Genomic DNA, 144,179 nt, shown 5'->3' on the forward strand with positions numbered 1-144,179 from the left:
TTCTGGTTACCAACACACACCCTTGGGGATCCAAGGTCCTTTGTGCTTGGCTGTATTCTTCCTTCTTCTTCCTTGAAGAGACTAAGAAAGGTTCCCACATTCTCATATCCAAGGATAAAAGATGATGTATGAAGTTTCCTCTCCCTCCCTTTCATATATGGGGAACCTGAGGCCTAAGCTGAACCACAGAGTAGACCAGATGCAGAATTGGGATTTGAACGCAGAACTCACTTTCAATCCATTTTTAATTCCACTTCTCAGTCCTCTCATTATAATTTAGCTAATAACCCCATCTTCAAGACTCAACCTATTTCTGAGAACCAGCATCAAAGATAGAGAGGGAAAAGCATAGACTGATAGGAATTTCAGAACCATGTGTAGAACAGAGATAGGGTGAACATGATTGATTTATCAAATCCCAGAATACTCCCAGAACATTAGCACTACAATCCAGTCTCTATCATTGTACAGACTTGGTCTGAAGGAGGAAAGAAAGTTAGTTCCAGAGAGGAGCCCAGAAAAGAACAAAGACCAGAATCTCAAGAGTTCTGCTCCTTCTCAGTCCAATATTCTTTTCAATTTATCTCCAAGAATATTTCTCAAACTGTGTTCCACAGACCCTGATATTCCACAAAGAAAAAAGTTTAAATGCCATAAAAGCACATGGCTCCCCAATCACTTGGTTACTATCACTTTTGCTTTCCTCTCCCTTCAGACTTCCCAGTTCCATCAGTCAGGCATAGCTATCTCTATATGCTTCTATATACCTCCTCCTTTGCTGGGTGAAGGTAATTGGTCAGCCTCAATGAGTGTGGGAAAGTAAGAAGATCAAAACCAAATCTATTGTGTGACTAAAAAGAAGAATCTTGACTAAGAAAGAAAGCTATAGATATTTCCAGCTGTGTCTGGGGAAATGGTAGCGTTCTGGGACCAATATACTGTCTGTGTTGATCTCACACAACGCCTATAGCATTCAGCTGATGTGAAAAATCACTGGACATAAACTGAAACTGATGGTGACTGAATAACAAGCTGGCCTAGAATTAGCCATTAAATGTGCCCATTATTGGTTATTTTTTTTAACCATTAATATTTTGGTGCCGATGCCCATTATGGGTAATTGAGTTGAAATAGGATGTTCACAGAGACAAAAAAGTGTTAATAATCAAGATTGACAGTGAAATAAATGCCCATTAACCCAGTTTGAGTAGCAAACCCCAAATGAAGAAGAAATATAATTCAAAGTTATTTCCAACTTGGGTTTGCTTCTGATGCCTTTGATGTGTAAATATGTATGTTACCAAAATTATTAAAAAAAATTCTATGGCCCTAGAAAAATTACAAAGGCATTTGTAAACAAAAATATATTGAACGTAAAAACAAAAAGTCAAGATTTTCATGGGAAAAAGTGATATACTCAATCTCCCTACCTCCCACAGAGATCTATGAGGCATCTCATGAAGTGAATGGGCACATCCAAAGTACCCCCAATTATAAAATAGAAAATGAATGTCTTAATGACAGTGTTGGGTTCAAGGGAAAATCAATGGGAAAATATTTGCTTTTAATCAGCTTTACATTATTTGGTATCAGTAATAGGCATTTTTAAAAAATTGCTATCTTTTCAGTCAACTCCCCTGGCCTTCTGGTAAAACCACCTTTTAATTAGGTTCTTTTTTGGATACTTCTATTACTAACCCAATTTTGGTCCAACAAGTCCAAATAGACCGACTTCCTTTCTTTTAACAAAGATGGAAAGAGTTGCTGTGACCAATCAATTATTCACCAAGTGTTTACTGAATACCTCCTAAATGCCCAGAAAAGTGGTAAGTGCTTAGGGGAACACAAAGGAGCAATAAAACATGGTCCCTGCTCTCACAGAGTTTACACTACAATTAGGGAGACATCACATGACATCTGCGTTAAAGTTAAATACAAAGAGACGTCACAAGGTGGTATAGGTTCCAAGTTAATGATAAAGATAATAAAGTCTATGAGTTCAGAGCAGAGAAAAGATCAATGCAGGGTTAATACCACCCTGTGGCATTCAGGACATTACTCTAGATCTTTATGAAGCGGCCTGAGGATTCTTTAATATTTGATGCTGCTTCCCTGGCATTTCTGGAACAGCAACAGACAATTCACATCCTTCCCGGGCTATCTTCTTGGCATTTAATTTTCCAATCACCCTGTTACTGTTGTTGCCCCAGCTTTGCTGTTGTTCAGTTGTGTCTGCCTCTTCATGACCCCATTTGGGGTTTGCTTGGCAAAGATACTGGAGTGGTTTGCCATTTCCTTCTCCAGCTCATTTGGCGGATAAGGAAACTAAGGGTTATGTGGCTAGTAAGTGTCTGAGGCTGGATTTGAACTCATGACCATGAATCTTTCTGATTACAAGCCCAGTGCTTTACCCACTGTGCCACCTAGCTGCCCCATACAGATGAATGGAATGTTTGGAGAGGACTAGCACCTCTGGTGTGAGGGCTGAGCCCTTTTAAGGGCTACTCATCCTCCCTTGGTTGTCCACTTTATGCTACTCTAACCTGTGGCTCCAAGAAGCAGTAGAGCAGCTCCACTCCAGTAAAGCTGTCTCAACACACTGGATGAACCAGGTTGAGGGTAACTGACAGTGAGGTAGGGGGATGTCTGCCCCAAGCATGTGAAGACTTTCCCCAGCAGAATGGGCTTGTTGCAACAGCCACTAAGGCAGCTGAAGCAGGTGCTGTAGAGTGCTTAGAGCTTGATCAGGCATCAAAGACACCAAGGTCGTCCACTGCATCCCAGGCCATCGCCAATCATCTTGACTTTTGTCCCACCACTAGACTTCAGTGACTCAGGAAGAGAGTGAGGCTGACTTTAGCTCATGAGGAAGTCATGACATCAGCACGTGATGTCACCGGCCCTCTTAAAAAAAAACCACAAAAATGAAAGACAAACTGGCCAGCCGAGCATTGTCAGCCACTAACAGTATAATAACCAATTAAAACTGTTCCAACTCATAGACAGCTCAGCCAGAGCCATTGGTGAAAAGAGGGAGAGGCTTGCTCCCGTTCTCTACCCCTTTTTTATACCTTATATGTATTCATGTGGAATGATTGCCTACTGGCTTGAATTGGATCATCAAAAGAGTTATCATGAAGGAGATGGAACTTGAAGGAAGAATAAGACACAGGGGAAGACAAAGGGGACCAGGCATTCCTGGACAGGAGAATGATGTGAGAGAAGGCTCAGAGGCAGGGACTACACACTGGGATAACAGAAGCTGTGGCTACATCAGAGTTCCTGTCAGAAAAGCATGAAGTAAAGTGAAAGGGGGGGGGGGGGTTGGGGGTTGACTGTGGAAGAGCTACAATATCAGGTTTTTTTGGATTTCATCCTTTAAATAATGGGATTTGGACAAAGGAGAGACATGGTTAAAATTCTGTTTTAAGAAGATTAATCCATCATCAGGATATGGAATGGGCCGGAAAGGGAGGAGACTGAAAGCAGAGACCTTAGTCAGAAGACTATTGTAGTGATATACAAATGTGAGGTGATTTAAAAAAAATATGGCAGTGAAAATGGTAAGGAAGGGAAGAATGCAGAACATGGAGATTAAATCAGTAGGGCTCAATGACTGGTTGGATGCTGGATGTAAGGGATAGGGAAGAGTGCTGAGAATTTCTGTACCTGCGTGACTACAATGAATGGTGTTATACTGTAGTTGGTGAAAACAAGCAGGTAGCAAAGTGAATTAGTAATACCAGGTGGTGGGTGACAGTCTGACAATGGAAAGAGATTGTGAGAAAGAATTTAGATAAAAATCACAGACAATGGAAAATTTCCACAGCAGGAGATTAAGGGGGAAGTTAGGGATTTGAGGAAGAGATATTCATAAACTCTAAGGATACCCTTTTGAAAGAAAACTACCACATTGTCCCACAAAATAATCTGGTTGCTCCTGTCAGGAAGAAATGCTAGGCTGACCCTGACTGGCTTTTCTTATGCCTTACTCCATTGGCCAATCATGGGGTTAATCAGCTGTGTGCCACTGCCCATCTTGCTAAGAAGAATAAGGCTTTTAGCCAAAGCCCCATGCCAACTCAGCCAGTTCCTGGTCTTTCTGGAAATCAAAAACTGACTAGGAGATGGCAGCCATGGAAGTAATAGTTAGAACTTTCATTGACTGTTTCGAGGGGAGTGCAACCTGGTAATGGTGATAAGCTTAGGGCAACACTGTGAAAGTGGGGGATGGGTAGACCCATACCATCACTCAGGAAGCATGAGTCACTCTCCCCTGTCACAGTAAAATTAGTAGGGGCCTCTACAACATGCAATTCCAGGCCCAGGGAAGGAGTAGTTCAGCACCTTTTGGTAAGAGCTAGTTTTACCCATCACTTTAAGACAATCAAACGTACTCACCTACCCAGATCAGGAAAAATGAAGATGAATATCTAAAATTAATCCCCTTACAACACACACACTATTAATTTGTCTTCCAAGTGTAGTATGTATACAGGCATGCCTTTTTAAGAAAGGCCATTCATGATGTCAAAACCATACTAACAGAGACATAAAAAAGATTTACCACAGGGAGGAAAGGAAGGAAGGAAGGAAGGAAAACAGGCCTCTTTAATTGGTCCTTACATAACAGTATCTCTCTGAATGATCATTGGATCACAGATTTCGAGCTAGAAGGAACTCTGGAGGCTATCCGAAACTCAACAGAGGTTAAGCAATCTGCTAGTAAACAGAAGAAGCAGGATTTGAATCCAGTTCTTCCTAACTTGAAAACCAGCATTCAATTCACTATATCATATAATCTCTCCTAGGAAACTTAGGATCTGCTGCAAAGTACTCCTCAGAGAGGGAGATCCATCATCAAGGTAGAATCATAGCATCTTAGCTGGAAGAGATCTTAAAGACCATGTCATCCACACGCTCCATCTCCCCAAATTTTAGGGATGAGGAAACAATTCCAGAGACACTGACAGACTTGCTCTGTCAAGAGACACTATCCCCTATCCCCACCACCCAGCCATCCAAATGGCTGAGAAGGCAGGTCACAGAGCCTGGTATGCGAACAGCGAATTCATCAAAGGACCACAAGCCAAGGAGGGGTTAACAACAGGGCTTGGTTTAGTCACTGAAGAGTAAGGGGCCTTGTGGGGAGGCAGGATGTAGGGACTCCCACACCAGCCTTTGCTGTGGCTCAGAACATGAAGTACTACAAAAGCAGCCTTTACCTTCCCCATTCACCTCCTCTGCTCACATCCTGTTTCCACCACTCTGAAACCTCTCACTCCTAGCCAGACCCATAATGGTTTAATGTCACCTCATTCTGGTTAGTTTGGGGGTATTGTGCTTTTTTATTTTTAGCTTAATGAGGGGGGCAGTAGAAATGTATACCTCCATCTAGGAGAGTCTTGGCATTAGAATTTTTCAAAATGTGGCTCCACAGTCTTCGAGGTTTTTCTGATGGGCTAAAGGTTCCTTTCTGATAGTCAAGGCACATGGAGTGGGGGCAGGGTCACTCTAGACAGTAGTGAAATCAGGACTCACAGAACTAGGGTACAAAGGGGAATCAGGAAACAAGTACTGAACTGTGACTTCAGAAGCCACCTTGTATACCCCCATTTCCATGCTGCCCCTCTCTCCTTCAAAGCTACTGCCTTCCCTCAGTTACACCACCAGTTACAGGACTTATGTGCTAACATAGCCATGTTGGCTTCTTTCTCTCTCTGAAGTATACAATTTCTTTTTTGTTGGGAATATCTTGAGACATCAGCTCACTGGTGACAGTGGTATTAATTTTAAAAAAATTGTCCATCCCATTAATTCTATTCCCAAGGCAGGCGTACTGAACCTGCCATGGAAGCCCCCAACCCTAGCTGACTTCCATTGTCTCTGGTCCCAGTGTATACTACTATAAGGTGTAGAGCTAGGATAACTTAATGCAAATGCAACTAATGCACACTGTCCAATTTCATCTTCCCTCAACACTGTTCAACATTCCTTTTATTTATTTCTCTACTCCTAGGTCACCTCCACATGGCTATTTCAGACCTTAAAACCCCAGCTTCTACCTGAAAATTATCTTCTGCTTCACCTTTCTGCCCCATCTCACTCCCTTTGAAGCAACCTACACACAAAGTTAATCCTACTGAAGGGCTGGTTTCATCATTATCAAAACCTACAATACCTCATCAAGCTTACCTCCTCTGCTCATTTCCCCCCCAACCCGAGGCAGTGAGGGAGAGGGGGGCAGTTAAGTGACTTGCCCAGGGTCACAACTTGTAACTACCTGAGGTCAAATTTGAACTCAGGTCCTCCTGACTCCAGGGCCAGTGCTTTATCCACTGTACCACCCAACTGCCGCCTTTGCCTCTGTCACTTGGCTTTATACTTTTCTACTAGTAAATTCCACAATAACAAGAGAAATCTGATTCATATAGACCAAGGCTGTGTTTACCACCTATCATCCTTTTGCTGGCCTCTACATCATTCAGCCTGATTTTCCAAGCTCATATTTTACATAACCTTCAAGGCTCAGCTCAGGTCCCAACTCCTTTTCTATCAGTGTCTGTTCACATTGATATTTTGTCTATGAGTCCTTGCCCAACAGGATCATAAGAGTTAGAACTGGGACCACAGAAACCTCACACGATCCAAATCTCTTCATTTTATGGTTCCCCCGAGCTAAAAATAAAAACCCAGAGGGCTTAGTGATTTGCCCAAGATCACACAGTGGTGAGTCAGTAAGAGAGTCAGCTTTCAAACCCAGCTCCTCTCACGCGAATTGATGGCTTGCTACAATGAAGCTGATACATAAGGTATAACTAAAATAAGGAGAATGAGTTAATAAACCACACCTGTACTTTCTATATTGTCCTTCACAGCAGTTACCCGGGTGAGCTCAAATAGGGGACTCTCCATTTGGAGTTTTTCTATCCTGTTTCCAGTATTCTCTGGCTCAATCTGTTGTACAGAGCAAAGAGGGATAGGCTGGAAGAGGAATTAATCAATCCTAATTCTATTATTTTATTGCCTGGATCAAACCATTTATTCACAGATGGATCTGAAAGAGGATAGGAAGAGAGAAAAGGATGTACGATGAATGGAAGCCCTTGGAATAATTCCTTAAGTTCTCAGGCTTTTCAAAGGAGCCAGGGGTAGCCCTAAGTAAAGGAAAGGTAGATCTGCAGAGTTGGGGATGAAAGGCAAAAGCCTTTCCTGGCTTACATATGTGAATCTTTACTTGATCAATTTCTCTTCTCCTTCAAAAAAATTCCTTCCTTTCAGTTCTAAATACCTGAAAATAAGCCTTTACATCCACTTTTTGATATTCTCCTAGCCTCACTAATCAGTAAGTACAAAAAGGCACAAACCTAGCCCCTGCGTTTCCCACCAAAGCCACCTAATCCAGCACCCACTCATGTTGTGGTCATCTGACTCACTTCCTTTGCTTGTCACCTTATGCTTTTGGCAAGTTTTTTAACTTTTTGAGAGGTGATAGGGCTCAAATCTACCCCAAGCTACGCAAGAGTCAGGCAATTTGGTTTGTGCAAAATTCTTCCTTCAAAGAGGAAGTACTGAGGAAGGTAGAGAAACTCAGGGCTATTAGATGGGTGGTACAACTCTGCCACCTGCTGTACCCAAGCGGTAGTTACATGGAGGTTTGGTGGCCTAATGGATAGATTTAGAACTGAAAAAGAAGTCATCTGGTCTAAACTGCCTCCCTCATCTTATAGAGAAAACCAAAGCCCAGAGCACATGGTGCGGCAGCGGCAGCGGCGGCGGCGGAGCCCTTAGAGGGAGGACAAGCTCAGTGTAAGTTCTTAGTAGCTTTTGAACTATTCATGTTAAATCCCTGGCTAATTCATTACAGCACTCTCTCTCAAATCACAAATACCATGAGGGTACACGAGAGTTGCGCTACACAGAAAGCTTTCTGAACTTGGAGTTTAAAAGAATGTACAAACAATTTTGAAAGACTTTAAGAATTCTGCTCAACGCAACAATCAACCATGATTCCAGAGGACTGTGAACATTACTCATCTCCTGGGAGAGAGGTGATGGTCTAAAGCAGAGTGAGTTACACTGTTTTGGCCAATAATGGAATTTATCTGAGTTTTTCTTTTCTTTTCCAGAGGGAAAGGAGGAGGTGGGAGGGGAAAAAAATTAATTCTTGACAATTAAGAAAAAATAAAATGTCTAAGAGGCCCAAGTAGTGAATTTTGAAGGTAGCATCCACTTTTGGTCAGATGGGGAGAGACTTTCTTATAATAGAGGACATATGGAAAAATGGTGTATTTCCTAGAAGAGGACATTTTAAAAATGTCAGCATACCTTGTTAGGCATTAGTTCAGGATGGGAAGATTTCTGTGCTATTGTGTTCACAATTATGAGGGGTCTTATTACAAATCAAATTACTAAGGGATACAAGGAAACTCAATATACTTTTATACTTATGTCTTATGATGGAAATAAAGGCTCAGAAGTAAAAAAAAAAACAAGAACACATACAAAAGACTGATGGATGTAAAACCAACAATAAATCTTAAAGAATGGAAGGAACTTGGAAGAATTGCTTCAAGAGGCTCCAAAAAGCCCAGTGGGCTGAGTTTTGCAAAAAAAAAAAAACCACATATATTAAAGACAAGAGTTTCCGAAAAAAGCTGTGCAATTATGATGGCTGTATTTAGCCCCAAGCAGAGCTGAGAAAATGTACCTCCCTCTTTTCTTTACAAAGGTGATAGTTTATGGGTGTGAAATATTACCAGACATAGTTGAAGTTTTTGGATTGTTTTAGCTGGTTTTGCTGAATTAGGTTTCTTTTTCTTCTCTTAGTCTACTAACCCAATGTAGCTATTTTAGACTTTCTTCTCTAGGCCTTGATCCTACTTAGCACTTGTCTCCTAGGTAGGGTAGAGGGAGAAGGGATATAAGTAAATGTGATGTAATGTGAAAACAAAACGCATCAGTAAAAATAGTTTTTAAAGTTATGTTCACAGTAAGAACAAGCAAGGGAAAGGGTACCTGTTTAAGGAAAGAATGTATTAATCAAGAAAGCAGAATAGCCATTGCTTTCATCTTGATCAAAGAAAACGCTCAAAACTGTAAAAAAGCAGATTTAAAAGAGATCAAACACTGTGAAGAAAGAACTGTATACATACGACCAAAAATCATTCTCTGATAAGGATATGAATAATTCTTTAAGAGGACTGTACCCTATTAATAAACAGATGAATGTTACAAATCACTAGTAAGAGAAATAAATGCAAATCAAACAGTTCTGGGGTTTCACTTTCCACATAGCAAACTGGCAAAGATAACAAAAGCTGGGAATAGGAGATATTAGGAGGGGTTGTGGAATCACTGATATTAACAAACATACTGTTGATAGACCTGTGAACTGACAGGACCATTCTGGAAAGCAATTTAGAATCATGCAAATTAAGTGACCACACCCTTTCACCTAGACAAAAATATTTTTAGCAGTACTTTTTGTAGCAACAAAGAACTGGAAACAAAGTAGATTGCAGGATGGCTCTACAAGTTTATGATACATGAACGTAATGGAATACTATGCTGCTGTCAGAAATGCTAAAAATGTATGAAGAGAAATGTAGGAAGACATATATAAGAACTGATGCAAAATAAAGTAAGTAGAACTTAGAAAACAATATAAATGACAACATAAAATGCAAAGTTCAACCATAAAGTAACTGAAACAGAATGGGGTCAAAATATAAAATAATGACCAATTTTGGTGCCAAAGAAATAAAAAGGTACCTCTCCCTTCTCCCCTGCCCCCTTCTTTGCAGAGGTAAGGGACCATAGGTATGGAATACTGCATATGATGTCACTTTTTCAATATTTTGGTTTTGTTGAACTGTTTTTCCTTTTTAAAAGTTATTTGTTATAAGGAATTGCTCTCTGGCAAGATAAATTGGGAAATAAGTGATATTAAAATGCAAAATAAATCAATAAAAATGTAATATACAAAAAAAAGTACTGAAGCCCCAAAAATGAAAACAACACCTAAAATTCAAAATTATTTCAAGTTCCTAGGACTGGAAAAATTATATCCCAGGGAACTGAAAATATTTCAAAATCATCTGCAAGTTTTTCAATAGTCTTTGAAAAATCAATGTGTCAGAAAACCAGAGACGGAGAAATGTCCTAATTTTAAAATGAAAGAAAATGATATATTCCAGTAACTACAGATTAGTGAACAATATCAATCTGTGGCAAAAATCGTTGAAAAGATTATTCAACAGCTTGTTTAAGCATAAGAAAGAGTGATATCAAGGAACCAGCATGGAATTACTAAAAAAAAAGTTGTCAAAGTTCATTTAAAAAATAAAATTATTAAACCAGTGTAGAAAGCGTATTTTGATTTCAGCAAGGAAATGGAGAAATGTGGGCGAGACAATAGTATGGTAGTACATTTAGGTGAATTAGGCTCTGGTTAAACAATTTAGCATTCAAAAAGTGTTGATGGATGGATTAATAGTAACCTCAAGGGAGGTTACAAGCCAAATGCCGCAGAACTTTGTCTTTGTCCTGTTTAACATGTTTAATCAATTACCTGAAAGACAAGTCTTGCTTATCAACTTTATCGATGACACAAAACTAATAACGGTAGATGCCAATTGGTATTTCAAAAAATCTTGACAGTTTAGAATGAGGTAGTACAGTACAGTAGAAAAAGCAAAGACTTTAATCCCAGGGACTAGCGATTCTTATCTAAGGATCCTATTAAATGAAGAGGTTAGACAAGATGGCCTCTGAGGTCCCTTCTAGCTCTATGATCCTATGACCCTAATGATAGAATCAAATCAAATTTTTAAAATTCAATTTGAAATAAATGTAAGGTGCTGAATTTAGAATTTAAAAAAACAAAAAACAACCAATTACATGAAATACAGGAAACAGAGCAATCATCTTAAATTCATGTGAGGAAAACCTGAAGGTTTTAGCTGACCTAATGGATCTAAGTGAAGCATGGTAAGCTACTAAAAAACAAACGAATGTAATCTAAGACTACACTTTTATCTAACTCATAGCATGTCCCTAAGCCACAGAACACCCAGTTCTTCTCCAGGTCTTTAATAGGGACAGGTTGTAATGAGGGTCACAAGTAAAGAACCGAGGGGGAAGAAAAGAGCGAAGAGGCAGAAGGGACCTTGACTTTGAAGTCAGACCTGTGTTCAAATACTAGCTCTGCAATTTATTATATCTGCCCTCAGGCTCGGAACTTAAGCCTCTAGTAGCCACGATATGATAATCTTCAAGGTCCCTTCTGACTACGAACACAAGCATAAATTCTGTGCTTCCTTGAGCCCTTCCCTTAGCCATTCACATCTCCGTTCAAAGGCATGGTAGAGACTGAAGGAGGGCCCTCACATATATGAAGTATACCTAATTTATTAAAAATCAAAGATACAATGCTCTTAATGCTTAATCCATTAAAACGTAAACATTGAGACACAAAGTAGGTGCTTAATGACGATTGTTTTTTTTTTTAAATAAGCATCAAGATTAATGGGATGAAGAGAAGATCCAGAATTCCAACTAAAACAGCAGTTCTAAATTTTATCAATTCCTGTTATAACTTCCCAAACCTACGTCTTTAAAAAAACAAAAGGTGAAGCAACTGCAACCTAATTGGTACATTCTTTCAATTCTTACATCCCATGGCAAAATTCAGTCACATTTCCCTCCATTGTGGGAAAACATTTTCCAGATAAGCTTGCCCTAGCCTACTTTTAGAATTCCTTAGGACTGTTTCTCAACAACCTTAAACCTCCCACTACTTTTGCTCTGAGAACAGTACCTTGTCATTTACATAAATCCAGCATCATTTCTTCCAAAATGACGTATCTTTAACAGAAAAGGTTCACAGCAATTATCAAGACAAGGAAGCAGAGATGGGTGATTTATTTTTGATGGCCATGCTGGGTGACCAAAGGGGAGGGTCATGAGAATTCAGGCATGGGGGTAGCTAGGTGGCACAGTGAGTAGAGCACCGGCCCTGGAGTCAGGAGGACCTGAGTTCAAATCTGGCCTCAGACACTTGACACATGTACTAGCTGTGTGACCTTGGGCAAGTCACTTAACCCCAATTGCCCTGCCTTCCCCCCTGCAAAAATTAAAATTAAAAAAAAAAAAAAGGAGAATTTAGGCATGAAAGTTCAGCTCTAAGTATAAGCCAATAAATATTGAAAAAGAACAAGCTATTTTTGTCCCCACACCCAAACTTAGAAAATAAAGGGGCTATGCCCCTGTATCAAGCAGAAATACTCCTCTTTTCAATTATAACCAGGAAGGAAAAGATAGTTCCAACACTGAAAACAGTTTCCCCACCACCACTCTTCCAAAGACAAACACTCTTTCATACCAATTGGTATATTTATTCACACTTTTGATAAAAATACCAGTTATTAGTGAAATTATTACAATCCCAAAAGTAACTACTACACTGACATAACCCAGTGCCACAAATCAGAACATGGAATCACACAGAACATCCCAAGTACCCTAAGCACCTTTATAATTGCTCTCTTCATACATACAGTTAACTCCTGTACATAATGAATACTAATGGAACCCAATGACTGTCCCCTGATTTCATCACATCCTGAAATGAGAAAAGAAGGATCAATGAAAACGAGCTTGGGCTCTTCAGTGTACCTTTGTGTCATATCATTTGAACAGATGCCAAGAAAGGTGTTGGCAGGATCACTATCTTGGCACAAGGCCAAATAGACAGCCAGGGTACTATAAGGTGATTAAAATTACTTTTAGGGCTAGATCCCTTCTCACATGATAGAAACAGGGCATGGGGGATGGCAAATAGAAGTTTCCCACCTAAATTTTGATGACAAGGGAGACTTCAAAATCACTTACCACCTTACAGACTGCAGTTTTGTCACAGTAACTGAGCCCAGATGAGACCACCCTTACTACTCTATACCCTATAAATCAGAACCTATCTCAATCTGGAGATCACACACTTGCCTTCAGGCAGGATCCCTCCGCAGCCATCATCGTCAATATACTTGTAAAGAGCAAGGCACTCCAGTCATAATCAAAACCAAACAAACCCAGTTAAGATCATTCATCCCACTCTGAAGATACTGTTAGCCTTCAAGCTGCACCTTTCTCCGGCCATACGGGTTAATATACCTGGTCAGAGCCAAGACATTCCAACAAAATTCAAGTCAATCATACAATAAGAGCTAATAGCATTTGAATGCAATGCAATCTCACTGCAATGCAAATGCAAGAGCATTTCAACGTAACAAGTAGAAAGGGAGGTAACAGGAGGTTTTGTCAAACTGCAATGATTGAGGAAAAGTAAAGGAATGAGGCAGTCTCTAGTTTTACTCCTCCCCTGGCTTCAATGCTAGGCAAATGCTCAGATGAACAGGTATCTAAATAGCTCAGCCAGCATTTCTTACCTATTATGGTTATGGCTAGGTTTTTCATTCTAAATATCTTACCTTAGCTTACAATTCTGAAACCTCTATGGGAAGAAAATTATTTTTCCTTCCCTCCGTGTTCTCTTCCCAACAGGGAACTGAGGATAAGTCCCTGGAGAGTATCTCCATGGTGATTTCATGCCTAAGCTTCACCACAGGAAGAGGGTCTACATAAACCTTATGTACATCCAGAAATAATACTGACTTAAGTCAAACCAAGAGGGCTGACAAGTTTGGCATTTTCTTTTCAGTGAGGTTAAGGAGGAATCTTTTGTAGCTAGGCTAAGGAGTAACCCTTAAAGCTAGTAACAACTGGGTGATTCCCTATTCCACTTTCTTGACCAAAACTTAACACAAAATAAAAATGGAAGCTTAATTCAATATTTTTAGTAAGTTGCCTTACCATCATCTTGCCTGATCGTACCTGAATACTGTTAATATATTATTGTCTAAAAGGGCTTCTTTTACTGGTGGCCTTATGTAGGGGAGGACAGGAAAGAGATGATGGGTAAGAAGACACAGTCCAAACCAGAAAGGACAGCAAAGGTATTAAACAGATTTAAAAAGGAATCTCACAAGGAAGAATGACACTTTCTGGGTAGAGGAAGGACATTTCTTGGCACAGCTTTCACGTTGTTCCTAAACAGACAAAGATCAAGAGAAGGCACTTGGGCCACATAGGACTGTTTCATTTATAGTCAGCACATACAAAGACCTACTGCCAAGAGATTTCTCAATACCCCTTTCCCCCCACAAACTGATGAAAAAACCCAAACAGTCTTGTTAGATGCAGTCTTCAGGAAGTAAAAGACAAGTCACTGCAGAATTGATGGCACAAAGTAAAATCCAGGCGTGAGGAAAATGTTCCAACGGGACAAACGGAAGTGTTCTCATCCTTACACAGGTATAAGAAATCTGTCCCAGATTACCTCAGTGAAATAATGAATTTAAAATTCTTGAGCCAGGAACACAACAGCTTCCCAGGAGAGACGCCATCTTCTCAAATGCTCTGACAAAAGGATGGCAAAAGCACTGAAAGAAGTCAGGGCCAGGTGAATGAGACTGCAGTTATCAAACTCTCTGTCTTTGTGAGTCAAGCAGGCCTCTTCCAATACACCTGGCTTTTCCCTGTTCTGCAGCAGGGGGTTAAAGGTCCAAAGCAGGTATGAAACAATTTCTCCCCCCCAACCCTAATCCCCTTTAAGCATATTCAATGCGGGGAGGGCCACAGCTGCCCTCACTCTTTCGATCTGGGGTCTGAGTGGCTGACTTGGCTTCACTGCTGACATCTAAAGGTTTGGCTGAGATGTAGTCCTTCACTTTGATTTCCATGTTCTTGGCTTTCAGGGTGGCCATATGCAGCTTCTCCAGGAAATCTGGCATGCCTATTGGAGAAAGGGAAAATGTATATTAGTGACAGATAAAAGTAAGAAGGCACTCATATCAGTAAGAGCAAGAATTCATTCCTCTCTGAGATCACAACTGTGACAGTTAACTTATGGAATACTGTAGGGATGAAGGTATCTCACAGTTTTGCCCAGAGGAGGGGTGACAAGCAGTCAGGTGGGCAAGGAAGATGAAAAGGGGATAAGATTCCTGCATATATCAATAACTACCTTCCCTGAGCAGCCCCAAAGACACAGTTCTGGTCTTGAAAACCCTTTTCAAGGTAGGGATGCTCAGCCAGGTCACACCTCTGTATTTGGAGATGCACCAATTGGTGAAGATTCATCTCTACCTATATTCCTTTCAACTTCTCTCCCTTACCCAAAAGAGTTTAGAATAATCTATTTGTTAACAGCAGAAAAGAAGAAAGTGAAATGAGAACAATCCTAAATAGAAGAAACTAGAAAGGAGAAACAAGATGAATGCTATGACATGAAGCTTTAGTAGCACCTTTCCAGTGCAACTTTGTCTCCCTGACACGCACATCTTCCCCACCGTATCTTGCTTCCTTCAATACTAAGAAATATAAATGGGGGCAGCTAGGTGGCACAACGGATAGAACAACAGCCCTGGAGTCAGGAGGATCAGAGCTCAAATCAACCCTGATTGCCCCTCCTTATCTCCGCCACCACCCCCCCCACCACATATGTGCGCACACGCACACACACACAAAGTATTATGGGGTCCATGTGCAAGGCCCCTCAAGTAAATGGCAACGATTCTCCTTAAAACACTTCCCTGAACAAGCAAAGATTTCAGGTTTTTTATATGATAATCTCTTCATTACTTAATGGAAACATCACTGGTCTTTCAAGATTCTCCACATTGTTATAGTATTCAAGTTCACTTAAATAAGTCAGTAAAGATTTAATCCTTGCCACATTACCCTTGATGTATTGAGAAATATAATGAGAATATCCCTAATGTTTAGGTACACCACCTACAAGATGCCCAACCCAGGTTACATTCCCAGACATACAAGCGATGAATACTCACCACTGGAGACCATCCAGCTGACACAGTAACGAGGAAACACAGTTTGGGGATTGTCACTATATGTTAGCAAATAGTCAAAGCCATTCTGGAAAAGGATAATAGGGTAGGATAAGGGACTTTGTGTCACTCATCATAACTTCCCCAATCAACTCCAAAAAGTAACTAGCTCCTAATTCTGGAGAGTACATAGACACAACTTATCTCCAGTGGTCAATATTGGCAGCTTAGATGAAGGTCTAAGTTTGTGATGATAATCAATAAGTGAAATGTGGTGGGCGACTATAAGTAAAGTACTGTGTTAGACAAATGTGGTACCAATGCATAAAGGGAAAAAATGAAGGCTTATCATTTAGAATAGCAATTCCCAGAGTGCCCAAGCATCCTGAGCTTTAAGAAAAAACTTCTTTTAAAAAACAGCTTGATACACTGCCAGGCATATATCTCAAGGAAGTCAAAGACAAAGGTCATACATATAGTAAAACATGAATTATAGCACTTTTTTTTAAATGATAGCAAAGAACTAGAAACAAAGTGGATCCCTATCAGTCAGGGAATGGCTAAAATAACAGTGGTACTTGAATGTAACAGACTATTACTGTATTGTAAAAAACAATATGAAGAATTCAGAGAAAAATGGGGAAGCTTTTATTACCTACAATAAGAAGTAAACAGAACCAAGAAAACATTTAACTGTTTTAGAAAAAGTTTTAGAGAAGGATAATTATTTAAGTGATGATGCTTTACTGTGATGCTCTGAAGAAGTGAGGATCATGAGAGTGGATCCTGAATAACACCTCAGACTTTTTTGATAAATTGTTTAGTTTTGCAGAATTTTTCTTTCTTCATATTTTATTACAAGAAATGGCTTTTTTAGAGGGGGTGGGAGAGAATACAGTGGGAAATATAAGTAATGTAAAAACAGGAAATATGAATAAAAATTCTTTTTTAAAAAGGGAGAATTATGGTCCCATGTTTAATGAAATAAAGCCTTTTTTACTATTTTTGTGACAGGGTATAGATCTGGCTTCAAAGTCAGGAAGACGAGGAAGAGTTCAAGTGTTACCTGACACAAGTGTGATTCTGGGCAAGATACTTAACCTCTCACTGCTCTAGACTATTCTAAGTTGCAGAGAAGGGATCAACACACATTGGTAGGTGGAGTTTCCTCACTATTTAGAAGTTAAGGAGATGTAAAAACAAAATATATAAACGATAGTTTAAATCATCTCCCATTTCTAGCATTTATTCCCTCCCCTTCCAGAGATGTTTTCACACATGCTCAGGCCTCTTAAAACAAAACCACAAGAAATTCTACCTCTATTACTCTTTCTAGGTACCATCCACTCTCACTTCCTTTCCCTGTTGAAAATCATGAAGGTGTCTATACCCATTGCTTTTACTTCTTCACTGAGCATTAGCATCTTAATTCCCTGCAATTTTGCCTCTGTATCCACCATTCTACTGAACAAACTCTTTTCTTAGACAGTTACCAGCGACTTCCTTCTCACCAAATGCAGTGGTTCGCAGTTCTATCCATTCTAGGAATTCTCTCCTTCCACTAGTTTCTGTATAATTATGCTTTCCTAGTTCTTTTTTGTGTATTTTGCTGGCCCTCTTCTTTCTTTTCACAACCATTTGTTGACAGTCCCTAAGCTCATATCTTAGCCACCTGTTTATTCTCAATACCTATTTCCTCAGATAAGTGATCTACTCAAGATTTCAACTATCCTTTTTATACAGTTCACTCCCAAATAACACTGGATTTTCTGAATGACTACCTGTAATCTAGGGTTATACTGTCCATGTTCTACAAGGTTAAGTCTACCCGGAACGTCCCATTACCTCAAGTTCAACATGTCTGCAAACAAACTTCCAAGTCTTTCTCCCAAAACTAGTTTCCCTCCTCCAATATTAAGGAGACTCAGTAAAGTCACTATTCTTCTAATTCTACAGACTAGAAACGTTAGGCATCTCTCTATCTTTTCTTTCATCCCTGACACACCACACATCACCACAGCTTACCATTTATGCCAATGAAATGTTTCTGGTATTTATCCCTTTGACTACTACCTAGTTCCTACTAGTACAGTCCAAGCCTCGATCACAATACTACTACAACAGTTACCTACTTTGTCTCTCTTCCCAACTAACTCATCCCGATACAAGCTTAGGCCATTCTTATTATGTCAATCCCTCAATAAAGAGCTTACAGTGGCTTCCTACTGCATCAAATACAAATTTCTCTGCTTGGATTTCAAGCAACCATAATTTGGCTCCACTCTACTTATCTAATTTTATTTCCCATTACTACCCTCTGCTCCAAACAGGTCAGTCATCTTTCTTGATCTCCCTTTCCACGAAATCATTCTTACTTATGTCTTTGCTCATATGGTTCCCTCTACCTGGAATACTCTTCTATTTACCCAAAATACTACCCATCCTTTTAGGCCCTGCTTCTACTTCCTCCATGAAGCTTTTCCCTGCTTCAACAGAGCAAACACAAGAATATTTGCCCCTAAAATAAAAAATAAAACACACTTGAGTCTACTACATCAAAGGACCTTAATCATTTTATATGTACTGGTCTTATCTCCCCAAGGAGAATGTAATATCTTTGTAAGCAAGGACAATTACTTATATCTCTTTTATATCAATACAATATTTTATATATACATAGTAGAAGATAATACTTGCTGTAACTCAAGATATGTAACTCATCCATACTTCAAGTTGCACATTACAACTCCCCTATTTCCTATACTCTGCAGGAAAAAGTCAAACCTTAGATTCTTAAAATGAATTTTAAAACTTTCCCATAAAATTTAAAACTTTATTCCAAGGTAAGAACTGTTAAGAAACATATTGCAAATACAGAACTGAATGTTCATTTTAATAGTTTCCATTCAAGGGGTATAAACACAATACACTGAAATAATACTCCCAAGTTATTCATATACCTTTAAAACCAAGTAGTAAATGGGAGTAATTAGAATCACAGAAAAGATAAATAAAATTCAAGATACTTAGCTAAGTAAATAAAGATGTCCCAAAACAAGTAGAGATGATTATATTACACTTGTAGAGAAGAACGGCAAAACTACATTTGGAAAGTATTCTATGGTGTGATGAGAGAAAGGATGCTACCTAGTCAATGAACCATTTACTTGTCCATTTGGTATGACAATGCCTCACCATTATCCCATGAGTTGGCCCCAGAAAAATGCAGCTGCTAATCATCAACTTATTCTGGGGCCTCTTTCATCAATGCCATCCTGCTGTGCAATAGCAGTTCATCTCCACCCTGAGGTCAAAACCATCCAGACATTCTTGGCTAAAAGAAAGCTCACCTCATCAAATGATTTGTGGGGGCGGATAACCATCTGGGACTCATAAGACCGGACACGAACAAATTCAGGAGATTCTGGCACACTGGGATGTTCCACTGCACTGTGAGAGAGAAGATAAGATGAATGATAACTCTTGAGGATGAAAGGATGATGCCAGATGTCACTTGTCTTGGCAATGGGTACATTAAGTTTCATGAGGCTAATAATGATTCAGGGGGGAAGGGAAGCCTTTTTGGGTTAAAAACGAACAAAAAACAAAAACAGCTATATTAAAGAAAAAAAATTTTTGTAATGGTCCTGTGATTTCATTGGTCTAGGGAACTCCCAGAAAGGAAATCCCCTTACCAATGCAGATCTGCACCTACTCAGCAGATTCAGTCTTCAAAGAGTTTCCTGAAGCATTGTGAGGTTAAGGGACTTGCCCAGGGTCACAAAGTTGACGTGTGAAAGGAGGAAGTCTTCCTGAATCCAAAGTCAGCCCTCTGTACACTATACCATGCTGCCTCTTTGTAAAATATAAACTAATTAATGACACCAAAATGTGCCATGCCACCCCCTAATCCCAATTTCTCTTTTGGTGGTCAACTGGAGGGTGTCATCCTAAAGAAATTTACTTGTCTTTCTAGAATAATTATCGCTGGGAATATTCTTTTCCTTTAAATCATCCTTGACAAAGATAGAACATTTGCTGCATAGACTCCATTAAGGAGAGTGTTAAAACACTCCAAGGACATTTAAATGCATCTATCAGCAAAAGTGAAGGTTTTGCTCAAAATCATTATTTGTCCCACTGCCAACTCTACGCACCGTGACACCAACACCATCACATTGTTCTCCTGATCCACGCTGTACCTCCGTACATACACATAATCCCGTGAGTACATTGGATACTAAAGAAATAGAGAAAGAATTAGTGTCTGCATCAGACACATCTGATTAAAGTAAAAACAGCAATGAAAAGAAAAGTACTCACGGGAAAATGAGTTACCCAGTGAAGAACTTCAGAACCACTTATCACATCCCTCTCAATCACCTCCAGTTTGATGACCAGAGCATCCCACTTCTTCCTATATTCTGTATCCAGCTGTGGAAACAAAGAACATATGGAGACTAAGAAACCTCAAATAAAGGTTTTGGAAAACTATTAAAAAATTTCCCAAATCTTAACTGCTAGAAAGTGGGACGCTGAGTCAACATTGCTTCTGTTTTTATTAGCTAAAAGAGTGGTAAGTTAAAAAAAGATAGGAGAATGTTACAAAGGGGAAGCTACAATGTACTCCATAACAAAAACCATACATTCATTTTTAAAAAAGGAGGAAAATGGGGAGCATAAGAGAACTCACTTTTGTCACATAAATGGTATGAAATGTTTTTGTGGAAAACAGTCACATCTATTAAACCTAACCCAACTGCTAGGACTTAAAATTCTCACAGAATACTACCCTACAAACAGTTTTGCTGCTGTTTAAAGTTGTCTTCATGTCATTTTTTTGATCCACATCTGTGAGTTCATTAGTATAGGAACTCCTCATTTAGAAATTTCCTCTCCTGATGCATACTGACAACTGGCATATAACTTCCCCAGCTGCCTAAGGAACACTGAAAGATTAAGTGACTTGCCCAGGTCATAAAGCCCAATGCCAAAAGCAGATCTTAACACCAGACAGTTTCTCCACTGTATCATACTGCCTCTCATAGCCAGAGGAGGTAAAGTGGGACATAGAGGGGAAAAGGGAAACCACAATTATAAGCTCTGAATGATATGGTGCGTTAAGCAGGTACTTCTAAACAGCATGTTATTCTAATATTTCACATGGCTCTCAGGTCATCTATCAATATTTTGTGAAAATAAGTTACGAAACTAAACTAATAACTAGGGACTAAAGCCAATTAGGAGGAAAACAAAGGTTAGAGAATGACTTAAGCTAACTACTGGCCCTACAAGGAAAAGTCAAGAGTCTCAGTCCATCCAACTTCCCAGGCAGCAAAAAAATCAAAAATCAAAATCTTGCCACAGTTCAGATCCAAATAAAAATGAAGTCCAAACAACTAGCAAAATTCTTTGGCTATACTGAACATATGTTGAAGGCCATAAGCTAGAGCTCAGCAATAATATATTGCAATAATAACGATTATCACAATGCAATACAATTCCGTAATACTTCATACTTTCAAAAATAAACCTTATTACATTCTCTCACTTAATATTTCCAAGAGCCATGTGATCTGAGACAGACAGAAGAAATCATATTATACCCATGAGACAAATGAGAAAAACAAACATGGAGAGATTGTGAATGGCCTAAATTCACACAGAGATACTTTGTTGTAGCAAAAATGGCCAACTCAACATCCTGATATTAGTACTGTTTCTTCAGACAGGAAGTTTTTTCTAGACCATTATTTTTTTCCCTCTCAGCAGTACTGGTTAACTTTAAGCTTTGGGGAAAAAAAAGCTGACCCACCTGAACATTGAAGAATTGTCTAGGTGTCACATCGGTATACGTTCCAAAAACTAAAAGGAAAATAGAAGGTGTGTCACAAGCGTTACTTGACTTGTATTTCAACTGTGATTAGGGTACAAATGTATCACTGAGAATATACATACAAAGACAGATGCAGAAACTAGTAATCACAGTGGAACAGGGGAGAAAGAAACAGATTTCATAAACCTTAAGACTGACAATAATCAAGTCTGGAATATAAGAAAAAGGGACAAGCAGATCTAAACGGAAATCAGTAAGAATAAAAGTAGTGTGAGAAAAAGAAGCAAACAGCACTGCTAGAGTTCTGTATTCCCAACCCACAAAGGCTATGGAGCCATGTTAAGCCAGAAAGGAAACCTGGGACTCACCTCTATATTGGTAAAGGTGAGTCCCACTGATCAGGCGCCTCCAGAGTTTGAAGTGTTTCTTGTCCATTACCATTTCCCATGGCTGCTCTTTGGTGGCTTTATCACTTGCTTCTTCTGTTTGGGGTTTCAGTTCAGGGAGGTGGCACTCTACTCCACTGCTCTGAAACATGCTAGACATTTCCTCCATTCTTTTCATCTCATCAATAGATCTGATAAAAAGGAAAGGTGAGAAACTCTGTAGAACCTTACGATCACTGTCATTATCCAAAAGAAATTGCAGTAAAAACAAACAAACAAAAAACACCAAGAGAATCTAGCAGGGGGAAAAAAATCCTCTTCATTATGAGAAACATAATTTCAAATTCCAGAAAGGGTCAGAGCTTAAACTGGAGTTGATAGCTATTTAGACCTGTGAGGAAGAGAAATAACACTTTCAATAATATTTTCAATGAGCTTAAAAGTTGTCATTAAGAATTGAATAACTAGGGGCAGCTAGGTGGCGCAGTGAGTACACCACAGACACTTCACACATGTATTAGCTGTGTGACCTTGGGAAAGTCACTTAACCCCAATTGCCCTGCCCAAAAAAAAAAAAAAAGAATTGGATAACCAGAAAGAAACCAACAAAGAAGTGGGCAGTGAGACAAAAACAGGTGCTAAATGAAGCAAATAATTTAATCGAACTATGAATCAAAACAGATTACATGTTACTAAAACTCAAGCTCAACCTATTTTTTCCTCCTTTTTTCTGGCACATGAATGAAACCAAAAGTTTAAAACAAACAAACAAAAAGCCACCCAAAAAATCTAGCAAATACAACTCAGAAATAAAAAACTGAAATAAAACCAAAATGTCAAAATGCTCTTTGAAATGAAATTAGTTGGAATTTGAATTCTTGTACTAAATAAAAAGCCAAAGCATATATTTAGTTATCTTAAAAATTCAAGGAAACCAAAGCACTTTAAAATACTCACCCTGAAAAATAATGCAATTACCAAAAATGTGTTCATAAACACCAAGGACTATTAGTATTTATTTATTTAGTTATTTATTTAATGATAACAGTAATAAGAGCTAACATTTAACATTGCTTTAAGATTTACAAAGCACTACACATATTATCTCATTAGATCCTCTCATCAGCCCTTTGAGATACCAATTATTATTATCCTCATCTTACAGACAAGAAAACTAAAGTTAAAAGAAGTTAAGTGACTTGGCCAGGGTCACAAATGTAATAAGCATCTGAGGCAGCATATGAACTCAGGTCTTCCTGATTCCCAAGTCCCAGCACTCTATCCACTATACGCCTAGCCATTTAACACCATAAGGCGTTAAGCAGCCACAAGTAGCCAATCCAGTGTCCAGCCCACACTGGTGCTCTATAAAGGTTAACACATTACTAAGATAGTAGAAACTGGAAATTCTAGAAGTTATCTGTAACACAAAGAAGTTCAGAGTATTAACTCCAAAGCTAATTTCACACAAATGATTATTTCTAGAGCTAGAAGCAACAAGAAAGATTTCTGATGATAAACATCAAATCCTTATTCATGGACATGACAAAGCCTCATTTGTGATGCTAAGTATTCTTAAATAGGCTGCTGACATAAGGACGTAGACAGATTTCCAATTTGTCTGGTAACAACCAGTGTCTTTCCTTGCCTACCCAAACCTCCAAATATTTTAAGTAAATGTTTTCCTTCAACTTCTACAAAAGAATTTTGATGAAAAGCTTTTGGATCAGCCTTTCCTCTTCCACAACAAAGCAGCTAGTGCTCTAGAAAGTGGCCTATATGATCATGGTACAAGTTATTTAATTGAACTAAAAAGCCATCCAAGTCGGTCTACTCAAACGCACAGTTCTATTGTCTCCCTCAAAAAATAAAAGAGGAGATACTTTTCTTTTATTCTATTTTGCCCACTCAATTCCTGGCCAGGACTTTTGGTTACCCAATTGTAAATACAGCAGGTTTCCAAGACACAGTGATAAAGAGTAATTTAGTTTATTTACAATTCAGTGCTCCTCCTTGCCTAGTCCAAGATGAAATCAAGCACAGCTTGAGAGTTACAACAGTGGCACTGAATCTGAATACCTGTATCACAACAAAGAATTGTAATTCATATCCATCATGTTCTATTCTTCAAGCAGAGGATGATTGCTCATCTTTTGAAATTAACTTTTAAAGCAAAAGTATGCTCTCTGGGATGTGGTTTCAAGCATGATACAAAATCCACAAGCTTCAATTCAACTGAATCACACATTTTCTGGGAAAAGTTTAAAAGGCATGAGAGTACCCTTTCAACAGGGTATGTTTAAAATACTTCTCTATTTGATTCAAAGCAGCCATTAGAAAGATCCCATCTAAAGTCACTAGTTAGGAATATTTTATCTAATAACTTTTCTTATAAAAGTATATCTTTATTCTTTGATATTAACTTAATATATACTTAGATGTATGTAGAAGGCCAGCTCTGAGAAAGTCCATTCTGGGATAAGATACAGGCCAGGTTTTCCCTGAAGCCTGTTCTTGCCCTTGGGCTGATAACTCAGCACATGGGCTCTCCAAACCCCACCTAAGCACACAGACATGCTGCTCAGAATGAAGGCTCTCCAAGCCTCCTCGGTATACACGTGCTCTCTCCAAAACCCCCATGGCACCATGTGCTAAACACCACCTGTTTAGCAAAAGAGGAACAAATCACAAGGAAGTCATGCTATATGACAAATGTCTCACACGTGAATTTGTTATCTGCTTGCCTAAAAAAGTATATAAGCCCTGTCCCTCAGTTTAAAACGGAGCTGTCCTTTACTCTCCCACCTGGCCTGTGTAATCTTTTCACTCTCTGCAGCATTTGGCCATCTCCCGTCATTTGGCGCCACAGGGCACTGGCGGCAGATGTAGATTTCATTTTTAGAAAGCACCGTCCAAAAAACCCCCAATAACTACAATCCACCTCATCGCCTAACATTTCTTTAGTGTCTCATCTTTAGTCCTGAAAGATGTTTTAGTTGGTACGAGCATTTACTAAATAGTTCCTCTGTAACAGGCACAGTGCAAGATGCTAGTGGGGGGTGGGGGGGGAGCCAAGATGGCAGCTGGAAAGCAGGGACTTGCTGTGAGCTCCCCCCCCAGGTCCCTCCAAACACCTATAAAAATGGCTCTGAGCAAATTCTAAAGCTGCAGAACCCACGAAATAGCAGAGGGAAGCAGGGCTCCAGCCCTGGACAGCCTGGATGATTGCTGGGTAAGGTCTATCGCACGGAACTGGGAGCAGAGCCCAGCGTGAGCTGCACAGAACAGGCCCTAGAGCCCTGAATCAGTGAGCTGTGGCAGTTACCAGACTTCTCAACCCACAAACACCAAAGACAACAGAGAAGGTTAGTGGGAAAACCTGCTAGGACAGGGTGAAAGGAGTTCAATGCAGCTCTGAGGACAGAGCTACAGCTGCAGTTGCTTCCAAGCCCACCTGGTGGGAGGAAATAAGTGGCGGATCTGAGCTGCAGTGCAGAGCCAGCTCAGATCTGAGTCCAGTCAGGGTTGGCAGTTCTTGGGGGAGGAGGAGCGCTGGTGTGGCAGAGCTTGCTGTGTAGAAATAGCTCTGAAAACAACAGTGCAGCCCCTCAAGCTTGGGACAAAGTACTCTCTACAAGCAGTCATACCCTGACGAAAAACTCAAGGATCAAGTAAGGTGGCTGGGAACGTGGCCAGGCAAAATGGACTCAGATTCAGACTCAAGACTTTGGAATCTTTCTTTGATGACAAAGAAGACCAAAACATACAGCCAGAAGAAGTCAACAAAGTCAAAGAGCCTACATCAAAAGTCTCTAAGAAAAACATGAACTGGTCTCAGGCCATGGAAGAGCTCAAAAAGGATTTGGAAAAGCAAGAGAAGTAGAGGAAAAACTGGGAAGAGAAATGAGAGTGATGAGAGAAAACCATGAATAACAAGTCAATGTCTTGCTAAAGGAGACCCAAAAAAATACCGAAGAAAATAACACCTTAGAAAATAGACTAACTCAAATGGCAAAAGAGCTGCAAAAAGCCAATGAGAAGAATGCCTTGAAAGGCAGAATTAGCCAAATGCAAAAGGAGGTCCAAAAGACCACTGAAGAAAATACTACTTTAAAAATTAGATTGCAACAAGTGCAAGCTAGTAACTTTACAAGAAATCAAGATATTGTAAAACAGAACCAAAGGAATGAAAAAATGGAAGACAATATCTCGTTGGAAAAACCACTGACCTGGAAAATAGATCCAGTAGAGATAATTTAAAAATTATTGGACTACCTGAAAGCCATGATCAAAAAAAGAACCTAGATATCATCTTTCAAGAAATTATCAAGGAGAACTGCCCTGATATTCTAGAGCCAGAGGGCAAAATAGAAATTGAAAGAATCCACCAATTGCCTCCTGAAAAAGATCCCAAAAAGAAAAGGAATATAAATACCAAAGCAAAACAACTCCTTCCTCAAGGCAATTACATTTTAATGGAATACAACATTTTCAAAGAAGCATAAATAAAGAATGTATATAAAATACAAAATGATATGGGTGAAGACTAACAAGTGCAGTAATCAGGAAAAGCCTTATGAAGAGATAGTACCTGAGCTCATTGCTGGGTATCTGTGTCAAAGTTAAGGATAAAGAGTGGTAACAAATACTGACAAGTGCTGAAGGTCAATCACAAGAAGTCAGATACCACTTACGAAACTTTTCTAATAGGAAAGTAGCATCTTAAGAACAAAGGAATTATAAGTTATAATACTATTTCACAACAGAGGAAGCTGGTAACAGTGCTCTGATAGTCTACTATGATGTGACCTTCAGCAAATTCAATAAACTCTGTTTAACCTGCAGTGCTAAAGACTAAGTGAAGTAGTCATTAAAATCTCAGTATAAGGCCAATTTGTAACAAGTGATTTTAAAATCTGAAAAAAAGGGCAGACCTAAAAGTGCTGGAGACTGAACAAAATTCAACTATTAAAAAAGAATAAAGAGTAGTACAGATTGCCTACCTACCTACCATGCGCCCAGTCTTGTACAGTCATCTCAGGGTCAATCTGAGATTGATATAAGATACCAGTAACAACTGTGACAAGTGAGCTTGACTTTAATTCCTTTCAAAACTCCAAAGCAGAATATTAAAGAGATGACTAATGAGCATCTTAAAAAAGGACATTAACAAAGAAACGCAGGTTGGTGTAAGAGAAAAAGTGCTAGACTTGGAGTGGGGAAAGACCTAGGGATGCATCCTACCTCTTCAGTTTACTAGCTGTGAGATCATGGGCAACTCAAGTCAGCACGGCATCATCAAGAACAAGTACTACCAGATTAACTTCATTTCCTTCGCTGACAATGTCAATCAGTCTGTCAATAAGCATGTATTAAGTCCTTATTATGTACCAGACACTGTGCTATGCCTGGAGTTAGACCCAAAAAGAGACAAGACAGCCTAGGCCATGGAGGAGCCCAAAATATGAGAGGAGAGACAACAGTGTGAGACAAGAAACATCTACCAGGTCTCTGCCATGCAAGACAGGCTGTTTTCCCTAAAAGGTAGGAAAGCTGTCCCTAAGACTTGATTTGTCCCGGGAACTATGCATAAGCATCAAGGAGTGAAGCCAAAGACAGTGAAGCCAAAACAAAGAATTTGTGGATCCCTATGGGCCTCATAGTGACTTAGCCATAAATTAACATTGTCTATATTGCATTGTATTTTTATTCTTTATATATACTTTATTTTGTTAAACATTTCCTTATTACATTTTAATATGGACTATACTCTGGGAGTTTTGCCAGCCTGCTTGTGCCAGCTGACCAGCCCCTCTTACAGAGGACATTAAAAAGTCAGCCTATGAGGCTCTGTGGCCCCTCAGACTTGACAGATATCCCACTGCTAAGCAAGTTAATACTGGCCCCTCTGACCAGATGTGTTTCCTTATAGAGAAGGCTGCATGTGGCTGAAGTAGTGCTGTACCCTTACTGAGTATAGTTTCCATGCTACTGTTAAGTAAAACATTTTTCTAAAGTGTTGGGTGGTCTACCAATGCCTCGTTTCATTTTAATCCCAAGCCTTAACTTCTGGAGTTGACCCAAAATAGGATTTACTAGAGTGGTAAATCAGGGGAATATTATGGAAACAGTTCACCTAGATGCTAGTGAAGCATCTGACCAAATTTTCAGACTCCTCTTATGAAAAATATGGATACATTTGCTACGCAATAATACAGGCTCAGTGAATTACGAACTCATTGTTCAGCAAATCTCTAAGAGTAGCAGTAATGTTTCAAAGTCAACTTGAAAGAAGGTCTCTAATATAGTGCCCCAGAAATCTGTGCTCGGCCTTATATTTATGCTGAGTTAACATGTTTATTAGTGACAGAGATGCTACAATTATCACTTAGGTTCAAAACAGCAATTTTGGAAACATAACATCAGCTTTGGAAACCCAGGTAGGAAACAGTGCTTCCTGAAAATCATCTGGGGTGCATCTCCTTGCCTTCATTGGAGTACAAGGCTAAGATGTAGAATACTGTTATATTCAGCTGATATGTATATTAGTTTTACTGAACTGCTTTTTTCCCTTCTTTTTGTCAAAAAGGATGGCTGAGTAGGAGAGGTGAAGGACATACTTGAAAATAAAAGTAATATGGAAACAAAAGATATCAATAATTATTTTTAATGATTTTTGGTGGATTGAAAATTCAGTATCAATCAAAACTATACAACAACAGCTAAGAGAGCTAATCTGATTTTAGGCTTCGATCAGATGTCATGGTACCCAGAACTAGGCAGGTGACAATCTTGCTGTATTTTGCCCTGATCAGACCACAATCTGGGGTACTGTGTTTAATTTTGGGCACCATACTAAAAACAAACACATTGATAAGATGTAGGACAGAAGTTCCCCAGGCATAATCTGGTTCTCAGAGTATGAGGATCCCCAAAACCTTTTCAGAAGATGTGTGAGGTCAAAACTATGTTCAAAACAATACTAAGACATTATTTGCCTATTAGAACATCCTTCCTTTTTTTGAACTATACACCGGAGGCTGGATTTTCTTCCCATATTTACAACAAAACAATCTAACACAACAGATTAAATGCAAAAGCAGATGTGAGATCCAAAAGTCTTCTATTAGGAAGCTATGTAGTACAGTGCAGAAGGCTGGAGATGGAACCAGGAAGACCTAGTTCAAATCCTGTTTCAGACACTTGGTAAACTCTGTGACTCTGGGCAAGTCACTTAGATCTGTCTCAATTTCGTCGTCTGTAAAATGGGGGTAACAATAGACCTACCTTTCAGTATTGTTGAGGATCAAATGAGATAACATAAATGCTATATTATTATTCTGTTAGGCCAGATATTAAAGGGATTTGCAAAAAATATGTAAAAATTAAAAATTTCTTGTTAAATTTGTTTTTGGAAAAGTTATTCATTAAAAACATGTCATTTACATTAACATGAAATTCTTTTTGTTATTTTAAACTAATAAACAGCTAGTTTTAATTTCTAGATAGTAAATATTAATATAACTCATAACACAAACAAATGTTCTGTGGGGGTCCTCAGTAATTTTTAAGAGTGCAATCATTCATTGTACTGTATCCAAAGAACAATGACCAGGCAAGAGGTGTGAGGACTGTCTTAAATATTTGAAATTTGTTCAGCTTGGCCCCAGAGTGCAATAGGACTACTATGAGAGACAGAGGTTACAGAGAGACAAATTTAAGCTGATCTAAGTAAAAACTTCCTAACAGTCAGAACTATCTAAGAATGGAATGGGCTGTCTTGGACATCTGTGGAATACAACTATTGTAGAAATGAGACCTGGCAAGAGCTTCTGTGGATACTAGAGCTCCTGCCTACTAAGCAGCCACAGATACCGAAGACTTGGAAAATAAAGTTCTTGCCACCAAAGTCCTTAGTGTTGTCAAATAGTTCAACATCATAAAAGGATATGATTATCAATAAATATGACATTAAAGAAAATTCATTGACATTTGTTTGTCCAGTGCACCATAAGGACTAGGTCTTTCCACCTGAATTGTAGCTAAAACTTCTCTATCTAATCTCCGCCATTAGAATGTGAGCAGAAAGCAGCATTTTCTAATTGTATTCCCAGCATTTTGCCTGTAGCAAACACTAAATATTTTTTCCTTCTTTGATAGTCAATTCCTTTTCATCAAAGCCTTCAGCTGAAGACTGGAAGCCTATTTCTAAAGAATTCTGTTCATGAGGTTCTTTTTCAAGCACAGTTTGGACAAGATGGTCCTTAAGATATCTTTCAACTCTTGAGATTGTGACTGTCTTTAAAGACTTGTTAACTTGGTTTCACATAATTTCCACCTCAGCTTTCCAAACTATCATCATAGTTGGTAATTTTCAGGTAGTAACCCGAAACACTAAAGACTTACGCTATTATTTTGGGCCAATTCATCTGGTTGCTCTACAGTAGAATGGAGGAAAAAACTCAAAAATCTCGATCAACTTTTACCTAGTTCTGATAATATGGCACAAAGCCATCAGAAATATAATCTGAACTGGTGGCCTTAATGCAGGAGCCTCTTATACAAAAGAAGCTTTAATCTCAATGACAGAAGAAAGTCACTTTCCTCCTCACCAGTAAGCCAAAAGGATTTTATTTAAGTGCACTCTAATAAACATCACACTGAAATATTCAAGTACTCAATTTCCTGGGTTGGGTTTAGAAATGGGTAAGAAAGACAATATTCTCCAATTCCAATCTGTAAATATATTTGTTTCTGGTATGAATTAAAGCAAGAGCCTAACGAAGCATTCATTGTTTCTTCCCATGTCTGTTCAGCACACTGTGTTTATTTCTTAATTTCCTTCCTCTCCTACTGCTGTGTTTTTGTTTTTTATTTTTTCAAAGTTACAAGGAGATAAGTAAAAATGTTTTTTCCCTTAAGAAAGGGCACTAGACTCACAGGTCACTATTTTGAAAGCCTAGACAGCAACAAAAATAATCAAAATTTATTTTAAAAAATACAAAGAGGCTTAGTTCCAGGCTAAGAGTCAAGAGACATGAGCTATAAACTTTTAGCCCCAGCAATGACTCACAAAGTGACCTTGTACAAGTTCCTTCCTCTCTCAGGTTCTCTTGATGCTGCTAAAATTAATGAGATAGTATTAGTAAAGTCCTTTAAGCTCTCTGGAGGTAAGTACTTAGAATAGAAAGTGTCAATGTTCTTCTATTACAGGAATAAGGGGCCTTCATTCTGAGTGGAAAACAAAGAACAGTGATGTAATACAAGACAGTTTAGCATGTATTCAATTTGAAATGCCTGCTGTGTCATCACTGGGATTTAGGAACCACATAAAAATAATGGTTTTATTCCATTACCAGCAAGTACACTGCCCTCTAAGAATAAAAATTCTATAGGAAACACATATAGTTGTATATGCAGTGCTTAATTACCAAAAAAAAAAAAAATCAGTACTTCATTATTTAAGTTAACCCAAAAACATTCTGGGAAATAAAAATCCCTAGTAAGCTGGTTATGATAATCCCTGTAAGTGCTTATTTCAAAGCAGATGCAATCAATCAACATGTATTAAGTGTGAATAATATTCAACACCAAGCAAAGAAAGTCAACCTGTCTTCAGAGTATTTTACTTAACATCAAAATTATAAGTTAACAATTAGAGACCTAGAATACCACTGTACAACCAAATTCTTCACGAAAAAATTTCACTCACATTTATTATTTTATCAGGCTAACAATAATTTTTCTTGTTCTTGAATCTACAGAGCTGTAGCATGAAGACTGCATTTTGGGTGTGTGAAATTTAACGTGATTTTATATAACATGATTTGACATTTAACATGATTTTATAAGAACAATTTCATAAGAAGAAACTCAGTAAAGCAATTCTCCCAGATTTTAGTTCGGGCATTTTTAAAAAGTCCTCTGGGTAGCCTTTGTTATGAGAAACAAATCCCAAAGCCAGTAAAAATAGATTAGGGCCCTAAGTGTATTCAAAACATAGTTTCATGCGGTCCACAGGGGAGGGGTTGATAAAATACTTATCCTGGTCACCAAATGGCCAGATCTCTGCCAAGAAGAGCAATGGTTGCCATTCCACACACATATACCTAGTTAGTTCTGGAAAAAGTATTTGCATTTTAAGCCTTATTCCTAACTGTAGAAATAAAAATTTATCCCTGTTTCAGGAATTTCAAGAATCAGAAAACAAATGAAGGAAACTATGGGAAGCTGGTGCACTTTTTTGTATCCCTAGAATCATAAACAAATCTCAGAACGGTGAGGCACAGAGTGAAAAGAGGACCCTAACAAGGATTCCTGCAGAACTCCTAGGAAAACTAATCATAAAGGACACGCCAGTACTGGAGCTAGCACTGAGATGTTCAACAATCCTAGTTTATTTAGCACAAGTGTGAGGTGATTTTCAGAGCTTGAAATCTCGTCAAATTTGTTGCTAATTCATACTGGAAGGAAATTCCCATTCTGATTCTTAAATTTTTTCCATAAAAGTAGAAAGCTACAGGGCTGCTTTCTGACAAACTCCAGCTTTTTAGCCTGAAGCTTTGTGGGGTTTTTTTTTCCCCTTCATTAGACTGGAAGTTTTAATTAAACTGGTTTTGAAGTGTGTAGATTGAAGACTTAACAATAGCATGAATGTTTCCAACACAAAAAAGAAATCTTATTTCAGGAGTCTTTGCATCCCAGTTCCCCACATAAATTCTTTAGGATAAATATGCTTCCTATTCCTAAAGTACAAGAATGAACTTAAAAATATGGGGGGGGGGGGCTTCTGCCAAACGTGTTTACTGCTACAGAGATTAGCACACTGGTAAAGCACCAACTATGAGGCAACAGACCCACCAATGTTCCATTCAACAACCACCAAGGACTAGAGTTTCCCATCAGAAACCCAGGGGCTCACCTCTGTAGCTCCTCTTCTTTGATCCTCTCCTCTTCCCACACAAAGATTCCAGTTAGAGCAGCCATCACTTTGCAGGCATTCCCGTGGTGGCTGTGGAACTTGCGCCAAAGTCTGCTGAAGAGGCTCCAGCGCGTCCTCTCCGAGTAGATGTTGCTGTAGAGCTGGCCGATCTGCTGGGCACGGCGGACCCTCAAGCTGGTGACATAGCTACACTGGTTAGCTAAAAGCGAGAGCAGGCTCTTACTCTGCCTAGGGCCTCTTTCAATCTCCTTCTGGAACCAACTCAGGACCTGCTGTACCCTGCCCTTGAGGGAGCTCACCCGATGCCCCCAGCCCAGACTCCCATCTGCGAGGCTGGCAAACCGTGCGGAGCTCACACAGTAGGAATAAACACTGGAGGGCGACCTCCTCTGCAGTGAGTGGAACATTCCTGCTAAGTCGGTCCGACCAGTCTGTCCCCCTCGGCACCCTCCCACGAGTAGGATTAGTCAAAGCAAGTCACTCACAAAACTGGGACTCGCCGGGAGCCTCTTTCTCAAACCATCAAGTCCAGGGCTGCCCCTCAGTTTCAGCATTGGATTAACAAACGGAGTGATTGGAATCTTAGCTTCTGGGGGAGAAAAACCTATTCTTTCTCTACGCAATTGGGCCCCAAACCACCCACCCAAATCACTAACGGAGAGGAACAGGAAGATCCCAGGAACAAACGGGTAACTTGGCGGGCTGTTTCTGTGGTTAAGGGTGTCAAAATGGTTGGCCGGCTGCCCGCTACGGAAGAACTGAGGGTGAACTTCTCAGCAGGCCTGAACGATTCCCTGAGGGGCTGGAAGCGTCCTGGGAAACGAGGGAGTCAGCCTAATGGCAGCCGAGACGATTCTAGGGTCGCTGCTGAGAAACCCCGCGGGGTTGCGGGGTGGGAAGAGATGGAAGAAAAGGAGAAAGGCGGGCCCCGAGGGAGGCAGAGAGCGAGAGGGCGCGCACAGGTGGGTGACTGGGAAGCTTCATGCGGCCCAGGCTTGAGGGACAAGAGTGACTTCCCGCCCCTGGAGGCCACCCCGGCCGAGGGGCAGAGCGACCTCGGGCCTGCGGCCCGGACTGGTCGGGCAGGTGGTGGAAGGGGCGTCCCAAAGAGGAGAGGGCTGCTGGGGTGGAGGCTGGACCCCACGGGACGGGTTAGACCGGGCCCCAAGTAACCAGTCCGTTAGGGCCCGTAGGCCCTGGGTTCCCCTCGCTGGGCCCCCGCTGCCTTGGCGTCTCGGCCCCTGGAGTCACAGGCCCGACTCTGCCCCGCCCCCGCGCGCACAGGCCTCCGGCCTCCTTCTCCGCAGCAGCCGCTGGAGCCAGCACCAACAGCTGCGGACCGCCGTGCACAGCGGGCCAGGAGGGGCCTAATGGGGGTCGGGCGCTGGCGGGTTCTCCTGGGGGGCAGTCTGGCGGGGCAGCTGCGGAGATCCCGACCCCTCCTCAGTAGCCACCACACGCTCTTGTCCCTGCAACCTACCTCCCCACCCCCCTCCCCCCAATTGCCTCTACCGCTCTTCTGATTGGCCGTAACCTTTGCCCTCCCGCCACTCACTGGCGCCGAGGAGTGCTTGTCACGCAGCCCGAAGCCAATTCGCCTAACCTCGGCATCCGCTAGCAAGGTAGGTGGAGCCCGCGCGCTGCCTGAACCAGTCAAGGGCGTCTTAGAGACGATCCAGGACCCTTCCTGCCCCGCTCTCCTCACGCAGCTGTCTATGGAGGTGCCTGCCAGACTGACTGTTTTGTTTTCACGTGCTCGTGGAAGGGAAGACTATTCCCGAGCCATGGCAGCTTAGGAAAGACTCCAACGCCTAGACGAAAACCCCTGTTTCACCTGTTCTCTACAATGGCACTGGTGCGACTACTCCAGAACTGGGTGACGTCATCACTTGACGGCTCAAGGGCAGAAGGAACACCAGAAGGGTCCTAAGACCCCGTTGCTGGATGCAAATCATGACCCTTGATCTCATCAACTCTTACAAATTCCACCCTTGTCTCTATGCAGGTGATCCTCAGATTCACCTGTTCAGCCACACGTCGCCCCTGAGCTCCAGTCTCCCAATCTCCACCAGGATGTCTCTAACTTAATGTGCAAAAATTTGAATTCATTATCTCTACCCCAGAACCAATTCCTCCTCCATTCATTTAACAAGCATTTATTAAATTCTGTATCCATTGGCCAGAAACCCTGAGGGCCTTCCCTCCCAGACTGATTTTTTTTTTTGGTCTGGGTAAAAGAGGCCATTCTCTGCCTCATTCCTTACCTAGTCCAAGTCACCGAATGGCTGCTGCTTCAGTCAAAGTGAGACCAGTTAAATACCTACTGCATCCAGGGCCAACTCCAGTTATCCTGATCTATATCTGGACACTGGACCCAGATGGCTGGGGGAGAAAGTGATGCTGGTGACTTTGCACAGCCCCCCCTCACTTAAATCCAGTTCACTTGCACGTCAAGGCATCACCTTCCTGGTGTCATGGTCCTCTTCCATTAAGTGCCTGCTACGTGTAGACCAGCAGCTAGGCCTGGACTCAGGAAGACTAATCCAGTTAAAGTCTGACCTCAGATACTTACTGTGTGGTCCTGGGCAAGTCACTGAACCCTGTTTTCCTCAGCTGCCTCATCTGCCAAATGAGCTGGAGAAGGAAATGGCAAACCACTCCAGTATCCTTCCAAGGAACCGCCAGATGGGGTCACAAAGAATCAGACGTGAATGAAATGACTCAATGACAAATGTGTCAGATACTTCCTTACTCCTGGGGAGGGCATCATCATTATGTTAGGTTCCTGGGAGAGACATCTTCCACTCTCATTCCTCAAATCCTTCAACATGCCTCACATCTGTCTCCTCCCCTCCATTCGCACCAAAACCACAAACAGGGAGCTCAGGCCATCACCACCTCTATCTACATTGGGCTGTTGTAACAGTTGAGTTGCTTTAAGTGTAACCGGGGCTGGTCTAAGAATTCCCGGTTGGGGTAACATGAAGGCGGCCAATTGAGGGATGTTACTCTCACTCATATGGCAGGTAGGGGATGCAGGCCCCAACTTAGGCAAACTTGACAACATGCAGGAAAAGGCCCCTCAATGGGGCCCCCAGGATCTGTGATACCTGAATTAGGCATACCCAGACTAGCCACAGGGTACACAAGCAGGGTGGAAATATGATGGCCCCTAAGAGACATTTGGTTTCCTCCTTTTTCAGCATTAGGAAGTTTATTTTAGATTAAATAAGTGCATTTTTTAGTTGTAATAATCACTACAAGCCCCCATGAGGAAAATTCCTGATATCTAATATTTCTCTCCCTAAACTTGTGTTTGGAAAATGAATCCAAAATATCTAATGTTACAATTATATTTACATGTATTTTATTTTTTTACTCTAAAAAATAATTCTTTGCTGGTTTGATTGGTATGACACTGAATAAGTGAGTTAATTTAGGTAGAATTGTCATTTTTATTACATTGGCTTGGCCTACCCATGAGCAATTAATACTTCTTCAATTGTTTAGACCTGTTTTTGTTTGTCTGAAAAGTGTTTTGTAATAAACATAGTTCATGGCTCATGATGAAAAATGCCATCCACATCCAGAGAAAGGACTATGGAGTCAGAATGCAGAATGAAGCAGACTCTTTTCTCTTTTGTTTCATTTCTTTCTCCCATTTGTCATGGCTAATGTGAAAATGTATGTATGTGTAGAGCCCATATCGGATTGCATGCTGTCTTGGGAAGGGAGGGGAGAGGGAGAGGGAGAAAATTTAAAACTTATGGAAGTGAAAGTTGAAAACCGAAAATAAATAAACTAAATATTAAAAAAAAACATAGTTCCTGCGTTTGTCTTGGCAGGCAGATTCCCAAGTATTTTCTATTGTCTGCAGTTATCTTAAATGAATTTCTCTTTCTATCTCTTTCTGCTGGGGTTTTTTGTAATATATGGAAAGGCTGATGATTTATATGGGTTTATTCTATATCTTGCTACTTTGTGAAAGTTAATTGTTTCAATTAATCTTTTAGTTATCTGAGGTTCTTTATGTACGCTATCATATCATCTGCAAAGGGTGATAGTTTTATTTCCTTATTATTCTTATTCCTCAATTTCTTTTTCTTTTCTTATTGCTATAGCTAACATTTCTAGTACAATATTGAATAATAGTGGTGATAATGGACATTTTTGCTTCACCCCAGGTCTTACTGAGAAGGCTTCTAGTTTATCCCCATTACAGACAATATTTGATTTTAGATAAATGCTACTTATCATTTTAAGAAAGGTGCAATTTATTCCTTTGTTTTCTAGTGTATTTAACAGGAATGGGTGTTATATTTTATCAAAACCTTCTTTTGCTTTTCCCTCCTGCTATAACCATATGATATTTCAAGAAATCTTAAAAGAAAACTGTCCCAACTTCTTAGAGCCAAAAGACAAAGTGGAAATAGAAATGGCTTTCTGAAAGAAACCTCAAAATGAAAACTCCCAGAAACATTATAGCCAAAATCTAGAGCTTGCAGGTCAAAGAAAAAAGCATGGCAAGAAGCCAGAAAGAACAAATTCAAGTTCAGAGGAACCAGAGTCAGAAACCACTTTGAAGAAACGCAAAGCTCAGATATAGTATTCCAGAAGGCAAAGAATATAGTCTTATAACTAAGAAAAACTTATCCAACAAAAGTGAGTATAATCCTACAGGGGAAAAAATAGACCTTTAATGAAATAGTGTTTTAAGGTTTCCTGGTGAAAAGGCTGGAACTATGTAGGAACTTTGAAATGTTAACACTGGAGTCAAGAGAAACATAAAAAAAGTAAACATGAATGAATAATCATAAAGAAAGAAATAAGGAAAAACTGCTTAAACTCTAATATGGGGAAATGACATATGTATCCCTCTGAACCCTATTATCATCGGGGTCATGGAGGGAATCTAACTAGACAGAATGCCTGGGAGTAGTTCTGTTATATCTTGATTATCTTAAAAGAAGAATGGAAAGAGAGGGGAAGAGGAATACATGAGGAGGGGAAAAGGAAAGGAAGATTGGGGGAAAATTATCTCAGAATCAAAATGCAAAAGTCTATAAAATAAAGAGGAAGAGACTTTAAAGCAGGAGACACTTGGACCTCACTCTCAGCTGAACTGGTCAAAGAAGGGAAGAATATATACACAGTGAGTTGGATACAGATACATATTTTAATAAACAGGGAAATAAGAGGGAAATGGAGCACGTGGAAGCTAGTGACTTTATGAGAAATCAAGATATAAAACAGAACCAAAGGAATGAAAAAATGGAAGACAATGTGAAATATCTCATTGGAAAAACCACTGACCTGGAAAATAGATCCAGGAGAGATAGTTTAAAAATTATCGGACTACCTGAAAGCCATGATCAAAAAAAGAGCCTAGATATCATCTTTCAAGAAATTATCAAGGAGAACTGCCCTGATATTCTAGAGCCAGAGGGTAAAATAGAAATTGAAAGAATCCCCCGATTGCCTCTTGAAAAAAGATCCCAAAAAGAAAACACCTAGGAATATTGTCACCAAATTCCAGAGTTCCCAGGTCAAGGAGAAAATACTGCAAGTGGCCAGAAAGAAACAATTTGAATATTGTGGAAACACAATCAGGGTAACACAAGATCTAACAGCTTCTACATTAAGTAATCAAAGGTCAAATCACCTACCCAGCAAAACTGAGTATAGTGCTCCAAGGTAAAATATGGACTTTCAATAAAATAGAGGACTTTCAAGCTTTCTCAATGAAAAGACCAGGGATGAATAGAAAATTTGACTTTCAAACACAAGAATCAAGAGAACCATGAAAAGGTAAACAAGAAAGAGAAATCATAAGGGACTTACTAAAGTTTAACTGTTTTGTTTACATTCCTACATGGAAAGATGATGTGTATAATTCATGAGACTTTTCTCAGTATTAGTGTAGTTGAAGGGAATATACATATATATATATATATATATATAGACAGAAGGCACAAGGTGAGTTGAATATGAAGGGATGATATCTAAAAAATTAAAATAAAATTAAGGGGTGAGAGAGGAATATATTGAGAGAGGGAGAAAGGGAGAGATAGAATGGCGTAAATTATCTCACATAAAAGTGGCAAGAAAAAGCAGGTCTGTTAGAAGGGAAGATGGGGCAGGTGAGGGGGAATGAGTGAATCTTGCTCTCATCAGATTTGACTTGAGGAGGGAATAACGTACATACTCAATTGGGTATCTTACCCCACAGGAAAGTAGGGGGGAGGGGACAAAAAAGGGGGGATGATAGAAGGGAGGGCAGACAGGGGGAGGAGGTAATCAAAAGGAAACACTTTTTAAAAGGGACAGGGTCAAGGGAGAAAATTGAATAAAGAGGGACAGGATAGGATGGAGGAAAATATAGTTAGTCTTTCATAACAAGATTATTGTGGAAGTATTTTGCATAATGATACATGTGTGACCTATGTTGAATTGCTTGCCTTCTTAGGGAGGGCGTGTGGAAAGGGAAGAGGGGAGAGAATTTGGAACTCAAAGTTTTGAAAGCAGATGCTCAAAAAGAAAGTTGTTTTTACATGCAACTGAGAAATAAGATATATAGGGAATGGGGCATAGAAATCCATTCTGCCCTACAAGAAAGTAAGGGGAAAGGGATGGTGGGGAGAGTGGGGTGACAGAAGAGAGGGCTGACTGGGGAATAGGCCAATCAGAGTATATGCCATCTTGGAATGGGGGGAAGGGTAGAAATGGGAAGAAAATTTGTAGCTCAAAATCTTGTGGAAATCAATGTTGAAAACTAAAATATTAAATAATAAAATATGAAAAAGTAATGTGAGCTCCTTGAAGGCAGGGACCATGTTTTTGCTTCTCTTTGTATCTTCAGCATCTAGTGGAGTGCCTAGCACGTAGCAAGTTCAATTCAACTAAATAAACATTTACTAAGCACCTACTATGTGCCAGGTGCTGTGCTAAGCGCTAAGGATACAAAAAAAGGCAAAAGAGAGTCCCTGCCCTCAAGGGGCATACAATTTTAATAAATCTTTGTGGACTGAATATGAGATAAGGGAGAAAGTAAATCTTGTTGGCCCCCTGTTCGTGACTGAGAAAGGATGGCCTATTGAGGGATTTGTTCAGTCATTAGACTAAAGCATAGTAACAACTCAGAATCCCTGACTTCCAGCCTGATGCTTAAGCCACTCCACCTGTTCAATTGGTGGTCCCAAGAGATAAGGTTCTATTTATTTAAAGTCATATAGCCATCTTTCAAGGTCCAGTTCAAGTCACCTCCTACATGAAGCTTGATTTCATTAAGCTCCCTAACTTCTGAATACCCATAGTATTTATAATGTGCATCACAACTTACCATTTTAATAAATTTATCTTTAATTGTTTTCCATTGGCATGTTGCCCTTTCTTCCTTACCTCAACTATGTTATAAGCTCTTAAAGACAAGGATTATAACTTCTTATTTTTATAGATTTAGAGCTCAGAGATCACCTAAGGGGATCAAATATGCATTTTTAAAGTGCCTATTATGCGCCAAACACTGTGCTAAGTGCTTTATAAACATGATTTCATTTATTCCTCACAACAACCTTGTGAGTTAGGTGTTATACCCCATTTCACAGATGAAGAAACTGAGGTTAAGTGATTTGCCCAGGGTTACACATTCCTCCAGCAGAGTAGAAGGAGTCTATAGCTAACAAGTGTCTGAGGATTTGAAATCCAGTCTTCCTGGCTCCAGGCCAAGTACTGAATCCATTGTACCACCTAGCTGCCACTCGGAGACAGAGGAAAGAGAAAAGAGTATTGGATTTCGAAGTGGAGGAACTGGGTTCAAATTCTGCCTCTGTCACTATCTGTCTTTGCAACCTTGGATAGATCACCTCACCTCTCTTAGCCTCAGGTTCTCCATCTTACTATTGAGGGATGTGCACTAGATGGACTTTAAGGTCCCTCCAGGAATGGTGTAATGTTGTCATCCTGGTCTCACCTCCTCTAATCCATTTTAATATAATCCAGAGTTTTCCAAACTTATTTGGCCTACCTTTAAAAAACTACTTAGTACCTCCCCAAGTCTACTTTCTTTAAACCTTTAATTTTTTAAAAAATTTGCATCATTTCAAAAATACAGTTTTGAAATGATGCATCTTAAATTTAATAATTTATGAAAATTTGTAGTTTTTCCGCATTGAAATTTTGACAACACAATATTGTGTCATATAACCATATAGGATCATATTGTAAACAAGTCATCACATGTACATATTCTTGTTGATGCATGCTGGACTTCCCAACAATGGTAGACATGCTCACCTGCCAACATTTGCTTGTTAAAACCCATTGGCGGACATGACCATCGATTTGTTATAACTTGCATTTTGTGTGTTTAATTGAAAAATAATGTAATCACTACAACTTTAACTCTGTTACACAACAGATGAAATGTACAGTTTTTCAAAATTTTCTTCTCTTCTTTCCTTAATGCTTCCACCACCCTCTTATTTTTATTTAATACCCCCCCCAATTGTACCCAAGACTACTATTGCCCCTTGCCCCCCGCATCATTTCATCACTCCGCAGGGGAACCTGTGATCCAACAAGCATTTATTAAATGTCTACTATTTGTAAGGCACTCTGCTTGGTGCTAGAGACACAAAGACAATAATGGTAAACACTGAAGGAGCTTATATTCTAGTAGAGAATACAAATATAAACATAGGCAAATACAAGATAATTTGAGGAAGAAGAAAACACTTACCATTAGGTGGAATCAAGGCAGGCTTGCCCTATGACTTGGCTCCTGAGTTAAATCTTAAAGGAAGCTAAGTGCAAAAGGGAGGCAGACAGCTTGTGCAAGACATGGCAGCAGGAGATGGAATACCAAATTCAGAGATTTATAAATTGGTCAATTTGGCTGGAATGTCTAGTATGTAAATGGTAACTATGTAGGATAAATCTGGAAAAGTAAGCTGGAGCCAGATCAAGAAGGGGCTTTAAATGTGAAGCAATAGAGGACCACAAAAGATTCCTGAACAGCAGAGCCATAACTAACATTTTCAGCACACAGAGCCAACTGTATAAACTAAGAGAAGCAGAATCAAAGGAACACAAGTCAACTTTGTAATTTATTTCATGAAAATAATACAAGTAATTAAGACAAAATCAGCTGAGTGGAATGGAGAATTAGTTACTCTAGTGACTTAGGATGAATCTACAAGTTGAAAGAGACCTTGGAAATTATCTAATCCAGCTCTTGGCTTTGGAAACTCATAGGCTTTCATTATTTTCTTTTAAAATAAGTTTTACTGACATCTTTTGGTTTTCACAACACAGTCACTTTAAGATATATCATGCCTTTCCTCCCCAATTGCTACCTTGAAGCAAAGAAAAACAGTCAAGGAATAGTAGCTAATTAAGTATTCAGCATCCTGCCTCCTAGTCCCCTGCCTCTCGGCTTTGAGGAGGGAAATAGGTCATCATTTATTCCTCAGGGCTTTTATTTATTCCTCAGAGTTGGCTTTATTTTAGTGATCTTTTCATTAACATTGCCATAGTCATTATGTATACATGTTCTGGTTCTGCTTACTTTACATGGTTTCATTGGCTATAAATCTTCCCATGTTTCTCTGAATTCCTCACATTAATTACATTGCATCATATTCATATGCCACAGTTTGTTCTGCTGTTCTCTAACAGTTTTGTTTCCAGTTCTTTACTACCACAAAACAAATGCTACAGATCTTTTTTTCATATATTGGAACTTTCTGTTGTTACTGTTTTTTAAAATTTCTTTGGGTCGTACAGCCAGTAGTCCTATGGACTCTGTTGATAAACATTAATGAACATGAACATTTCAACTTACAAAGAAGAATAAAAAGAGAATTACAAATGAAATTGTGAACCTCTATTAATAATTTATTTAAAAGCATATATTAAATTTAACATGATAGTAACAAAGCTGCCCTATTTATGTGCGCTTCTGAATTTCTTCTCATTTTGTTGTGTGTTTTTTAAATAAATGTTTCATGGACATTTCTTTCCTTTATTCCCATCCTTTTTTGCCTCATCAGAGAGAACATGGCCAGTCTCTCCAATATAGTGCTTAGGAGGGAAGATATCACTAGGATTACTCATCTTACTCAGTTCATGGATAAGTGTCACCGTTTACAGAGGGAGAATGGGAAAGAGGCTGGCCTGCCATCAAAAGACCAAGGGGAGAGAAAGCCCTGAGGAGGAGACAAGGGAATGGAGGAAAAGGAAGAGTATCAACAGTCTGCTCTTGACACTGACACCCCAAACTCCTCTGTCCTACTCCTTAATTATCACCTGAGCTTACATTTCCCTCATCTCCTTCTACTCTGCTAGAGAAGTGCATGTGATAAATTTCTGGATGTTCTAAATTGTTGCCATTTAAATTTTTTGCAGCAAAGCCCCAATTGTTCTGCACTAGTTATATCTCCATTGAATAGGATAGTGACATGTGCTTTGGGAAGATCATTTTGGCAGCTATGTAGAGGATAGATGAGAGAAGGGAGAAACTGGGAGCAGGGAGACTATTTAGGAGGATATCATTGCAGCAGTTCAAGCAAGAGGTGATGAAATCTTGGACTGGGATGATTGTAATGTGGGTAGAGAGAAGGACATGGCTGTGAAATGTTGTGAAGGAAGAAATGGAAAGACATTACAACTGATTAGATGTGGGGGGTGGGGAGTGGTGAAAGGGAGTGCAGAATCTAGGATCAACCTATCAATCAATAAGCATTTAAGCATCTACTGTCTGGCAAGCATGGAGGATACAAAGACAGTTATTCCTGGGTTGTAAACATGCGTGATTGGAAGAATGGTAGTGCCTTTACAGAAATGTGAAAGTTTGGAAGAGGAGTGAGTTAGGGGAGGGGAAGATAACGAATTCAGTTTTGGATGTGTTGAATTTAAGATGTCTATGAGATAGCCATTGGATACGTTCAGCAGATAGTTGGTGGTATTGGAGCTGATCATTGAACTCAAGGGAACTGAGATTATTTTATTGAGAGTGATTATGTAGAGAAAAAAGGGGGTAGACAAATCCTTGGGGTACACCCACAATTAGAGAGTGGCACATGAGTGAGATCAATCAAAAGAAAAGGAGTGCTCAGACATGTAGAAGGAAGACCAGAAGAGAGGAGCAGCATGAAAACTCAGTAAAGGAAAGGATGTGCCGAGGAAGGAATGGTCAACAACTTCAAAGGCTGCAGAGAGTTTGAGACCCATCATATTTAACAATTAAAATATCATTGGTCACCTTGGTGAGAGCAGTTTCTATTGAGTGGTGAAATGAGAATCCAGATTATAAGGGGTGGAGAAGTGAGTAGGAGGTGGGAAAGTAGAGACAAGTCTAACTGGCTTTTTCTATGAGTTTGATAAGGAAAGGGAGGTGGAGGGAGATGTCAGAGTCAAGTGAAGGGCTTTTTGTTTGTTTTTAAAGCTAGAGTAATCCTAGACTTGTTTATAGGCAGCAAGGAAGCAACCAAATTGGGAGAGATTTTTATCATTTCAATCACCTACTGTACACATATAATCAGAAGTGTTCATCTTTCCTGAGTAAAAGCACATCCTTGTACTCAATTGTGTTATCATCTAAGCATTAGTGTGTCTGAAACTTGGCAGTAACAGTGTCCACAAGCTCCTACTTGAAGCATATCCAATAATAGAAAAAACAAAGTAAGAGAAAAGCTGGATATTAATCTGTCAGATATATGGAAGGCTCAAAGGAAATAGGCTATATGTAGTAGCTTCAATGCTACTCTCAAAATTGATTCTCTTTTTAAGATTATGAATTTGAATCAATGTTTATGAGATAATAAGGGAACAGTTATACTTATCAACCTTGCTGGTGGAATTGCAGGCTTGTAGAATTTTTTTGGAGAGTACTTGGTGGTACACAGTAAAAAGTGTGTAAAAAATGAACATACCATTTGACCCAATAATTCTATTGTTGGGAATATGCCATGAAAGTGTTAGTGAGAATGAGAGGAGAGATTTGTACAGAAATTTTCTTAACAATATTACAGATAATTGCAAGAAATTGGAAACAACCTAAATGTCCAACAGTAGGAAATGGTTAAATACATTTTGGTACATTAATGTAACGGAATACTACAATGTAATCGATTCTGACAAGTAGGAAGACTACAAAGAAACTATGGAAGCCATAATAAAATAAGGGAAAGTAAAAAAGGCAGAACCAGAAGAATAGAGTACACATTAACTATAACACAAATCTAGGAAAAGGGACCGAGGATAAATGGACAAACAATTCTCATGAGGACTTAGAGACAGTGACTTGAACCTTAGTTATAATACTTTCTGCACTGAAATTAATTTAAACATAGTTACAAAACAAGTTTGGTTGGTTGTACTAATGTTCAAAGTTAATATTTTAAGAAAGAATTTTTAAAAGATCATGGATATTGTGAATATTATCAGTGATAGGTGCTTGACAGACATGTTTACCAAATATAAAAATAACTAGTGTTTGTATAATGCTTTGCAGCACACATCTATCTCATTTGATCCTGTCAATAACTGTGAGGTATTATTTCCATTTAACAGATGAGGAAACTTCTGGGAGGGTTACTCAAGATCACATAGCTATTAAATGTTTGAGACATTTGATATCTACCGACTATAAATCCACCAGTCTATCCGCAGAGCAGGAACAATCCCAAATGCCATTCTTGAGAATAGAGCAATGGTGGAACGTTTGGGGCATGTAATAACAATGTTAATAATAGAGAGCAATTTTATAGCACTTTACAGTTTTCAAGACACTTTAAAATATCTCATTTTCTCTATTATCATATTTATTTTATGAATGAAGAAATCGAGGCAGAGATTGTGACTTGCCCATGGTCCCGTAGCTATAAAGTGTCTGAGGTCAAGTTTGAACTCAGGTCTTCCTGACTCCGAGTCCAGCATTCTACTCTAGCTGACTCAGAACATTACATTAATCCTATTTGCCCCTTTGTTACAACACAATGTATCATCATCAATAGTCATCTTCAAGTACATGAAGGTCTGTCATTTTCTAAAGGGACAGCTAGGTGGCGCAGTGGATAGAGCACTGGGTCTAGAGTCAAGAAGACCTAAGTTCAGATTCTGCCTCAGACACTAGAGCTGTGTGACCCCAGGCAAGTCACTTAACCCTGTTTGACTCAGTTTCCTCAATTGTAAAATGAGCTGGAGAAGGAAATGGCAAACCACTCCAGTATCTTTGCCAAGAAAATTCCAAAAGAAGTCATGAAGAGTTGGAAACGACTGAAAAATGGTCAAACAACAAAAACAATATTTTCTAAAGTGATATAAATGTGAGTGGTAATTAATTTATTAGACTTATTCTAAAGACCAACTTCTAGGGTTAACCATAGGAGCACTGGATGAAAGATGCAGAAGTAGATTTCAGCTCAATATAAAGAAAAATATTCTAATGATTAGAGCTATCAAAAAGCAGAAAAAGGCTGCCTCAGAGGGTATTGGGTTTCCCGTCACTAGAGATTTTTAAGTGGAAGCTGAAAGACTACTAGTCAGGTGTGTTGAAGAGAGAATTCTTGTTCAGGTAAAAATTAGTCTATGCCTGATTTTGATTTAAGGACCTACCATATGTAAGACACTGTGTTGGAGCTACAAAGGCAGGCTCCACGTTCTCAAGGAGTTTATAGTTAGTTTGGGGATTCAAGATGCCTGTATTTGAAAAGATTTCCAACAATAATATAAGGAAGCATATGATTACCTAATAATTAACAAATGCTATAGGAGCTCAGGTGAAGGTGAGACTTGCTTTGACCTGGGAAGGTTTTTGGAAGGTGGGGTTTGAGCTTGGCCTTAAAGAATGTGTGGGATTTAAACAGATAGAAAGAGAAGAAGATAGCTGGTGAAGGTAGAAGAGGGTGGTACATAAGTACTTTAGTCCAGCTTGGCTGGAGTGAGAGAAAAAGGTTGGAAAAATAGGATAGGGCCAGATGGTGCAAAGATTTGAATGTCAGGCTAAGGTGTTTGGACAGCATGATGTAGTGGAAAGAGGCCTGGAGTTGTAGTCAGATGGCCTGGGTTTCACATCAGCTATCCGTGTGACTACAGGTGAGTCACTTTCCACCTCTCTAGGTCGAAATTCCTCATCTATAAAATACATTTGGGCTAGATGCTCTCAGAGATCCATTCCAGCTCTAAATCTGTGATCTTATGAGGCTAAAACAGGCTAAGTAACTTGTTTATTGCCACATAGTTCTTAAGAAGTATAGCCAGATTCAAACCTAGCCTGGACCCCACAGCCACAGTCCAGGGAAGGAAATCTTGTGGAGAAGAGGCTCATCATCCCTTCCACTACCCCCCACCAACTACCACTACCCCCCACCAACTACCACTACCAAGACAGACGTAGCAGAAGCACCAGGGCACTCCGAAAGAGACGAGGTAACATGTTCCAAGGGAGTCAAACTGCTTTGACTGCCATCTCACCTCAGAGCTTGCTAGAGACAGCCTGAGTCCAAGAGTCCTAGGAAAAGAAATGACTCCATCTTCCACTGGTTCTGCTTCCAACCTGGTCCTTGCAACTATCATCATGGCAGTAGACCTTGTGGAGGAGGGGCCCACCACCACCAATACCAATCACCAACCAACTGCCACTGATGGGCAGATAAACCCAAGAGCTGTGTTTCCCAGACCACCATGCCTGCTTCCAGTCTGGCCCCCTATAGCTATAGTCCAGGGAAGAGTAACTACAGAGTCACCACCTGGCAAATGTTTCTGCACATGCTGTGGGCCCCACTTCCTCAGCAGCTGTGTCTGCTGAAGGCTGGGAAAAAAAATTTCTCACCACTCAAGTCCTTGGCACTGTTAAATGGTTCAATATCAGAAACCTTATGATTTTATTAATGGAAATTATGTTAAAGAAGATGCATTACCACTTACTTTGCTGCTATACCTTCAGAGCTGAATGAATGAAATCTCTATGTGTTTTCCAGTTACCAAAATGTGAGCTTTGTGAGAGCCAGGTCTGTCTTGCTTTTCTCTTTGTATTCCCAGTGCTTTGCTCGCTAAATAAATGTTTTTTCATTCATAAAAACACACTCATTTATTCATTCTGATGTCAAATTCAGTGTTCTTTCCACAACATAACATTGTTTCTCTTAACAAAGTTGACCAACTGGAGTAAGAGGCAGAGTCAGAGTTCATTAGGATCAACAAGGGGCCATAATCAGCACTCAAAAAATATTAATACCTCATTTAATTACATGCTATGTCTACATATCTTATCTATACCCAGGCTAATCATTCAGCAAGAGCAGTGGCTAGCTGATGGATGGCACACATAGTCCACCAGTATGCCCATAAGAGAACTACAAGAAGGCCCTGAGCTCACTGGATGGACCCTCTTTGGTGGTTTTATGAGAAGACTACTACTTATTGAAATGTTACCTATTCTTACCCAAACTCATGATTCAATCATTCAACAAAAATTTGTTAAATGTTCAATCTGTGCTTACCTAAATTCTCAATTGGCAATTACGAACCCCATTTTTTATGTCATCCAAGTCTGAAAGCCCACTGGTATAGGACTCTTCTCATCGATGATCAATGCTCCACACTGGTATGAGGGACAAGGCAGGGTGGAGCTGCTGAGACTGGGACAGAGCTCCAGTCCCTTCGGGTCTCTGCAGTCTCTTCCCTCTGGCACTTTCAGCTTCCTTGGAGAGAGATGTACCTGCCAAATCCCATTTGAGGTTGCTGAAGGAAAAGACTCTGGGAAGACTTCTTCCCAGAGTCTTTTCCTTCAGCAACTTGAAGTGGGGTTTGGCATCATCTATCTGTTTCAGGTTAGTACCAAGAAAGCTTTTCAACCCATGACTGACTCTAGTCCCATCCCCTGGTCTCTATCATTTTCGGAGATCATTTGTTTCAGGGGTAGGGAACCTTCAGCCTCAAGGCCACATGTGGCCCTCTAGGTCCTCAAGCGCAACGCTTTGACTGAATCCAAACTTCATGAAGGAACTGAGGACCTAGAAGGCCACATGTGGCCTCGAGGCCAAAGGTTCCCCACCCTGAATTCATGCTTCTGCCTCCATCCAGGACTATGTCTAATCTTGCCTCCAAAAGATGTTAACTTTTTTTTTCAAATCACCAGATGATTTCAAATCTTCCTTGTAATTTGTCTTATGGAATTTCCAGTGCTCTGAACACCAGCATGAATAAATGTTTTTTGAATTGCTTCAAACATCCCCATCCTCTCTCTAGTGGAAATGGAGATGAGCTTTATGATCATAGAATCATAGACTGTTTGAGCGGCATGGGACCTTAGAGACCTTCTAGTTCAACTCCTTTATTTTACGGATAAGGAATATGAGTCCAGAGAAGTTGTAATTTGCCCAAGGACACACAGATGGCAATTCAGTTCATTCTCCCTTTGTAGACTGAAGGACTTCTATTCCATTCTCATCTCAGTCTTCTGTAAACAAGTACCTTCAAGTAGCTCCTCAAAGATCTGGCCAACCCTTACATCATTTTCTGATGCTCTTTTCTGTGCCTTAAATTCTCTACATATGTATACCTAATGGTGTGGACTACTGCAGTGATACTCTTTTTAGGTAGATTAAATAGTTTCAGTTCCTGAGACAGAAAAAATTACACATTTCGTGGAATAATGTACTGGGTGGGTGACATAAAACAGTATCAAACTTCATTAGATCCAACTGCCTTCTCGGGTATGGCATGTAAGATGGGGCAACTGGAGTTCTGAAATAAATGAGGGCCATTGCCCTATCTTTGGCTTTTGAAGGACCACGTACAAAGACCTGGGCTGGAATCCCTTCTAATTACTAGCTATGTGATTTTGGGAAAGTCACTTCACAGTTCTAGGCTTCCTTTCATCTCTGAAACGGGGTAACTGAACTTGACTTGCCCACCTCAACAGACTGTTATGAGGATCAGGTGGGACAAACTATTATCATTATTAGCCTCATCAAACTCCATTATTATAGAAAGGCGTAGGCTGGGGGACAATCTCCACATCTTTATTTTCAGGACCCCTCCCCTCTAGATCTACAGCTGCCTTTAGGACATCTCTACCTGGATGTACCACCAGCATTCATTTCCCACGAAAGCTGCTCTTCCTCTTAACTATACTATTTCTATACTATACATATACCACCAGTCACCCAGAATCTCCCATCTACAAAATTGGGGTTATTTTTGATTATTCCTTCTCTCTTATCATCGGTATCCAATCAACGATCAAGAACAACTTGCAACATCTCCCATGTTCATCTATATCTCTATTCCCACTGCCAGATCCTTAGTGCAGGCCTTCATTGTACCACTTGCCTAGAATTTTGTTAAGAGCCCTACCATTCTCTATTCTCTTCTGCTTCTTTCTGGAATAATCCTTCTCATGTATATAACTGGTTATGCTACTCCTTTGCTCAAAAATAATTTGTTCTGTTACCCTCACAAACTGCAATTTAACTGGGAAGGGGCTTGCATTCACATGACAGCAGGTTAAAGAGGAAGTGGATGTGTGTCTGGACTTACTGTGGTTGCCAAGAATGCTAGCGGTTGAAAGCTAAAGTGTGAAGCCTATTCCCTGGGGAGGAAGGGGCTGACATGATGAATGACTTGGACTTTAAAAAACAAAAGTACTACCTGATACTACCAAGTTCCAAATGGTTCAGTTCATTTGTTTACTTTTGGTGATAAGATTCCTATCTAACAGCAGTGGGCTTATTGTAAGCATAGAAAAGGAACCTGTTCATTGTTCAAAGAATTTAACTTTCCAGAGGCTACAGCATGTACCATGATGATGTTATACCAAATGAGACAAGACCAGCAAACTTGACTTCCCCAAGTTGTTAGTGAGACCAGCTAGGTGACGTGGGGGAGGCTGGGTTTACAGCCAGAAAACCTGACTTTTAGTCCTGCCTCAGCAAGTCCCTTAACCATCTCTTAGCTTATTTCCTCATCTGAGCAACGAATGTAATCATAGCACTTCCCTCCCAGGGTTGTTGTCAGGATCAAATGAGACAAAACATGTAAAGCAATTTGTAAACCTTAAAGTAAATGCATGCCCTTGCTATTTATGTAGGGTAACAGAATGGATAATTTAGAACTCAAAACGCTGGTGTGAAAAAACTGGTTTGAGAGGTAAGATTCTGGTGCCCATTTCCAGATTAATTCTCTGCCAAAAGTTTTTCTTCCTAATTATAGGCATATATGCAATAATCAGCCATTCCTATGCTCTCCTTCCTCACTTACTGCCAAGTTCCCACACCTCAAATCCAAACTTAAAGCTTATAAGAAGTGGGAAATTGGGGCCATGAAGTTTATATATCATATTCTTAATACCTCATTTCAGAAACTTGCAAAATGCTCTAGACTTACTTCAAGAGTTCATGAATATGCATGCATGTAGGCATGGTCCTGGAGACAGTCGGTCTGTGGGTAGCATTAGCTGAAAACATTACCACCCAACAGTTAGGTACCTTAAGAGAACTGGCCTGCACAGGACTGTATGCCACAAATCTCCAGCCTCTGGGCTGTGGTGATACAGTAGGAAGAGTCAGAAGACCTGGGTTTGAATACTGGCTCTTCTTACCACTGGTCTAATTTTGGCCAAGTCATAAGCATTCACGGCCTCAGTTTCTTCATCTCTAAAATATGGGGCTTGGATATCTGGGGGGTGTCCTGCTTTTAATCCAATGATTTTATGACTCCTCAGGAGAAAAACTGGCACTGAATGGGGCTGCTTCAACAATTCAGAATAGGCTTTCCGGCCTAATGTCAAACAGCAAGTCTTAGCACTCACTCTGAACTCTCTTCCAGCCAAGGACTGCCATGCTAGGCCTGCTTACTGAGATTACATTCAGCTCTGATGTGAACTCAATCCCTCTGCCTCTCCTAGTGGGTGTCCCACCTTGTGCTTTCAAAAGAATATGAGACTTCTCCAACAAACCACAAGCCTCTCTGTCTCATAAGGCTAAAGTGTATTTGTATCCAGCTTCATATGGGACTCTTTCAACTCCTATCAGTGACTTACAGATTTTTTCAGAGGGGGGGAACACACAGACCAAATCTGTAAAACAAACCATGAGAATGTGGGGGTAGCTTTTTACATTCCTGTTGTTTTTTTTTTATTTTTCTTTAGAAAAAAAAAAACACTGGGGAAATTTACATGGTAAACCATCAGTACTGGAAAATTAATAAAAAGTGGACCGCAGGGAAGAGTCCAAGAGGTTCACGCCCAGGGTCCTTAGGCATCCTGATACTATCTATGCCAGGTTTCCCAGACTGTCTTTTCTAAGATGGATGGTCACAGAAAGTTGGCCACGCTCCAGAAATGTGCCAACAATAATGAAAGTACGTGACAGAAATACAACATTTAATACAGTTCCTCTGTTTTATGCACAGGCTATTTATATTTAACTTTTTCTTTCATAAGAAGAAAAAGTCCAATGAAGTGTGAGAGTCACCACTGCAACTACAATTGAACACCAGAGTAAGGAACTCTAGGCAACTGGAAAACCAGGATGTAGGACATGATCTTCATCATCAAAACAAGTTCTGATCAGCCTGACCTCAGTTCATTCCAGGCTGAAGGGATGCCGACGCTGGAACAGGCTGACATTCCTTTTGAAACCAAACACCCAGTAAAGCTAGACGCTCACAAAAATCCTTTGCACTGAACTACCCCAAGCCTTGGGCTATGAAGAGGCAAGCAGGCAGGCAGGCAGGCAGGCAGACAGGCAATTTCAATGTCTCCCTTCTAGGTCAGTATCTGGACACTGATTTCAAAGGCGCCCATACATTAATGATAATAGTTTGGTAATCCACTCTAAAAGCTGCCTTCATTATCTTCCTCACAAGTTGGGCTGTAAAGAAGAAACTCTTGAGTTTTCCCCACTTCATGCTTTGGATTTCTGGATACTAAATTCAGCCAGAGCCAAAGACATTTGTATGACCAGCAGTGGCCAAAGGTAAGGGGCAGGGCTAGAAAGAACCAGTTGTACAATGCAAAACTAGTGGTACATTCAAGAAGGGGTGAAGAGTGGGCATGCAGCAAGCTGTAGCGCCTCCACCCCAAGTTGCAGTTCCAATAACCATGTCTGACCCTGAAGGATTTTAGCTCTCGGCTCCTTCATTGACCTGGTCTCCAACAAGGTAGTTCTGAACACTTGCTTTATGGTCTCCCATTGGTTTCAGTTCCTATGTGTAAAGTGGTGGTGGTGGGGTCTTGTGGCCTTCTGATGTCATTGTTCCTGATGTGAGGCTGAATTAAACCTCACTGAGTCACGAGGAGCACCATGATGGCCAGGTCCCTGCAGCTGCTTAGTCCTTGGCACCCCACGAGGAAGGCAGAGTATCACCTAATGATAACTCAACCTCCTCAAAACAGGTGAAACAATAACAGAGAGGGTAGAAGGATGGGTTTGGATGTGAAAGATTATAGGAAGAAGGGAGGTGGACTTATAAGGGGATCAGGCCTGAAACACTGTTGGGGCCAAAGGGACCAGGATAAAAATCTGAAAAATTACAACTTTCTTGTCCCTACTTAAAAAGACAGTTTCCCCGCTCCCCCCTTAAAAATCACCACATTTTAAAAGGTGACAGGTGGGAGAGACTTGGTCCAACTGGCTCTCAGTCTCATAAGAGGCAGGCTCCCATCAGTCCCTTCACTGGTCCTGTTCTTATCTGCCCAGCTCCTGCCACCTCTGTACCAAGGGGCACAGAAAGAGAGAGACTCCTGTGTTTCCTACTGGTGTCTCACCTTCCCCACCAAATGCAGCCAAAAAGGAGGAGGAAACTCAAAGACTAAAGTGCAAAGATTTCCAACATAGTGTGCATCATAGATTGGGGTGGATCAAAAGAAGGAACAAGTTTGGGTGGGTTGACAGATACAGTTGATCGAAAAGCTATAGGTGTGGGGTGGGAAAAAAAGTATCTGTAACGAGCAAGTCTGTAGAATGCATTCAACTTTGCCCAGGGGCTACTGAACATGTTATCTCTTTTTACAGACATTGCCAACTCTATCCAAGAGGGGCAAATGCTGTGAACCACATGAGGAATATCTCAGTCCTAAAAATGTGACCCAAAAGGAGAGAAAACTGGCATGATCACCCCAGCGGTAGTGGCTATGGTGAGTAGAAAAGACCTGGAGGTGGAGGGGGAGGAGAGACAAAGAGGACAAGATTTTGAATGAATGAGTTTCCTTTTTCAAGAGAAGAGACAGATGAAAAGTCTTAGATGTAGTATCTCTCACATAGAGGAGTTGGTGAAGACTCTTGGGACGTTAAAACTAAGTGCTATAAGAAGGGAGCTCCTCTGCTTATAGGGGGAACAAAGATATGGGTTCAGGGAAATAGGGTGCTGGACAGAGAACCTCAGCCAGCCACATTATGGTGTGTAGGCTGGGGGTGGTTGGAACTGATTGATGACCTCATACTCGGCTGGATATGGCTCATTCTCTTCCATCTCTGATAGCAGCTCCAGTGCCTGTTCTTCTTCTTCAGTGGGATAATGGCGTAGAAGGTTGGCAGCAGTGGCCAGGATAGAGGCCCCTCCTGCTCCTGCCACCAAGTAGAAGCTGACAGCAAAGGTGACGTAGACCTGGGAGCCATGGTACTTCTTGTGCTGCTGCTGCTGAGCCAGGATGAGCTCTGAAGCCCAATAGCAGAAGCCAATCACTGTGGCACACTGAAGGACTAGACAGGAAGAGAAAAGAAAAAAATGAAAGTTAATGCCTATCCTGGAGCTGTTCACCCCCGAGATCTGAGCTGCTGACTAATAATAATACACTGTGAGAAGACATTGTAGTATGGGACTCGGTAGCCAGGACAGGCATTCACTCATTAAGACGAGAGGTAGTAGGTAGGGAAAGCCCTTGATCTCTGCCAGTCAGTCATTCCAGGCACCATTCAGTGTGCAGGAACATGTCTTTGCTCAGCTTTTGTTAGCTCTCTGGTCCTCTCTCCTGTTAGGCAAATAGGGTTACCTGTGAGGATGTGGGCAAAGGCATAGCGGCGGGTGATCTTCAGAGCGGGGTGCTTGGGCCCAAAGACATCAAGTAGAAAGGCAGAGAGGCTACACAGGATCCCCAAGAAGCAAAAGGCAGCAATGACACGAAGTAGTAGCACCGTCTGGGGATTCATGCAGAAATCTGTTTGGGGAGAAAAGTGATTTGAGAACCAGACCCTTATCTCTAGGCTCCCTCCTCAGTGTCTCCGTGAAGGCTTTCTAAATTGTTTTTCTTTATGACATGGTTATTGTGTTTTCTCTGGCTTTTCCCCATGTCTGGCACACTCACCCTCATTTTCTCCACCTCCTGGTTTCCTTCAAGTTCTAGCTAAAATCCCACCTTCTACGGGAATTCTTTTCTGGTCCTTAATTCTTCCCTTTGTTTATTATTTCCAATTTATCTGGTGTACAGCTTGTCTGTACATGGCTGTCTGCATGCTGTCATCCCCCGTTAGATTGTAAGCTCCTCGAGGGCAGGTATTGTCTTTTGCCTCTCTCTGTATTCCCCGTGCTTAGCACAGTGCCTGGCATATAGTGGTTGCTTAATACATCTTTACTGACTCACTGAATCTAAATCATCTTCCTGGTGCTGCTTACTTCACCTGTATCAATTCATACAAGTCTTCCCAGGTTTCTCTGGAACTATCCCTTTTGTTATTTCTGACATCATGATAATTTGACAGGTATGAGGTAGTTTAGATTTCTTAGAGGATCTCCTGTTCATTCTTTGCCCATCAACTCCTCCTTTTACACATGAAGAAACTGAGGCCCAGAGCAAGTCAGGGACTTACCCAAAGTCATGCATATGGGTAGTAAGCAGCAGAGCTGACAGCCATGGCCAAGTATATAATTGTGATGTATATAAAGTTAACTTCAAGAGGAAGAGAGTAAAAAAAGGTGTGAAGCTCCCTCTACCCTGTCCCTGCCTGTGCTCTCCTCCTCTGAGAACCTTCACTTTAAGGATGCCCAGGCTGGCAAGGTCTTCAGTGCTTTCCAGGCTGTACCCCTGCCTCTCTAGGCTTTCTCTACAATGCCTCTGGACTGGTACCTTCATCTTCTCTGAGAGGGCAGGGGCTGTCCTTTCTGCTTATACAGTATTTGTATTCCCAGTGCTCAGTGCCTGGAACATACTAAGTGCTTAATAAATCCTTGTTGACTTAACACACCTGAGCCAGGCTTTGAGTCAGGCATTCTACAGGCAGGAGGTGAACAGGGAATACACTTCAGACACAACATGGGGGACCCCTGTGCAAAGACGGAGGCTGGAGATGGAATGTCATCAACAATGGACAGCTAGGCGGACAGTCTGGATGGAATGGAGAGAATACAGGATAGAGAGCAAAACGACACAAGGCTGAAAAGGTAGAAGGAAGCTTGATTGCAGAGAGTTTTAAATGCCAGCCTGAAGGCTTTTTAATTTGATCCATGACAACAGTGAGTCAGATTGGTTTGGGAATATCAATTTGAATTGTTCTAATTGTCTCTCATCTCTCTCATAGGATAGCCATTCAGAAGTTTGGAGCTATAGTTTTATTGCTCTTAAATTTTCTTTCCTCTAGGCTAAACAGAGAGAACTCTGCCCCTGGGTCTGGTCCAAACAAGAGTCCCTCAGGCTCTACTCAAGCTATATGGAGGACAAAGGTCAACTGACATCAACCAGAAACCAAAGTTTCTAACAACTACTGGCCTTTCTAAAAAGCCTGGTCTAAATATTCCAGTGGAGAATCTTTAAAGTAATAATCAGTCCAAGTCTCCACAACGTGAAATACATGTGATCTTTTCAGATGAGGGGATTCTATTACAAGTGGACACAACCCAGCAGACTCAGCAATCAGGTATCTGAACACCTAGGTCCTCCCCTAAATCAGCAAATCCTTTCACTCCAATTAAAGACTTAAGTGTGACTCTGCTTTCAGGCAACAGATGTATTCTTGAAAAGTTGTGTGAAATTCACACAATACACATTTGTAAATTGAATCCATTTTCCAACTAATTTATCTTGTAATAAAAGAATGGATTTTTTAAAAAATGGCGACAGTCTTTATCAGTGGCTCTTATGCTTTAGTTAAGTTTTATTGTCCATTCTCTGTCAAATAATTAATAATAATTAGAGAGCAGATAGGGATAACATCTAAAAGTAGAAGGAAAGCACCAGAATCTCTGGATAAAATTCTTACCCTTTTTATAATGTGACTAGTTACTTCTGAATAGATCTAGTTTGTAAATTCAAATTTTGAATTAACTTTCCTTAAAGCAGGACACCTCCCATGGACCAAATGTGAGAGTTGGCCAGCTTCCTATGAGCTAAGAATGGCTTTTTGCATTTTAAATACAGTTTTACTGTATTTAAAAATGTAAAAGAAAAACAAAATCCCGAAATCACTGTGTTTCAGCTGTACAAAAATGGGCAGCAAGCGAGACTTGGTTCTCAGGCTGAAGTTTGCTGACCCCCTTTTACAGCATCATTTCCATATTATGGGCTAGTTCTGAGAGGCTGGCTGAACCTGGAGTGGTCACACTTTAATCCAGCTGGAAGCAGAGTGCTGGGCCTGGGGTCAGAAAGACCTGCGTTCAAACCCAGCCTCAGATGCTTCCTAGCTATGTGACCATAAACAGTCATTTAACCTTTGCCTCAGTTTCCTCATCTACAAAATGAGGATAATAACAGCACCTCCCTCCCAGGGTTGTTGTGAGGATCAGATGAGATAATAATTGTAAAGCTCTTAGCATAGTCACATAGGAAGTGCTATAGAAGTGTTAGCTATTATTAATATAATAACATTACTATTATCACCCAGGATGGCAGCATGCAGTTTATTCTGTTCAGGCTGACATGCCCTTCTATCACGGTGACCACATTTCAATTCCAAAGGAGAATGAACCTGAACTTGTTTACAGGGTTGTAGGAACATATTGTGTGGAGCTGACTTCCTTGCTTTAATGACGCTTCCTCAACCAAGTAAATTTGCCAACTGGGTAGCCAAAAAGAAAATCTTTAAGAATACAGAATGAGGAAGACTTGTTTTCAGGAGGGTTTGAGGAAGCTAAATTGTTAGAAGGGCAAATATACGTGACTTCTGTTGCTGTTGAAGAGATAAAATTCATTTCCTAGACTAAATATTTTTAAGAAGAGCACAGAATGTTTTGGTTTGTCAGTCAGCAATCTAGCAAGTATTAAATGCTTACTATGTGCTTAGTGTTGGGGATATAAAGAAAGGCAGAAATGCCCTCCCACCCCCCCAAAAAAACCCCTAAAACTCCTCAGTCTCTGCTCTCAAGGAGCAAACAGTCTAATGGAGGAAACAAAAGTAAACAACTCTGTACCAACCAGCTCCAGACAGGATAAACTAGGAGTGGCCTCAAAGGGAAGACACTAAAATTAAGGAAGACTGAAAAAAGCTTCTTACAGAAGGCTTAGCTTGAACTTGAAGGAAGGCAGGGAAGCTAAGGAGGTGGAAAGGAGAAGGGGACACATCCCAGGCATAAGACAGCCAGAGAAAATGCTCAGAATCAAGAGATGGCAGAGAGCAGCGTCACTGGAGTGCAAAATACATGGAGTGGCATACATGTAAGAAGAGTATACAGGCAGAAAGGGGCCAGATTATGCAGAGGTTTAAAAGCCAAAAAGATTTTATTTTTGATCCTGGAGATGACAGGGAGCCACCGGAGTTTACTGAATAGGGAGATTGTGTGTGAGAGAGTGAGAGTGAGAGTGAGAGTGAGAGAGAGAGAGAGAGAGTCAGACTTGTACTTTGGGAAAATTACTTTGGTAGCTGAGTGGGAGATGGAGTGAAGGGTCAAGAGATCTGAGGCATGGGAGATGAACCAGAAGGTTATAGTACTAGTACAGGCATGACGTGATAAAGGCCTTCACACCAGGGTGGTAGCAGTGTCAGAGGAAAGAAAGGGGTATATACGAGAGATGTTAAGGAGGTAGAAATGACAACTGACAACTGATTGGATTGGGGGGGCGATAGTGAGGGGCTGAGGAAAACACTTAGGTTTTAAGTGCGAGTGACTGGAAAGATAGTGGTTCCCTTGACAGTAATGGGGAAGTTCAGGAGAAGGGAAATAGTTTAGTGGGAAAGATCCTGAGTTCTGTTTTGAACATGTTGGATTTAAGACTCCTATGGGACATCTACTTTGAAATGACTAACAGGCAATTGACGATGCAGGACTGGAGCTCAGGAAAGAGGCTTAGGCTGGATAAATAGACCTGCAGAGAAAACATCATTGAGCCCATGGGAGCTGATAAAGTCATCAAATGAGAGGCTAAGGAGAAGAGAAAAGGACTCAGAACATACCTTGGGAGACACACAAAGTTATTGGGTGCAACATGAATGAAGATCCAGCGAACAAGAATGAGAAGGGGCAGTAAGACCTGTTGGAGAAGAACAAAGTGATACCAGAGCCCCAAAAATTCAGAGAGGAGAGAGCGCTCAGAAGATGCTGATGATACACAGTCAGATGATGCAGAGGTCAAGATGAATAAAGACTGAACAGAGGTGATTAGATTTTGACAATTAAGAAATCGCTGGTAACTTTGAAAAGAGCAGTTTCAGTTGAACAATGAGCCTGGAAGCCAAACTTGCAAAGGATTTCGAAGAGAACGACAAGAGAGGAAGTAGAGGCTCCAATCACATAGTTTTCTCAAGCTTAGCCGCAAAGGGAAAGAGATAAAGAATTATAGCTGGCAGTCATGGTAAGGTCTAGAGAGAATTTTTCAAGGATGGGAGAGACTTGGGCATGTTTCTAGGTAGCAGGGAAGAAGCTAGCAAATAGGGAGAGAATGATGATTAGGGAGAAGAGTGGGGATAATGGTGGGAGCTGAAGAATACAGTAAGGGGTGGAATCAAGGGTACAGGTAGAGGGGTTGGCTTTGGCAAGCAGAAGGGCCACCTCCTCATCAAAGACTGGAGTGAAAGAGGATATAATGGGGAACCATGCCAGAAGGATAAGAGGGAAGGGAGAAGAAGGTGGCCTCAGTGTCCTGATTATTTTGGTGAAGTATAAGGTGAGAATCTCAGCAGAGAGTGGAGAGAAGAGGGAGTGATATGAGAAGTTTGAGGAGGGAAGAAAAGTGTAAAATAACCATTGCGGTGAGGAGAAGAGTGGCTTCCTGTAAGTAGAGGGCCCAGTTGAGATCAGCCAGCATAAATTTATAGTGGAGCCAGTTAGCACAGTTTTTTAATTTCTTCTACCTTGGAGCAGTAGCAAATGAATAGATACAGAAGAGACAGATGGTGGGAGTAAGTAATCCAAGGTTCAGGTCTGGCAGGGAGAGACTGGCAAAAGGACTAGGGAGCCAGGGATGCAAGAGCAGAGGAGAAAGTTAAACTGGTTCATTAAAGGGTCCAGTTTGGGAAGGGAGGACCATGCAGTCAGAGCAGGAGAGGTGACCTGGGATGGAGTGAGAATGGATGTCATGGGAGGAGCAGTGAGGCATAGGGAGAGCTGGAAGAATAAAAGAGGATCAGATTAAGGAAATTTAGAGTTCTTTGACATGGAAGTAGAAGAGTTGTAGACAATATAGCTAAGGTGAAGTGGAACAGGTAACAGGAGCTGAGTAGTCTGACAAACTGGGAAGTTAGGGTATCTATGGAAACATTAACAAGTATGTTGAAATCCCCTAGAATGGGGGAAGGAGTTGGGGTAGAGAGGAAGACAGTGAATCTCGCACTGAACTGATTGAGAAGGGAGGGAAAATGTCCTTGGGACTGGTAGGTAATAGCCACTTGAATATGGATTGGGTTATAAATCTAGACTGAATGACCCTAAAAAGAAGAAAAGTTCTGCTTCTTAAAAGCTGTGTGACCTCAAACAAATCACTTAACCTTTCTAAGGTACACTTTCCTCATGGGATTAATCTCTGACCTACTATTAGTGATACAACAAAATCAATTTAGTTAAATTTTGAAAGAAAATAGTTAAAAATAGTTTAAAAAATAGAAAAAAAATCTTTGCAGCAAGTTTCGCTGATAAAGACCTGATATCAAAGATCCATAAGAAACTAATTCAAATATGTAAGAATGACAGCCATTCCCCAAAACATACATAATCGAAGCATAAGAAGAATCAGTTCTTAAAAAGAAAAAATCCAAACTATCAACATCCATATGAAAAAATGCTACAATTCCCTAATAATTAAAGAAATGCAAATTATGACAACTTTGAGGTTCCAGCTCATACCTATCAGGTGAGCACTGAAGATGGCAAAGGAAAATAACCATTTTAAGAGGGTCTTTAGGGAAATGGATACACTAATGCACAGTTCCTGTAACTGTGGATTGTTCCAACCATTGTGGAAAGTTATTTAGAACTATGCCCCCAAATGCATATTCGTACTATGTACACTCTCTGGCCCAGCTATAACTCTCTTAAGTCCATATCCCAAAGAAATCAAAGAGAAAAAAGACTCATGTATGAAAATATTTATAGCAGCTCTTTTTGTTACAGCAAAGAACTGGAAACAAAGTAGGTGTCTATCAACTGGAGAATGATGGGAAGATTTGTATGAACCAATACAAAATTACTTATACAATAACAACATAATAAAGAAAAACAGCTTCGACCGACCGTGATTCCAAAGATTGGCAAAGAAGCTGCTACCCAACTCCTAACGGAGGGGCGATAGATTTAAGGGTTCAGAATTAGACATGTCACATAGCTAGTACATGTGTCAAGTGTCTGAGGCCGCATTTGAACTCAGGTCCTCCTGACTCCAGGGCCGGTGCTCTACTCACTGGACATATTTTTTGATATGGCCAATTGCATATTTATTTTACTTGTCTATGTTTATTTTACACAAGGATTGTGTTTTCCTTCTTTAATGGATGGGCTACAATGTAATGGAGGAGAAAGGAACTAATTCTAAGAGTGCCAAAAATAATTAAAGGTCACTGAAATATTTTTAAAATCCATAGAAAAGAAATAAAGGAAGTTCAGAAGGAAACAGATAATCAGCATGGCTTTGAAAATAACATGACTTCACCAAATACTTAAAACTTTTTTTAAATTCAATTTTATCTTTAATTCCAAATTTTCTTCTTTATCTTCCTCCACTCAATAAGAAGGCAGTGCATTAGTGTACCTGTTTTCCCACAACCCCTCCAGCATTTGGCATTTTTTTTTGTCTTCCTTGCCAATCTAGCTAAGCCAATCTACAGATAGGTGGTAAAGTGGATAGAGCACCTGGCCTGGAGTCAGGAAGGCCTAAGTTCAAATCCAGCCTCAGACACTTACTAGCTGTGTGACCTTGGGTAAGCCACTTAACCATCTTTACCTCAAGTTTCCTCATTTGTAAATGAGTTGGAGAAGGAAATGCCAAACCACTCCAGTATCTTTGCTAAGAAAACCCCAAATGGGGTCATGACGAGTAGGACAGAACTGAACAACAACAAACAGCCAACATGATGGATGTAAGGTGGTATCTCAGAGTTGTTTTAATTTTCATTTCTGTAATTATTAGTGATTTAGAGCATTTTTTTCATATGGCTACTAATTGCTTTATTTCTCCCTCTGAAAACTACCTGTTCATATCCTTTGACCATTTTACTATATACTTTTAAAAACAAGCTGTATGTATTTGCATTTTTACACATAACTCTCTTTTTCTATTTTGTACATGGAAATATTCTTTTTTGGCATTTGTCAAATTCAGAATAAAAAATTTTAAAGAGCTGTTGTTTAGGATTAAAATGAGCTCATGAATATGAAAATATTATGAAAACTTAAAATGACTATACAAATATAGGATGGCATATTATAAAATCTAGTCCTCTCAAGAAAGGACAAAATTAGAACAAATGATTACTTTGGGGCAGGGGGAAGAAGTGGGGAGAAGAGGAGAGATAAAAATTTTATTTTTAAAAAGTAAAAGGAGAGAAGTAAGGATTGAAGGAGGCTTCTTTATTTCAATTTAAACCAACTGTTCTATTCCACTCTACACTGACATAGAGATAAGTCCCTAGTGGATATCTCAGACTTTGTTCTTGAGTTCTTTAAGTTGGTGGGCATAACTAGACTGCCACCTCTGGCCACACAAAAAGGTCTGTTGTCATCTGTAACAGGATCCTGGGGAATTGACTTTGCCCAAGGTCACTGGTGAGTCACAAATCTGGCCTTGTTTTGAAAGCTCTGGCTCTTCCTGTCTGCCTGCTCATCACTCCAGCCACTGCCTTACTCAGGCTGCAGGCTAAATGCCTAACTTTGCTTCAGAGTAGCTTCCTTTTCTTCTTCCCTCTGTCTTACTGACACCCCTGTCAACTCCACATTCTCCCTGACAGATGGGAAAAACCTCTGATAGACTCAATCTCTCTTAGCACTAGGAAGACCCACCTGCTTTGTCTTTTTTTCCTCTTTTGATTTGACTGAATCCAAGACAGGCAGCTGACACTTGATCCTAACAGGCCTTTGAGGGAGTCTGTCACCATAGTAACCAAAAAGTCAAAGGGAAGTGTATAAACTGGGTCCTAAATGAACTAAAGGCACTTGGAAGGATCTAGCTACGCATATGCCAACTAAACCTCAGATGCAGTCAAATCCCTGGAAGATACTTGAAATTCCAATGGCTGACCATCAACAATGATTCATCAAGCACCAAGTCTTAACCTTCCGCATTCCTAAAAGATGCTACTCCTGAAGCTGCTTTCCTACATGCCACCCTGCATACAGACCTGGAAATTAAAACAGCTTGTTACATTTGAGAGTTATCATCCCTTTAGTCTTTCTTTGAAGGATACCCTAACCCTTTTGGAGCACAGGGAAGCTGAAGATATCCTTTGAGCTGGTCCTAACTTTGATTTCTCTATACAAGGCAGGCCTTAGATTAGGGGATCTGAAGCAATTTAGGATGACCTGAATGAGATCAAGCTAGCCTGCCTTTGCTAAAGTCTCCAAAGCTGCCTGAATCACTGCTTAAAGCTGAATATTTCTCCCTCTAAAACACTAAGCCTCAACATCAAAGTATTCAAGAAGATAAGGAAAACAGCCTTGGCTGGCTTTGGAAGATACTAAACTTGAAAAAGAAAAACCCTGGCCAGCTCTAATTTAATGAAGAAGAATCCCCTTCTAACTCAATTTCGAGGCTAACTGTCCATCTTTTCCCAATCATCTACAAATATTTCCCAGGGCTTCTTCCTCCTTCAGGAACCAATTAAATGAAAATAGATTTTCAATCAGAGGCTTTAATAACCTTGCCTTTTGTTCGTATGTTCAGGGATAGAAGAAATCCTGGATCTCTATGACATACCAGGACAATCTTTCAGGGTCCACAAAAGAGTTGGAACCAAGGCTAGGTTACATGTTCATTAATCTGGTTCTCCTATTGGTTACATAACCTCAGAGGGAAAAGGAAAAGGAAAGCAAGTAATGGGTGGATATACTACCAGATACTAGTCCCTTCTGGCTCTCTCCTAACTGCCTTTTTGTCTAACGTCTACGAGTGGATAGCTGGATGTTGTCCCCAGTGTCAAATTTATTCACCAACACAGGCCTTGCATGATTCTAGCATATAGAGGATAAAGAGGTGGCCATATTTACCAAGTTATCATATAAAGAAACTATAAGAAAGGAAAAGTTCACTGCATTGGTCTTTAATGTTGCTATTCAATCTGAACCAATTTTTAAAATTGATATTCAATACTGAATTTGTCTTCAATAGTTCAATAGAGTTGTAATGTCAACACTGCAGGAAGCAAATGCATCCATACCTTTTATCCTGTGTGACTGGCATTTATGACCTCACGTACACCTTTCATAGAAGATCTACCCAATGTACGAGAGGCCTTTCTCTTAACATTCTGTAAGGATCAGTGAAGCCTTGGGGCTCTCCATTTATGATTTCTCACTATCAGGACATGAGTGGACCACCTCCTTTTTATGAAATCATACTGTATTATTTCTTTTTTGAGAAGACAAATAAACATGTAAACAAGGGAAATCCTGTGCAGCTAATTTATGCAGTAGACCTTCAAAATGTCTGTGATAAGGATCCACAACCAAAGTGAATAAACATGGAATTGTTGGCAATGGGAAAGCTTTGTTTTTGGCAGGGGTCAGTCTTAAAGGGACATGAGAACTAGATTAAGAAATGTAAAAAAGAGGGTATAGGGTACCATACTAGAACAAACGCTGGAGTCAAAAGACACAGGGGCGCTATTCTTGTCCTAATTAGTAGTGTGACCCTGAGGCAAGTTACAACTTCTCTATTCACATCACTGTTACCCAATGCCACTTCCAATTCTAAAATTTTATTCCATGATTCTCCCATGAATGATGGCATACAGGGCACAGAAAGTGAAATTTCCTAATTGACAACCAGATGCTAAGCTCTCCCAATTGATGAAATACAAAACAATAAACTACAGGAAAATATCACAAAGCCAGAAAAATGGCAGATGATTTTTAACGTGGAACAATTATACAAACCATACTTACAAACATACTTATATTACATACTTAGTTTCTGATCTGAGCTATCAGATATGAATCAGGAAAGAGATCTAAGTGCTGCCATAAAACTGTATCCTGAACGGATCAATCCAATGGGCCAATGCAGTGCTGTGTGTCACCAGGAAGAAAAACCCAAACCTGTTATGCAGCATAAGCAGAAAATCATTGTATGTCTACACCTGAACAACTATGTCAGGTCTGGGCTTCCTAAATAAAGATACAATCAAGTTGGGGAAAGGTCTGAAAACAACTAAAACAATCAACAGAACTGAAAGGTGGTGAAAAAGGGAAGATTCTTCAGCTTGATAAGAAAAAAAGGGCAAAGGGTAGGGCAACATACAAAGATATTCGAAGGCCAGCAGAGAAACTCATTTATACATTTCTCAAAATATAGGTAACAACCCTTGAATTTGAAAGAGCCAGATTCCTAAAGTGTTATGGGATAAATATAAATACAAGAAAGTTTAAGACAGGTTTAAAAATTTGTGGACATTATGTCCCTAATGTGTTAAAAGGTGGGGATGCTGGGGATCCCAAATAACTTTTTAATTAAAGTCAAAAGAAGGCTGTCTAGGCTTCCAAACCAAAAAGTCCTTAATGCCATTGTCAGAGACAATGATGGTCAAAACAGACTGCTAGCATAATCCAATAACATTTGTTATATTCTTGAATTCTTTTTATTTTTTTTACATTTGTTACATTCTTACAGTGTATATGGACACTTTTTAAGGGTTAGGGGGACAACTAGCTGTCCTGAAAATTGTAGACTGTTACTGTCAATGAATTATTATTACAGATCTGACTTCTACCATTTGAGTGAAAAGCAGAACGCTGAAATTCCATTCATGACTCGACCACAGGAGCATACAAATCACAGGCATATGTACCACAGACACAAACATCCTCTCATGGGCCTTGGTTTTCTTCTATGAACAAAAAGAGGATGATAATCTCTTTTCTTTTAACTATCTCACAAGAAAGGTAAAAGGGTGAAATGAATCAATTGACTGAGCTTGTTAGACACAATGCAGTATTTCCAATAACAGCAACATCTGACTGAATTTATATAGAAAAGAGAAAAATGACATTTCATTCAGAGAGGCAAATAACTGAAGTACAAGACACCTTAAGCACTACTGAATATTTTTTCAAGTAGCAGGATTAAAACTCCTACCTCACACTATCAGATTACCATCAGGAAGCCTTCCTGTGCCCTGGCAATTTCCTAATTATGCTTAAGAAAGATCCCACTAATTGGATCTCTTTTACTTATTATCCTGCCTTTGTGGAACATAAACACCCTTAGGAAGAATCCCAATCAGTCAGAATCTTGGAGCTGGAAGAGTCCTCAGAGGTCACCTAGTCTAAGTCCTATCTTAACAGGAACCCCTTCTACAGAAGAACGGACAAGTGGTCACCCAGGCTTCTGTGGAGACCTCCAGGGATAGGGTATCCACTGAAGCAGCCCAGTTCACTTTCTGACAGCTATATGACAATTCTGAAATTGTAAGGGTTTCCTTAGATGGAGTCAAAATCCGCATCTTCCAACCTAGCATGGAGTACGCCATAGAGATTAGCTAAACAGAATTAAAATGAACGAATCGGGACGTTTCAGACAGAGCCACCTGGTGGGCATGAGCACTGGAAAAGGACGGCTGAATAGGCTGCCCATCCTCAGACCCCAACCGCTCCGGCTCAGTCCATCTCCGGCCCCCTCCCCCCACTCCCAGGCGCAGGGAGGGAGCACCCGGGGCATCAAGGAGCATCCTTACCTTTGAGCAGGTCAGGGTCCACATAGCCCAGCACGTCGGCCACTCCTAGCTCCTGGCGAGAGCAGGTGCCCCCATGGATGTGCAGCCAGGCCGGCTCGGCCAGCGCGGTGCACAGGGCAGTGATGGAGAGAGCCCCCGGCAGCGCCGAGGCCAGGCTACGCTCCGGCTGCTTGGGTAGGGCGCTGCCCCCTGGGCCTCTCCGCCGGCGCCCACCGGGCAGCCCTGCGCCTCCCGGGGCGTACATGCCGGGGAGCCCGTCGGGCTGGGCCCGTTCCTCTGGGACTGCTCGCTCGCCGCTCGCCCGCTGCCTACCCTCGGCTGACCGAAAGCCTGGATGAGAAGAGAGAAGGAGGGCGCTGTGGGGGGCGGCCCCGCTAGCGCCCCGGCACAGCGGGGGGCGGAGACCCGGAGCTCTGCGGGGAGGGGACCAGAGACCGTCACTCCAGCTGGGGGAGGGGGGTACAACCGGTAATCCCAGGGCAGCCCCCAGCCCATCCATCCATCCCTCCCTCCGCTCACCTCTGACCGGAGGTCGCGCCACGCAGCTCCGGGCCCGTCACCTCCGCTCCCCGCCCCGGGCCCGCCCGCCAGGTTCCCCGGCCGAGCGATCCCGGAGCCCGAGCCCGCAACGCCCGGACTCGGCCAGAGCCCGGTCCACTTCCGGCTTCCTCCCTCCGCTCCCCGCTCCGCCCCCACCCCTCCTTCCCCGGGCCCACTCGTCATGACGCCGCGTGCGTGTTTCGCAAACATCCTCCAGTCTCCTCCCCTCCGTCCCGCCCCGCCCCTGCTGCTCCTGTATTGCATCCAGGGACTGTTCGGGGTCGTCCTGATCGCGTCCTGGGAAGGGTCTCCTTAGCTGCGAACTGGGTACGAACCGGACGCGGCTGGTGAGGTAGCAGAAAAGCCGACCGTGCTTCCGAGACCCCGGGCGACAACTACAACTCCCACAAGGCAGTGCGGCAGCCGGACCCTACGGGCACTACAGTTCCCAGGAGATTTCGGGGCCCGAGAGCGGAAGTGGTGGGGACCAGGGGGTCGCTGCGGGAGTCTGGAGCTGAGTTACTGCTAGAATTCCGGCCCGGACCTTGACTCGGCCTCCCAGGGGGCGGGGGGCCTGGAGTCAGGCAGAGCCGGAGCGCCACCATGAAGGACTCCCTGGTGCTCCTGGCCCGCGTGCCGGCCCACCCAGACTCCCGCTGCTGGTTCCTGGCCTGGAACCCTGCCGGGACCCTGCTGGCCTCGTGCGGCGGCGACCGCAGCATTCGCATCTGGGGCAAGGAGGGTAAGGGTCCGGCCCCCCGCATCCCTCCCTTCGGGGTACTTGGTCCCGGACGCTCTCCCTCCCCGTCCTCCCCTTGCCCCTGCCCCCGCTCTTCTTTAGGTGTCACTGCAAGAAGCCCCCACATCGGGTGCCTTGCATAATTACAGTAACCAGTTGCGTTTCAGAGTTTGCGAAGCGCTGTGCATTCACCATCTAGTTGAATGAATGAATGTCATCTTGTAACTGACAAAATTCCATCCTGGAATAGTTCCCCAGATACCTCCGCTCCCCTTCCTCATCCCGACAGCCAAGTCGCTGGAGAGAAGCTTAATCTTCCCCTTCCACCCCTCTCCCCTCAAAAAAGTAGGGGAGATATTCCTGGTGGTAATTTAGCATCAGCTGATATTTTCTCTAAGATAAGAAATCTGCCCTGGCTTCCTTTTGCCTCCTTCCTCCCCACATCAGGCTCCCAGGCTGGTGCTGTGAACTCCATCATCTTTCTCTCTAGGTGATTGCTGGGTGTGTAAGTCTGTTCTGGCCGAGGGTCACCAGCGCACTGTGAGGAAGGTGGCCTGGTCTCCTTGTGGGAACTACCTGGCATCTGCAAGTTTTGATGCCACCACCTGTATCTGGAAGAAGAACCAGGATGACTTCGAGGTAACTAGGCTGGAGAGTAGGCGTGTAGGATTTCTTGCAGCTTTTCTGGATCAGGATGGTTAAACCCTGAGCCCACCTGTGCTTGGCATTTTCCATTCATTTCAATTAAACATTTTATTATTATCGAACAACTATTTATTATTATTACTATTATTTATTAACTGGGTGATGGGAATTTTGCTTTATGCTGGGGCTATAAGGAAAAAATGGGGCTCTCCTTGAGTTTGGAATGTAAATACAGATAAATGCAAAATATATACAAATAATTATCTAGGATGGGGGAAGGGAAACGACAGTGATTGAGGGGATCAAGAAAGGCCTCACTGGATCCTCCCCTTTTATTGAGTTTCACCCGCTATACTTTGTCCGCAGTGTGTAACCACCCTTGAAGGACATGAAAATGAAGTCAAGTCAGTAGCTTGGGCTCCATCTGGTAGCCTTTTGGCTACCTGCAGCAGGGACAAGAGTGTCTGGGTCTGGGAAGGTGAGTAGAATGGCTTGTGGGGAGAGAATTAAGAAAGGTGGTCGATTGCGTCCTTGTTAAATGTAGCCTTTATAGGTTTGGCTTTTTGGCTCATAGTGTCCTTACCTTTTACAGTCGATGAAGAGGATGAATATGAATGTGTCAGTGTTTTGAATTCACATACACAGGATGTTAAACATGTGATATGGCACCCTAACCAAGAGGTAAGAGTCTGGGGTAGGGGCATCTCTTGGGACAAAAAATACCTGGATATGAGACTGCTGAGAATCTCTGATGTTAAACAGTCTTAATTCTCTCCCTCCTGAGCTGTGTTGTAAATTAAAACCTTGAGGCCACTTTTAGAAGCAGCTGTAATAAAACCCCTCCAGGCTGTAAGAGCCTGTGGGGATAGTGGGAAGAGATAGTGCATATTATTTCATAACTCCTTAACATAGGCTGCTAGGTGGTACAATGGATAGACCTGGAGTCAGAAGACTTGAGTTCAAAGCTGCCTCAGACCTTTACTAGCTATGTGATCTGCCTTAGTTTCCTCCTCTGTAAAACAGGGGTGATGATGCCTGTCAAGACCAAGAGATACGTGTAAATGTGACACCTGTGATGTTTGCAAATCTAAAGCACTATACAAATGCTAGCTATCATTAACATCCCTAGCAGTGTTGATATGTCCTGTGTATTCTCCTTCTAGCTGTTGGCATCAGCCAGCTATGACGACACAGTAAAGCTTTACCGGGAGGAAGAGGATGACTGGGTCTGCTATGCCACCCTGGAGGGCCATGAGTCCACGGTGTGGAGCTTGTCCTTTGACCCCAGTGGCCAACGCCTGGCATCTTGCAGTGATGACCGCACTGTTCGCATTTGGCGCCAGTACCTACCAGGCAATGAGCAAGGTGAGTTGCCAGAAACGAAGGCAGAGAGTGGCTTCTCTAAGACTTGGATCAGAGTCCTCTGGAGAACATCTGCTACAAGAAGCCATTTGGATGTTTTTCAAACTAATCAGAGACTTTTTGTAACAGGAGTGGTCTGCAATGGCTCTGACCCTACCTGGAAGTGTATCTGCACCTTATCTGGCTTCCATTCTAGAACCGTGTATGATGTCTCTTGGTAAGCCACGCTCATTCATAAAGCTGGTACATAAATACCCTGCACTGACTTCTCCTCATTGGGATTGAGCTGGATTGTTGATTTTGCCAGATCTGGCCAGTACTAGCCTCCTGATGTAACAAGTGCATAGTAGCCTCTGGTCTGGGAGTCTTTAGAAAGGAGATGGGGAGGCTGGAGATAGCTTCATTTGGGCTATGATGATAAGAACGATATTTTTCACTTATTATTTAGTAGTCTGGGGTAGGGGCATCTCTCGGGACTATCAAGAAATATTTGCGTGCCTCTGTGTCTGGAGCATATGGAGTTAGTTTCCCCTTATGAAGTATGTGTTAAGAAGACTGGAAAGTAGTTTCAGCACTAATTCTGGCTGAGTACCAGGATTCTGTATGGAAAATAGCTTAGGGGACTTTTCCTTCAATCTCTACCAAGCTAAAGCTACCTCTTAAATTGCAGATAAGCATGTTCATAGTGGTTTAGAAATGTTAGGATTACGTGGCCTGGTCTCTTAGTTCTGCTCAGGGAAGACCTTGAGTAAAACTTGTGTCTGAATCCTAAAGGGAGACAGGACTTTGGGAAAACTAGTACCTCCCACAGCATCATCATTCTCATTCTGCTTAGAATTGATCTGTGTATTGAAAAGCAACACCTTTCTTCCTAGGTGTCACCTGACAGGGGCCCTGGCCACAGCTTGTGGTGATGATGCCATCCGGGTCTTTGAAGAAGACCCTAACTCAGACCCTCAACAGCCATCTTTTTCCCTAACAGCTCACCTACCCCAGGCCCACTCCCAGGATGTGAACTGTGTAGCTTGGAACCCCAAGGAGCCAGGGCTACTGGCCTCTTGCAGTGATGATGGTGAGATGGCCTTCTGGAAATACCAACAACCGGAAGGTCTCTAAGGCCCACACACATCCCCTGAACCTTTTAGCAGAGGGATAATACTGATTTTCCCCAGAGGGGAAAAAAATCATGAAAATCAGTTTTTTCAGTCTACGTAAAAAGTGTAAAGGAGCATTCTCATTCTCTTCATGTCTGAACTTAATCCCCTACTCATTTGTCAGAAGCTGGTTGCAAGAGTCCAGCTCCAGAATCACTAATAATTTTTCCATCCTTCAACTTGGGGGCCCCCTAGTTCAATTGTGTAAAATAAATGTTTTCAAAATCTTATTTTCAGTTTCTGTTTGCATTATGGTGGGTATGGAGTGCTAATTATTAAAATATCTATACCATGGGTTTCATTTTAAGAAACTCCCATCAAGGTGGGTGAATTAAATTGACTATTTAAGAGACAGTGACAGTACTGGATGCTAGAAATATCTTTCAGTACACCTTTAGTCACTTCTCATTTCAGCTCTTTATCTCCGTCTCTCAAGCCATTTTTGCCAGTCTTATGACCACTGTAACTATTAATGACCCACTGAAAAATTTCAAGACCTACAGGGAAACTGGGAGTGGACCACCCAGTAGAGCTGGTCCCGCTCAGATTTAGGAATAAGAGTGGTTCATATTCTTATTAGTACTTTCATGTCCATTTATCTCTATATGAAAACAGGTTATATAAAGGATAAATTTAGGAGATAATCTCAGAGGGAAGGTACTAACATTGAGAACCAGGAAAGCCTTCTTACAGAAGGCAGGCAGACAGAGCCGTAACTGAAGTTTGCATTGCATTCCACAACCTGTTTTAATTGGAACCCAGGAATAACTCGCTACCAAAAAATATTCAAGTCTCCTTCAGATCAAATTTAGCATGGTTTTCCAGCTCCACATGCTTTCAAGCAAGTAGCAGAAGAGAGCAATTCAAGGAAATCCACAGATTTAGCACATGCAACTTTGGCTTCTCAAGCCTGCCTGGATCACCTGCTTAAAAAGATACTGTACATCTGATCTGAAAAGAAGCGAAGAAAGCTGTGTGTAAAGCTCTCTGAAATAACAGCTGACTGTCCTGGTAGGACTCGCTGGGTAGTTTATGCTGCCCCCTGGTGTTTAGAAACTGCAGGACTTCATAATGCTGACCAGCCTACAGGATGGCTGATCCAAGGAAGTTGGGGTACTACTGGCCAACATGTTACCCTAATTTGAATCAGCCACCCTGTCATCCCCTAAACCACAAACCCAGTTTATGACATAAGTAAAAACTTGAACCTTGACCAAAAGCTCTGGAGTGGTTACCTGGGAGTAGCAATTGGCCTCATAAGGAGTTTCATCTGGCCAGTGGGGCAGGACAGAAGACCTATCTTACCCAAGGGGCTATCCATGAACCTTTATTACTAAATACAATCATTTCAAAAAGTAAACATAGTCAAGTCAGGGAATCTTCAAATAATTTTATTAGAATATTCGAAACTCAAAAGACCTGCAAAGTTCCCCATTAAAAAATACTGTACACGTTGTATTCTTCAGCATAGCCAACAAAAACCAGCAGCCATTCACATTACTAAAGGGGGTTTAATAAAGGGGGAAAATGTTGACAGCTAAGCCAACACGAACAATCTGATTCCCTCACATATCGGATCTTTGAAAATTCAGGGTTTCAGACAACTACACATTTCAAATCTCAGTTTAGCATTTTCTGTGAGAGTAAATGAATGCCCTGGGACTCAGTCAGAATCACTATCGCTTTCTGCTTCCTTCACATCCACACTGAATTTGTATTCCTGGTCACAACCCATGTAGGCATCACTCATAAAGTAGAGAGTGTAATTATGGGCACCAGTGGCTGGAGCCACAAAATCAAGCTTCACCTAGAAGAGGAAAGGAAGCAAGAGTGAAGATGAGCAGTTCTAGGATTTAGAAAGCCTAGTCTTGTCTCACCCCACCCTGGTATTCCGACCCCCCTCCTTCCCCACGTAAGGCCTGAACAATTCACTCACCTTGGCCTTCTGCTGCAGTGTCAACCTTTTGATGGAGATAAGGCTATTGGATTTGGAGTCTCCAATCACCACCCACCAGCCCTCCTCACGTTTCTGTGAAAGTGAACAAAGTAAGGACCTTAATAAACAAAGATAATTCAGTATTCACCATTTATTGTAATGGAAAGAAACATGGAGTCTGAATCCCACCTCTTTATATCTACTAACCATAACTAGAAGAGTCACTTCAAGTCTCAGTTTGTCTACAAAAGGTAGACAATACTTGTACTGCTTACCTCACAAGGTTGTTAAAAGGAAAGCACTTACATAGTCTTCCAAGTGCCATATAAATGAGGGTTATTGAATATGTCAGAGAAACAACAGGAAGTTGCCTGAGCTCTTCCCCAATTTCCCTCGAAACAACTTCAGATCATGCCTCAAAACATTCTGGAGCTTCCTGCCTCAGCAGGCCAGCTATAAGGCCTCTAGCCCCAGCAGGTGAGCTGCTAGGCCCTGATTCCCCGCCATACATGGTGAGCTACCAGTCCCAGAGGCTCCCACACAGCAAGCCAGTGACCAGCCACCTGGCTCCCAGCACAAGAAGCTCGGGACAGAGCCTCCTGTAACCCAGAAGCAGAGCTCAATTTTAAAAGTCACAAAATAGGCTGGAAAATGAGCAAAAACCAAAAATCCCTGACTGTAGAAAGCTACTATGGTGACAGTGAAGATCAAAACACAAACTCATAAGAGGACAACAATGTCAAAAGGCAACACCTCATAAAAGAAACATGAATTGTGGTCTCAGGCTCAGAAAGTCCTCCTGAAAATGCTCAAAGAAGATTTTAAAAATCAAGTAAGAGGTAGCAGAAAAATCGGGAAAAGAAATGGGAGTTATGCAAGAGAATCATGAAAAAAAGTAAATAGCTTGATAAAGGAAAGCACAAAAAAAATGGAAAAAGATGTGGAAAATTTCACAGAAGAAAACATCTCCCCTTGAAAAGGAGGTATGAAAGCTAACTGGAGAAAATAATTCCTTAAAAGTTAGAATTGGGCAAGTGGAAGCTAATCAAGAAGATATCAAGAATCAATCAAAATCAAAAGAATGAAAAACTAGAAGAAAACATAAAATACTTCATTGGACAAACAACTGACCTGATCCAAGAGATCCAAAAGAGATAAATTTTAAAATCATTTTACTACCAAGGGGGCGGAGCCAAGATGGCAGCTGGAAAGCAGGGACTAGCATGAGCTCCCCGCCAAGTCCCTCCAAAAACCTATAAACAATGGCTCTGAACCAATTCTAGAACTGCAGAACCCACAAAAAAGGAGAGGGAAGCAGGGCTCCAGCCCAGGACAGCATGGATGGTCTCTGGGTAAGGTCTATCCTGCATGGAGCTGAGAGCAGAGCAGAGCCCAGCATGGGCAGCGCGGACCAACCAGACCAGGAGCCAGGCACAGTGTGCCCTAGCACCCTGAATCTGTGAGCTGTGGCAGTTACCAGACTTCTCAACCCACAAACACCAAAGACAACAGAGAAGGTTAGTGGGAAAAGCTGCTGGGGACAGGGAGTTTGCGGTTGGGCCACCGCCCCGGGGGCAGCAGAGGTGGGGCAGCTACAGAACTAGAGCTGCAGTTGCTTCTGGCTCCAGGCCCACAGGGTGGGAGGAATTAAGTGGCGGATCAGAGCAGGAGTGCACAGCCTGCTGAAGATCTAAGTGCAGTCCGGGTTGCGGGTTCTTGGGGAAGGAGGAGTGCTGCTGTGGCAGAGCTGGCGCACCCCCCCAGGCTTGGAACATAGAACTCTTTAGTCTACAAGCAGTCATACCCCACTGAAAAACTCAAGGGTCAAGTAAGTTGGCTGGGAACATGGCCAGGCAGCAAAAATGCACCCAGATTCAGTCTCAGACTCTGGAATCTTTCTTTGGTGACAAAGAAGAACAAAACATACAGTCAGAAGAAATCAACAAAGTCAAAGAGCCTACAACAAAAGCCTCCAAAAAAACATGAACTGGTCTCAGGCCATGGAAGAGCTCAAAAAGAATTTGGAAAAGCAAGTTAGAGAAGTAGAGGAAAAACTGGGAAGAGAAATGAGAAGGATGCGAGAAAACCATGAAAAACAAGTCAATGACTTGCTAAAGGAGACCCAAAGAAATACTGAAAAATATACTGAAGAAAACAACACCTTAAAAAATAGACTAACTCAAATGGCAAAAGAGCTCCAAAAAGCCAATGAGGAGAAGAATGCCTTGAAAGGCAGAATTAGCCAAATGGAAAAGGAGGTCCAAAAGACCACTGAAGAAAATACTACCTTAAAAATGAGACTGGAGCAAGTGCAAGCTAGTGATTTGATGAGAAATCAAGATATTATAAAACAGAACCAAAGGAATGAAAAAATGGAAGACAATGTGAAATATCTCATTGGAAAAACCACTGACCTGGAAAATAGATCCAAGAGAGATAATTTAAAAATTATTGGACCACCTGAAAGCCATGATCAAAAAAAGAGCCTAGATATCATCTTTCAAGAAATTATCAAGGAGAACTGCCCTGATATTCTAGAGCCACAGGGCAAAATAGAAATTCAAAGAATCCACAGATCACCTCCTCAAATAGATCCCAAAAAGAAATCTCCTAGGAATATTGTCGCCAAATTCCAGAGCTCCCAGGTCAAGGAGAAAATACTGCAAGCAGCCAGAAAGAAACAATTTGAGTATTGTGGAAACAATCAGAATAACCCAAGATCTAGCAGCTTCTACATTAAGAGATCGAAGGGCTTGGAATACAATATTCAGGAGGTCAATGGAGCTAGGATTAAAACCAAGAATCACTTACCCAGCAAAACTGAGTATCATGCTCCAAGGCAAAATATAGACTTTCAATAAAATAGAAGACTTTCAAGCTTTCTCAGTGAAAAGACCAGAGCTGAATAGAAAATTTGACTTTCAAACACAAGAATCAAGAGAAGCATGAAAAGGTAATCAAGAAAAAGAACAAGAAAAAGAAATTGCAAGGGACTTACTAAAGTTGAACTGTTTGGTTACATTCCTACATGGAAAGATGATGTGTATAATTCATGAGACCTCAGTATTAGGGTAGCTGAAGGGAATATGCATATACATATATATGTATATATATGTATATGTGACGGTGTATGCATGTATATATGTATGAGTATATATACATATATATATATATATAGAGAGAGAGAGAGAGAGAGCGGGCACAGGGTGAGTTGAAGGTGAAGGGAAGATATCTAATAGAAATAAAATCAAATCAAGGTATGAGAGAGGAATATATTGAGAGAGGGAGATAGGGAGAGATAGAATGGGGTAAATTATCTCGCATAAAAGTGGCAAGAAAAAGCAGTTCTGTAGGAAGAGAAGAGAAGGCAGGTGAGGGGGAATGAGTGAATCTTGCTCTCATCAGATCTGACCTGAGGAGGGAATACCATACATAGTCAATTGGGTATCTTACCCCACAGGAAAGGAGGAGGAAGAAGATAAAAAAAGGGGGGATAAAAAAAAAGGGAGGGCAGATGGGGGTGGAGGCAAGCAAAAACAAACACTTTTGAAAAGGGACAGGGTCAAGGGAGAAAATTCAATAAAGGGGGAAAGGTTAGGAAGAAGCCAAATATAATCAGTCTTTCACAACATGAGTATTGTGGAAGGGTTATACATAATGATATGCATGTGGCCCATGTTGAATTGCTTGACTTCTTAGGGAGGGTGGGTGGGAAGGGAAGAGGGGAGAGAATTTGGAACTCAAAGTTTTAAAATCAGATGTTCAAAAACAAAAATAAAAAAGTTTTTGCATGCAACTAGAAAATAAGATACACAGGCAATGGGGCATAGAAATTTATCTTGCCCTACAAGAAAGGAAGGGAAAAGGGGATGGGAGGGGAGTGGGGTGACAGAAGGGAGGGCTGACTGGGGAACAGGGCAACCAGAATATACACCATCTTGGAGTGGGCGGGAGGGTAGAAATGGGGAGAAAATTTGTAATTCAAACTCTTGTGAAAATCAATGCTGAAAACTAAATATATTGAATAAAAAAAATTTAAGAATAAAAAAAATTATTTTACTACCTCAAAGTGATGATCAAAAAAGCCTGGATAGCATCTTTCAGGAAATTATCAAAGAAAACAGTCCTGATATCCTAGACCCAAAGGGTAAAATCGTAATTCAAAGAATCCACCAATCACCTTCTGAAAGACATCCCCAAATGAAAACTCCCAAGAATGTTAGAGCCAAATTCCAGCAGGTCAAAGAGAAAATACTGCAAGCAGCAAAAAGAAACAATTCAAATATCAAGAAGTCAGGATTTCACAGGATTTAGCAACATTTAGCTACATTCAAGAATTGGAGGGCTTGGAATATGAAATTCCAGAAGGCAAAGGAGCTTGGATTACAACCAAGAATCAACTACCCAGAAAAACTGAGCATAATCTTTTGGGGAAAAAAATAGAAATTCAACGAAATAGAGGACTTTCAAACATTCCTGAGGAAAAGACCAGAGCCGAAAAGAAAATTTGATTTTCAAATACAAGACTCAAGAGAAGTATAAAAAGGAAAGAAACAACATGAGTTATTCAGTAACATCCCTACGTGGGAATATATATGATACTTGTAACTCTTAAGAACCATATCTCTATTAGGGCAGTTAGAAATATACATTAAAAAAAATTAAGGGGTAAGAGGATTGCACTGGGAGAAGAGGGAAGAGAAGCAGAATGGGGTAAATTGTATCACATGAAGAAGCATGAAAAACCTATTGCAGTGGAGAGAAAGGAGAGTGGGGAAAGCATTGTTTGAAACTTCCTCTCATCAGATTGGGCTTAAACAGAGAATAACAGACACATTCAGTTGAGTACAGAAATCTGAATTAGGGCTACTGTGGTCCTCCACCCAAGTTCTACACCAGTGGCTCAATGGGATAGAGATGACTAGGTTCTTAAAGGTGAAGACAATGGCACCAAAGCTGGAAATGGTTTTAGACAGGGGTACAACAGACTGGGTGTATTGTCTAAGGGCCAGCCTAAGTTCAGAGAGGTTCATCAAGAGTAGTGTGGTTGCCAGATGAGGAGTTGTTTTGGCCACAAAAACTCATGCAGAGTCTTAATAAGGTGTGAAGAGGTTGAGAACCAACATATCTTAATAGCCCCTGAGTGTCCATGTATATTACAGCAAAGTATGATAATATTTATAACTAATTCAATCATCAAGGCAGGAAAAGTGTGCAAACAACCCCCCCCTTTTTTAATCACTTTCGGACTTTCATGAAAAACCATTAAAATAGTTTTTGATTCCTAAAAGAGAGAATTCCAATATTGATCATAGTGCCTTGCAAAAGTTAATGTTTCAATTTATTTAGTTCAGTTATCTAGAAACTGATGAATCCAGAACACTTCAGTTTCTAACACTGTCAGATAATTGAAATATTAGTGAAGAAAACAGGAATCATCTATCTACTTTCCATATCCACTTAGAAAATGAGCCTAAACTACATGAAGATATTAAACCAGTTTCAAGAAAAAGCTTCCTGATGAGGTAAACTATCATGTAGAGCCAGGTATCAAATTCAAACAGAAATAGATTCCCGCATAATGACTTAGAAAACCACACAATGACAGTATCTATGTTGTACTGTAGTTTCATTTTGCTAAATATGTCCCAGTTACATTTTAATCTGGTTCCAGTGACACTCTGTAATTGTACAGCCGTGTATTCGACATCTCTAATAGAGAAGTCCTTCCCAGAAGGAGGTTAGAGGGGAAAAAAGAGGCACTAGGCCTCTGTCTAAAACATTCGTTAAGCAGGGGGATGGCTTCAAGACCCCCACAGCCCTAGGAAAAGGGCTAGTTTACTCATCTATTGTAATACCACAGTCCCACTATACTTTCCATAACTTCCCCCACTCAGAATTTGGTCCTAAAACCAGCTCTAGAAATGTCGCTGAACTGCTTTCTCATTTCTCCCCAGACCAGCCCTAGCTGCAAGAGACAGATAGAATAATGCTACGGGGTGGCTTGCAATGGCCCCATGGGACTTCTAAAACCATAAATCTGTATTTGTCTGGCACTCCTGGTAAAAAAATACCTCTGCCAACACAGATTGGTATTTATTCTCTAACTTACCGTTTTAGAGAAGCTAAGGTTCTATGACTTATTCAAGGTCAAAACAGTTTATCTAAATTCCTCTTCCTCAATGATATGTTTGGACTCTAGCTAGTAAAAAGGGATTCAAACCTGTATGTTAGCAAAACCTGAAAAACTTACCTGTGGGAATAGAGGAGCAATGACAGGGCCTGTGACTTCCTCTTCTCGCTCCAGCTGCACCAGCACAACAACTGGCCCACCACTGCAAGAAAGAAACAGGACATCACCACTTGTGCAGTGGGCTCAGAGCAAACACAAAGGCTGACTCCCACCCACCTGGGATTGTGTATTCCTTCTTAGCACTTCTAAGGTCCGGGGTTGGACCCTTCCAACTCACCTGCGGATGCTCTCTTTCTCCACCACCTCATAAGACAATTCAATATTGGGATAGCGATTACAAAAGCGGGCTACATCAGCAATCTGATTGTCTGACAGTTGAAGCAGTGTGTTGCGTTCTTCATCTTCCATCTCCATAATGTCAAAGACACTCTCCACTCCCTGTAAGGTAACAATGGAGGCTCAGAGAGATCCAGGAAAAAAGAAGGACAAATACCAATGAAAAGGAAAACCTGCTGTAGGAACTCATTAATTTCACTAACAGCACCAGGTTTTACTTCTTAACCAGGGGAAACACTGCCCACAGCTGGGAGGTAGATATGTTACCTCCCCTCGTCTAAGATCTTAATGTGTGGCCCCTTTATTGTCAAATGAGGACCAGAGATTTTCTCAGATTACAGCTGGCTTCCCTCTGCCCTTGGATAAAGCTTAAGTCCAGAAAATTCAGCTAAGATGCTAGATGCTTCCCTCCTCAGGCATCTCCCTAATGCTCCCAGTCTGAGTCTCAGATTACCTTGTCTGTGCACCGTTTGATGTGGTCAGAGGTGAAGTGTGGAAGCTGCTTCAGGTAGGAGTCTTTGGACCACATGGCTTGGGTAACCATCTGAGCGAGTTCCATAGCTGCCAGAGCAGGGCTCAGCCAACCATTGCTAGAGAGCACATCAACACAGGCTTGGATGAGCCGGATTGCCTACAGATGGAGAAAAAAAAGCACATGAGGCACAGGAACTTACTGCCTTGCTTCCCTCTACTCCCCACCCCCTCCAATCACACAGTACCTTACTAAGGATCTCCTCAGTGTCAGATTGCAATTCAGCACTTAGCTGCATACGGGACAAATGGGCCTGAAGCAACAGGTTGGTCTTAACGTGGGGATCATTGAACTTGGGATTGTTCAGCTTATGAGGAACCTTCTGAGCCAACTAGTAAGAAGGAAAAAGAAATATTGTGAGGCTTAAGTGTCACTGCTCCTGAGCCAAAGCAGCCATGTAGAAACATTCAGCCCTATGGTTAAATGTTTAAGCCCCAAATTTATAACTAAGTAATATCTAGAAATAGGATTTTTCTGTGATGGGTTATTATGGACTTCAGGTGCTCAGTCTGAACATGCTCAGAGCTGTGACTAGTGTTCTCTATTTCCTCACCTGCCGTAGCAGGTTGTCCTCATGATGTCGGATGGGAATGTTCTCATACTCTGCTGCATTGGAAATGATCTCGATGAGCCCACGCACCTTGGTCTTGGCATTCAGAGACATACTGAAGAGCTCTGGGGAGAGAAGAGGTTGGCAGAAAGTCAAGGATAGCTGGAGAAAGGAACAGAAGAGACATGCCCAACACCCTGGAACTACAATGATATTTCACATATTCTATCACATCTAAAGGTCTTGGGAAAAGTACCCATGGTCATTCTTTTTCCTTAGACAAGGTTCTCCCTGCACAATTTTCCCTCAGATGACTCTAGGTTCCCTTACCAATGGTGGTATAGTTGATGTAGTAGTAAGCAGCAATCATGCCCAAGTTCAGGGGTGCCACATCCATCTCATCCTCAATACTGATACATTTGGACTGCTCCAGGTCACTTAATGTCTGCTCTACCAGTTCTGACAAGTGATCTGACAAGTGACGATGGGAGATGCCTGCAGATTTAAGAGATCAGTTGAAGTCAATGCTGCAGGGATTGTGTTGGACAACATTACACTAACACACTGTTGGTGGATCTATGAATAGGTAAAGCCATTCTGGAAAGCAATTGGAATTATCCAAATAAAGTGGCAAAAATATTTACACCCTTTGAAAAGAAATTCCACTGCTAGGTATATACCTCAAGATTGCTGATAAATTTTTTAAAAAAGGCACCACAAACACCAAAGTACTTATAGTAGCATTTTTTTTTTGGCAGTAGCAAAGAAGTGGAAACAAATCAGAGGCCCATCAATGGACAATGGCTAAACAAATTGCTGTAAGAATTTCTGCTGTAAGAAATGATGACTACAGAGAAGCACGGAAAGACTTAAAATGAACTGATGTAAAATGAAGTAAGCAGAGACAGAAAAACAATATACACAATGACTACAATAATGTAAATGGAAAAGAATAATTACAAAACAATAGAAACTGAATACCACAGGTTAAGTGGTCAAAGGATATCAATAAACAGTTCTCAAAAGAATTCAAAGTTACTAACAACCACATGAAAGAATGCTCCAAATCACTAATAAAAGAAGATATGTAAATCAAAACAATCTTGAGGTTTCACCTCACACCTTGCAAATTGGCAAAGATGAGAATAATCAATACTGAGAGGAGTTGTGGGAAGCTAGGCATACTGGTACATTGTTGGTGGAGTTGTGAATCGCCATAACCATTTTAGAAAGCAATTTGGGATTATGTATATAAAATGATGAAAATATCCATAATCTTTGACCCAGAGATTCCACTACCAGGCTTATACTCCAAGAAGGTCATATAAACAAAGCCCCCATATAAACCAAAATATTTACAACAGCATTTTTTGTGAAAGCAAAGAATTAGAAACAAAGTATATGTCCATTGATCAGGGTATGGTTAAACAAACTGTGGTCCATGAATGTAATGGAATATTATTGTATTATTTTTCTGAAGTGATGAATACAGAGAAACATGGAAAGATCTACATGAACTGATGCAGAGTGAAACAAGTAGGGCCAAGAAAACAATATACATGCCTACGATGTAAAAGAACAAACACACATACACAAATCAAAAGTAAATGAGGCATAATTTTAAAGAACAAGTGTGGCTCGAAGAGATATAAAGACTCTCCAACATCTCTGAAGAGGTGGGAGATCCACAAGTGTTGATCATTTCACATATTTTCAAACTTTTTTTGATATACTGATAAGTTACACTGATTTTCCTATTCTTTAACCTTTTTTTCTTTTTAAAATATTTGTGATCTGGGATGGCACTCTGGGAGGGGGAACAGGAGGGATACTGGGAGAAATTATGGTGAAGAGGAACAAAAGATATCAATAAAAATTTATTTAAAATGATTATTATAAAATTATAAAGAACAAGCCTGGCCCTAAAGAAGAGGTACGATAAGATACCCTTCCCCTTTGTAGAAACTGTGGTGGGAGGTGATGGGGGTGGGGCGGAGAGAAAAGAATAATACCACAGGTATGGAATATTGCGTATGATGTCAGATTTCTCTCAATGTACTGATCAGTTTTGTTGAATTTCTCTTTTTAAATTCTGTATATAGGATAGGATTTTTTTTGTGGGGGGGGTGGGGGTGGGAACAGGACATGAACCGTTATCAGGGGAAATTTACGTAATGTAAAAACAAAAGACATATCAATTAAAAAAAAAGATGTGTTGAAGGGCTCAGGAGCTAAATGCCCAGAACTAACACTAGAAATGTCACAGTGAAGACGGCTTCAAAACACTGAGCTCACCCTGTAGGTTGTAGTAGTTGGGGTTCTGGGTCATGCGCCGGTACAGGAAGGTCCAGGTGAGGTAATCTACTGCGTCCTGCTTGTTCTCAATGGTCTTGGTGACGATCTCAGCATTGAAGTGGTCATGCATGCAGTGGTCTAGATGAGACTCTACTGGCAGTGGCTCATATAGAAATTTCTTGAAGAAATCCTATGAGGAAAGGCAACAGTAGAATGAAAAATAAGAACCCTACTGGGCAGATCAGTAAGGCATGGACTCTGTGAGACAGTGATAAGACTAGAAGCTAAAATTGCAAGTAGCAATCATTGACTCAATTGCCTCCTTCTTAGGGAAGGAGAAAGCAGCATCACTCAAGACACTGATAAACAGATGACGAGGGTCAGAACCAGCCAGAGGTAAGAGTTACATATGGGGGAGCACTAAATAGCAGCAGAAAACATATGAAAGGCAAAAATACAACATGTTGTTCTGATTTCATGGAACTGAACTCAAAGGAGTTTGGGGAGTAGACAACACCAGATTTATTTGGGATGTGACTGAAGCCATCATCCCGAAGGGAACTTACAATATGACTGGGTGCTCTGAGGCCTAACTCCCCAGATTTATTTATATCCCCAGGACTTACTTTTTTGGAGCCCTGACACATGATGACACATCGTCCTTCATCATCCTGTAGAGGTCGATTGGCATGACCCACCATTTGTAGCACATCATAGATAGGATAATCCACATAACTAACAGGATAGAAGGCAAGAAGCGAAATAAGACAGTGTGTAAATATAGAGATAATGTGAAAAAGAATACATCCTGATCATTCCCCTTTGAATGCCAAGTTGGGTTTAAAATGTTCCCATAGTAGGGTGAGAGTTACAAGTAAAACTGCTGTTATTTGAGTTTTATGTTTACAGTTTCTTTTATCTGCATGCAATTTATGTTAGCAATTTTCAACTTTAGGATAAAATGTTTAAGGGTAAAATTCACATTTTCATGGCGTAGAGCCCCCAGGGAGTTCAACCAAAGCTGCAAAAATTACCCCAAACCAAAAGTTACAAAAGTCCCTTTAAAGGACTCCACAATCAGTCCAGACCTTTGGATAGCCATTTGTAAGTAGACATCATCCTAGCACCCTCTATCCCCCGACCTTTTTCCATTCCCAAGATCCCCATCATCCACTTTCTCCATTTCCATTCCTGGGCTGCTACAGATCTTTGGAACAAGTTACAAAACTGTACTATTTGATCCACTTTATATGCAAATGAAAATGCCCTTAGATTCAGCAATCTCATTAACTCCCTATCTCATTCCTCACAGTAACTATCTGAAATCCTTTCCCCTTAGAGAATACCCCTCACTCCCAAAGCAAGGAACCATGTCTCCTATTTGACTCAAAAGATAGAAGCTATCTACCTAAAAAGAGCTTGCTCTTAATCCAACATTCACAAAAAAATTCTCAGCATCTTCGCCTGTCCTCTCCCCTCGTTTCAAAAGATAAGGTGTTCTTCCTCCTTGCTGAAGTGAATCCTTCTTCTACCCATGCCCTTAAATCCCATCCCCCTCTTGACTCCACTGGGACCTTGGTTAAGCCATCATGCCTTTTTCTGTCTTGCATTATTTTATCAGTTGAAAAGTTATCCATTTTCTCTCTCTCTCTCTCTTTCCCTGGGTCCATATTAGTCTACAAACGTGTTCTGGTTTTCCTGATACTAAAGAAAAAAAAATTGTTCCCTCACATTTTCTGTCTTTTCTCTTTCTCTTTCTAAAGGTTTATATTTTTCCACATCCTCTGTATTTTTTTATGTCTTGATCCCTTGTAATCTTGTCCACAATTTCTCAAAATGCAACCCTTAGGATAAATAAGGACAGATACAATTATCACTGGAACTTGACTAAAATGAGTACTAAATGGGCTGCATTTTCTCTTTACTAAATACATATCTTCCATGATTTTTACGCATTCATAGATTTTGTGTTCTCTTTGCTTTGAAGGGAGGTAAAGCCCAAGTATATGGAGAAGTGCTGTACTCACGCATGGATCTTGCCATTATAGTACTGTGTGTCCATGATGATCACCAGATGGGCAGCCACATTCATGCCCCAGCATAGGCTTCGAGAGGCCACAACCACTTGGATGGCACCTGAGCAGTAGAGGGAAGAAGAGAGATGAGTCCAAGGATTCACTTCAGGCAGGAACTGTGACTTCCATATTAGGTTATGACATTGAGGATCTAGAGGTGCCCAAGCAGACTTGCCACATACTATTCTTTGACAAACTGACAACTGCTTTGGGGCAATGTGCCCAACACCACGGAAATTTAATTCAAAGGCACCCATGCTCTGGTTTGGTGGAGGAGAAGAGGGAAAGAAAAGAAATCTCATAACTTAATAGATTCTAAAGACAAGAAAAAGGAATAGTTGACAGGATGCTTCCCAAAAGCCTGCAAGGACTGTTGAGGAGAAAAAACAGTAAGCGCTATAGATGGAGAAACAAGAAAGGCAAATGATAAACCAAAACCAGCAATGAAGCGCCAAATGAACAGAGACAAGGTTATGGGGAGGCTGATGAAGTCCCAGCATGGTTCCTGTGGTATTCCTTCCTGTTCTATACCTGAGCTGAAGAGCTGCTCCACCAGGCGCCGCTCTGCAGGGCTGAGCCCCTCATGCAGGTAGCCCACGCCGTTCAGGAGTGTCTCCTTGAGGGTGCTGTCACTCAGCTTCTCCAGATATGGGATTAGATCCTTCTCTGTGCAATGCAAAAACCTGCCCATAGGAGCAATGGGAAAAAAGCAAAGGATGTCTCAGGCATGAAGCCCCTGGTGGTGGGTCACTTGTTGTCTTGCCTAACACCATGAAAGGAATGCAAGGAGTGTTTACGCCTTTACAAGGACCTACCTAGGGACACAGAACTTCTCCGGGAATTTGGGAGTTCTATACAACTTGACATCATTGCACCAAGATGTGAATGCAGAGGTGGTCCCAAGCAAGGTGGTGGAAGCAGCTTCCGACCACAAGAGCTCTGCTAATTAAGAAGCGTACCTTTGCCGCTGAATGTCTGCTGCACAGGTGGTGAGGATGTCAATGGCAGTCAGGCGGGTCTGCTTACGTGACGGGACAAAAACGATGACGGGCTTCTTGGGTGAATGCTTTGTAATGGCATGGTACACTGGCTTGGCCATAGATAGTAGACGAGTCTGTGTGTGGCTAATGTTGAAGCCCTAAAAACCAAAAGGAAAAGGGAAAAGATGGATGTCATGAAGTCTGCAGCTCCCTGGATATGTAAAGGCAGGTGGGAATGATGAGAGTAGTTCTCACCTGAATATGCAGTTCCAAGGGGACAGGACGTACATTGGGGTGAAAATTAAACGTGGAAGTGGCACTACAGCCTAACCAATGGGCAACATCCTTAGCGTTAGAAAGGGAGGAACTAAGTGCCACGATGCGGATGGGTCGCTCTATCTGGGAGGAGATGTAGCGCATACGAGAGCAAATCACTTCAAGTACAGGCTGTAAGAGAAATAAGGGAATGAATTCAGGAAAGGGCTATCAACTTACTACTCTAATCAATCTTCTAGAATTTCCAACAGCTTCAAATCCATCCATAATGGGGAAAAAAAAAAAAGCAATGGGCCTGAGAGTAGCAAAGACCTCGGTTTCAGTCCTGCCTCCATCATTCACTAGCTATACAACCTGGAGCAAACTATAACCCAAGCCCCAGTTTCCCACGTGCAAAAGAAATGGACCAGTACCTAAATGATGCTAATCACAGGTTTGAATGACTATGTAAAGTGTTTTATATATTCACAAAGCTTACAAGTAAATATATGCTACAATTACTATTAATCCTTTCTTCAAAGCTAAGGGTCTCATTTCTTCCACTATTTATCCCCCAGATCAACCATTTTTCACTAGGAAAATGTATCTTCCATGACCTCTACAATAAGCATTTAGGTCCTCTCCTCTACTCTGCAGACAACATTCTCCTAAGTGAGACAATCAGATGAGGAAACCGTCCCCATGCCTGTGTGGGTATCCCAAAACCACAATGTCCCTCATTTTTGTTAACAGACCATGTACATACCCCATTCTCACCCCCAATGAGGTGGACCTCATCCACCACAAAGAGGTTGACATTCTGGACATTCTTGCGTTGCTTCCAGCGGCGGGAGAGGATGTCCCACTTTTCAGGAGTGCTGATAATGATATTGCCTTTGCCCAAAAGCTTCAGGTCTGTGCTGGTCTCTCCTGTCAGCAGTACTACCTTCTTGTTAAGTCGCTCCTGGAATTTCTCATACCAATCCATATACACCTAGCAGGGGAAGAGCAGAAGAAATTAGCCTCTTTAAGCCATCACTTCAATCATTCTGAGAGAAAGCTCAAAAGACAAACAGGTCACAAGACTGCTCTTTTAACTACAGGTGTCTATAAATACTTTACAAACCTTCACCAACTCACTGAAGAATCCCTTCTCCCACAATGCACAAATGAAGAAAATGAAGCATAAAGGGGGGAAACTATCAGCTGATGGCTTCAGAAGGAGGAGAACCTCCATGTGGATTAACAAGGGAAAAACCACAGAGTAAGAGGAAGATTGGATTTGGAATCTGAGGACCTGGTTTCATACCCAGTTGTGATACCCATAAGCCAGTCGTATCTGAGCAGCTATCCAAAATGAGGCACAAGGGCTGGTCTCCAGAGTCCTTTTCTGATCCTATGAATAGCTTCTGGGGAGGGTATGACTAGAGAAAGGTTGGCAACACTTTTACCTGTTCTGCTAGCGCCTCCATGGGGGTGATATAGACACAGCGACCTTCCGAGTTCTGCAAGAGCATCCTTAAAATGGCAAATTCAGCACAGATGGTCTTCCCGCTGCCCGTGGGGGCCCCCACAAATACGTTGTCATCGCTATTGTACACGGTATTAAACACTACAAACCAAAAGAATGGCAACGTCAAGGCCAAGAGAGGAGAAGGGAGGACCAGGCAGACTACCATCCATTCAAGTTGTACAAAGATATGCCGTGAGACAAGTTACATCTCTGCCATCACTAGCGCTATAGCAGTTGTTTCATTCATTCAACAAGAAGTTACTAAGTTCTCACTGCACACACAAAACCAGGGGGAGCAAACTGCCAACACCGATAAGCTATTAATCTCAGCGTCAGGTGGTAATGGTATACTAATCTAAAAATAATCAACTCATTTTACTTCATCCTACATTTCTGCCATCTTTTGTCCCTCTCCAGGCAGGTAGGGGACAGAGTACAGATAGTGTTGGACTCAGAAAGACCTGAATTTGAATCATGCCTTAGGCACTTTAGCTGTGTCACATGGGGCAAGTCACATGCCCTCTTCTGGTGCCTCAGTTTCCTTATCTGCAAAATGAGAATAATAATAATAGCAGCTACTTCATAAGGCTGTACAATGCTGGCAAGCCCCTCAAAGAGTCACAGAATTGCCAGCTATTATTTTTTTTTTTTGCTGCTGTTAACGAAAGTGAGAAAAAAACTCAGCTAACGAGAGACCCAGTGGATAAGAATGAGAAATAGCTAAAGATCCAAGGACAGTTTCTGCCATTTTAACAATGAACTTTGCAAGTAAAAAAAAAAACAACCAAACAATTTTCTATCCTCTTTTCTGACAGTCTTTAGCCCAAAGATCACTAACTGAAAATGGGACAGCTGTTTAAAGCTGCATCCCTAGCTCGGTTCATCAGAGATATTTTTAATGGTTCTGGGAACCACTGGATAGGGAGGGAAGGAACCTTCAGTCAAGATAAACCATTCAAGCACTCTGGGCATGTTACGTATATCCTTGGCATTAGCTATGAGAACCAAAGAAATAACAAAGCATTTGAAGCAGGATCCACTGTAATAAATGCCAGAAAGCAACGAAAGTTTGAGGGTTCTATCAGTTACTGAGATGGCAAAGCTTTTGAAACTCTTAAGTTGTGATGCTGGATTCAAATGTTGCCATGAAGGAAAATCTACTGGGTCTTCCCAATAGCTAGCTTTCCTGAACAACAAGTCTCAAGGGAAATGTGCCTTCTATCCTCAGCAAAGATAGGTTTATTTCTGAATTAATCTCAACAGGGTTCAAATGGGGAGATATTGTCTGGTGATTTGATACCCACCTTGAGTCTGGATGGGATTGAAGAATGGGAATTTGTCCTGGTAGAGACTCTCAAAGGCACTGTTCCTCAGGGCAGACACAGGCAATGGCTGTAAGTCTAAAAGTTCTGTGGGAGGCGGGTACTTCTCAGGTAAGATTAAGTGACGGAAAGAGACAGGCAACTGCGTCTCACAAGCTACCGTGTAAGAAATCAGGAGTTAGAATTCCTATCAATCTCTAATACATAACCCCTTCAAACCAGTAGTTAACAGAGGAAACTCTAGGTCCGTAATTCTGCACTATCACAACATGTAATACCACATCCTCCCCAGAACAGTAAAAAAACAAAAACAAAAAACCTCCTGTGAGATCAGTAGCTATAAGGGGACATATTCTTGTTGAAGGACCTGGCTTTTAGGAGAAGGCAGTACTCACATAGCCAGCGGTCTGACACCACACGAATAAAGTATTGTGGAGGAAGTGGCTCAAACACAGGAACAAAGAATGTGATGAGATGCTCATCCTGTGCATACTTGGCCTTGAGTAGGAAATACTCATGGTGCAGGATCACTTCACTGTCAACATCTTCTACCAGAATCCAGAATGCCTCAGATGAACCATGCACCTTCAAACAGAGGGGTACAGAATCAGCAGAAGGTAATGCCCTATGCTCACTGGCTGGCACCTCATCCAGTCACCACTCCAGGAAACTGTAATCTCCTTTTAGATTGTGAGCTGCTTGAAAGCAGACACTGCCTTGACCTTCCTTTGTATCCCCATTGCTTATTATAGTGCCTAGCACATAGTAGGTACTTAATAAATACTTGACTTGACCTGAAACTGTCAAATGCCCTGCCGCTACTTGTACATGCGCTCGCACACATACACATGCACGCACACACACCCTTTTTTCTAGCCTCTTGCACCAAGTATACTAACTGAATCAACAGTAACACTACTACTGGAAAGAGCATGGCAACTGACTGCTCTACAGCTCCATTCATAAACCCTGTGACTCTCCAGATCAAAACTCGGTTCCCTGGTGTTTTCTTCTCCTACAGAATGTAAGCTATAGTCCACAAGGGCAGGGACTGACTCACTTCTGTAGCTACACAAGTCATCCCAAAAATCCTGGTGTAGTTTTAAGCTTTTAGTAGCTGCATTAGAATTTTTGGGACATCCTATATTACTAGAGCCTAGCAAAGTGTCTGGCACACAGTAGGTACTTAACATATGTTTCTGTATTCATTCAATCTCCTCATAATCACTCCAAGAACAAGCACTCATAATAAAGTAAAACCTCACCTTTTCATCCCACTGGAAATCAGGGGTTATGGTCAGCTCTACTTTCAGGGTAGAACGAGTGATAGGCTGCAAATGCACTGAGAGTTCCAATTTGGGGAAAAGGTGGACATATTTGTGGATGGTCTTCCCCATCTTGGGCATGCGGATAAGTTCACCTATAAAAAGGGGCAGTAAGTGGCTCAGAAGCTGAAGGCCTAGTCAACCTGATGCATTACGTAAGTAGGGAGCAAAGGACTACTGTAGATGATCAATAGCTTGTATGTTGGCTTGCTGGGTTCTTTTGATCACAATGCAAATTTGCACTTCAATTACTTAAGAGTTCAAAGACAAAGCCCTAGCAGTCAGGTGAGAGAGGTAGGTAATAAGAGACAGGTCAGAGTATAGGAAATGAGGTCTGAGTTGGGATAGGCTTAAGATATAAGAATGTACTTTCCATTTCAATTCATACTTATTCCAATGTGGCAAAAAAGACCAGGATTTCACAAACCTATCTCATTGTGATTCAGGTCATACAGCCGCTCGAAGGGGAAGTTTTTCTTCTCAATCTTCTTTACCACCTCCTCAGGGAGCTTCCGGAACTGGCGCAAGGGACACATAGACTGCCACCTATCCAGGAAGGAAATGAAAGCCATTAGGTCACATTCCCAAAAGACCAGGCAAGATTATGGAAGACATATACACAAACTAACAAAAAAAAATCTAAGCAATGCCAAATACACTTGCTACCCAATAGGCAATCCTAATTCCACAAGCTCCAATGAATCCAAGAAAGCCTAAAATGGTGTAAATTGTATTGTTTCATATCCATTCCAATCAACAGATACCAGATTCATAGCCTGAAATCACAGCTGGTCCCCTCAGACTCTTTACTGCAACCCATGATGATTAACTTTCTAGCCCAACAGGCTCCTTACATGCGCTTGTCAATCATCTTGCAGAGATTCAGAGTCTTGTCCGTCAGCTGTGCCCAACCTCGATTTAAGACGATTTCAAAAATGGCACGCATTAACCGACCAGCCGACTAGGAAAAGAAAATCATGGTTAGTTCTTACTCGTGCCAGACCTATTTGGTCTTATGTGGGGATGAGCTCATCCTCTGATGCAACCACCCTTATCTGCCCACAAAAAAAATCTCACTTCTCTCCTCTTCCTGTGCTAAAAGATGGTTCTTATTCCTTTTCCATGCTTACTGAGGTGCTTATTGAGAAGGACAGATCTGTGACAGCTGATCTGTAAAAACCTTAAGTAGCTTAATTCAAGGTTCATTGCTCGATATAGCAAAGATGTCTCTTGCCAGAAGCCTGAGGCCACTGAGTGACTTTTAACAGATAGAAACAATAAAACTGGAGAAGGTTTTGTCATCCTTTGATCATTAATAAATGTTGTGACACTAGAAAGAAGGAACTGCCCTCAACTCAAGAGGCAAAGCTATATGACTACCTCCCTGCCTTTCCCCACCACTACCATCCCCTCCAGGAGACTCTCCCTTTCATGATGCACAGGGTCAACAAAGCATAAGAAACTAGGCTATCACAGCAACAATGAACCACAATCAGGAAGTTCTGACAACCTCCACCCGCAGACATAGGAGATTAGGAGATCAGGAAATCAGAAACTGCTTGATTCTACCTGTTACAACCAAATCACAACTCTGAACTCACCTGCGTAACATATACCATGTCTGCCATCAGTGCAAAACCCTCAAGCTTTAGCTGCGAAATAAAGGCCTGGAGAAGCACATTGATCTATAAAAGGGAAAAGTAGAGGAAAGCAGTATAACCCGTGTGGTCTGATGCACAGTATCAAGTTAATTACAGTCATACTCTGGGCATCCTTCCCAATACCAGATCGTAGTTACTTTGCACAAAAGGGACAGCTAGAAGGCATTAGGTTAGAGTTCAGCAGGTTGCCAAAAGAGTTATCCTATATCTTAACAATTCTTTTTGGGAGCTGTGAAAACCATGTGATCCTTATCCCTTGGGCAAGTGCCCTAGTTTAAGCATTAAGAGGCCTACCTTTGCACTGGGCTCCTCAATGCTCTCCTTCACAGGAATAGGAACCCTTTCTAGTAATTTCTGAAGCTCTAGCTTCTCTTCCTGTTATAGGCCAGAAAATGAATCAGAAATAAGACTAATGTTCACAGAAAGTTATCTTCTAGGTCCCAATGCACAGTGTACCAAATCCCAATTATTTTCAGAGTGACTTCAAGACTCACCTCTCTCACAGTGATGTTTTTGAATTCAGAAGAAAGTGAGAACACTCTAAAGAGCTCAATTTCACTCAGAGTTGGTTTCAACAGCTGATTATAGGTCTGCACTGTATCATTGGTGATATAATAGTGACTGGCAATACGGCCAAGCTCCGTCACCTATGAGAGGGAAAGTTCAATTTAACTTTGGTAAATAGTTCAAATCCCTTTTTGTGGCAGGTGCATTTTCAGAAAGGACCACAGGCACAAACAGTGAGTTCACCAGCATGCCTGAGCTAGTTCAATGAAGTGGACACATTTCTAGTGGCCACAGTGAAAAGACAGACAAGCTCTCCATATCAACTCAACTGATACAAAAGGAAAGATTGTTCAGGAGTCATCACAATGGGATAAAGAGGTTCTGAGTTCAATGAATCAACCACAGTACTGAAATGTTCTTCTGTACTTTACCATACTTTCTATATTTTTTATAGGAATTGGGTACAATCCAAGTTAAAGTTCATGTAAAGTAAAATTTTCCTGGGTCTAGGACCCCTTCCTAAGCCATTAGGCCTAAGAACCATCCAACTCACCTGGAAGTTGCCAGTCTTCTTATCATATTTGACCAAATTGTTCTTGTCCAGCATGAGAGCTGCAGTGTGCACCAAATCTAGCCGGCGCTGATCCAGCAGGGGATCCCCCTTAAGGTCATCATGTGAAATGCCATAGAGGGTTGGGGAACGGAGCATTCGGATATATAAGTAGGCATATCCCAGCCAATTTACTGCATCCTGCAAACAGAAGAGCATTGAGCTTAGGAAGAGAAGTAGTCGTCAACCCCCAAGATCTTATTAATGAAGAGAATTGGTAGCCTCAAAATCTTCTAAGTGAGCACTCACCAAAAGAAGAGAGGTGTTAAGGAGAAAGCATCACTGAATGCTCAGTGAGCAGCAAGATCAAGATTAAAGGTTCTAGCTCATTCTTCTGACCACTTTATTTTGGGTTCAGGATAGAAATGAGAAAGTCAAATCCAGGGGGCAGAGCAACTCTTACCTTTGCATTCTGGACATTTCCCAGGACGATCTCAGCATTAAGCATGTCAGGCAGCTTTGATACCATCTGGCTCTCAATAGGTAGCTGCTGATTGAGTAGGGACAAATAGTACTGCAGCTCCCCATGAGATGTAATGAGGATGCCTTCCCCTTTTGTATCATACTGTGGTCGTCCAGCACGACCCAGCATCTAGACCAATCAGAAAAAGAAATTGAGTTGAGGAGTAAAGAAAGCTCATTTGGTTTAAGGGTTTTGAAACTCTAGGCTTTTTACTATCCTGGCATCCTCCTAGCACCCTCCCACAAAGTACTTTTTTCTAACAGAAATATTCCTAAGTTAAAGGCTCAGTACCTGCAGAATGTCCAGTGCTCCCAATTCTGTCCAGCGCCCCTTTTCTGGGCTATACACTTGTGTGCCTTTAATGATGACTGTATGTGCAGGGAGGTTTACACCCCAAGCCAGAGTTGCTGTAGAGACGAGAACCTACAGCGGGAAGACAAGGTTTTAAAGGCAGTCAAAGGCTGTCCTGTTAGTAACAGGCAGCAACATAAGATAGTAAGCAGCTCTGACTTCTCTAGATAGCCGGCCCTAGGAAAGGGATGATCTCATCAAGTTACACATCAGGGTCACATTTACAGAGTGCTTTAAGGTTTACAAAGCACTTTCTCCACAACATTCCTATGAGAGGATACAAGCATTATCACCATTTTACTGATGAGGAAACTGAGGCCCAAAGAAGTTAAGCAACTTGCCTATGTATTGTATATGGCAGGCCAGGTTCCAACATGTGCCTGGATGATGATGCCAGAGAAAAGTATGATGAAATACCTTTTCTGACATCTCACATACCCTACAGGTAATGGATGGCTTCTGCAACCAGAGCAATCAGGCCTCTAGTTAAAATGAGGTTGTGACGTACTTTAGAAAAGTGACTCTCTAATCCTCCCCTTCCCCCCCCCCCCCAACAGGACAGGGTCTTACAAAGTAATTGGTTGGGTCACCACCAAGGTACATGTCAAGCCATATCTTCCCTCACCTGAATGTGTTTGTCAGCAAAAAGATCTTCCACAAGTGTTCGGTCAACTCTGGTCATACCAGCATGATGAATGGCAAAGCCATAAGGTAAGAGATCCTTTAATTCCAAATTCTGTGGCACAAAAAACACACTTAGTAGGTGAAGCCCACCTTCTTGTCCTGGTTCAATTTGAAATCATAACCCTTCCATGTTATCAAATTCTCTCTGCAACCTCCAAACACACACTGCACAGAGATGAAGGCAAAGCTGACTACTGAGTTTTCATGATTCCATCTACACACTAACTCCACATTTGGAAAAAATAATACTCAGGGCAAGATCCCAAGTATGAGTGAGGCAGGGTCACCACTGCAACAGTTTCTTAGGGTACAACATGGAATAGCTGCTGACATGCCTGTCTGAGCCAGGCTCTGGCCCAGCAGTCTACAAGCTATGAGTGGAGCCTGTCTTCTCCTTCTCACCTTGCACTGCTCAGCTTCTGTCCGAAGAACCTCAGTGGAGGCAGAGCCCTCTCGAAGGAACAGGCCCAGCGTATCCTTCTCCAGACACATATCCCGAATGGCCCTGGCTGTCTTTCCCGTCTCCTTTCGAGAGTGGACAAAAACTAGCACCTGCAAGGAGATTACATAATGTCAATGTCAAGAGATGCAGTACCAACAGCCACCTTCACCACCTCCAGACAGCTTATTGAGAAGTACAGTAAGCACAGAGCACCTAATACTGTAGAAGGACAAGAAATCAAGGCGTTCTGAGAAGGACTAGCTAAGGAAAAGCAATAATCTTGGCTGTCTGGGAACAATTACTAAATGTCTGAGGCTTAATTTGAACTCAGGTCTTCCTGAGTCCAGACTTAGCATTCTATCCACTGTGTCTCAGTTGCCTTTTACTATCCTGGCATCTTCCCAGATAAATTCAATTGAAATTCAGTTACCCCTAGAATGCAGCAGGGTCAGAAATCTAGGACTTATGAAGATTATATGCATCTCAGTCCTCTACAATTACTAACAGGCCTGCAGAAAACCCAAAGGACTCAAGATGCTTAAGACACCTGAAATTAAACGAAGGAACATGAAACTGACCTGGTTTTTCCCAGCATGCTCCATGATCTTCTCATAAACTATCTCGTTCATGATCTGGAAACGTTTGATTGCCTTCTTCTCTGTGATCCCCACATATGTCTGTTCAAGAGGTACTGGACGGAAGCTTAAAAACAACAGTGTAGACAGTTTTTCAGATAAAGGTCTTATATCTCAAATATATAGAGAACTTTGTCAAATTTATTAGACTATGAGTCATTCCCCAAGTGAAAAATGGTCAAAGAATATGAACAGGTAGTTTTTCTACGAAGAAATCAAAACTACAGTTGTATGAAAATTGCTCTAAATAATTAATGATTAGAGAAATGCAAATTAAAACAACTTTGAGATATCTTCTTATACCTATTAGATTGGCTAAAAGATAGAAGGGGAAAATGATGTATGTTGGAGAGGATATGGAAAAATTTGATCACTGAAACACTGTGGCTGGAACTTTGAACTGATCCAACCATTTTGGAAAACAATCTGGAATTATGTTCCAAGAATCATAAAACTGTGTATACCCTCTGACCCAGCCAATATCACTATTAGGTCTGTTTCCCAAAGTGATCAGGTAAAAAGAACAAGAACCTATATGTTCTAAAATATTTATGGCAGCTCTCTTTGTGCTGGCAAAGAACTGGACATTGAGGGAATGCCTGTCAATTGGGGAAGGGCTGAACAAGCTGTGGGGTATGACTGTGATGGAACACTACTGTACTGTAAGAAATGATGAGCTGGTTGATTTTAGAAAAACATGGAAAGACTTGCATGAAATAATGAAGGGTGAAATGAGCAGAATAAAGAGAATGTTGTATACAGTAACAGCAATACTGCTCATAGAAACTGTGAATGACCAAGTTATTATGAGTATTATAAATACTCAAATCAACTTTAAAGGACCCATGAAGGAAGATGCCATCCACTCCAGAGGAAGAAATGATAAGCAGAAATATGCATAATATGGTTTTATACATATATATACACATACACATACACACATACATCTGTGTCAGATGGTGGCCTTCTCTAGTGCAGGGTGGGAAGGGAGAGAGGGAGACAGGAACTGAAAACATAACCAAAAAAAAGTAACAGTGAAACAAATGTTTTGTTTTTTGTGTTTTGGGGGGGGAGTGGGGAGAAGGGAAAGTGAAGTCTTTTCCCTCATTCTCAGAAAACAAATGTAAAACTCTATTTCCCAAAATGCCTTCCATATTTACTCCACATAACTCCCCTCAAAGCTTCTCCTCCTCAACACAATCCAAGAGATCTCCAGTTCAAACACCTGATTGTATGGGAAATGGTAGAGGGAAAAATCTTGGCTAACAGCTTCAGGTTCTTTTCCCATCCTATACCTGTTGTCAAAGTAAAAAAGGCCTTTGGCAGGGTCTACACGAAGGAAAGTAGCAACATCCTCATAGTTTGGGAGGGTAGCACTGAGCCCAATGAGCCGAACACGTTCTTGGGTCATCTCAATGTTTCGGATAGCCCTGGCTACCAAAGCTTCTAAGACAGGACCTCTGTCATCGTGGAGAAGATGGATTTCATCCTAGAGATGAGATGCAAACCAGTTAACTTCATTACAAGAGAAATAACCCCCTTGGATTCAATTTTTTCCCTTTTAATAAACATACCTACCAACTGTTTATAATGCCTGTATTAAGGAGAAAGGAGGCATCAATCACGTAATATCAGAGGGAATCCTGCACTTTTATCATGAGGAAAAATGTACATGGCACAATGTTTTGCACATGATGTGTACTTCACATATATTTGTTGAACCAAAGAGAGTAGCAAAAGTTAGAAGAGACACAGATAAAGTTACCACTTATCTATGAGAAAGAAAATTTCTCAACAGGAAAGATAATATCCTTGGCAACAGATTTCTTAGTTTATTTAAAGAAGTAAATTTCTTAATTGGAGATAGGGTATCAAGCAATTTTATGCCAAATTTTGTTCCTCCAAATGTTCCCACTCCTGGAATTAGTATTTCCAAAGGCAAATATACCGACACATCAGAAGCAAAAGGTTTACACGATCTAGAGCAGGGAGGTCCAACATTTTTTATTGAAACAACAGACAATGTATTTTGATTTGTCATTTTAGTGATAGCTTCATTTACTAAAGCATTTATGTAAATTTCTATGCTTGTAGGCACGCCGCATAAATAGCACCATGGTGTGCATGCAGGCTGCATTTTGGACAGCCCTGATCTAGAGGACAACAGGAGGGGGAAGCTAGAGAAAAGCAGTTTTAGTCCTGATGTCCAGAAGAACTCCCTAACAGCTTTCCTCTGCAGGAAGTGGTTTTCTCTACTCTGGAGCTCTCCAAGTAAAGGCTGGAAGGCCACTTGTCAAGAGAAGCTGAAGAAGAGATTCTGGTTGAGGGACAGACTAGGCAAAGGGCTCGCTTCCAATGCAGGCACCCTCATTTTGAGTTCTTTTCCTGATTCTCCCTGTCATTTTCTGAGGTATCCTGAACTTGAACATCTATAGAGCTCTACTTTTAGCTCAAGATTTTCTATCAGCCTCAGTCTCCTACTAATAGCACTAAGCATAAAGCTTGTTGTATCTGCTGCAAAATTAGACCCCCTTATTTTCTCTGACTGAAGATCGCTTCTTATTTCTTCAAAACCAGTAAGTATAGGCCCAGGCAAACAAAGAAGAGGCTCGCTACTCACCAAGATGATGAGGCGTACTAGCTGGGTGTAGGTACGCTCCCCACCCTTTCGGGTAATGATATCCCACTTCTCGGGGGTGCAGACAATGATCTGAGTGGCATTAATTTCTTCTTTGCACAGCTGGTGATCACCTGTCAGCTCAGCCACATTAATACCATATGTTGCAAGGCGCTGAAGACATAAGAATCAAGAAGAATCTCAGAGAGGGAAGTTTAGAGGTGATCTATACTACATACTTCATGATCCAGAGCAAATCTCGGTTCAGGATATAGGCAGCTCAATTAATCCATTGACTAAGCTACCAGCTAAAGCAGATTACTTCTAAATTTTTGGCCCAGAACAGCACAGGTACTCCTAGCATGGAAATCGCCTTCACTAATACAGATTAGCAATTCAAAGTAAAGTCCATGGTCACACAGATAGGGCATGAATTCAGTTTTCCTGACCCTATTTGCACCCTCACACTATTACATCTAAGTATATATATATGGCAAATTTAAAGCTAAGTAGGACCTCTGGAAGCACTATACAGTTCAATCAAAAGGAGAAAAATTGAGGACTTATAAATAGCTTAGATAACATTTATTCCATTGTTATGTGATATGAGCATTTAACAAATATTGTGGTGATGAAAAAAAATTACTAGTTAAGAAAAAAAGGACTGAGAATGTGAAAGTGGAAAAAATCTCAGCAAAAAACAGTCACAAAGCAATTTTCACCATTGACATCCAAAAATTTCCAAGAGAGGATCCATATCACCAGAACACCAAGTTTGCGATGCAGTTGTAAAACCACAAACAAGAATCTAAATGCTCAAAACTAATTTCTATCAGACTTGCTTCATGACCTACCCCATGCACTCCAATGACTCTGAAATAAGGTTAACAATGCCAAGTCACATCTCACTATTACTAGGAAATAAAAAAATTGGAAGGTCACCCTGAAGGTTTAAAATCTGTAATTAAGTCTTAACAATAACGGCCTTGGGAGAGTCCAGAGCATAGTTAACTTTTTATAAGGCTCTATACTATTACCTTTCCAAAGCTGCCCACCATCTCTTGTACCAGCGAACGCATAGGAGCAATGTATATGATCTTGAAGTTATCCACATTGATGGTACCGTCCACATTAATGTGCTTCCCAATCTCCCGGAGCATACACATCAATGCCACGTTAGTTTTGCCAGCACCCTAGGACAAATGGCAAAAAATACAAGGTGAGGTAAGAGGGCGAAGTAAGCTAATTTCATTCCTTGTCCTCGTCTCAGGTGACTATATAACAGTATTCTACTTTCGATTTTGTTGTTTTTCAGTTGTTTCAGTCCTGTCTGGCTCTTTGTGAAGCCATTTGGGGTTTTCTTGGCAAAGGAACTGGAGTGGTTTGCCATTTCTTTCTCCTGATCATTTTATAAATGAGGAAACTGAGGCAAACAGGGTAAAGTGACTCGCACAGGGTCACATAGCCAATAAGCGTCTGAGGTTGGATTTTAACTCAGGTCTTCCTGCCTCCAGGCCTGGGTGCCTTTATTCTTTTTTGGTTCAAAATCTCAAAATAAAGAGGAAGAATCTGTGGGGTTCATACCGTGGGAGCACACAGCAACAGATTCTCATCAGTATCCAAGGCAGCGCGGTAGAGTTTGCTCTGTATCCGATTGAGTGTTTTAAAGCCCTCAAATCCAGCCTGGGCATACTTTTGTAGCTTCTCTACTGGTAGCAATTGCTAAAAAGACAAAATGGCACACACATCATGTTGAAAAAGTCTGAAACACTTAGCAGTGTAGCTTACTAAAGAGAGTCTGACTCTGCAGAACACCAGAATTTCCTTGAACTGCTGGATTCCAGAAAGACGACATTAATTTGTTGAAATGGACAAATATACCAGATATGGCATTTAGCGTCTGAATTTCAAATGACTTTATTACTGTTAAAGCATAAAACATTAATGAGTCTAAACATGTAAAACGCAGCGTCACTATGGATAAGTCCTAATAGTGTCCTCAGCTCAGAGTCTGCTGATCTGAAACCAAGTGAGAGAGGGTCAGAGTTTTCAACTCTGGTACAAAACTAAGAAAAAGCCCCCGGATCCCAGAAAGGGCCCAAACACTCAAAGTGAAAAGTAAATGTGATGGCCAAAGGTAACAGCTATCAACAAAGGAACTCACCTCTTCAGGACCAAAGGGTTTGGGCTTCAGAGCAGGTACATGTACCTCTTCATAGCCCTTGCGCTGGCGGCGGAAGGACCCATCAGGAAGTTGACAGCGTTTATTAGCCATGAAATGGCTCCCCTGGGTGAAAACCAGATCCTCCAAGTCTAGAACCTGCCTTGGGGCCAGTGCCTGGGAGGATCAAAGAAAGCACAACTCAACAAAAAGCTTTTTTCCTCCTCTTAAATTTCAATACTTGCATCATATCAGGTGTTTGAAACAGTCTTGCTGACCTACCTCCCCACTCTGATCTAGATCCATGGTTTCCAGATCTGTGTCCATTCGGGACTGACGTACACGCTCCCTTCGGGACCGCTCCTCCTAGAGTGGATAAAAGACAAATATCACCTTCAAACTTAGGCTCTTTATAATGCACCTATTTAAGCCAAACTTAGCTTCAAAAGGATCGACCCTAATGATTCAAAATAGAAAGGTGCTCATTTCAAACACCTGCCACAGTGTGCCCATAAAAGCATCCGAGCATGTGGACAACCTCTAGCCAGTATGGCAATTTGGAGTAAAAGTAGCCATATAATGCCAGTATGGTCTTTTCACTATGGCTTATTTAAACTTACCAGCTCTAATATGAACCAATTAACATGCACTCAAGTGGCCAAAATAACATTCTACTCCATATTTCAGCTCTTTAGGAACCATTTCATGATCTAATTCTTTCAAAGATGATCACCAAAGTCAGCAGATGAAAAATTACAGCCCAAACCTTACCCGGATCAGATCCTCCTTCTCAGTTTCGTGGAGTTGGTAGAGGAACTTGGAGAGCTCTGGATCAGACTCCATCTTTCCCATGATCCTCTCCTTTTCAGCTTCACTCTGTGCACTTGCCAGCAAAGTACAATATAAGACTGTCAAACAGAAAAGAAAAAAGATGAAACATAAATAAAAGGGGTAGAGAAGGACTAAGAGGATAATGGGGAATCCGAGTTACTTTGTTATGGGAACCATGGAGATGAAAACAATAGTCTCCAACACGCAAACAAAACGAAGAGATAGAACCCCGTGTACACTTACTCATCATCCTGTGTTGTCTCAGCACTTTAATAAAATCGAATGTGTTGAAACCCAGGAGCAGAACCAGCTGATTCTCACACTCTCGATCATCACTGGCTGTCTATACAGACACATGGTATGATTAGAATCGATATAGCAGTTTGCTTCATACCACATTACTTTCCCTATGTTGTTGTTCTGGCCTTTGTCTTTTTGAAGAGGACCAACGACATCATGGGTGATGTCTTGACTTACATGTGAATTGGATTTAAGTGAGACAGAGTTGCACCAAGTTGTCAGCCTCACTCTTTCTTCCGGAATCATCCAAGTCCAGTAGCAGGACAAGTTAATATGATTCGCAATGGCATGGGATGCAGTATCTTCAATGTCTGACCAAGCTTTAAGTGCTCCACAGCACCTGCTTCAGCCACCTTCATGGCCACTGGAACAAACTGTTCTCACCCACCCATTCCACTTAGTGAAGTCTTCACATGCTTGAGATAGACATTCCCCCTAACTCACCAATGGGCTTGCGGTCTGTCAGTTACCCTCAACCTGGTTTAGCCCATTTGCCAAAACTTTCACTGGGGTGTGGCCACTGATCATGTCACACCTTCTTGGAGCCACAGGTTAGACTTGGGTGAATCAGGTGGATGAGCAGCCCTGAAAAGGGCTTGGGGCAAGCACTCACACCAGAGGTGCTGGTCTTCCCTGAACATCCCATACATTTTCCCTATGTAGTCTCACCCCACTGAATAAAAAGCATGATTGACTGGGTAGCCACTTGTTTAAAGGAATGGCACCATCCTTAGACTACCCCAACATACCTTCAAGATCTCTAGCACTTCATCTGCCTTCTTCTGAGATACGATGGCATCGTCGTAGAAACGGCTAAGTTGTCGCTGTAGCCAAAAGGCATCAATGTCCCGAGGATGTAGATCCTTTTTCTTGGAGCTCATTAGCTCACCTGAGGCTACAAGCTATAAAAATAACTTTGATCATTAACTCAACACTTCTTAGTATGTCCCAACTATTTCCCCCAATGTCTGAAATCAAGTCATATTCCCAGCCACAAAGCCAACTTTGCCTTTCATAGCTTTTCAACAGTCATGTAATTTTCCCCATTGGCCAAAGAAGCAGGAGTTCATCAACTCTAGGCTATAAGCGATCATTTTTTTTTCTTTTCCTGAAAACTTATGAGAATCAAGAGATTAGCTGCTCACCTCTGGGTTCACCCTCAAAGAGAGATCACAAATCTACTTCTATAAGCTAGGGGGTGAAAACAGTACGCTACACCACAGCCCTACGTCCAGTTATCTATCCCACAGACTGTGAAAAGGGTAGAGAGGCTGTACTTACATTGGCTGAGAGGGTGCAACGCACAACGGCCTCATCCCCTTCCATATCATCATCAGATGCCTCTTCTCGCACTTCCCCATACACATCCTCATCACCTTCCTGTAGATATATTGAATGAATCAGAGCAGACCTTGGTGGTTCTATAAAAGTATATCAGTCCTAAAGCACTCAAAATTAGCTTCTTACAGCAGAATCTTTAGGATGAAAATACTGAATGAACCAACAAAACTATGTTGAGCACAGAAGACAGAGTCATATGAATTCACTAATCTGATTTTTTATCTCTTTCTTACTCCCACCAAAGACTTAATCCATAGGGTATCATTCCTCAAAGGGGTAATATGAAAAGAGACAAAGTCTCTACAAGTCTGGGCTTCCAACATTAAAATTTTGGACTAATGAAGCTTTCTAGAATAAGCAAGTAAAATGAGATGAAAGTCATACAGTAAGACACTTGGAAGAACAAAACAATCCATGACTGCTAGGTCTATATCCCAAGACATCCAAAAAAGGGGAAAAGGACTTGGAAATCCAAGGGATGCCCATCAACTGGGGAATGACTGAACAAGCCATGGTATATGATTGTGATGGAAAATTATTATGCTGTAAGAAATAATAAGCAAGATGATTTCAGAAAAACCTGGAAGACTTATATAAACTGAAGCACACAAAGTGAACTGAACCAAGAGAACATTGTACACAGTAACAGTGATATTGTTCAATGAAGAACTGTGAATAACTTAGCTAATCTCAGCAATAAAATGATCCAAGACAATTCCAAAGGATTAATGTTGAAGCGCACTATCCACCTCCAGAGAAAGAACTGATAGTCTGAACACAGACCGAAGCATGCTATTTTTCACTTTTTTTTTGTTCTTTTATTCAAGTCTCCTTGTGAAAAATGAATAATATGGAAATCTTTTACATAACTGCACATGTATAACCTATATCTGACTGCTTGCTGTCTCAGGGAGGGGCGAGGAGAGGGATAGAATTTTGAACTCAAAACTTTTAATAACAATGTTAAAATATTAATTTATTTTTAGTTTTTAACATTTACTTCCATAACATTTTGAGTTTTAAATTTTCTCTTCTTCCCTTCCCAAGACAGAGTGCAATCTGATATAGGCTCTACACATACATTCATATTAAACATACTTTCACATTAGTCATGTTGTAAAGAAGAATTAGAACCAATGGGAGGACCCATGAGAAAGAAGAAACAAAACAAAACAAAACAAAGGGAGCAAACAGTATGTTTCCACTTGCATTCAGACTCCATAGTTCTTTCTCTGGATATGAATGGCATTTTCCATCATGTGTCTTTCGGAATTGTCTTAGATCACTGTATTACTGAGAAGAGCTAAGTCTATCAAAGTCAGTCATAGCACAACGTGACTGTTACTGTGTACAATGTTCTCCTGGTTCTGTTCATTTCACTGAGCATCATGATGTTCATATAAGTCTATCCAGGTTTTTCTGAAGTCTGCCTGCTCATCATTTCTTATAGCACAATAGTATTCCATTACATTCATATACCACTTGTTCAGCCATTCCCCAACTGATGGGCATCCCTCAAAAAAAAAAATCAGTGACAGCAATGTGAACTAGAATTCAATGGCATTTCTTGGCCTAATTCATCTAAGAACCATAAAATTTTAAAGTTGAAAGGAACATTGGCGATTATGTACTTCAGTACCTTCACTGTATGGTTAAGGAAACTGAGGCCAAGAGGTCTGGGGGTTGCTACCCCACACAATGTTTGGTGGGAAGCAGGTCCCCAGATTAAAAATTACAGGTTTCTTGAACTACACGATGCAGCACCTCATTTCATGACATGGGGTGCTACATCAAGGAGAGATGTCACAGTCAAGAGTAATACCAGTTTGGAATAAAAGCTTAATCATAAAATATTATAAAGGAGGAAGATTAGAAGTACACTGCCTCATCAAACAGAAAAAAAAAGTGGAGACAAAAGCAAAGCCATGTAAAGCTTGAAGTGAGAACCCCCTAAGCCAGACATCAATCTTGACAGGTTTATCTATGAAACTGGGAAGAACAACTAGACGCAGAACCCAAGCGGTGCGGATAAGTGAACACAACGCTGGAGACTGACTCGGGAAGAGTGGTTAGACCTGACCGAAGAAACAGGGGAAAAGTAACCTGGGCTGGAGACGACACAGGGATCAATTTTCAAGTCTCAAAAAAGATGATTTCAAAAGATGGGATAGGGTTATGCAAAGTATTATTAGCAAACAAAAAAAAACCACCCCGGCAACTATTTTTTTCAGCCAAAGAAAAACAAGTTTAACAAAAATCTGCCACATTGGTCAGACTGTTAAGAAATCTCAGCATTGGCTATACTCTTTAAAGAATCTGAGCCCTAGCAACTATTAATAGACATCTACCTTCTTACTGCTATGAAATTTTATGGAAATGTTTTATGTACACATTGAGGTTAAACTTCATGAAACAATAGGAAAAGGGACCAGCAAGTTTTGAGTGAAGCTTTGCTATAGCAGATGACATTCTTAGTCACACAACGGACTCAAAGGTATAGAGAATAAAGGATACCAATGTTACTGCTTATTACTCAAAAGGCACTACATTGGGTAGAACAAACATTTAGAGCTTTCCTCCAATTCAGTATTTCCTGCATCTATAATACAAAGCCTGAGTACTACCACCAAGCAAAGAGGTAGACATGTTTGTCAATGGTATGTGTGTCATGGAACACTTCAAGTACAAAGTATAAAACAGAAGATTCCCTATAAATGGTGAGGGTCACCTAATATTCTTTTTCGCAGATAACAATATGCTACTTGCATTGAATGCTAGAACACTACAGATATCCTTCAAAGAGATTCATTGTCACTCAAAAGACAATGGTTTAGCAATCCACAGAAGAGTGCATTGTCCAGATAATAATGTGGTGGAATAGGTAGCACAATGAATTATCCTCTTAAAACACCTATCTTGGACAAGAATTCCCAAAGAACAACAAGCTGGATAGGGACAGAAGAAGAGGGAGATGGACTGCATTTGGGAAAGTCAGCCAGTCAACAGCACAATGCTTCAGTGATTTCAAACTGCTCCATTCCACAAAAGCCAATCTTTTTAACAGTAGTATTCTCCTGGCAATACTTATGGCTGTGAACCATGGAGCAACATGATCTCAGGACTGAAAATTTCAGGTGAATCAAAGGGCAACGTTAACATACATGAGTGTGAATATAAGCAGCAAGTCATTACCAATGCAACAGATACTTATTAAGCAGCTACCGAGTGATTACATTGTGCTAAGTACTGGGTATATGAAGAGAGGCAAAAGACAATCCTTGCTCTCATGAAGCTCACAGTCTAATGGGAGATAACATGTGAACTACAATGTACAAAAAAGATATACGCAGGATAAACTGGAGATAATCAACAGAGAGGAAGGCATTAGCACTAAGGGAGGTCAAAAAAGCTCCTGACAGAAAATGAGATTTTAGCTGGGACTTAAAGTAAGCCAGGGAAACAGGAGGCAGAGATGAAGAGTGACAGCATTCCAGGCTTGGGGGACAGCCAGTAAAAATGTATAGAGTTGCAAGATACAGGGTCTTGAGCAAGGAAGAAAAGGCAAGTGTTACAAGACTGCAGAGTACATTGTGGGAGTAAGGTCTAAGAAAACTGGAAACATGGGAGGGGGCCAAATTATAAAGAGCTCTGAATGCCAAACAGATAATTTTGTATCAGATCCCAGAGGGAATAGGGAACCAATGGGATTTAGTGAATGGGGCAGAGTGACATGGTTAGACTGACACCTTCGGAAGATCAATTTGACAGAGGAGTAGAGGATGAACTGGAATGGGGAGACTTGAGACAGGGAAACCAACCAGAAGGTTGTTACAATAATCCAGGCATGAGGTGATAATGGCCTGCACTAGGATGGCAGCAGTATCAGAAGAAAGAAGAGGGTACATATGAAAAATGTAACAGTAAAATTGACAGCGCTTGGCAAAAATTGGTATAAAAATGAGAAAGCAAGAGGTCAAGGATGACACACAGGCTGTGGGCCTGAGTGATGGGAAGATAATGGCAAGGCTGGGGGTGGGGTAAGGAGGGGAAGAAGACAATGAGTTTAGTTTTAGACATGTTGAGCCTAAGTTAAGGTATCTTTGGGACATCCAGTTCATGATGTCTTCTTAGTCAGAAATGTGTCTAGCCGTTAGCAGAAAGGTTAGGGTTGGATATTAAGTGGATTTGAGAATCATTAGCATAAAGATAACTGAATCCATGGGAGCACCTAAGATCACCAAGCAAAATAGAATGTAGAGAGAAAATGAAAAGGGCCCAGGACCAAGCTTGGGGGACAACCAGAGTAGGTAGGCATGATCTGAAGATATAACACAGGAAACTGATGAGTGGTCTGACAGAAGAACTAAGATAATATCACAGAAACCTAGACAAGAAAATATCAAGAAGATGAGGGTGATAGACAGGGTGCAAGGCTGCAGAGAAGACAAGAAAGATGAGAACAGAGAAAAGGCCAGAGGATTTGGCAATTAAGAGATCATCTGTAACTTTGCAGAGAGAAATTTCATTTGAATGATGAGGCTAGAAGTCAGACTATGGAGAGTTAAGAAGAAGGTGAGAGGAGAAAAAGTGGAAACACCTAAGATGGATGGCCTTCTTAAGGAGTATAGACACAAGAGGAGGAGAGATAAAGGATGATACCTAGAAGTGATGGAGAGATCAAGTGAGGGTTTTTTGAGGATGGGTGAAGAAATAGGCATGTTTGTAGGCTGTAAGAAAAGGGCTTGAAATTTTAAAAATAATTCCATGGCAGGAGACTCCCTTAAAACTGGAAGCTAATAATAATATTAATAATGGCAGTGGTAATAACAATAGATAAGATCATACAGCACTTTGAGCTTTGCAAACGAATTTACAAATATAGTCTCACTTTACCCTCATAACAACTCTGGGAGATAGGTGCTAACTTTACCTCCGTTTTGCAGATGAGAAAACTGAGACAGAGGCTGAATTTGAATTCAGGTCTTCCTGCCTCCAGGTGCAGTGCTCTAGCTACTTCACCACCTAACCATCTCACTAGGCCAAAACTATCAAAGACATAAAAGTGTGGAATTATTATTAGTCAGTTTCACAGCTTATCACTTACCTCTTCATCTGACTCAAACTGGACATTCACACCATATGTCTCATCAATGTTATCATCTAAAAAGGAAAATGAAGGAATTAAGAGTGAGTGTAAGGAAAGACAGGGAGTTAAGGCAATAAGTCTCTGCCTTTCCCAGTGCCCCTAATTATCTCCAGTAATTCTAGAACAATGGCTGGGAATTCACCGCTATCTATCACTTCAAGGTAAACACTTCAACCCTGTAGATACCAGAAAGAAAAAAGTCACCAAGCCTCATCAAAGAGCAGAATCACAAAATGTCAGCAATGTTCTTAATAACAATTTTACATACCAGCTTAAAGTTTCTAAAACACCTTACATGCATTATCTCATTTAACCTTCACAAGTACTCTGGGTCAAAAACTACAGGCATACTGTCTCAATTTTGTAGATAAGGAAACAAGCTTCAAGAGGTTAGGGGACTTGCTTTTACTAAGTGGTGAAGGTGGGATTGAACCCAGATCTCATCCAACTCCTTTCCATGCTCCTTCTACTGCACCAGGGGTGGGAAACCTGCAGCCTCAAGGCCATGTGGCCTTCTAGGTCCTTGGGGTGCAGCCTTTTGACTGAGTCCAAGTTTCACAGAACAAATCCTTTTATTAAGAAGATTGGTTCTCTGCAGTTTAGATTCTGTCAAAGGACCACAACTGAGGACCTAGAGGGCCACATGTGGCCTTGAGGCCACAGGTTCCCCACCCCTGCATTACACCATGTTGCCTCTTTAAGAGTTCAAAGCTGGGATTTTTAACCAGCAGTCCAGTAACTGGCCTTTAAAGATATTTTAATAACTGTTCTAATACAATTGATTTCCTTTGTAATGCTAGGTATGTTATTTTATGCCTTCAAAACATTATTCTGAGAAAGCTTCACCTGTCTGCCAAAGGGGGTCCAGGACACAAGAAAGGCTAAGAACTGCTGGTTTAAAGAGACCTAAAAGGTCAGCTAGTCTCACTCAGAACTGAATAAGAACACTCTCTACAACAGACTCAGTAAGAGGTTACACTACCTTTGCCTGAAGATGCCTAATGAAGAACTCATGATCTTTCAGGCAGCCATTCTACTTTTAGGTAGCACTAATTCTTAATGAAGAAATGTTTTTCTTACATCCCGGTGAAATTTGCCTTTTTGCAGTTTCCAACCCAGTGTACCTACTTTTACCTGGGAGAGGCTCCCAAAATGGGTGACACTGCCCCCTGGGGGATGCTGGAACGATCAGGGAGGTGTAGTAGCCTCAGGTGCAATGGTGGGGGAGGGGGAGGCATTGAATGAAAATAAGGGGGCAGTGGAAGCATAAGAAGAAAATTTTGAAAAATTGTACGTGTTTCATCTGTTGTATAACAGAGTTAAAGTCATAGTGATTACATTATTTTCCAAATAAATACACAAAACGCAAGTTATAAACAATCAGTGGTCAAATCCCCTGACAAGTCTTAACATGTATTGATGACAGGCAATCGTGTCACGCATTTTTGAGAAGTTCAGCATGCATGATAGGAGTGTGTGTGTGTAATGACTTGTTTACAATACAATACTATATGAAATATTGTGTCACCAAAAATTTCAATGACAGGAAAACCCCCCACAAACGTATAATAAATTGTTAAATTTAAGATGTTATTTTTTTAAATAAAACATTTTATATTTTTTTGAAAAGATGCAAATTTAAAAAAAAAAATTAAAGGTTTCAAGAAAGATTTCCCGAGGGGTGCTAAGTAATTTTTTTTTTAAAGGGGCAGTATCAAGCAAAATCATATTACAATGCTCCAAATACTTGAAGATAGCTATTGCATTTCACTTAAGCCTTTTTTTATGCCCAAATATTTCTATTCCAACCAGTGGAGTTGCTTTTAAGCTTTGTTTTCCTAACTACCTGGACTGTGTTTGCAGTCTTAATCGTATTAAAACTTCTGGGACAATAAACATGCCAATGATTTTGTAATACAGATGAATCACAAGAACAACCAGACAAAAGAATCATTACTAGATCCCAGGGAAATGTGACCTCAGGAATGTAGTTACCAGGGGTTTGCAAGCAAATCAACCAACAAGATTGGAACAGAGGTTTTAAAGAGTTATGTTACCCATATTCTGGATTTCCTTGTCTCCACCATAATCTGTAATCTTTTTGCCCAAATTCACCAATACATGGTATCGTGTATCATCTGTCTGGCCCAGCAATAAGTCAATCTCTTTTCTTCTTTCCTTGTCACGGAGTTTCTCATTTTTCAAGACAGCTAAGACCTCATCTGCTGCACCACATAGGATATCCCGTGGCTGATGGAAGAAAAGGAAACATGTTGTTTTAGAGTCATGGTATTTAAGTTAGCCATCAAGCCACAACAAGCTTTAACAAGTAACCTATATCCCATCAACACCTTTTAATTTCTCTATTAAACTACACTTTATATGATATAAAGCAGTTGTGGTTCTTTTGGTTAAAGATACACACACACAGTTCCAAAATGAATATCACTCTTTTAAAGAGAAGCACAAACTGCTTTTAGAAGAAAAAAGATAAGTGCCGTGGTAATTTGAACAGAAGCTTCCCCCAACCAATTTATCCCATGTCTTTAGTGGATTAAGTATACTTAGTCCCCAGAAAACTCCAAAGCACTTATTAGCAATTACTTTACCATCTGCTTCAATGAATTGTCTTAAAGACGTATGAGGGCCTCCAACTTAAACAGACAGTTAATTTGGGACAGTCTGATATGGAAGACAGTCACACCAGAAAACACAGAATGTCAGGTGCCCTGACTCTTATCATCAAAAACATGGCATTGTCCCTCAGTTGCTTTGTCTAAACCTTACCTGATCCCCCAGTGCTGCCTGGATAAAGCTGAGTAGCACCTCATAGGTTTCACGGGTCTCCTTGGTTTTGGGTTTATAGATGATACCCACCATCTCATCAATGCCTTCTGACAGCAGTGTATAGCCTTTCATCTTATTGATGTCATGCCTGTCCTCATCACGCTTTCTTCGTCTGAGTGGGGTAAAATAAGAAAGTAGCTGATCAAGACCTATCCCTGCCACTTCTCACCCGCATGATGAAATTAATTAATACACACACCCTTCTCCCTTTCAGCTTCTTTTTGTGGAAACAACACAACAGAATTTGTCTTTCCAAAGTGAATCAAACTGGGCTCATCCTGTTATGTTAATGACAGCCACAAAATTCCCATGCAAGGTTTTCACCAAATGCTTTAAAATTTTAAGGATTTAGAACTTGTTTATGACTTATTATATGTATGCTATAAATAATATATATGTTATATTCTATTATGACTATTTTATTTTCTGGTCCCTTAGCGTATGAAGCAATTTTATTTTGATCACTTTTTTCTACATGTGAGAAACTTAAGAACTTGAGAGCAAAAGAAAATTAAGTAAATGATCTAGTAAGTCTCTCTGGGAAAGAAAAGAGCCTGAAGATGCTGTGCTGGGAAATAAGAACCAGTTCAGCCAAAGAAACATTATTTTTTAAATTTAATGAAAGGTTACTGTTTTCTGTAGGAACATTTGCTATAGGAGGAACTATTTTGTCTTCATTTTCAATAAATCATTTCACTGCCAAATACGAAGCAGCAAAGCATCAGGGATAAACATGTGTAGGTTCTCATATCAGTTCTGTCGCTAATTACTTCCTTTTCTATGAACAAGTCACTATATCAGTTACATCGTCTGAGAGGAAGATGAGCTGAGAGGAAAAGAAGCTTGGGAGGTGACACAGACAAACGGAGTTCATTTATAAATTTATATTATCCAATTCCAACTGGGCCCTCATCACAGCAAGGCAATCTTTCTATTCTTCCTTAACTGGTTCCCCATTTCACTCACCATTAGAAACTATTCCAAATATTCTCTTCTCATAAACCTCCCATATCGCCTCCTTCCCCGCTCCAAGATGACGACCCTCCCATCATTTTATTAAGAAAACTGAGGCCATCAGAAATAAGTTCCTATTTCTGTCCTTTTCAAAGCCCTTTGATATCATCCCCAATTCTCTACTCCTTCCAGTTTGAAAGTAAGATGGTCCTTCTCTTTGGCAAAGCCAAACCCTCTAGATTTGCTCTTGATCCAGTTCCTTCTCATCTTCTCCAATAGACTGTAATCTCAATCATACCCCCGCTCTCTCAAATCTTCAATCTCTTTTTATCTACAGGTTCCTTCCCTATTGCTTTCAAAGAGTCCCAAGTCTCTACCATTCTTAAAAAACCTTTGCTAGACCCTACCATCCCCTCAAGCTATCATTCTCCCTTTTTAGACAAGCTTTTCAATCTCCCTTTTCCTCCCAGTAAATAAAAAAGCTCCACACACTCCCTATACTTCTACTTTCTCTTCTCAATCACTACAATTTGGCTTCTGCTCTAATCACTCAACTGAAACTTGCTCCCTCCAAAGTTACCATCAATCTTTTAATTGCCAAATTCAATAGTCTTTTTCCAGTCTCGATTCTTCTTAACCTCTCTGCTGTGTCTGACACTGTTGCCCACTCTCTGTTCCTGGATACGCTCTCCTCTGGATTTTTGTGACACTACTCTCTCCTGGTTTTCTTACTGTCTGATCACTTGTTCTAAGTCTACTTCACTGGCTCATCATCCACATCACAGCCCCTAACTGTGGGTGTGAAGGCTCTGTCCTGGGCCTTCTTTTCTTTTCTCCTTACATGATCAGAGGCAGTCTTTCCTCTGAGCTTCAGTCTCGCAGTACCTAGTGGATGTTACAAAGTGTATATCCTGGAGATATGTCATATTCAACATGACCAAAACTGAACATATATTCTCCCCAATTCTTTTCTCCAAACTTTCCTATTTCTGTTGAAGGCACCACCATTCTTCCAGTCTCCCAGGTTTATAATAGGTATAATTCTGGACTACTCACTCTCTATCACTCCACATATCCAATCAGTTGTCAAATCTTGACATTTCCAGCTCCATAATATCTTTTGCATCTGAGTCCTTCTCTCTACTCACTCAGCTATCACCTTAATTTGCTCTCATCACCTCACCCAGATTATTGCAACATCCTCCTCAAACCTCTCCCAATTGCAGCCCATCCTCTACACCGCTGGGAGAGTGACTTTCCTTCAGCACCATGTAACTCACCTACTCAACCATCTCCAGTAGTTCCCCACTGCCTCTAGCTTCAAATATAAAAAGTTCTGTTTAGCTTTTAAAGCTCTTCACAAAGTGGCTTGAACTTATCTTTCCAACCTCACTGGACTTTACTCCCTCTTCTGGATTCTGAGATCCAGCCAAACTTGTCTTTTCTGTTCCTCACATGAGACATTGCATTTCCTACCTTGGTACCTGCTGTTCCCCTTCCTAGAATACAGCTCTTCCTGACTTTGCAGAATTTCTCTCTTTCTTCAAAATGTAGTTCAAGTCCCACTTTCTACGTGAAGCCTTTCCTGAACTCCCAACCACCAACATCTTCCCTCCCAAGCTACCTTGTATTTAACTACTTCCTATTTATTATCTTTATATTTATCCCGTATATACTCATATAAGTACTTGTGTCATCCATCAGATTGTAAACTTAAGTAGGGACTGTTTCATTTTTTAAAATTTATATCCCCAGTGAATAAGTGAATTTTAAGAAGCATTTATTAAGGGTTTACTATGTGCAAAGTACTATATAAAGTGCTGGGGATACAAATAGAAAAGACAGTCCCTGCACTTAAAGAACTAATTTTGATATGGGAAACAAGACATAAAAAGTTTCAGCTTCAAGTCAAATAGAAAGGTCCCATAGTCTCTTGGATGCAGCAGCAAAGCACATAAGTAATGTCTCCTCTTTAATATCCTATCTACCAATAAAATTCTAACTATTTCAGCTGTTCAGTCATTTGACAATGCCAAGAACTTTGGTGGCAAGAACTTTCTTCTATGGGTCTTCAGTGGTTGTAGGTATAGCACCTGCACAACAGTACCTGTCACAGAACAGGTAATAAAAGCTTACTGACTGATTCTGTATAATGAAGGGAATAGACATGTTCTCTAATACATCTTTCAGTGCCAGCACTCTATATTTCATTCATTTGTAAAACAACACTTATGAAGTACCCATATGTGACTTAAAGTTTAGAAGGATCCCTGTTGATTTCCAGTCAAGGAGATAGGCTCAAGCTTCAAGCATTTTAACAGAAGTTATCTGAAAACCAGAAGGTGGATGAACTTCAATACCTTCAGTTTCAAGGAAGGGGACAGAATTCTCTATATACTCACTTGGCTCTTCTCTCCTCCTGCATCTGGGGTTTGGTCCTTTGTGCCTTATCACCCATTCGAGTGCCCTCCAGTTTTCCCACCAGTGAAAGTACCTCCCCTGTCGGCTCATCACGCCGGGTTCGGTCAATAAGGGAGCGGTCGGCTTGGAGGACAAGGTTGGAGTTCTAGAATAATCACAACATTAACGGGGCTAGAACAAGAATGGGATCTGATGCAGGCTGACCTAATTCCTGGAAATGTTTCCCTTTACCTAGATGATAATTCTCGACAACATGCGCAGGTTTCACAGGCATAATGAGTATTGTAATGCTTGCCTTTCTCAACGGGTAGGGGAGGGTGGGGAGGAAGAGAATTTGGCAGTCAAAAACCATTTTTTAAAACGAATGTTAAAAATCGATAAATAAAACATTTTTAATGAAAGAATAACTATGCACTTATGCACGGGCACTTCAAGACAATACACAAAGATACGGCATTTACTGGCTTAAACCAGCAAATTACCAATTGTCGCAACTTGCCCCATGAGAGGATTTCCCATTCTCGGGAATGCCTCCTGAAAACAGCAGCTACATTAAGTACACAACTTGGACTCTCAGAACACAGGTGTGTCTGACGGCGAGACACAATATATTAGTAGAGTCCCGTTTCTCGGTCCCATCCTTGGGTCTCCTGCTCCTTCAGGATTTGCGGGTGTCCCTAGTAGTCTCCATGCTCGGACTCCGTTTCAGGGACTCCCCTCCCTGGCTCCTTAGATTGTGGACTGTACTCCCTCCCTCCTCCTTCGGTTCCCCCAGACCCGGAGACATTTCTTCCCGCCCCCTCCCCCCTCTCTCCGCCCCCGGCCGAGCCCGGCCCGACACTCACAGCCTTGTACTCATACTGCAGGCTCCGGGCAGTCACATCCGCCATGGCGGCACCTGCTCAAGTGCCCCAGTGGAGGCCCCGACGATCGAATCTATCTTCTCAAAGCCCCGCTTTCCCTCTACTGTACTCTTCCAGTACTACGAACACACCACAGAAACGCTTGATGAAAGCAGGTAACGGAGGAAGGAAGGAGCCGAAAACTGTTCTCTTCCGGTTCCAGGTTACGCGACCTTGGTGGGGGGGAGGGAGGAGACAGTGCGCATGTGCATAAATCCCCACTTCTCAAGAGTCAAGGGGAAAGCGGGCTTCTTTTAGTTCGCGCGAGAGTCACGTGTTCCGAGTGACGTCACTGTCTGTCGTTAAGTCTTTTGTGGTCGCTGTTTAGACACCTCGTTTGCGCGGTGACGAATAGCGTGCCAGTGCGCATATGCAATGGTACCCGCAAACAGGTCCGAGCAGATTGAAATAGAATGCTTCTCTCTCTTATTCCTTCTTGGAGGCAAATTTAAAATAAACGTTCCAAAAAAACAGATTATTCCTTATACGAGACCGATATCGTAAATTTTTCCATGACCGGGACCACTAAGGGATATATTGTGGTTAAAGGGAGCTGCTCTTGGAATCAGGAAGACCTCAGTTCCAATTCTTAATGTTCTTAAAATTCGAATTCTTAATGTCCTCAAAATTAAAATTCGAATTCCTAAAACACCATAGCTGCCCAAGAACCCAGGGCAAGTGACAACCTCTCTGCGACACAGTTTCCTCTCTAAAGTGGATAGTTGTGTAAATATTGGCTGGTTTGTTTTTTGTTTTGATTATTGAAAAGTGCTCATAAGCTGTGTGCGCTCCCAATTAGTCCACAAACGTTTCAGTGCCTGCTCTGTGTCACGGGGGTGATTACATTGTAGCGATTTTGCGGGGAGTCTCCCTTATTGTATCCGTGTCTGCCTCCAGTGTCCTCACCACACCTTATGAGGATGCTAGAACTTCCCCTGAAGTTTGGGAGTTTTTTCTGTGGCTCTCCCCGGGGTAATCTTAGATGTTGTTTAGTTATTTATTGAGTACTTACTATCTATGTGCTAGGCACTGCACTAAACCCAGGGAATACAAACACAAGCAGAAAGAAAGCTCCTTCCTCAAGGAGTTTATAGTCTAAGGGAGAAAGACAACACAAACGAGGAGGGGAAGGAAGAATGGAGATAGGAGTGAGGTGCTGCTTTGGTAGAGAAAGTCCTGTACAAGTGAATCAGGAGTATATCCTGGAGAGGAATCAAGATTGATAGGCCTGGGCCTCCTCCTTAAAATGGAAGTTGTGGAAGGAAACAGCCAAGTAGAGAGGGAGACTTGCAAGAGCAGGAGGGTACCTCCAATGTGAGAATTAAGCATTTGCTCATCAACCAGCTTGGGCTGGACTTCTCCCAAGTGGGACAAGTCTCTTGTCCTTGCTTTTTTATTTATCAAAGGGGGAGACCAAGTAGAGGGAGCCTGATTAAAATGGCTTTTTTTTTTTAGTCAATCCAAGTGTATGGAATGTTCAGGAAAGAGTAGCACCACTGATTTAAGGGCTTACTGAGCCCTTTTCAGGGCTGTTCCTCCACCCCTGGTGTCCACCTTCACCTATCTTTAACCTGGGTCTCCAAGAAGCTGTGGCATGCACAGCAGTCACACATCAGTAAAATAATCTCAGCAGATGGGCTAAACCAGGTTGACAGGACTCAAACCTATTGGTGCACTAGAAGGATGTCTATCTCAAGCATATGAAGACTTCTCCCAGGGGAATGGGCAGATGAAAATAACTTGTCCCAATGGCCATGAAGGCAGCTGAAGCAGGCATCATGGAGTGCTTAGAGCTTGGTCAGACATCAAAGATGCCAAGTCATTCGCTACATCCCAGGTGTTCACCAGTCTTCTTGACTTTTGTCTTGCCACTGGACTTCTATGACTCTGGAAGAGAGTGAGGTTGGTGACTTTATGCAACTCTGCCTCTGCTGTTATTGGTCCTCTTTGAAAAAATGAAGGACAAACAACAACTCTGCCAGGAATGATTCTGCTGCTGCAGAGGCTATGAAATTCCAGAATCTGGTTATTGAGAAAATGAGATCTCCTCATGTATTACTAACATCCTTTTACAAAGTTTGTGAGATGATTTGTGATGATGAAATTTATGAAGTTACACCTGGAATGATATATATTGAAATTACATCTTGAATCAACCCAGCCTTAACAGACTGTAGTCTTAGGGACTTAATTAAGAGGTCAATATACAATACGTATCCTCAGCATCATGAGAGTAATAATAACTGAGACTAGCCCTAAGCAACGATTAATGAAACTTGCCTATTAAGGTTGAATCTTATGGGACTGTAATTGGTATTCTGAATTTGATTCCAGGTGTAATAATCAGGAAATGTCATTGAGCCAATGTTCCATAATTTCAGCTACCCTGTGGGAGTGACATCTGGGACTTACTACTGGTGGAGTTCTATCTCAGGGAAAAGTCAGGAGAGTCACTTTTGACGTGAGTTGAGGTAGGACTCTCCTGAATGTATGGCATTTCCTCTTGAATAGAAAAATTTCCCACCTGGCTAATTCTGAGCCTGGCTGTGACATTCTGGTAATACAATTGGCTGCCTATATGACTCTTGCATTTAATTTACATCAAGCTAGGGAGAATTTTCCCCTTACTATAGCTATGTCCCTCTTTTTCTTTTTATGAAAAAATTTCTATAATCATGGCAGGTGGTCAGTAGAAGATATGAACACAATATTAAATCTTTATCTAAGAGACTAATACTGGAACACATCTAAGTTACTATAAGAAGATCCAAGTACATAAAATCTACTATTCGGACTGAAGTTATAGTGCTTTCCATATCCTAAAGAACTAAGTAAACGAGGGCTTCGGCTTGTCATCTGCCAGCTAGTAATTATATGTTTGTGTATAATGTTAGGTCCTTGAAATAAACTTGGATATAGAACATGCTCTAAAATGCAAGCAAATTACATGAGTTACCTTAAATGTGTCCTCATCTGTAGAGAGGATTTCAGAGTAGTCTTAATTACTTAGTCTATTTACATACCCTGTTCCACATCTTTCATTATAATTGGAGTAAAATAAGCATCTCTTAAGTAAATCCATTTTTGTGGCCATTAAACTTAGGCATAGAAATCATCTGCTTACAAAAAATGTTGTTACCCACATGTTCCTAGTAAGATTAGATCTTTAGCATCTCATCCTTCTAAGGGGGGAGAGTGGGCAACTAGAGTGAATAACTAGAGTATATAACAGGAGTAAATTTTTTTTTGAGAAAACAGCAAGATTAGATGATTGTATATATCAAATATAAATGATTCTAATGGGGAGGTAGAAATGGTAAGATATAACAACTGACTTGATATGTGAAGTGAGGGAGAGTGAGGAGCCAAGTATAACACCAAAATTATGAACCTGGGAGACAAGAAGAATGGCAGTGTCTTTTAATAGAAATAGGGAAGGCTAGAAGAGGGGAGAAGTTAAATGGGAAGATAGGTTCAGTTTTGGACATATAAAGTTTGAGGTGTCTCTGGAACATCCAGTTTTAATGTCCAAAACGCAATTAGTGCTACAAGACTGGAGCTCAAACCTAAAGCTAGATATTTAGAGCTGTAAGTCATTGGTTACAGCAAATGGAGAAATTTTGAGGGCTGTGGATAAGTTCATTTACCTTGGCAGTTTTTCCAGGAATGTACATATAGATGACAAGGTTGATGCACACATTGCTAGAGCTAGCTCTATATTTGAAAGTCTCTAAAGGAAAATATGGGAGAGAAGACTTCCTACCAAGCTGAAGGTCTATGAAGCTGTTATGTTGACCTCATTGTTGTATGCCTGTGAAATCTGAACTGTCTATTAGTGCCATGCCAGGAAACTAGGAAGATTCTGTAGATTGCCTGGCAAGATAAGGTGCCAGACACTGAGGTCTTTTCTTGAGCTAAACTGGCAAGCATTCAAACTCTTCTTCAGAGAGCCAACTCAGATGGGCTGGCCACATTGTTCAAATACCAAATGTATGTTTGCCAAAAGACTACTTTACAGAGAACTCATGCAAGGCAAGCGCTCACATGAAGGTCAAAAAAAGCTGTACAAGGACACTCTCAAGGTTTCTGAAGAACCTTAAAATTGATTGCATGACATGAGAGACACTGGCAAAGGACCACCCAACATGGCTTGCCCACATCAAAGAAGGCACTGTGCATAATTTATTGAATGAAGCAGAATTGCAGTATCTCAAAAGAAACACAAGATGTGTGAATTAAGAGACATCTCCTTTCCAATTTTAATGTAGCCTATTTGTGTCTGACCTGTGGTAGAGCCTTCCATGCTTATATTGGTCTGATCAGCCACAGCTGGACATACTGTGCCTTGACTCCAACAGTGGTGTCAATTTGGTCCTCTTCAAGAACAAAGGACAACAACCAAGCAACCAACCTAGAGATGATATTTAAACCCATGAAAGTTAATGAAGTTACCAAATGAGAGAGTGTAGAGAATATAGAAAAGAGGGCTTAGGAAAGACCTTTGGAGGATACCTGCAGATGAGGATCATGGTATGGAAGATGGATCAGCAAAGAATTAGGAGTGCTTAGAGGAGAAGCAGGAGAGAGTAGTACCGTGAAAACTCAGAAAGAAGAGAGTATCCAGGAGGAGAGAGTAATTGACACTGTCAAATGAAGCAAATAACTTGAGTAGGATTAAGACTGAGAAATGACTATCAAATTTGGGAACCAAGAGAGCAATAGGTCACTTCTGAGACCATAATTTTAGTTGATTGATAGAGTCAAAAGCTAGAGAGCAAAGGATTGAGGGGTGAGAGAAGTAGAAGCAACAAGTTTAGACAGATCTTTCAGGGACCTGGACCAAGAAAGGGAGGAGAAAGAGAGGATAATATCTTGAGAAAATAGTAGCGTCTTGTGAAGGTTTTTAGGATGGGGAAGACTTGGCTATGTTTGAGTTCATTAAGTAAAAAGTCAGTAACTGGGGAGAGGTTAAAGATTTGAGAGCGAATAAATCTAACCACAAGGTGGAGCTTGTGAGTAGAGATAGGTAGCCTCCTGCCCAAGAGTTAACAGCCAGGTAGAGTTGACCCATATACAACTCCAACTGAGGGTATGGGTTGGATATCCTCACCTTTCCTCCCTGGAACTAGAAATTTTGGCTTTAACTGGGGGTGGGGGAGGAGGCATTGAGGTGTAAGAGAGGAACTAGCCACTCAAAGCCTCTCAGAGTAAAAGCAGTTATTTTTTTCTAATCCATAGACTTTCTGAGTTTATGATTTCTGGTACCTTTATTAGTCTGTGGAACTCCAATATGGTGCGCTCGCTCTCTCTCTCTCTCTCTCTCTCTATTTCTTTCTCTCTCTCTCTCTCTCTCTCCTCTCCCCTCCTCTCCTTCCCTTTCCTTCCCCCATCCCTGCCCAATTTCACTTAACAAAAAAAGTATTTCCCATCTTTAAGAAATGGAATTCTGCCTTTCTTTTGTAATTTATCCAATAACTACAGCACATAGCTTGAGTTTGCTGGCCAAACAAATTTCTCATAACTAAAATGGCTTATAAATCAAAGTAAATATTTAGGGGGAAACACATACACACACACATGCACACACACACACACACACACACACACACACACACACACACAAGCTACTGAAAAAGAGCCTAGAAAGGAACAATGGAAACAGGAAGTGAATGGTCAGGAAGTAAATGGGAAACAGGTTTCCCCCTCTCCCCATATAGATCCTTTGTGAATGAAAAGGGGAAGGGAAGCATTGTGGCTCAGGTTTTATGTGTCTCACCAGCCTGGACCTACCATTTTTACATGCTTGTGCTCATGTTGTCCTTGGCTCATACGTGACCTCCATCAGACCATCTTGGTTTCTCAACCCTGATCCTCCACAAAATATTCAAGATAATTATCTATTTGTAGTTTGGCAAGATGTCTTCAATGGCTTCCCCTTATGTTGACACCTACTATGGCTTTTCTAAGCATTAAGGTTCAAAGTCAGGGGCTTGACTCCAGGAACTTGAGGAAGCTGGGTAAATACCACTACCTGCTATGAGGAAGGTTCCTCACTCTTCAAGTCCTCTATGGCAATGACTCTGTGGGTCCAAAAGGCAGGTTACATTCTTCCTTAGAACCAGAAATTTTGTAGTTCCTTGCAAAATTAGCTGAAGTATGTTGAAATTTATACACACACATATAAATCTCACAAGTATCAAAAGAAATTTGTTATTCACTTGTTCAGTCCTGTCCGACTCTTTGTTTCCCCATGGACCATAGAACCCTTCTGTCCTCCACCATCTCCCAAAGTCTTTTCAAGCTCATGTTCATTGCTTCCACAATACTATCTATCCATCTCATCCTCTGCCTCCCCTTCTCCTTTTGCCTTTAATCTTTCCTGACAGCAGGGTCTTTTCCAATGAGTCCTGTCTTCTCATTATGTGGCCAAAGTATTTTGGCTTCAGCTTCAGTATCCATTCTTCCAAAGAACAGTCTGAATTAATTTCTTTAGGTATTGACCAATTTGATCTTCTTGCTGTCAAAGGGGCTCTCAAAAGTCTTCTCCAGCACCACAATTTGAAAGCATCCATTCTGTGGTACTTAGCTTTTCTTATAATCTGACTCTCACAGCCATACATTACTCCTGGAAAAACCATAACTTTGACTATATGGACCTTTGTTCACAAGGTGATGTCTCTGCTTTTTAGTATGCTGTCCAAATTTGGCATAGCTTTCCTTCCAAGGAGCAAGTGTCTTTTCATTTCATGTCTGCAGTCACTGTCTGCAGTGATCTTTGAGCCCAAGAATATAAAATCTGATATTGCTTCCATTTCTTCTCCCTCTATTTGCCAGAAAGTGATGGGACCAGTTGCCATGATCTTAGTTTTTGTTTATTTGTTTTTTTAATGTTAAGCTTCAAGCCAACTTTTATACTCTTTTCTTTCACCCTCACCAAGAAGCTTCTGAATTCTTCACTTTCTGCCATCAGAGTGGTATCATGGGCATATCTGAGATTATTATTTCTCTGGACAACCTCAATTCTAGCTTTTGATTCATCAAGCCTGATATTTTACATGATGTACTCTACATATAAGTTAAATAAATAAGGTGACAATATACAGCTTTGTTATACTTCTTTCCCAATCTTAAACCAATCAATTCTTCCATGTTCAGTTCTAACTGTTGCTTTTTGACCCATATAAAGGCGCCATATAAAGACAAGTAAGATGAACTGGTATTCCCATCTCTTTGAGTACTTGCCACATTTTATTGTGATCAAAAGAAATACTAATACTTAAAATAACAAAAATAATTATCCCACAGATAGGCCTACCACAGGAAAATCTTTGGAATGGGCACTGTGAGTCTGGTCTCTCACTTTATTTGTTCTGTACTTTCAGTTCTCTCTGATCTTGGGATTCCTGACTCTGCCCAATAATATTTATTTCTTCAAGTTCTGGTCAGCCTGACTAGTCTCTGATCAACTTTCTACCCTCAATAAGGGACTTGATTCTGTCTTGCCTACATCATTCTGATCTTTTGTCTTGATCTGACCTTAGATAGTTGGGCATGTCGCCATTTAAGATGGCTTACTTGGACCTGACTACCTTTACCATGATATTCTAGATCCAGTCTTGGGGTCAGCCCATTTCTATATCTGTACCATCCTTTGTTTTCACTGACATTACTAGCTTCTAATTCTCAATCTCTATAAATATGTATCCTGATGTTCCTTATTGTCATTATGATTGCTGACAGAGAGTTGATAAAAAAAAAGGAGAGAGCAAGACAAAAGGGAAAATAAGCTTGAAACAGAGGGGATGTGAAAATCTAAAGAAATATAGAATGAGAGATGGAAGAGAGAAGAGTAGGAGGGCCAGGCAGAGGGAAGCTTGGCAGATTCTGAAATAAACGTGAAATATCAGAGTCTGAATTAAATAATTCTTGTCACACTTAAGTAGGGTCTTTGGGTGTGGGCACAGAAAAAGCTATTGCTACCCTTGGCAATGCTAATCAGTTCTCCAGATGTTTATAAACAATGCTTCTCCACTGGAAAATAGCTTGCCTCCTTCCCCTTCAAACTTTAAAGTTGTTTTCCCCTGGAATTCTGTGTGGAGTAGCTTTACTTTGAAACTTGAGAGGTATAAGTCAATTCAATTCAACTAAGTCCCTACTTTGGGCCAAGCATTGTGCTAGGTACTTGGGACACAAAGACAAAATGAAATGGCTCCTGGCTTCCAGAAGCTTATATTTGATTGAGGGAAACAGCATGTACACATATAAAAATTACATTGCACCTTGGGGAGTGCCCCTCTCCCACAAGGGACTCCTATTCTGGACTCACATGGACAGGTTTCAATTGTAGGAGAGTCTGATTCCAAAGAGGATTGGCCACTGAGACCCACTTGGTGGTCTTTAAAAGGAGAGTACAAAGTATTCACCTCTCTATCTATAATCCTCTGGCCAGCACTCCTTGTTTCCTTATCCCCATATGTCAACCTCATCCCTCTGATGTCCCATTCAGTTCCTCCCTACCTTTCCATTGTGCCTTCCAGAACACCTGTTCTATTGTTAACAAACTGCCTTCATGTTAAACCAGTTTCCTATTCCCAGAAATTACTTTGTTAATTACTTGCTTGGGATTTATTTAATGGAAGATTGGATTGGAGTGCTTCTTATGAAACGTAGGGGGTTGGGTCCTCTAGCCTGGTCTCTCCCAGTGCACGTATTTCTGGGACCCCTTGCTGAAGGGCTCATGCTTATTGGCTCTTGTGACTGAGAGCTATGTCCAAGAGGATCCTATGTTCATAAGCATTGCCTTCCCTAGACCTTACCAGCCTTTCCCACTTTAGTGCCAATATAAAGTAGTTGTTCCTATGAAGAGAATTCTTATTTCTACAAGTCTTTACAACAACAATTAACAACAACAATAATAATGATAGCAAGACTTTGCAAGACACTTTACATAAATTATGTCATTTGATCCTTCACAACAACCTTATGGGGTAAGTGCTATTACTGTCCCTATTTTATAGACAGGAATTCTTTCCAAGTCTTAAGACTCTTTTTATTATTACAAAGGTTACCTAGTCCAACTTTCTCATTTTACACATGAAGAAACTGAGTCCTGAAGAAGTTAAGCAGGTTGCCTGAAGTCACAAGGGTAGTAAGTAGCAGAGCCATGATTTACATTTTAGTCACTGTGTATACTCTTTTCTTGGCTCAGCTTACTTTACATCTTATCAGTTCATGTAAGTCTTTCCATAGGCTGTATTCACCATATTGTTTGTTTCACATAGCACAGTAATACTTCATTGCGTTCATATACCACAGTTTGTTTAGCTATTCCCCAACTGATGGGCACCTACTTTGTTTCCTATTCTTTGCTATCACAAAAAGTGCTGTTTTAAATATTTTGGTCCATATGGGCACTGTCTTCTTATCTGTGGTCTCCTTTTGGTATAAAGCCACTAGTCATAGAATCTCTGGGTCAAAGGGTATAGACATTACAATCACTGTATTTGCATAATTCCAAATTATATTCCAAAATGGTCAAACTGCTTCATAGCTTCTTTGTGTATCTTTGTGTATACATGAACATGTTGGCTCCCTGATAGACGATAGGCTCTTCAAGGAGCTTACAATGACTTTCATTTTCTTCTTTCTATCCCCAGTACCTAGCACAGTCTCTAGTACCTATTAAGTGCTCAAATGTTTATCTACCAATAACCACCTCTATGACCTTGAGCAAACAATAGATTCCTCTGAGCCTCAGTTTCTTTGCTGGCAAAATGGGAATAGAAATACTTACTCTTCCTATCTCACAGGATTGTTTTAAGAAAAACACTCTGCAAACCTTAAAAGTGAATTGTTTTTGAAGGGACATGCATATAAGGGATGAAAGCAAAGGCAGGTTAACAGTAGAAGAAAATAAAAGAGTGGCAGGGTCCACAAAGATTAGTGTCAGGAAGGCTAAAGGCCAGTGTAATGAGGATTGCAGTAAGCGGTAGGACACCAAAATAGCTTTTTCGGGTTATGTGGGAGACAAGAAGAATAATAAGATCCTTACCTTGTGGTGGATGGCAAGAAAAATGATGAACTGTCTAATTTATATTTCATTTTTTTTTCTTCGATGAGTCTTCTTTACCAGAATAGGAAAGATAGAAGAAACCCAAATAAGTAGATACCCTGATTGAGTTCTTTACTTGGCCTAGATTAATTACATCTCTGCAGATATGGTTGTTGAACTGAAATCTGCGATCTCTGAGGAATTCTCCCGAGCAGCAGAGGTGACTTGAAACTGGGGAAAGAGGCAAATGATATTCTGATCTTCAGAAATGGGAAGGGAAATATTTTAAACTACAGGCCAGTACATTAATTTCAATTCCTGGTAGAAATTTTTAGCAAATTAAAAAAAATTAAGGCCTGGTAGCTAAGATTTTCAATTCATAGGCTAGGAACTAGAGCTATGATTTAATTGGTATAGGGAACTTCCAGATCTCTACCTATGCAGGTAAATTTTCTGTACCTTTTAACCTGAGAGAATTGCCTCTAGAGCATTAAGACATTGAGTGACATGCCTGGAGTTTCATCTACGTAGCCAGTATAAGTCAAAAGTGGAAACTTAAACTCTCATCTTTCTAATCCCAAGGCTAGCTCTATCACATCCATCTATCTACCTATTCATCCATCTATTGATCTATTGGCACACATGTATATACTGTATACATGTACATGCATGTATATATGTAAAAACACATATATTATGTTGCCTCTCCATTTAAAATATGTAGAAAAAGTTAAATATTGACACGATGTAGATCTTTTGAATTTGTGAACGCTCATATTTTAGAGTTTTGTACTATTTCCTATGCTTTAGATACCTTCCTTCTATCGACCTGTGATCAGTACAGATTGAAACCCATTATGCCTTCTTATTTTGTGCTATTCTCATCCATATTCTTCCCTAGAGTCCCCACAGACAACTCACCCAACAAGCAGGAGGCCTGTCCCTACATCTTTTTTAAATTCAGTTATCACCAGAGATCTCAGGCTATTCATTTGCTCTCTGTTGCTTGTACCACTTGACCAGCCTATTTTTTTAAATCCTATATATTTCCTCAGTGATATCCTTTATGCTATCTCTTGAACATAGTTCATCAGTATAGACATGCTGCACCTTACTTGAACTCTCCAATTACTCCAGAGCTATAACTGGGGAGAAGATTGAATTTAGATGATACTCAAGACTTGCAGCCTTTAGCAGTATGGAAACAACAGAGCTTAGTACCTAGTTTGTAAAAATAATTCGTTAAAATAGGAAGCTCAGTTCCTATGGGTTAGTTCTTTCCCTGTGGGTTAGTTCTTTCCCCCCTCCCCAACCCACACTCCCACAACCTCAGAATCAGCCTCACACCAACGTCCCAGAATCTATCTTCATCCAGTAGGAGCAGTGTCCCATATTTGCCTCCTAAATGAGGGTGTGATTCATGTTGCTTTCTTAGTATGGCTCTGTCTTCCTTGTTCTTTAGCTTACTCATACCTTTAATTCTTTTGAAACTAGTGTTCCAAGATACACAACCACAGAACATTGCTAGGATTTGTGTGTAGAACAAGTGGGTCTTTGTACTGGGGAATACCTTGGAATCATTAGAACCACTGCTAAATTTCTATAACATAATCCAGTCTGCTCCCTTCCTTTAACTCATGGGACAAATTCATGGTTCACCTTCAGTGCCTGGTCCCAAATATATTTTTTGATATAGTCATTCAATGAACTAATCATCAAAATACATGTCATAATCTAGAGAAGTCCTAATTTTCATCTGTGGATTAAGCCAATCTCTTCTGAATATTCATAGGTATTACTGAGGAGGTTCTGCAGTTTTCTGGGACTTGATACAGTTAGCACAATATTGTTCTCAAATAGGATCATCTACAAGCCTCACGATCTATGGGAAGTACTCTTCTATCACAGTGCAAGACAGTGGCAAAGAAGCTAGTAATAGATATATTTTCATTTTTTTGTGATTCGTCCTGTTTGGTACCTTCTGATCATATCTGAGGTTGCATTTGTCAAGAAATTAAATATGTTTTTCCATTCTGTATGTGGCTTTATTCTCTAGAAATATTTCTCATCTACAGAAAATTGTTGGATTTTATTTTCTTTTCCAATCTTCTACTCTTTCATTTTATTGTACTGCTTACTTCTTTCATATCTAAGGTTATGTGTTTTCTTTCCCTTTCTTCTTTTAAGTTACTACTTTATCTATTCCTGTTTGATTAGTTTTACTTACACTACTTTGAAGTGAGTCTGTTCTCACATACTTTTCCTTATTATCATTTACCTGCCCTATCTGAAGTTTGTTGAATTTAATTAAGTGATTTTCTCCCTCCCTCCCTCCCTCCCTCCCTCTCTCTCTCTCTCTCTCTCTCTCTCTCTCTCTCTCTCTCTCTCTCTTTGTCCCTCTCTCCCTCTCTCCCTTCCTCCCTTCCTCACTCCCTCTTTTCCTTCTTTCCTTCCTTCCTTTCTTTCTTTCTCTTTCTTTCTTTCTTTTTTCTTTCTCTCTCTCTTTCTCTCTGTCTCTCTTTCTTTTTCTCTCTCTGTTTGTTTCTTCCTTCCTTCCTTTCTTCATTTCTTTGTTTCTTCCTTCCTTCCTTCCTTCCTTCCTTCCTTCCTTCCTTCCTTCCTTCCTTCCTTCCTCCCTCCCTTCTTCCCTCTCTTTCTTTCTTTCTTTCTTTCTTTCCTTATCTGTTTCTCCCTGTCTTTTAACACCACTTTTTCAAGTAAACATGTGGTTCAAAATCTTTTTAACCCTCTCTCTCCAATCTCTTATTTCAAGTAACATTCCTTTGTTATCATTTCTAAGAAGTTTTCCTTTGTTTTGTCTTTCTCCTTGTTCCTTTTTCCTTCTGCTCAATTTTGGGTTATACACTTACTTGTTCCTTCTTTATTTTCTCTGTTGCTTATGAGGGTGGAGTTTCTGGAGTACAACATTCCAACTATCTCCTCTGGCCCATTTATATGTTATTGCATTTGTACATCTTATCCCATCCTCTGTTTTTACTGCTATATTTCATTTTTAGAAATATCAATATTCTATTTTATTAAAGAGAATGTTTGAACACTTAGAAAGGGAAAAAATGATGAGTAACAGCCAGTACAGTCTATCAAGATTATTATGTGCTTCTTTGATATCCTTTGCCACTCATTGTTTTTGACATTTCTAAACTTCCACACAGGAAACACGGATAGAGAAGATATTCAGATATTGACCTTCAGCTCACTGCCGCAATATTCAGCTAATACTTTGAATAGGCTAGGCTAGGTCATAATCAGTGCTGATATTCCAGAAATGTTTCTTGGGTCTGTACAAATCAGAGCCACAGTGTCTACCTTTTTGCTGACCTTCATGATTTTGTTATGAAATTTTGAACTCACTGATTATTACAAACAATGGTAATCCTTCTCATTTAGCCTACAGAAGCCCATGCATATGTAGTTGCATTGGTATCTTTTGCAAGTTTCTTTTATGAAACTTACTAATTGGGATATACTGTCCAATATGCAGGACACTTTATATCTTCAGTTTTCACTGTCACTGTGAGGTTCTGTGATTCCAGGTTGAAAAGGATCCAGGAATGGTCATTGTTAGTGCACTACTTACATTCTTTGGGGTCTGAATCGGTCCTTGCCCCTACACTATGTTGCCATTTCCTGATGCTGGTGTGGTGGTTATCAGAAACTTCTGTCAAATCTTTTGCTTCTTGAATACATTCAGCATGCCTTGTCCCTCTAGACTATGGTTTCAACAGAATATATGTCTGCTTTTCCACCTGTCCTCTGCCTGTGACATCAGGCTCCTGTAACCTCTGGTCCCATGATCCTTTGCATTTCCAGGAGAACAATTTCTCCCAGTCATTCTATTTCTCAGTAGACTTTGCATGAGTTCCTGCCTTAAAGTCTGGGTGATCAAGGGCAGTCATTTACCTTGTTTCTGTGGCCTTTGCATGAAGATATTCTAAAGCCAGTTGAAGTCAGTTTTCCCTGCTACAGACCTCTCTTCTTGTCCTGGGACATTTTTCTTGACTAACTTCTCTGCAGCAATTGACCATATCCCTCCTGCCTTCTATCCCTTTCATGGATGGCCAGATAAACTGATAGATTCTCCTTGCTCTTAAAAAGTTTACAGTCTAATAAGGGATGATAATGCACATGTGTGCGTGCACGTACACACACACGCACACTCACACACACAGGGAGAGGTGACCAGGGAGGCTTGTTTTGGAAAGGGAAGTCACAGGGATAGTGATTGGTGTTTGTAATGCTAATGGAACAGGAAGATCTTTCTCCTGTCCAATACGACCTTCTTTTTAGCTCTGGCCCAGCTCACAGCTGTGATACATCCTGAGTCACATGGAGCCTGAGTCATGTGAAAGCCCATTGTAGGAGGGGTTTGCCCAACAGAAAACAGAGAGGGAAGGGAGAGTGAGACAGAGCCGAGGGAGAGAAGCTGGCATGAGTGGGAAGAGGGAGAAGTTTCCCCGGGGGCCTTGTTTGTGGGGAGGCCTAACAGAAAGAACGCTTGAGATGTTGGTGCTCCCTGGCTTGGTGGTATGTTCAAACTTTTTTTGTTGCCATGGTAAATTTTGCTTTCTGTTATCTGAATAAATATTTTGGTTTTGTCTGGAGGAAGAGAGTTTATTTCAGTGTTATATTTTGTGAATCTACCCTGGAAATACATCTGCATATTCATAGCAGCTGCTGTGGGTATTGCATTGGGGTTACAGTGTTCTAGGGCAGGTATAGGGGTGGGAGGAGGCAGGTAAGAGAGAAGGGTACATAGTATGATAGCATTAAGACAGCAAGAAAATCTTCAGTAGATTCCTGTAGTATGAGGGAAGCTAAAGATAGAGATCTTCATTGAGCCTCCAAAAGGTAGTACATATAGACCCTCATAAATTCTATACTAGGTTTAAGACACTCCGCGGATCAGTACTTTCTCAAAAACATAGCTCCCAAGTATTCATTTACGTGTTTACTTTTACAAGCCAGCCAGTAGACCCATTTGCTCACAGCTAGACGTTTGATCAGCCGGCATATCAAACAAAGTGATAAGAAAAGATCTCCCTCTCACACATGCCCTGCACGTATGGAGAACATTTTCTCACAGATTTTTACACTATCAATGGGTGGACATGAGTACATATGACCAATGTAGAGGAAAAATAATCTACTTTTAGCCAATTCACAGTTTTATTAATACGACTCTTCACTTGGCTGACGGTCACTGATAAACTAAGAGGTATATTCTTTCTCAGCTTAGTTAAAAAAAGATGTTCTTTCCTGGTATGTGGTACACACCTGTAATCCTGGCTCCTGGGGAGCCTGACAGCTGGATCTCTTGAGATTAGGAGTTCTGAGCTGCAGTGGGCTAAGTGGATTGGGTGTCCACACTAAGTTCAACGTTAATATGGAGATCCTCTGGGAACAGATGGTGGCTAGGTTGCCTAAGGAAGGGAGAACCAGCCTAAGTTGGAAAATAGAGAAGTTAAAAAAAAAAGGACATTCCTTTTATTAGTCTAATCACAGGGTCTGACTTTGGGGAATTTCATAAGCACTTAGTCTTGATATAGTCTTGATTCAAGAGAGTCTGGGAAGGTGTGGCTAAGATTCACGTACTGTCGAGGCAACTCACACTTCTGACCCCTCCCCTCCTTCTGGGCCAAGAGTTTTTGATGTGCTTTGCCATGTCATCATCACAGTAACCCAAAGTTACCAGAAGGCCCCAGGCTAAGATGACTTCTCTCCATTGGCCAACATTTTCCTGGTGTTTATTAGTTTCCATTCATAATTCATATATTAAGTGCTACCTACGTTCAAGTCATAAAAACAAAAACAAAATATTTCCTCTCCTCGAGGAGTTTACATCCTCGGGGCAGGTGGGACATGGTATATAAGTACAAAGTAATTTTAAGAGGGAGAACACTCTGCAGAATCAGGAAAGGCCTCAGATGGGAGGTGGTGCCTGAGATGTGCTTTGAAGGAAGATGGGGAGGGATTCTATGAGGAGAATCAAGGAGGAGGAAGGGCCACCCAAACATGGGGAATCACTTGTGGAAAGACCCAGAGGTTGGAGGAGTAATGTTATGAATGGGGGATAGCTAGCAGACTGTATTGATGAAAATAATAGATAGTGAGAAAAGGTAGATAATAAGAAAAAACTGGAAGGAAGATGGGAGCCAGATTATGGAAAGCTTAGAATTCCAGATTGAGATTTTTTTTTTAATTTTAAGTAGTCATTGAAAATTTTTGAGTGAAAAATTTTGCTTTAAGAATTTTAGTTTGGACAAAACAGGAAAATGATAAATGCTGGAGAAGAGGTGGGAAAATTGGAACACTAATGCATTGTTGTGGAGTTGTGAACTGATCCAACCATTCTGGAGAGCAATTTGGAACTAGGCCCAAAAGGCTATAAAAATGTGCATACCCTTTGACCCAGCAATACCACTTCTAGGTCTGTATCCCAAAGAGATCATACAAATGGGAAAAAGACCCACATGTTCAAAAATATTTATAGCAGCTCTTTTTTGTGGTGGCAAAGAATTGGAAATTGAGGGGATGCCCATCAGTTAGGGAATGACTGATCAAGTTGTGGTATATGAATATAATGGAATACTATTGTGCAATAAGAAATGATGAGCAGGCAAACTTCAAAAAAACCTAGAAAGATTTATACGAACTAATGCTGAGTGAAGTGAGCAGAACCAGGAAAACATTGTACACAGTAACAGTCACATTGTGCAATGACTAACTTTGATAGACTTACCTCTTCTTTGCAATGCAAGGATCTAAGACATTTCCAAAAGACTCATGTTGGAAAAGGCTGTCCCCATTCAGTAAAAGAAGTATGGAGTCTGAATGTAGATTGAAGCATATTATTTTCTGTCTCTCTCTTTTTTTTCTTTTTTTGTTTGCTTCTTTTTTCTCATGGTTTTTCCCACTGGTATTAATTTTTCTTTGCAACATAACTAATATGAAACTAGGCTTATGTGACCAGAATGGCCTTTGTTTTCTTTGAATGACTCAGCTTACCTCATTGAGCCTTTTGGGGTGCTGGGGCTTCTCTTCCGGGGCAGGAAGCCCAGAAACCCATGCCTGTGAGCAGAGAACTTCCTGTGTGATGAGTCATGGGGCTGGCTGAGGGGAGGTGTTGACTCCAGAGCCATGCCCTATTGGGTGTTAACCTAGGGGAAGGGGCCAACTCAAGAACCAATTGGCCCTGGTCATTCAGATGGCGCTTGATGATATCAAAAACTCTATAAGAGGGGAGAAGATGGCTTGAAGACTTCTCTTTCCTTTTCCGGTTGGTACGGAAGCAGTGGCAAGCGTGACTCTGGGCCAGCCCTTGCTCTCGGGCCGAGCCCAGATGTTGGTAACTATGAATTGTATTGGGTCTGTCTGTTGATATTTGTAATTTGTTTGTATTTTGGTTTTGAGGTTCGGGGTGCTGGTTCGTTTCCCCCGAACTAAGTGAATGTTCTGAACCTCAGGGTGCTGGCTTTTTCCCCTGAAGTAAGTGAATGAATCTGTGTTTGGTCTGTCTCTTGATGCTTGTCTCTTTGCTCCCCTGAACTAACTGAATGCTGGCATTTTCCCCTGAACTAAATGAATGTTGTCTGTATGCTAACTGAATGCTGGATTAAAGTAAGCTGGTCAACCCCTTCACTGTGCTTTCCTTGTTTAAGCAGATAAAAAGAACCTTTTCCGGCAGCCTCCTGGGTGCTGGCTGTGGGGGGATCTTACGCCCCCACAGGAGCTGCTAGCTGGATTGTTAAAACGGCTTAATATGAATGTATATGTAGAGCCTATATAAAATTGCATTCTGTCTTGGCATTGGGGGAGGGGAGATTTGGGGAGAAAATTTGGAGCTCAAAGTCTTATGGAAGTGAATGTTGAAAACTAAAAATAAATATTTAAAAAAAGAATTTCAGTTTGGCAGCTATGTAGAGGATGAGTTGGAGAAGGGGTAGACTATGTAGGAAGGCCAATTAGGAGGCTACAGTAGTCTAGACTGGAGACACATTGGGGCCTGAACTAGGGTGGTGGCTATGTGAATGGAGACAAGGGGACTGAAACTAGAGAAAATGTGGGGTTAGAATCAACAAAACTTGGCAGCTGACTGAATGTGGAGGTTGAGGGTGAAGGAAGAATCAAGGTTAACTTCCAGGTTGAAAATCTAGATGACTTATACATAACCTATATCAAATGGCTTACCATCTTAGGGAGGGGAGAGTTGAGGGAGGGAGAGAGAAAATTTGGAACTGAATTTTAAAAAAATGAATGTTAAAAGTTGTCTTTACATGTAATTGGAAAAAATAAAATACTATTTAAAAAAAGAAAGTCTGGATGACTAGAATAGTGGTGTCATTGACAGAAATGGGAAAAATTGGAGGAGGGATGGATTGGGGAGAGGAAGAAATGTAATGAGTTTCATTTTGAACATGTTGACTTTGAAACGCACCTCTCGTGTTCAACAGGCAGTTAGTGATACAGGACTAGGGCTCAGGAGATGAGTATGGTCTGGATGTAGATTTTGGAGTTATTTACATAAAGATAATTGAATCCTTGGGATTATGTAATGTAAAATTTTACTTTTTTTTCTCCTAATTAAAAAGTCTCCCAGTCTTTGTTTTATAACAACCTTATTCCAGATTAACATGGAACAATATTAAATACTTACCATGGATTTAGCACTGCATCAGGCACCTTTGAGAGGGCTACCAAAGAAACAGAAGATACAATCCTTGCTCTTATGGAGCTTTTAGTCTAATTTGAATGCACAAGATATAAACACCCAGAAAATCCATTGAATTTGGATTCAGGATTCACAATTTCAAATACCAGATAAGGTGTGGTTAAGTGTTTATGAAATGTGGCGCTGAATAATAGCTCTGTTAGGCCTAGGGTGGAATTACTGCTTCCTTCCGGTTAATGTCTCACCTTCCTCCTACATTCCCACTTGATATTTTATTGCTAGAAGGTTACTTTTTGAGGTGTCAGAAGGCAGGGTGTTGAAGTGAGTCATTATTACTCAGCATCAGGAAGCAGATGGGGAAAATACTTACATTATTGCTGGTCTTGTATAGCAATGTAACTTATAAAATTGTCTGACTTGGAAAAGAGTAGAAAAATAAGCAAAAAGTGTAACCCATTTGCCTTACTCCTGTTTTAGACAATAGAAAGAATGAAGGACTACATTCAAATTACTGATATTTTTAAATGTCTGAATACTTTAGAGGGTTAAGTCCCAAGAGATTTGAGATGCAGAACACAGAGGGGAAGAATTTCCCCAAGTTTCCTTTTGTCTTCTTTACCATTCACTCTCATGATTTTTTCCTCTTGGGTGCCAATAAACATTGGCCAGCCAATTTATTTACATAAAATTGTCTGATTAGATTATTCTATTTCAACCTCAAAAGGAATGTGAGAAAGGTAGAACTCTTGTCAAACTCCTAAATCACTCCTCCCCTTGCCCCCACCAGCCAGTCAACCTCCTCTCTGTTACTAAAAGTGGTGTCAGAACGTACTCATCCCTCTTTCTAATTTTCCTGTTTCTTTTGAAGGCACCACCATCTCTCTCTCTCTCTCTCTCTCTCTCTCTGTCCCCTTTCCTCCCTTTCTCCCTTCCTCCTTTTCTCTCTCTTTCTCTGTGTCTTCCCCCCCATCCCTCCTGTTAAGGCAATCAGACTTTTCCCTGTTCTTCCCTTTTGGGATGCTAAGACTATCAAGTCTCCCCTTCGTTTGAATTGGTGGGAAACCTTTTGCTGTCTTTGTTTTGGAATATTTCTCAGCTATTTCTCAGCACTGAGGCAATCAGGAGTCGTTGACTTGTATATATGATGTGATACCGGGGCTGGGGAACTTTCACACACCCAGCCTGGGTGAGGTCAGAGCCCTCAGGGCTCTGAACAGGTACAATTGAAGGGAGCTTGGTGTTTGACTTTTGGGGCTCACTCATGGAAAGAGTGTTGAGATTCTGGGCAAGCCGTAACTGCCCCCTGGCTTTGATAACCCAAACGAATATTGGTGCTTCTCTGGTAACTGTGAATTGTGATTTGAATCAGACCAGGTCTATCTGTTGATGTTTGTAATTTCTGTTGCATTTGCCTTGAAGTTCAGGGGGTTGATCTTTTCCCCCTGAACTAAGTGAATGACACATGTATGTTCAATTAAATTGAGATTGTTAACCCCTTCAAGTTGCTTTCCTTAGAAAAGCAGATCAAAGAAACTGTATTAGTGGCCTTCTGTGTGCTGGTTGTTGTTGATCCTGCACAGCCATAGTAACAGCTAGCAGATCGTTGCTACACTCCCCTCTCCCACCCTCTTCTCTCCCTCTATCCATCCCAATTGCCAAGTTTTGTCAGTTTTAACATCTCTGGCATCTGTCTTCTCTCCCCTCACACAGCCACTATTCTGTTTGCATCCTTCTCACCTCTCACTTTGATTATTACAATACCTTCCTAATCAGTCTCTCTCTTCTCTAATGTGTTCTCCTCACAGATGCCACATTGATATTCCTAAAGGACAGGTCTTACCATGTGCCATGTCATTTCCCTACTCAAGAAGCTCTAGGGGCTCCTTATGGTCTATAGATAGAATACAAACTCATTTATCATTTAAAGTCCCTTATAATGTGGTCCTATCAGACCTTTCTAGGATTATTGTGCATAATTCCTCTTCATGTTCTTTGTGTTCCAGTCTAGTTGCTGTTCTCATATACGGAATTTCATCTCTTTTTGCTATGCATTTGCTCAGTCGGGAGTGGGGAACCTTTGGCCTCAAGGCTACATGTGGCCCTCTAGGTCCTCAAGTGGGGCTCTTTGACTGAATCTGAACTTCACAGAGCAAATCCCCTTAAGGCAAGGATTTGTTCTGTAAAACTTGGACTCAGTCAAAAGGCCTCACCCAAGGACCTGGAAGGCCACATGTGGCCTTGAAGCCATAGGTTCCCAACCCTGCCCCCCAGGCTGTCTCCCATGTAAGAAATATACTCCCTCTTCATTGCTTTAGAGACCTCAGCTTTTTTCCAGGCTGAGGGGTTTAAGTATCATTCAATCACTTTGCATATATTTTGTATATGCTTATCTGTGTACATATTATCTTATGGCACTCTTCCCTGCCCCTCCCCCCCAACCCTCCTAAATTTAAGCTCCTTTAAGGTATGGACTATTTCCAGTGTTTGTGTTTTTGCTCAGAAGTGCCTAGCTGCTTTAATTAAAATTAAAAGTCCTTCAATGAGCAAATAACATTTTAGTATTATAAAAATAGTTTTGATTTTGCAGAAATCAAAGTGATTTTCCTGAAAGAGAACCAGGGGTCCCTAACAATCTCCAGACCATACCTTGAGAACTCTTTAGTAGGGAATCTATATAAGGCATGCTTGTCAGAGCACACCTAATTTGCCTAAAATGGAGGCACTCTGAGGGGCATGTCCAGATAAAAGATTGTCTAACACGGAGGCTATCATGTCCCACTCAAATGGACAAGTGCAGCTACCTTTGTCTTTAAAAATGGCAAGGCTAAAAAGATTGCTTTTTCAGCTACTCTTTCTACTGTCCTCTTTCTGGCTCAAAAGATGAATGAAGATTACACAGTTCACCCATAGTCTCTCTCTCTCTCTCTCTCTCTCTCTCTCTCTCTCTATCTCTCTCTCTCTCTCTATCTCTCTCTCTCTCTCTCTCTCTCTCTCTCTCTCTCTCTCTCTCTCACTCTCTCCCTCTCTGCCTCCCTCCCTCCCAGGCTTGAGAAATGTATCTGTTTTGGTTCTATTTTATTTGTCCTTCTCACTTTTAGGTGCCTATGGTGATCCCTGGTGAATGGGAAATTGGAGCCATGGTGATCTTTGAGCCAAGATTCTAGGTGGGATGGTGCAGTCAGCCAGCCAGGCTGCCTGGGATTTGAGCCAGAGAGAGATTTTGGACTTGAAACTGGGACTGTGCTCTATAAAGAACTTAACTAAGCAACAAACCATATTCCCTTCTCCTCCCCAGAGCCTGAGGTGATGCAAGAGGGCAGAGATTATGCCTCCCAAATGTTAGGGGAATAAATTTGTATATTTGTGATTATATACCTTTGAGTAAGTATTTCCTCATAAAAGCTAATCCCGACTGTGAGTGGCTAAATAGAATGGGGCACAGGCAACCACCCTCTACCATTAAGGCAACAATAATGATGGGAGCTGGAGTCAATTCCCTTAAGGGTACTGGAGAACGCTAATGGAGAAGGGAAATATAATATACCTGGCCTTCAATGGAGGCCGGTGTGGTCTGTGCTATGTTTGTTAAACGAATGAATGACTACCTGTAGTATTCTGGGAATTGACTTAAACATGGCACACCTGGCAAGAGCTGATAAGGAACTTAGAAAAACACAATTGAAAACAGTGCCTGATCTCAAGGAGTTCACATGCTAATGGTGGGAGACAATGCATGAACAGGAGTGGTGCCCCAAAAAAGGATATTTTGGTTTGAAAAGTTAAAGAGATGGTGACTGGAGCTACTAGCCTGCAGGGCTGGACCTTAAAGGAGGGCCCTTAACAGTCTAATCACCTGCCCTCCTTAATAGAACTCTTTTCAGCCACCGATACTCTCCCTGGACACATTCCTCAATGATTGTTGTCGTTCAGTCATTTCAGTCCTGTCCCACTCTTTGTGACCCCATATGGGGTTTTCTTGGTAATGATACTGGAGTGGTTTGCCGTTTCCTTTCTCAGCTTATTTTACAGATGAGGAAATTGAGGCAAACAGGGTTAAGTGACTTGCCCAGGGTCACACACCTAGTAAGCTTCTGAGCTCAGGTTTGAACTCGAGTCTTCCTGACTCCAGGTCTGGTGCTCTACACACTGCACCACCTAGCTGCCTCCTCAATGGTTAGCATACTCCTATCCTGTTGAACTTTCCCCATCCTGGTAATATGGTACTTCCAGCTATACAAGCCCCACATTCCACCCCTCATTCTGCCCCCTTACTCCGTTCCCCAGCCATCCTACTCGAGATCTACTCACCCCGTACTATATGTTCTCTGGAATGTCTGATCCATAGTTAATAAACTTGCTTTCATTTTAAACCTTTTTCTTTCCCACTCTCTCCATCTTCTGGCTCTCACTGAGACCTTACTCTCATCTGAAGACTCAGCATCCCTGGCCACCCTTTCCAGTACTAGTTGTACTTTCACCGATACCCCTCAATTCACTGATTGGTTGGATTTATCCCAAGTATTACTTACTGTGTTCTGAAGTCAATTCTTTATCCACTCAGAGGCTATTGTGTTCCCCATTGACATTCAACACCGCCACTGAGTAAGGGGTATATTTGGTAAATGTTTAACAATCAGCTCTCAATGCACAAGCAAGCTCACACATGCACATACCCACACACCCACACACATACACACACACACATCACACCACACTTTTAAGTTTAATCTGAATTATTAACATTTTCTTCAATACTTTCTTAAATCTAGACAATCAAAACAATAATCCAAGCTCTGAGCAATTGTCACTTTCAAAGGTAGAAATGCTGAAAATTTAACAATCTCATAAGCCAAGCAGCTAGGAGCTGGCTTCAGCACACCCCTGTAACCTCTCCTCCTTTGAGGTTCATTCAATTACAAATTTACCACCCAGTCAAGATTGTAGCAGCTGTTATGTACTGACCCCCCAAGATACTCACTTTCCTTCCTCAATGAGTTTGTTGCCTGGTTAACAGTCTTTCCACCTAACTCTTGCCGTTGTGGTGGGGAATTCAAATACACATGAACTTGTAAAAATTGTAACTTCCTAGTTCCTCATTCTACTCAGTTCCCATAATCTAGGCCCCTACTTCATCTCAGCTACAATCTGACGCTCATGCTCTTGATCTTACCATCACCCACAAGTGTTCCACATCCATGGTTACAAAATGAAATTGCCTGTTCTGATCATAATCTTTTAAAATTCCATCTTTCCCTCTACCTTATACCCTCTCACCCTGTTCTTTTTTACTCACTGTGACCTACAGTCCTTCCACTTCACAGTTCTTTCCCAGGCCATCATCCCTGTACTGTCTCTACACTGCCTTCTTTCTTGACCCTTTGGTGAATTAGTACAACTCGACATAATCCTTTAAAAATAAATCCCTTGGTCCCTTATCCTATTAAAGATCACACCTTGCCAAGCTCCAACCTTGGATTGCTCCCATCATTTTTTGTCTTCATTCCTTTTCATGTGCTGCTAAACAGATCTGGAGAAAATCAGGAAACTGGCTTGCTTTAGAGTACTACAAGCTTATGTTAATAGGATCTTAATTTAGGCCTCCCTGAAGCAAGCCAGTCCCTTTACATCTGCCTAATCTGATTCACTATCCCACTCACCATAGTAACTATTTCCAAATCTTGTCATTCCTGTTCAGGTGTCCTATGGCACCACTTCCTCTCACTTTGTCAGCTGAAGACCTTGTGGAGAGGCAGCCAGAAGGTGCAGTACCTAGAGTGAGGACACGACTATAATCTGGCCTTGGACACTTATTAATTGTGCTGCCCTGAGCAAATCATTTAACCTCTCTCTGCTTCAACCGTAAAAGGGGAATAGTAATAGCACCCCGGGTTGTTGTGAAGGTCAAATTAAATGATGTTATGAAGTATTTAGGGGCAGCTAGGTGCCTGGCCTGAAGTTAGGAGGACTTATCTCCTTCGATTCCAATCTGGCCTCAGACACTTCCAAGCTGGGTGACCCTGGACAAGTCATTTAACCCTGTTTGCCTCAGTTTCCTCATCTGTAAAACCAGCTGGAGAAAGAAAGGGCAAACCACTCCAGTATCTTTGCTAAGAAAACCCCAAATGGGGTCATGAAGAGTAGGACATGACTGAAAAATGACTCAACATAAAGCATTTATCAGAGTTTCTGGCACACAGTCTGTGCTTAATAAATGCTAGTTCCTTCCTTCCCCTCCCTCATACTTTCATTCCTCTCCAGGCTACATTCCTGACTCTCCTGGTCTTTCTCTACCATCTCCAGGAAACTCTTCCTCCTGGAAGCTTACTCCATCCACTGGACTTCACACTTTGGAAGTACTTTCTATTCCTATGGCCTCTCCCTCTAAGTGGCCGGTTCCTCTCAGAACCACCTTTAAGGAGGAGGCCTAGGCCCACCAGTCATTCCTGTCCAGACTGTACTCCTGACCCTCCTGGACTTTCCTTACAATGTCCTTGTATACCAGGTACCTTCAGCTCCCCCTTCTCCCTATAGTATGTCAGGTTTTTGAGGTCAGGGACTGTTTTTTTTTTCTTTTTTGCTTGCCCTGTTGTTGTAACAATTTGGCAAGCAGCTGCTGTGGGGGTGTAAAACCACCAACAACCAGTACACAGAAGGCTGCAAGCCCAAGTTCTTTTGATCTGCTTTACTAAGGAAAGCAACATTAAGGGGTTAACAATCTTACTTTAATCCAGCATACAAATATCATTCACTTAGTTCAGGAGAAAAATCTAGCACCCTGAACTTCAGAGCAAATACAAACAAATTACAAACATCAACAGACAGGCCAAATACAATTCATAATTACCAACATCTGAGTTCAGCCAGGAGCTCGACAAGGGCTGGCCCAGAGTCACGCAATACTCCTGCTGTGGGTTAGAGCTCTGAAAAAAGAAAGCCAACCTCTGGTTTTATATCTTTTTCAGGGTCAAGGGTGAGTCACACATGTGACTCATCCACGTGACCTAAAATCGTCACAAAAATGAGACTTAAACCCACGTGGTCTAAAAGCCTCTGATGTCACAAACATGTCACTCAAACCCATATAAAGTAGGCTTTCCCTTGAGGCAAGGAGGTCATCAAGGACTCCTAATTTAATCAAGGAAACAAAGGCCAAACTCTTCAAGGGCACTTGGTTGAATAAGTGCTAAGAGCCCATCTTGATTCCCAATACACCTGTGCCTAGCACATGTTTATTCAGTCTTTTCTGCAGTGTCCGATTTTTTGTGACCCTATTTAGGGTTTTCTTGACAAAGATCCTGGAATGGTTTGCCCTTTCTTTCTCCAGCTGGTTTTACAGATGAGGAACTGAAGTAAACAGGATGAAGTGACTTGCTCAGGGTTACATAGCTGGTAAGTGTCTAAGAAAGGATTTGAACTCAGGTCTTCCTGATTCCAGGCCTGACCCTCTATCCGCCGTACCACCTAACTGTCCCTGCCTAACTCATAGTAGGTACTTAATAAATGCTTATTGACTTGATTTGACTCCACTAAGAAAAATGAGCCAATTCTAGAGAGCTCCCTCCATCCCCACCCCGATTTGGTCTCTTTGTCTTAAGTATCTCTATTGTCTCCAAAGACTGTCTGACTGTCACTACCTTACTTAATAAATTCTAGTTCATTTGGAGTTTATTAAATTTCCTATTACCTTCAAGATAACGTATAAAACCTCTTGTTTGATTTTTAAAGTCCTTCATAAACTGGCCCCTTCCTACCTTTCTAGCCTTTACTCTTCTTCATGTACTCTATGATGCAGAGATACTGCCCTTTTTAATGTTCCTTGCACAGGACACTCCATCCTTTCCTGCCCTTCTACTGGCTGTCCCCCTGCCGAGAATGCTCTTCCTCTTCACCTCCACCTCCTAGCTTCCTCCAAGACTCGGCTCAAAGCCCACCTTCTGCAAGAGGTTTTTCACAGTCCCTTCTACTGCTAACACCTTCCCTCTGAGATTGCCTTCCACTTACACTGTGTAACCATAGCTATTTGCGTGTTGTCTCCTTTATTGGATTATGAGCTCCTCAAGGGCAGGGAGCAGGCTTTTGCTCTCCTTTGAATCCCCACTGCACAGTGTCTGGCACATATGCTTAATAAGTGCTTGCTGACTGATGCCGACTTTGCACAGTTCTGCCTCACTTGTATCCAGTTCATGAGCATGTTGAGATATCACTCTGGTGACGTCATTGGTCCTCTTCAAGAACAAAGGACCAACAACAAAGACCCTTTCCAGGAGCAATGATAAAATTGATTTCATTGTTGCTCCGGAACTAGGAAGGGGTGGAATAGAAAGGTCTAAATGTATAGTGGCTTGGCAGCTGGTGAAGAGAACTGATGGTGGGGGAGGAGTTGGAAGGGAGATCAGTGAAGGGACCTGGAGCCAGGAGGCAACCACCAATCATGGTGCAGTGGGGAGGGGAAAAGGCCAGTCCAAGCTACATCATGGCAGCTGATGAGATGCCTGTAGATTGAAGACTAGAACAGTTTTTGAGCCTCAGAAGTGGCCTTGGAGTGCCTTTTCTCCTCTCCTTTTCTCTCTGGTGTTCAGGCCACTGCCGAATGCTGCTGCTTTCTTCTTTATAATATTGTTTCTACCTGACCCATAGTTTCTTTCACCAAGCCTACTTCAGGCCCTGAGCCTTTCCACACTGGGTTGTTATCACTCTCTATCCCTTTGATCAATGTAAAGTGGCGGTATTGGGGAGGGCAATAAGGGATTCCCAATCAGCCCAGATTTCCCAATTTTCCTGGATGTGGGCCATTGTTTGGAGGAAACTGAAGGGCACAGGAAATTACTGAATAACTGACTGGCTCAAGGCTCATGGCACATAAAAACAAAGTGGTCAAATTTTGTTTCATTCTCTGTGATTCCTTTTGCCTTGTTCCTACTACTAGAGTACTCCCACTTTGATTTTCCCCAGAACAGTGATGGTGACCAACAATGGCTTGAGAGAGCCACTAATCTTGTACAAGCTTCTAATATTGAGAGATCAGAAGATTTTGAACTTGGTGTCCATGAACTTGTGTTTTTAAAAAACGTTTTGATAATTATATTTCAATATAAATTCTATATAGATTTTTATTTACTTTGTTAAATATTTCCCAATTTACATGTGAAAAATTTTTTAACAATAATTTTTCCAGGTTTTTCTGAAATCTGCCTGCTCACCATTTCTTAGTAAACAATAATATTTCATTGCATTCATATACCACAACTTGTTTAGCCATTCCCCAATTGATGGGCATCCCCCCAATTTCCAACTCTTTGCCACCACAAAAAGAGTTGTTATGAATATTTTTGTAATGTGGGTCCTTTTTCCATTTGTAGGATCTCTTTGAGATACAGACCTAGTGGTGGTATTGCTGGATCAAAGGGTATGTACAGTTTTATGACCCTTTGGACAAAGTTCCAGATTGTTCCTCACTATGACTTTTTGTTGATTCTGCAACTCTAGAATTTGATTTGATTT

General features: G+C 41.1%; 4 protein-coding genes across 5 annotated transcripts; 1 reads left to right on the forward strand and 3 right to left on the reverse strand.

Annotated features, from left to right (window-relative positions):
* Positions 1-12,377: 12,377 nt before the first annotated feature.
* STARD7 (StAR related lipid transfer domain containing 7) lies at positions 12,378-34,597 on the reverse strand. Of its 2 annotated transcripts, XM_036749217.1 has the most exons (9): positions 33,558-34,592; positions 33,052-33,246; positions 22,113-22,321; positions 21,724-21,773; positions 20,232-20,342; positions 20,066-20,148; positions 19,259-19,358; positions 15,912-15,996; positions 14,006-14,854 (listed from the first exon to the last, which is right to left on the reverse strand). In XM_036749217.1, exons 2-9 carry the CDS (start codon positions 33,114-33,116, stop codon positions 14,670-14,672), a joined length of 888 nt encoding a protein of 295 aa, XP_036605112.1. In that variant the 5' UTR covers positions 33,117-33,246; positions 33,558-34,592; the 3' UTR covers positions 14,006-14,669. The 2 variants fall into 2 exon arrangements, with proteins under 2 accessions (XP_036605111.1, XP_036605112.1); XM_036749216.1 differs by having other exon boundaries at positions 12,378-14,854; positions 33,052-34,597.
* A 17,584-nt stretch (positions 34,598-52,181) lies between these two features.
* On the reverse strand, positions 52,182-67,996 carry TMEM127 (transmembrane protein 127). Its single transcript, XM_036750843.1, has 4 exons — positions 67,833-67,996; positions 67,314-67,643; positions 55,067-55,231; positions 52,182-54,776 (listed from the first exon to the last, which is right to left on the reverse strand). The coding sequence occupies exons 2-4, from the start codon at positions 67,555-67,557 to the stop codon at positions 54,469-54,471; spliced, it is 717 nt and encodes a 238-aa protein (XP_036606738.1). The 5' UTR covers positions 67,558-67,643; positions 67,833-67,996; the 3' UTR covers positions 52,182-54,468.
* Positions 67,997-68,112: 116 nt separating this feature from the next.
* Positions 68,113-71,983, forward strand: CIAO1 (cytosolic iron-sulfur assembly component 1). Its single transcript, XM_036748090.1, has 7 exons — positions 68,113-68,595; positions 69,083-69,231; positions 69,604-69,715; positions 69,830-69,918; positions 70,401-70,602; positions 70,729-70,816; positions 71,475-71,983. The coding sequence occupies exons 1-7, from the start codon at positions 68,457-68,459 to the stop codon at positions 71,713-71,715; spliced, it is 1,020 nt and encodes a 339-aa protein (XP_036603985.1). The 5' UTR covers positions 68,113-68,456; the 3' UTR covers positions 71,716-71,983.
* A 1,145-nt stretch (positions 71,984-73,128) lies between these two features.
* On the reverse strand, positions 73,129-116,183 carry SNRNP200 (small nuclear ribonucleoprotein U5 subunit 200). The gene is made up of 45 exons (XM_036749211.1): positions 115,882-116,183; positions 115,018-115,181; positions 111,602-111,773; positions 110,872-111,064; positions 108,773-108,828; positions 103,609-103,707; positions 103,077-103,229; positions 102,271-102,370; positions 101,968-102,104; positions 101,479-101,562; positions 101,200-101,373; positions 100,620-100,757; positions 100,073-100,228; positions 99,039-99,209; positions 97,714-97,907; positions 96,362-96,485; positions 95,744-95,893; positions 95,283-95,393; positions 94,598-94,729; positions 94,247-94,435; positions 93,787-93,984; positions 93,221-93,373; positions 93,021-93,101; positions 92,667-92,750; positions 91,920-92,026; positions 91,493-91,611; positions 91,006-91,160; positions 90,136-90,325; positions 89,723-89,896; positions 88,357-88,517; positions 87,672-87,899; positions 86,906-87,097; positions 86,630-86,808; positions 86,202-86,353; positions 85,623-85,731; positions 84,222-84,330; positions 83,596-83,785; positions 81,631-81,795; positions 81,304-81,425; positions 80,938-81,081; positions 80,673-80,849; positions 80,160-80,320; positions 79,943-80,024; positions 73,690-73,782; positions 73,129-73,560 (listed from the first exon to the last, which is right to left on the reverse strand). The coding sequence occupies exons 1-45, from the start codon at positions 115,924-115,926 to the stop codon at positions 73,417-73,419; spliced, it is 6,411 nt and encodes a 2,136-aa protein (XP_036605106.1). The 5' UTR covers positions 115,927-116,183; the 3' UTR covers positions 73,129-73,416.
* Positions 116,184-144,179: the final 27,996 nt, after the last annotated feature.

This window comes from Trichosurus vulpecula, chromosome 3 (assembly GCF_011100635.1).
Source record: "Trichosurus vulpecula isolate mTriVul1 chromosome 3, mTriVul1.pri, whole genome shotgun sequence".
Taxonomy (NCBI): domain Eukaryota; kingdom Metazoa; phylum Chordata; class Mammalia; order Diprotodontia; family Phalangeridae; genus Trichosurus; species Trichosurus vulpecula.

Excerpts from the sequence above, each read along its gene's own strand:
- STARD7 (XM_036749216.1), bottom strand. The coding sequence starts at position 33,479 with ATGTTCCACTCACTGCAGAGGAGGTCGCCCTCCAGTGTTTATTCCTAC. Across the intron at positions 20,149-20,231 it reads ACTGGGTAACTCATTTTCCC|TATCCAATGTACTCACGGGA; the intron begins GTGAGTACTTTT and ends CTATTTCTTTAG. Across the intron at positions 14,855-15,911 it reads CAGCTGGATGGTCTCCAGTG|GCATGCCAGATTTCCTGGAG; the intron begins GTGAGTATTCAT and ends TTTCTCCAATAG.
- CIAO1 (XM_036748090.1), top strand. The coding sequence starts at position 68,457 with ATGAAGGACTCCCTGGTGCTCCTGGCCCGCGTGCCGGCCCACCCAGAC. Across the intron at positions 68,596-69,082 it reads TCGCATCTGGGGCAAGGAGG|GTGATTGCTGGGTGTGTAAG; the intron begins GTAAGGGTCCGG and ends CTTTCTCTCTAG. Across the intron at positions 69,716-69,829 it reads GAGTGTCTGGGTCTGGGAAG|TCGATGAAGAGGATGAATAT; the intron begins GTGAGTAGAATG and ends TACCTTTTACAG.
- TMEM127 (XM_036750843.1), bottom strand. The coding sequence starts at position 67,557 with ATGTACGCCCCGGGAGGCGCAGGGCTGCCCGGTGGGCGCCGGCGGAGA. Across the intron at positions 55,232-67,313 it reads GGACCCTGACCTGCTCAAAG|ATTTCTGCATGAATCCCCAG; the intron begins GTAAGGATGCTC and ends CTCCCCAAACAG. Across the intron at positions 54,777-55,066 it reads CTTTGCCCACATCCTCACAG|TCCTTCAGTGTGCCACAGTG; the intron begins GTAACCCTATTT and ends CTTCCTGTCTAG.
- SNRNP200 (XM_036749211.1), bottom strand. The coding sequence starts at position 115,926 with ATGGCGGATGTGACTGCCCGGAGCCTGCAGTATGAGTACAAGGCT. Across the intron at positions 81,796-83,595 it reads CAACTACTACAACCTACAGG|GCATCTCCCATCGTCACTTG; the intron begins GTGAGCTCAGTG and ends TTAAATCTGCAG. Across the intron at positions 80,321-80,672 it reads TCAAACGGTGCACAGACAAG|GGAGTGGAGAGTGTCTTTGA; the intron begins GTAATCTGAGAC and ends GTTACCTTACAG.